This window comes from Gavia stellata, chromosome 11, assembly GCF_030936135.1.
Source record: "Gavia stellata isolate bGavSte3 chromosome 11, bGavSte3.hap2, whole genome shotgun sequence".
In the NCBI taxonomy this organism is placed as follows: Eukaryota; Metazoa; Chordata; class Aves; order Gaviiformes; family Gaviidae; genus Gavia; species Gavia stellata.
Genome location: NC_082604.1, coordinates 24,833,153 through 24,977,331, shown reverse-complemented (window position 1 = coordinate 24,977,331; position 144,179 = coordinate 24,833,153). Strand labels below are relative to the sequence as shown.

The 144,179-nt window shown below is 39.9% G+C and overlaps 6 protein-coding genes across 6 annotated transcripts in view; 4 read left to right on the top strand and 2 right to left on the bottom strand.

The window, feature by feature from the left end:
* Positions 1-3,878, bottom strand: part of LRRC31 (leucine rich repeat containing 31) — a 12,692-nt gene extending 8,814 nt beyond the window's left edge. Inside the window, exons 1-4 of the mRNA XM_009818445.2 lie at positions 3,866-3,878; positions 1,928-2,185; positions 503-652; positions 1-104 (exon numbers count right to left, since the gene is read on the bottom strand). The exon at positions 1-104 is cut by the window's left edge and continues 64 nt beyond it. Coding sequence (XP_009816747.2) covers positions 1-104; positions 503-652; positions 1,928-2,185; positions 3,866-3,878 — 525 coding nt within the window. The remainder of the gene's footprint in view (positions 105-502; positions 653-1,927; positions 2,186-3,865) is intronic.
* Positions 3,879-21,633: 17,755 nt separating this feature from the next.
* Positions 21,634-30,900, top strand: SAMD7 (sterile alpha motif domain containing 7). Its single transcript, XM_009818447.1, has 8 exons — positions 21,634-21,736; positions 22,535-22,661; positions 22,806-22,942; positions 24,091-24,169; positions 26,689-27,368; positions 28,695-28,816; positions 29,594-29,704; positions 30,628-30,900. Exons 1-8 carry the CDS (start codon positions 21,634-21,636, stop codon positions 30,898-30,900), a joined length of 1,632 nt encoding a protein of 543 aa, XP_009816749.1.
* Positions 30,901-39,599: 8,699 nt separating this feature from the next.
* Positions 39,600-59,523, top strand: SEC62 (SEC62 homolog, preprotein translocation factor). The gene is made up of 8 exons (XM_059822694.1): positions 39,600-39,635; positions 48,034-48,142; positions 48,528-48,633; positions 51,252-51,462; positions 53,115-53,207; positions 55,750-55,810; positions 56,744-56,863; positions 57,496-59,523. The coding sequence occupies exons 1-8, from the start codon at positions 39,600-39,602 to the stop codon at positions 57,960-57,962; spliced, it is 1,203 nt and encodes a 400-aa protein (XP_059678677.1). The 3' UTR covers positions 57,963-59,523.
* A 10,092-nt stretch (positions 59,524-69,615) lies between these two features.
* On the top strand, positions 69,616-70,635 carry GPR160 (G protein-coupled receptor 160). Its single transcript, XM_009806870.1, has one exon. It carries the CDS (start codon positions 69,616-69,618, stop codon positions 70,633-70,635), a length of 1,020 nt encoding a protein of 339 aa, XP_009805172.1.
* A 9,583-nt stretch (positions 70,636-80,218) lies between these two features.
* Positions 80,219-106,382, bottom strand: PHC3 (polyhomeotic homolog 3). Its single transcript, XM_009806871.2, has 14 exons — positions 106,257-106,382; positions 105,321-105,479; positions 103,837-103,914; positions 102,106-102,264; positions 100,195-100,293; positions 97,331-97,571; positions 94,966-95,843; positions 93,329-93,479; positions 91,977-92,230; positions 90,975-91,131; positions 86,717-86,843; positions 85,227-85,365; positions 84,904-85,135; positions 80,219-80,433 (listed from the first exon to the last, which is right to left on the bottom strand). Exons 1-14 carry the CDS (start codon positions 106,380-106,382, stop codon positions 80,279-80,281), a joined length of 2,955 nt encoding a protein of 984 aa, XP_009805173.2. The 3' UTR covers positions 80,219-80,278.
* Positions 106,383-113,548: 7,166 nt separating this feature from the next.
* On the top strand, positions 113,549-143,624 carry PRKCI (protein kinase C iota). The gene is made up of 18 exons (XM_059822960.1): positions 113,549-113,664; positions 121,512-121,633; positions 126,239-126,328; positions 127,667-127,717; positions 128,898-128,983; positions 130,333-130,473; positions 131,345-131,399; positions 132,087-132,145; positions 132,604-132,780; positions 133,759-133,856; positions 134,897-134,983; positions 135,578-135,713; positions 136,746-136,833; positions 138,011-138,136; positions 138,240-138,319; positions 139,365-139,454; positions 139,753-139,868; positions 141,008-143,624. Exons 1-18 carry the CDS (start codon positions 113,549-113,551, stop codon positions 141,093-141,095), a joined length of 1,806 nt encoding a protein of 601 aa, XP_059678943.1. The 3' UTR covers positions 141,096-143,624.
* Positions 143,625-144,179: the final 555 nt, after the last annotated feature.

Genomic DNA, 144,179 nt, shown 5'->3' with positions numbered 1-144,179 from the left:
CGCATGATGAAGATGAACAGTGAGAGCTTTCAAAGTCCCACCAACACAACCATTCCAGGACAGGCTGATCTCCTCCAGCTCTGGGAGAATCGGTAGTAAAGAAGCTGTAAAAAACAGAAAAGAAAAAGCGTATTCTGTTGGCGTGTTATCTGCACACCCTGGATGTCAATATATCTTAATACAGAGATGCTTTCTACAACCAATACAGCATTATAAAGCTATGACAATTTGTACCTCAGTTTTCTTATCTGTAGTTTGAGTGTAAGGACATTCATCTGCTTCACAGACCTGTATGATTTTTATATTTATCTATATATTACATAATTTATATAATTTATTAATTAACATTTCTCAGGGACCTGGGACCACCAGATGAAATGTTAAATAAAGCCATGCCTGTATAAAAGAAAGGGAAGGGAAAAGAGGAGAATGAATAATTGAATAGGCAAATAAGAATTAAAGAAATATATGAAGTGACTAGTTGAATAAAATGTATATTTACCCAGCTCTGTTATGTCTGCTGCACTTAATGCACAATTATTTAGATCCAGATTCTTGCTGTTGGGTTTCTTTCCCAGTTTCTGCATGAACTGGTTAAATCTCTGCTCACCAGATGGTGACTCCGCTTCAGAAATGAGATGTGAAAGTCCATCTGAGTAACAAAGAAATAGGGCCCTGGTTACCTCTGCTATTAACACAATATGTAAAACCTGTCTGTGGCTGTCAGGTGAAGACTTTAGGAAATTAACTAAATCTGTCACTAAACCAGGGTCTATTTTTGATCAATGTGGACCAACAACCTGAGTGATAAGATTGCTATAGATCAGATCTCTACAAAGCTCCTGATGCAGAGTGAGAGAAGAATTTCCTGTTGCACATCTCCACGCTACCTTATGCCAGGGACTTTGGATGTTTGCACCACCAGTTCAAGGACACAAAATTTGTGCAAAACTCTGAACTGCAGCTATTCTGGATGCGCAAGTCATAACCACCTCTGTGTGCCTGCACCATAGCCACACTGCTGCAATACAGTCTGTACTCAATCAGTTAGCATCGAGTGGCCCTGCAGTTGTGTGGTGAACCTGCTGCTTCCTTCATGACAGCCTGTGTTCATTTTCATACACTGTCTGTGTAAGGCAGTTTCTGCTTTTCTTGGCTTTGCAAAACAACCCCCACTTACCTTCTTCTTCCATGCAGTTTGTACAGCAAGGAAAATAGCATTTACAGTCATTGCTAAACCCTTTAACAAATCAGTAATTTCATCTAATGCCTATAGATGGGAAAAAAGAAGCCAGAAATTGTACAAAATAGCAATCCCACTCTCAGTATCTGCCCCCTCATTGTTTCCCCAAACCTACCCAAAACTCTTAGGACAAAGGATGGGGTTCTAAGCCTCACCTTCCAGCTCCTTTTTAAAAATAGGCTCATTTTCTCTGATGTGGTAAAAAGTATTCTTGTGTGTGCAAAATAACACACATGATGAATTTCCATTCCCTCCCCCTCACCAGTGTCAAGTGGTAGGAAACATCTGCTCTTGTTGTCTTCAGATTGCTTTAGCAGCAGGGCGGACAGAGACCGATCTTAAATACAACAAGCCAAGCTACTGCTCAAAGCTTAGCTTTGAAACCAAATAAGCTCTGCAACTAATGAGCTGACTCCAGCACTGACCTCTCACATTGGAGATCAAGAGAGAGGTCACCCAAAAGCTTTATCCCTCCTCAGCAACATGGATCTCACTCCTTGCTTAGCACCTACCAAACTAGAGGGCACATTACTGATCATGTTCCAATCAGAAGCAAATCCTGGCTAAAGGATAAACTGCAGGCAGCAAAACACAGGATTTTAGCTAGCAAGAGGAGCCACTGATTTTCTATGAAATTAAAATATATACACATGCACATGCGTTTCATTAATGTACCAGCATTACCTTCTACAGAGGGATCTCGCTTCTCACTCTGATCATCAGCTCCAGAGTTGTTTATTTCTGTTTCTTCAATTTCCCTTCTGTCCTTGCCTTCAGATTTCCCCAAGTCAAAGCCCCTGAAGAATTTTTTGATAGCTGAAGGCTGCTCTTTTCTTTTTCCAGGAGAGGACCTCTTCCCTTGGAACTGTTTTATAACAAAGTCAAAAGGGGAACTCTTCGGCATGTCCTCTTCATGCTTATCCTGGCAGTTCTGAATGTCATCTTTCAGGGGATCAGCAGACATAGAAAGAATTACTTTTAGTAACATTTACTCTTGCTTACCTTCTTTCATAATGGCAGATGCACTGAAAATTTCCTACCATTGTCTCCATGCTAATATCAGAAAAGCACTGTTTAGTAGACTGGACTCTGAACTCATTTCTCCTCCTTCAAAAGGAAGTGGTAATGCTCAGTATTAGCACAGTAGACTCAGTGGTCCCAGTCCTCAATGGTACAAGTATCACTCTCTGCTGCCTTGTTAATGCAGACTGCTCCTAAGTCCACCTCACCTGGCCACCGGGCGCTGAAGGGCTAACCTGCTGCTTCCCCTATCACTTCATCCCCAGGTTCAGTTCACAGAGTCTCGTGGCCACATTAAAGAAGCAAGGCTGAGATGTCCCCGTTCCGAGGGGAAACCAGGATAAGTTTGGCATCGAAGTGATTCTTCATGCCAAAGGCCAGTCTGGCAGTCAGGAAGGTGTGAGAAGGAGGTGTGCAACAGGGAGTACAAGGGCGTCCTTGCCTGAACAATGTCACATGCTCCCAAACTGAGGGTGGAACATGCAAACGAAACCCCATTAACCTTCAAGCAAAGCTGAAGTGATAGGGTAGAAAACAAGCAGATACCATAGCTGTGAACACTGGGAGTGTGCCAACGCTGGAAGAAAACAAGCGCCCCCAGGTAGCTTGTCTGGAACAGTTCAGTACTATAGCAACCTCAGTTTCAGTGACTAATTCACAGGTAAATTAAAGTTTTACTTTATAATTTATACACGTTCTTTCCTTATTTCTGTTTATACTACGTAAGCTATAGCATCATCCTGTGATTCTGAAGCTGCCTTGTTTTTCTCTAAACATTAATTTAATGCTCTTTCTTTAGTTTTAATTCTAGCATTCGCCCCCACACACATGCTTTTAGCAGAGCAGTCATAAAAACTAAGCAGGCATTCATTGACTTTTGCTTTGTGAGGACGATGTGGAAAAGGTTTCTATCAAGTCCTACTGTGTGCTATTGACTGTAGAGGGAATGACCTGTGCTCAGACCTCGATCCTGTAATACACCAGAGCTTATGAACAGATTTCCATGCTCGCACAGATTCCCACTTCCCCAGTACAGACCCACACACAGAACTCATTCCACAATTCTCCATCATCCATAGAGCACGTGAACTTGATCACTTTAATAATCGTCTGATATATATAATGTCACTGGCATCAACTTTCCAAAACAGAGAAACATGTGAATTACCACCAGAAACCCTACGACTTTCACAAATAGTTTTCATGTTATTATAGGAAGAGTCAGGTCAGGGGGAAAACATCAAAATAAAGCAAATGTAGTTTTTATATACACATACTTTTCTTTGTGTGCATGTATATATAAACGTGGTATATATACTGATGTATCTATATATGTATGTAAATTTTCTTATTGTGTCGGAAGTTATCTGCCATGATACAAACGTTCCAAGGGCAGAGGACTTACAAAAAGCTGATGCATTGTTTAAAGTCTTGCTCTTAATAGCCTGTCACAGATGTATTTCTAATGAGTAAAGTCCAAAAATTATACAAAACAATGTACATAGCTGTACACGCACATTTACTTAGCTGTAAAGCAATGCTGGCTACCCTGGCTGTGTTTTCATGCTGTAGAACAGTATTATTTTAAACAAAGAAACATACCTGTCTCTTCCATTGGTACACTTGAGGATCTGTTTCACCTTGTACAGCACTTTCAGGGCTTGCAGGAGAAGTGAGCCATGACATGCAAACAAAAGCTCACTTCTTTCCCTAACAGGACTTTCCACGTACTTTTCTTTCAAGAGTTTCTGTCTTCATCAGTTTGATAGCAGCAGCTCTGCACAAGTGGTTTATGGGCTCTTTCCTGATGCCTCTATTCCTCTGCACTGTCTCCCGATGTCAGCCTGCTGTCCCCGGCCTCTCGTTTCTGGGGGGTTTGAGAAGTCCATTTAAATGCTCTGATCATGTCCCAGCTTAGATCACTCACAAGGCATAAATCAGGAAGTGGCAGCACAGACTTCGATACTGCACGCTAACCACCGCATGTCCCTGAAACAGCTGTTGTTAGAAGAGATTGAGTCACCTTACAGATCAGGTTACAAGACTACCTGAAGAAAAGCTCTTTGTTTTCCCACCCCTTTTGTCCATACTGGCCAGAAATACTGCTGGAGGCTGAGCAAAGCCATGCTGTCAGCAGGATGTTGCATAGTTCAGTAAGAAAAAGGAATGCAGAGGACTAGCACACTCCTGTTCATTTTAGGGCAATGGGAGATAGGAAAGGAGAGGTCCTACTGCATCATCAGTACAATCTGCTTGTAGGCAACAGTATGATACAACATTACAATACAATCATTGGATACATCGTATACCTATAATCAAACTTCACTATACCTTTTTGTTGTCTGTCTGCCCTAGAATCTGATTTCCATGATGGCAAACATTACAATTTCTAGCTTAAACATACTCATGGCCATTTATCCTGAATCTCTTTAGCTTTGATGATTCTTTTTAATTTATGAGGTCTTCACTTTTGTAGGCTAAACCAACTAAACTCTTCTTGTCTCCCTTCATGTGGCAAATGCTCCATTTCCTTATCATTTCCTGCTCACCTTTGTCTGCACCTGCTGCAATATAATTTATACTTCCTTAAATACAAGGGTCCATCCACTGATATGTATACGCTAAAGACATATGCAAACTGGAGTACTTTCGGTCGGGAATGATAAAGCTGGTCAACAAAACTAACAACTCCTTTGAAAGCAGTTGAGCAGACACCAGCTGTAAGGACAAGCTTGACTCAGTGTGTCAACTTACAAATGATTCAGACAGGGTGGAATGAGGCACGGGGTGCTGCTAGGAGCCAACAGGATAAGATTAAGAGAAGAAAAGTTTACAGTGAGCATCAGGAAAATCCTCCTGCCCATGAGCGGTACCACGCTAGGAAACATTTACAGTAGGAAAAAATGCACAAAACCACTGCAATGAACCATCTTTCCTTGCAGGAATGGAGGGCACATTTCTATTCCCAAACAGAAAGGATCTTCAAATTGGTTTTAGGGTTTCCTGACACCAGGAGTGGCTTTCCTGTCCCAGTTTCTGAAACTAGCATCTTGCTACAGACCTGTATCCACTGGGAAAGATCACCTCCCTGTGTGATAATTCACTTCACGTGTTCAGGCATCTCAGCTATGCAGACGGTCAAAACCCCCAAGCATTTCTGTTGGTGAGGAACTCATTCAATTTGACAGCTCTTTTCCACTTTACTTGTGCTTAACAACAGAGTGGCCAGGGATGAAACAGAGACAAGGCAACCCATGTTTGTGAACATGTGCCAGGCTCTGCTGGCCCAAGACACCTGATGTCCGCTGTGGAATGGGAATATCTAGCAATCTCCACTCCCTGGAACCGGGGAAATCCTTAAGCATGTTAAGCACTGCTTACAGTGGTTAGTCTGGGCTAACTTGAATGCTTTGACATCAGTGTGTTAGGTGATGTGTTGCCCATTCAGAAATTCTTTCCCTACTTTAGACTGTTGAATGATAGTGAAAATACCTCATGGCACCATAACAGCATCCCTGTAATCCAGTGAGAAGGGAAATGTAGTTTTGCAGTGACCTAGTTTCCTCTTCCTAGAAAGCAAATCTTTACCTTTCTTTACAGCAGCTATGTGGAAAGAGGGGACAGCAGGGTTATCCCAAAGCAAAGCAGGATAACTAGAGTAAGGCAGGTGCACTGGGCTGAAAATATGAGCGTTACTTTGCAATAGCCTAGGCTGTGCTGTGAACCCGTAATATATCACAACGGCCAGGCCCAGCCATGCCCCCGTTAGCTACTAGACTGGCCCTTGCTGCATCAGTTGCTGTCTCCTCCATGGCATACTTCTGAACATGTGTCCTGCTCCTGCCTTGCGGACCTGTGCGTCTGCTTCTTGCGGTATGTCATGGACAGCACAGGGCAGACTTAGCTTTTGGAGTTTAAAAATAATAAATGCCTTCCCCTTTCTATCCAGTTAAATGGTTTATGACCATCTGCCAAGCGCTCAGTGTCGTACTTGTTTATATCTACTCTTCCCTCTGTGTAGACCCAGGGCAAGGTTAGGAACAGAACCAGTTTTGGAACAAAATAGTTAAAATTACATCCCACACAGCATCCACTGGTGAGAGATTAATGTGGATTTTTGTACTTTGCCTCATTGTGACTCCTTAATCCGGCATATATTCCAAAGAAATAATGCCATTAGAGGATTAGTGCCACAAGTTCATTTGAAAAAAAGGATTTGCAAACATTGAAATCCTATATTCTATGTACTTAATCACTGAGTATCATTTTGGGGATTTCCTCTCCCTTTACTAGTGTCTCTTTCAATGAAATCCAGGCAAAGTAGCAACTCTGTTTTGGATGGCCCTTTTCATCCATTAAAGGAAAACAAAACCCCAAGCATCTGGTTAAAATAATACAGAATCTAAACACACTGGACTAAACCAATCCTTGCTGTCATACAATCATTGCAGTTATACCAGGGAGGCCCTTGGCCCGATATTTATATAGAATCAAATGATTTTGGATATTTATCAACTAGGGATTTTTAATATTCCAAGTCCTGTAGCATGCAGTAACAGTGACCCTTGTTTGCTTCTAAGGCAGTTCCCTTCCCCAGCTTCACTCACGCCCAGTGAAGCCACTGTTCTCCTCTCTGTGGCAGAAGGAGACTGAATCCCTGCCATGTTATTCTCTCTTTCCTTAGCCTGCATCTCCGCTGTTCTGTTTCCCCTTTCTTCATGACTGTCACTGCCTGCCGCAGCCTCCGTGGGTTTCTCTTGCTTGGCTCGGTTTGTTGCAAGCTGCCTAGGTGAAATGGGCAGTTGCACGGGCCAAGAAATTGCTGGGAGTGGAAAAATGCTTATTGCCCCATTGCTGACTTTGCCAGTGCCAGGTGACTTGCTCTTGGGCTGTGCTGAGTCAGAATACACGTGCTAGGAGCCGCTGCCAAATGAGGGTAGGGGAAGAGTGGCCTGCTCCAGTACCAGGTTCAGTGCCCTCATCTTTTCCAGCCATGTACATCAAACCATGCCCTCCACAGCTCCCCCCATCCTCTCTCCTGCCCTGTTCCTTCCCTTCATTCTCCGACTTTGACCCAGTTCTGATCCCTTATAACTAAGGCAGCAAAATTTGGTCTTGCATATATAGCTGAGAAGCCTTCAGCTGGCACTGATGGTATGTCGCTAGTGCCACAACATCTGTGTCATCCACTAATTCAATGTTGACTCTCTTTATACCCAGGCAATTCACAGAGCAGCAGGGATCAGCTTTAGGGCCAGACAAAAACCTTCAGAAGATACTGCACACACGATGGGCTGGAAGGACCATTCCCTGAGGCTGAGTGAATAGATGCAGCTGCACTCACTAGCAGCAAGTGCTCTGCAGAACCTGAGTTAGGAAACGTTGCTTGGGCTTGCAGGTAGAGCTCAGCAGTGTGATGCCATCTGGATAAATACTTTTTCCGTATGTTCTTATACTCTCAGAAATACTGTGCAACACTGACGATTCCCCAGAGCAAACTCATTCCAGACCTCCCTGCACTGAGATCAGCGTGCGTGCCTGAAAATTCAATTGGGTCCAAAATATCTGAGTATCCTCATCATTTCCCACAAAACAAATATTCAACCTTTTGATTTTAATAGCCCATCAGCCTACAGTAGTTCCTGGGGCAGCTGTTTAAAATACATTTCACTGTGTTATGAATACTATTGAATATTGAAAATACATTTCACTGTGTTATGAAAACTAAATTCAACCCCCTCATTCCTTGTTTACGTACAATCATAGACTGATCACAGGTGGGGGTTGAAAAGGCACTGAGAACATACAAAACCAGCTAAAACCTTGAGTTCAGAAATGCATAGACCTCTGAGCATCCTTAAACAGTCCCCTAAACTCAGTGAGACTTTTCATGGGTGGAAAGGCTGAGGAGATTTTGACATTTCACTGTACTTTTACACTTCAAAACGTAACGAAAAGTAAAGTTATGAAACTCTGGTGCTAGCACACAGAGGTGGGCTTTGCACGCTTGGCAGGTGCATGTGCAGGATGAACTGGTTGTGAGCAGAGGTGTCTGATGACCCCTCTTGCCACTGATTTATTACAGTTATAAGAATTTCAACCTTGCATATATAAGCACGAGCTGCTAAACATGAACTGTAGAATTCTAAAACATACTCTTTGTTTCAAATCCATTTTACCTACTATAAAATAATAGCAATGATAAGCAGATTTTTCCAACTACTATCTCATATTGAATATGCATTTTGATTTCCATAAAAAGCATGACTAAAAGATCTACCACAGCAAATGTATATTTATATCCACAATGCAGATACTTTTAACACTCTGATATTGAGTTACTCTTTTTTAAATGGAACTACCCAAATACAAACTTAATGTTTCATTCTCTATTACAATATATTAGGCTGATGGAGAAGATTTTCAGGCTGGAAAATTCTTTTTGGTTGAACTTATGCCAGGATTAATCCCCTTTCAGTTAATCATTTACATGAATGGGTAATCTGCCAAGTTCATGCAAGGCCTGCAAACAATATTAATTGCTAAAAATCTAATTAGAAATCAACAGAGTCAAAGGATCAGTGTTACTTCCATACGGTACCATCTGGGGTCCGGATAGTTCAGCAAAACTCCCCATTGCATTCTGTGGAACTTCAACCTGAATCTGGGTTGCCAGAAAGAGCAAGTTTATGCTGATATATGAGCTGATTGTAAAGCATTTTTAGGGTCATCCTAAATGACAGCATCTGAGTCCCTGTACTTTTAGCTGTTATTGCAATAGTTAGTTCCAAAAAAAGAGTATTTACTCAACAGTTTTCTTTTTGAATGCAATACCAATGCAGTTGTAATTTGCCTTTCCACATCTGAAAATACACTAAATCCATATAGGGGCTATCGAAAAAAATCCCCAAACAAGCAAATACTAACATATGTCATAAAATGGTTTAATTAAAGATAGTAAGTGTGTGTATTGTCATTTGCTTTGTTAAGTATTGCTCCAATACAAAAAGGCATGTCCAGAGAGAAAAGAGTGAAATTCCATAGGTGACACAAACATGGCAGAGTACAGCTTCCATTACCTCTGGCATGCATGTGTGGAAATGGTAATATAAGTTTACCAATGGATGTCCCTTTTCAACATGTGGCCAGTTTGAAAATTTTGACCAAAACATTTCAGTCCTGTTAGCCAAACAAAAAAATCAGGTCTTTGAAAACTCAACTTGTACGGTTTTAAATCCAGACTTGTCCAAACGTTTTGATTCAGGGACACAAAATCCAGTCTTCTTTCAGCAGACAATGTTTGGTCAATTTAATTTTCAAAGGAACTTAATGGTTAGCCATATTTCATCACTTAGATTCACCCATTGGCTTTTGGAATTGAGATCAGCCACGCTAAGTAAAATTAATTAGCTTCAGTTTTGTCCCTGTTTGGGTCCAGTTCTCTCTGATTAATTCCCAGATTTCGCCTGGGAATGAGACAGCTGTGTAATCCACCTAGCCTCTCCAAACTTCTCTCAAGAGCTGTGGTGAATGTAATGCTTTTCCATTGAACAGCCAATTGTGTTACAAGCTGCTACCTTTCCAGTGACTATTTGCTGATCTTGTCAGTGTGTATTTAGTACAGGTGAAACCCAAAGTTGGACACTTTCCTCTTCAGAGTGTCCTGCAACTCAGGAAGGAATTAGAGCACCTACCCTGCAACCAAGCAAAGGGCTGAGAAATGAAAAAAAATTTGAACTCCCAAGGAGTGCTACAGCTTAAAGGACATTCTGCATACCCAGATGTCAGATGATTACAGTGACACTGACACACAGCTTTGCCTATTCCCTTCTCTAGTTATTTTTCAATTTCTTGCGAGTGGAGCCAAAGGCAAGATCCCATGTGTTTCTAAGCCAGCTGTGTCACTGTAGAGTCTGGAGGTTGTTTCTAATCCCAGGATTCTAGGACACTGCTTCTTGTTCAAGCTCATTCTTGGGATTCGCAGCCTTCTAGTCCCAGACTTCCCAACCCATCCATCAGACCACCCTTTCCTTACCTATGCTGCCAGTTTTGAGCACACTATTCTTCTAGTTTAAACTTCTTGGGGGAAACATGGAAGGAAGTGAGGTTTAGCTAAAGAATTTGATGTGTCTGAACACAGATTTCATTTTGGAAAAAGACAGGGTGATCTGTGATAAAGAAGCCATTTGCCAAGTTCTGTATCAGTCCAGCTCATTTTATTATACAGAAGTAAGTCTCCATTGAAGGGCATCTTGCTTCAGTGAACTTCATAAAGAGAAGAAATAAGGATTATCACTCTTTCACAGATTCCTCACTTATGAAAGGCAGTGTTTAGAAACCGTGGATTAAAACTTGCTTAGACTCTAGTTTAGCAGGTTCTCTACTTAGGCAAACCCATTCTAGCATTGCATTTTGGTAAACAACAGAATTCTTGAACTGGTAATAAAATTGTCTAATACAATTTTTGCCTTCCATTTTTGAAGACCACAAATCCCATCAGCTGAGCCACATCTGTCATTGATTTTGTCAAAAGGGAACAGAGGAAGTTCTGACCCAAATCAGTGCTGACAAAATGTCTAGCGACAATGGTAAGACTATATCTACCTTTGGGCATGGAGCTGATTCCACACTGATAACCTATTCTGGTACACATTCCTTTTGAAATGAATTGAGAAAGAAGAGTGTCCTTGTTCTTAATTCAACTTTAGAATAGTATATAAACTGCCAAAAACTGTTGGGTTTTTGGTAGTGTTCTCCCAACTCCTTGTGGTCTATGACGAAGCGATGCTCTCTTGGGGCATCCTATACCGGGTGGGTCAAATCCCAGTTTTGAGACTTCTGCACTGCTTGCTGTAGAGGTAACCCCAGGCAATAAGTCTGGGTAAGAATGTACAGAAGGTGGTGTTGACTCCAGCTCCATCTTTCCCATTAGTATATAACTGGTGTCAGTAGCTCAGGCTACAAACACCAGATACTGCGTAGGAGCTGTCAGGCTACAGTTATCCCCTTTGCACAGAGGAATCTGAGTGTCAGTGTTTCCTGTCTGCAAAGGGGATAAAATGGGACTACACTGTCCTAAACCACCTTAGCTAACAGTGATACTAATTGACAGACTAAGGCCCAGACCAATTTGATATACTCTGCATTACTTTGTTCTATTCATAACTCATCTCCTACATCCCTCTCTCTCCCTCCTTTGCTGCTCTGCCATTTTTCCTGTTGGTGAAGACGACCAGCAGAAACAGGACTGCTGAGACACACAGACCACTGCATGATTCAGAAATACACCCCTGCCTTATGCCTGTGAAATCCAGTCAAGAACAACTAGATCTTCTCCAGAGAGGGACCATTAAAGCATCTTTATGAGTTGTGGTTGTCACACTTGACTACAGCACACAGCAATCCTGCTTCTGTGCCAGAAACCAAAGGCTAGATGCCAGGGGTCTTGCGAAGTAGTATGGTCTCTCTCCAAGCTTCCCTCATTAGGTGGAACAGGAAAAAATAAATATATCCTTATTAAATTGCTGGTTTTGTTTCTACCTCAGGAAGTAATTTTTCCTAGTATTAAACTTGTTGTGGTTTTCCTGAAATGCAATTCACATGGACTAAAAAATCTGATGAAAAAATGCATGCTGATGTAAGACTTTGCTTTTAATTTATTTGGACAACCCCATATCTTACAAAGCATTTGCTTCAGCCTCACCCAGACAGTCTTGAAAAATCCCAGCAGCGGAACTTTTTTCAAGACTGTATCAACTCATTACATTTCAAGTCACAGGCTTCTGTAGGCAGTTACAGACCAAGTGGACTGAACACAAGCTGAAAGTTATCTTCAAGCCTAGAATGCTCCTTCAATTCCTTGTCTGCCTGAACATGCAAAGATTTGGACAACCACATGAAAATTATTCTCAGGTTATTTTAGCTGGTTTTTAATTATTTTTTTTTTCCAAAGGACATGCTGAAATTATTTTTAAAACCTAATAATGGAATTTGTTTTAAACAATAATTCTGGGTGTGATTTTCTTCTTTATAAAGAAGGTCCAGACAGCAACAAAATAGCCATGACAGTATTTACAACAAAAATATTTAGAGAGTCACTTTTAAAAAAATTTAAAAAGTAATCCCACATTAGATGCTATATATGTATTTTGTGTTAAGTTATAAAAAAGGAGTTTGTTTTCTGTAAGGACGTGCTGAATTATAGTAAATTTACATCCCTTTGGTTAACGATAGCACTTCTCTGGGAGCAGTTTTCAATAGGAATGGGCCCATTTTCTCCAGGTTTAGGTACTGTGTTGGCATTTCAGAGAGGATGAGGGGCAATTTTTCGTTGTTGCAGCAAGCATTTGATAAACTTTCAGCAGGTGAACACGGAATAACAAACATTAACCCTAATGTCCCATCAGCTGACATGGATATTAGAAGAAACTAACCACTCCCTGACATTTTAAAATCTGCCATTTACTAGGCATTCGTTCTGAGAGTTAACTCACTAACAGTGAGAATTAAAGAGTAAACTGCCGGCTTGAGCAGTATAACCATCTGATCCCTGTGTTAGCCTCACAATATGCTTAACAGGATTTCCATCTTCTAGTTCTCCCCAATCCAAACGGATACACAGTTCTGGGGCAACTGCTTGCCAACAGTCAGAAGCACACCCTTTCTAAAAATCAGTATAAATAGGTAACACAACATGTGAGAGCTAGGCAATTGTTAACCTTCTCTCATATTTCTTGTTGGAACAGGAAGATTTTAAGTGAATGCATCAAGCATCTTAAAAGCTAACAACAGCTTAGCAGGTTAAATGTGAAATAGGTTTATCAGATCAGGGTAGTGCTCTTCTTGTAATTATGTTTTTACAGCCTGGTTAGGGGATGGTATTGGAGAAGGGCTTGTGATGTCAGAGTGGGTAGGGCTTAGAAGCAGGGATGAGGGCTAATCAAGATAAGTTCAATTTGTATTTAAGGTAAAGTCAGCGTTAGTTAAGGCAGTTTTTGACATGTTAATCTTGATGTGTTTTAAAAGCTGCCAATCACATTACTGAGGCAGCTTGAAAGGAAGACTTATAGTGAAGGCACACACTCTTGGATGTTCATGGTGTCTTCATTTTACCCAAAACTAAGGTCTTCACAATAGATGTAAGTATACATAAAATAAAAAGTGCTAGTTTTTAATGTAAATGGTGACGCAACATTTGCTAAGGAATACCAAGAGGTATATAATTTTTCATATTTCGATAGGAAAGACTTATCTCATGATAGAAACAGCACAGATCAAAGCAGACTTCTTCATGGTGTTTTTCTTTAAGAGCAGCACTGGACTGCAGAGAGTAAAGTTAGGAATTGGCAGGGGCAATACAGAAAAAGTATGTGATTAACCATGTTCTGATTTCTCAGCAATCTGCTATATGTATTCTTATGGGTAAATAATCCTGCATATTCAGGTGGAAATGCTGCATCTTTTACAACATAAGCTTGATCATTTTGGAAATATTTGAAGATCTATTTCACAAATGGAGGATTTTACTATGGGAAAGCTTGTCATTGTATATTCAGTATTTTTCTAGAAAATTTTGGATACAGGTTGAGTTGCTTAATGTACATGCACAAATGTTTCACTGTCTTGTCTAAGCGTAACAAAATATTCTTAAAAGCTAACTGGTTGTTAATATATATAGCTTAATCTTTGTGCTAATTTATCTTTTTAAAGTACAATAGAAAACCCTCAATTTTTACAGATACTTCCTGGACCAGTAGATTTTCTAAATCAGTGTGCAATCAATTAATCAAGGCTATCATCACACAGATGTATTTGGCTGGTTTAGTCTGCTCTACCTACATTAGATTTACCTAATTAAAATTTTGCTTGTGTGCTTAGCCATTGTAAGAAATCCTAGTGCTAGCAGCTTTGTGGAACAGCAATGTATGCAGTGTGATATATTTTGTAAAAATAATTTCATAACATGATGAGGGTTCCTTACATCTTGTTATTGTTACATCTGAATATGTGGGCGGAATTAACTGCAGACTGAGAAAGGCTTGGGCACTATTACATTGCCTTTGGAGCTAAAATTTCAAGTTCCTCAGTTACAGAATATGTGAATTTCCATACCTCCTTGGTGCCCCAGATATATGGAAAGAGCGAGAGACAATCCTGACTTGAGTAATTTTATCATGGTCTGATCCTGCAATCTGGAGCTGAAAACGTTACGTCTGTTAAAGATACTGATTTCTGAGTCTGTTTACAGGATCAGGTGTGCAATTTCACATGTTAATACAACCTTTTTCCCCTGTGAGATTAAAACTTGTGACTTCATATATAAGTTTGGAAAATAACAGTGATTTTAGTGTCCAATATCTGACTTGCATATATTTTAACATACCTGCAAATATTTTTAAGATGAGTGTGTGCTGTCTTTTGCTTTGTAATAAAGAAAGCTAACATGAAACTATTAATGATAAAAACCCATGCCATCTTGTTTTACCTTAGTGGTGTAAGACATACACACAGTTTTCTGTTTTGTGAGAGGATTTTGGGAAATCCAAGGGATACTGCTGCAATATTTAATATCCTAACTGAAAAGGGAAGGAACTGAGGATTCAGTACAAATTTTCTAGATTCTAACTTCACTAGCTAACTAAGAGTTTAAGAGTTGTTGAATAAAAATAGTTTTAAATAGCCTTGCTAAAACCCATTCCTCTTCCTACTACCTGGTTTCTTTTGGCACTGGGACTGTTGTCATTTGCACTAGTATTTCATGTTAAAGTGAGACACAAAATCCCACTAAAATTCAACTGTATTTCATTTGGAAATACCAGACTTGCTCTCCAATCATCAGAAAGCTTTCCATCCCAAGCCTTCCATTTCCAGTATTTAAAAATACTTCTTTATGCTCTAAAAGTAAAAATTATTAAAAAGTAAAAAATACGGAGTTTAGTTTCGCTTTAACTGATCCCACCTATGCCACATTTTGCAATCTTTAGGCTTGTAAAAGAATTGAAGCCAAGAGGATAATGTTTCAAATGTCATCCCTAATTATGAAATAAATCCACAAGGAAAACAAATTACATCATGCTTTTATCTCTGTGTATATAACCAATGTAATAGAGAGACCCATCCCTTGTAAACAGCTTCTTCATGTACCAATTTGTCAGGATACAGGGTGGGTGTACAATGTTACACACATACGTGTGCACACACACACTTGCTCTGCTACAACCACTATTTTCAGTAGTTCTTGATAAGTTATGTTACTTAGTTTTTCAAACGCAAAGTTAAAGCGCTCAGCATGATCCCAGCTGGAGCCTTTGGGTGCTGCCACAAATACAAATGAGTAATATTAGCACCATGGTTCTGCAGAAACTGGTCCTGTGGTTACAGCACTGAGCTGAGAGGGAGCAGTGCTAAGTACAATTCCCACCTCAGCTGCTTACCGTCCTATATCTCTGTGCCTCCAACACCATATCAAATGGCAGGACTGCTGCTTTTTCCTCCACCATCTGTCTGTCTCACCTAGTAGGCTTTGAGGGTTCTTGCTGCGTGTTTGTGCTCAGCACAGTGCATCTCCACCTTTGGTTTTAGTTAATGCATTAAGCTGACTGTTGTCTTAGCAGCACACAGGAATAACAGTTTCCCTGTGCCCCCAGCCATTCCAGTGGGACCAAGATGAATGAACTCCTATTTGAACCTACCTTAGTTCCTGAAGGATTGAATTTGCCAATGCTAGGCCTTAATTTCTTCCTGAGACTAGTGTGTTTAAAAGAAATAAGTGACTTGCTGCTTGCAATCTTAACAATTAGCTAGTTCAAAAATGGTGAAACATCCACATCTTCATTTCAGTGTAAAGGCATGCAATGCAAACTCTACTGGCAGACACACGCACTATAAATATAGTTATTTTCCTTTCTTTAGGGAATGTATCGTTCTCAATCCAGTTTTAGGATTACACTCTAATCTCAGTCTCTGAACAGTCTGTGCCCACGTATCTAGGATTAGAATTTAGCCCTACAGCCTCTCTCCAATGGTACCTTACCCCAATTAAGATGACATATTTCATGCCCCTGTATGACATGATGTTGGTATAATCACTTTCTTGCTTTCCAAAAGTCATTTATTTTGCTGACTGTGAGTTCTTGAATAAATACAATCTCTAGTTTTATGACTCTTAGCATAGGCTTAGGGCAAGAACCCTCGATACTACAGTTATTAACATTAGAGTATTAATAATATTGGAATATTTATCTATTTTTTAAAAGAGCACCTGATTTCTCAAGTAATCAGGAGAGCTTCTTCTAAAAAGGGAGCCAATGGGAATGAAAACAAGACTATGCATGAGTTTCTTCATATATTTCGTTCATAAGCATGTATACATGTTTATATCACATGTTTAAGTGATTTTTCTGACACAGATTTACCTGCGCATTTTCAACAATGCTCAGCTGCTTCTAAACAGTCTGTGAATCCACTGCAAAGGTATACTGAACATTGCTTTTAAAAAACGCTAATTCTATGTGTTTGATATAAATAAAAGCAGTAATAGTTAATGAAATCTTAATGCACTTAATTAAAAGAAGTCTTTCAACAAGACTATATTATACATAAGACAATACTGTTTTTGCCAATGCAATTAATAATATAAATACAGACTGCTATAGACATTTTGAAACTGCATATAACATGATTAGATTTGCAAATGCTTCTGGTTCATGAAGTTCTTGTCTTGCCACTTCTCATCTAATAAATTGAGACAGAATTAGTACTGGGTGAGTGGTTCTGCCTGCTGCCAAGAAGGGTTTGCTAAGGGTAAGACTCTAAAGGTAGAGATTAACTTGTCTTCATCCCTGTAATGTGCTGTACAGCCAGGATTTGTGCAATAGGATCAGAGAATGGCCATATATGAATGTAACACTGGACAGCTGTTGTGTATGATTTATATGAAGCTTGTTGCAAAATTTTGAGCTACTCAAATCCCAGCTAATGTATGTATCAGAAGTATACTTTCCCTGTTCCCTCAGAGGTCTTTTTTTGCTGATGTTGGTTTCTAATATGCTAGTTGTTACGAAAATAGTATGAATCTTAAGTACCCTAAATTTGACCTGCAAGTCAGAATCCCAGCTAAATAACCAAAAGAGGTGTTTTTCCAAATGGAATAATGTAGATTAGTGAAGTTCAGTATCTCCTCCTCACACAGGGTTACATACAAGTCTTTATATTAGGTTATTAACCGAACTATTTATCCTGCCTGATCAATTCAGTATCTCCCTGAACAGGAAATTCAGCAAAACAAACAAGCAATTTAATATGGATAACAGATACATACAAAATGTGTCCTTTAAGTTACATTTAACATTGGACATTCAACTTGGGAAAGTAGATTAGAATTCTGGTGGAAATAACATCTCAACATTTTACCACAAATACAAGAGTTATTTGTGTGTATCTGAGAAGAAATCCAAGATAAGTTAGGAGGATTGACTGGCACACCAATAAAAAAACCAGAATGACTTCATGAAGCAACTCTAGTGAAAGCCTCATTAAGGAATCAAAACCTCCTTTTGGCTCATGATGATTCAAAAACCGGGCCAAGGGAAGCAATAAGCTACAGCTTTAGTGGAAGAAGATGCCAATGAACTTTCAAGTCATATTATTCCATTATTTTTTTCAATAGCGTATCTTTTCCGTGGCAAACCAACAGACCACCTAGTCTACCTTTGCAAGGATAAGCTGCCTGAAGCGATGCTCTGTGAATCTTGGTCACCTAATGGATAATAATCTATCAATAAATATGGATCAACTCTACTGTGGATGCTGCTGTATTTGGTACCCTACATTCAGTGAAAATGCCAGCATTTAAAAGAAAACCTCGCTTTTTAAAAGCAAGATTTTAAGAAAGTTCTTAAATAGTTTCTCCTTCAGCTCTGAAAGGAGGCTATGTGAGAGACTACCCATCCGGAGACAGTATAACATACTTCACATCCAACACAACATCCAGACTTGTTTTGGGAACTGCACAGACTATACAGAGAACACCACAGTGATACTGGTGCTACTAGGTTCTAACCACAGTTACTACCGCTTGGGTGTTGACAGGTGTCTGTCAGACAGGGTATATGGGATCCCACATGGAGGTGGTGGATTTGGGTCAGAATAGATGGGTCTTTTCTCCACTAGGTTTTCCATGATGCTACACTTGAAAGTTGTATCAAATATTTTAGTCACAGGTGTGATTTTAGGGGGGGCAGTGTAGAAGTTCTAGGTAGACCTGATAAAGAAAAGTGTCTTTTACTTGTATGTCTTTTTCCCCACACAGGGACAGCTTCCCCAGAATAAATTGCATTCACAACTGTGATTAAAACAGGGGATTGAAGCATTCCACCAGATCCTAAAAAGCAAAAGTGATGCAGCTTGTCAATCATCTGACAGAGAAAACTTTGTTAGTGTTAATACTAGCTTTTAAATCTTTTTTTTTCTGATTTACTAGACTAAAAAGGTTAAAACCTCCTATTTTTTTCCATTATGCCTACCTGGACCTCTGCTGGTTACTTTGCACCTTCATATTCTCTAGTCAGGTGCACCAGGCAACGGCCAGTCTGGAAGGAGGTTAGCATGAAGTTGAAAATTGCAGCTTTGTTTTCCAGAGTATTTAATACACAGTCACTCATCCATGAAATGAAACCACCTAAATGGCTCACTGGACCGCTATGGTATAGCAAATACCATCATCCCAGTTGCCATCTATTTTTTTGAGCTGCTGTAAAGTTTAGTTCAGCACTAAATCCCTTTAGTACTGAGCTTTAAAATACTTTAGCAGCTCAGAAGCACTTTGGCAGCTCAAATGCTCTTCATGAAGCACCCAGCATCCTAAACCGCTTTAAGTCTAAAGTATTCAAAAAAAAAAAAAAGAGTCAAATGAAACATGTCCAGCAGCACATGTTCAGATACATACGTCAAAAACAAAGGACATGGTGCTGTTCTTGGATTTGACAGACTTGTCTGCTTCCAGGAAGACCTGAATCTTGGCCAACACAGAATTTAGCATTTACAAGTGTAAAGAACTTTTTAATTTGAGGGAATGCCAGTGGCATAGTCCAAGTATAACTTCTACTTTCAGTCTGAATGGTTGAAATGACTGACTTGCCTACCCTTTGGAAAACTCATTTTGAGGCTGAGACCAAGTATCTTCACCATACCAAGGAAATGGTAAATTCCTGAAGCATGTGAATTAGATTGATAGCTTTCCCTTAAAATTGTTTTTAACTCATCAGTAGGTCAAAGGCAATAAAAGGCGTTATAATAATTACTCTAATTTATAAATGGCTTATGTAACAAAATATAGGATTTGGCTTCCATCAGATTTTGGATAATGAGCAGTTTTTAAAAGTTTGGTTCTGTTTTGGAGAAGGACTAGCTGTGAAAAAGGGAATGTTGGTTGTTCTTGCTTACTATTTCTAAGGAATTTCTGTATCCTAGGTAGCTGGTTTAAAGGTAAAACAAACCACTGGGCAATTGGATCTGTCTTGTACTCACGGCAATGCTAACATCTCAAGCTGTGTTTGATCTCACTGGTACTTGTACAACACCACTGCCTTTGGTCATGCATGTGTAATCAGTCCCACAGTTGGATTTTATCACGCCAATGCTGTTAATCACAGGCATTGACTTTGTAAGGCTAGACACAGGGGCAACATAGCATAAAAATGAAAGTAAGCAAGTTTGGCATAATTGTAAAAATACTAAGACCTGAGCAAAAGGTAGATAGAGTTCTCAGAGAGGGCTGGCATTTTAATGTAATAGCATCATCAAAACATGCTAAATGCAAAGTGGCAACTAAGCCATAGAAAGTCAAACCACCCAAAGTTCTGGATGGTTTTGGCCAATTGTGCTTCAGAGATCACATCTTTGTGGGGTGATTATTAACACAAATTCAGCAGTTGTCAGTACTCAGCTGAAATGGAAGGCAGCTGCTGTCAGGGAATTTGTCAGTGATGGTTTCCCTGCCATGGGATTCACCTCCCAAACTAGACTCAGCAGAGAGGAGTCTGCTGCCCTTAGCAGCACAGTCAGTCGTCTCTTTCTTAGATCTTGTTTCTCACTGATTCCTGTTTGCTGGCTCTCATGAAAAGGTTCAGAAAGGCATAATTCACTTGAGCTCTCTTTGGCTTTGGTAGATTCTCTGTGCTTCTCTCATTGTATTTCTAAGGTGTCCCTCACTGTTATCCATACCAAATGCCAGCTGAACTTATGGAGCTGTAACTCTCTATCTACAGGATGAGAACACTTAAGCATTACATCTTCCATCTTTCAGAAGAGAGAAAGAATCCATTTTGTCAGAGCTAATGGGGAAGAAAATTCAACTTACTTTAAAAAAATTTAAACATTTGCTGTGCAAATTAGTTTGAAATGAATGTACAAATGCCCTTGCTGCCTTTAAGCTAGCCTGCTCCCTCTGCCAAGCCCCCAGTTTAACTTTTTAACATCCAGGCTGTGGGTTACCCAACTAATTTCCTTTATGACCTACTTGCACAAATAATCCTGCTGTAGATCATTCCCCCATAACCCTGAGCAGGGCATACTGTGGTTCCTCATTCCCCTGGTATCAGTATCATTTGTGATCTAGTCACCTGCTTCTTTGGACAGACTTAGAAATGCTGACAATCCACCTCAATGACACTACAGCTATGCAACTATGCATTTGTAGTGTATTAGTTTTTAGTCTAGATTTCTAGTCTTCATCTGGCTTTATTTACCTGCACATATATGGATAATTAATCTGAGCCTAGCTGTTTTTATCACTGTTTTCATCACTACAAAGCACGTTCTTTTACCTGTTTTACTTCATTTGACAGTCTTAAGGGGCTGATGTCATTTGGAACAGCTTATTTCTACCATTTCTTTCCATCTGTTTTACTTAGTTTACAGTAGACAGGGCTCCAAACTATTATAATCCTCAAATTAAAACAAAGATACCTGCCTTCCTGAGTATGAAGCACATGTCACTGTTCTCAGGCTGCTGTGATACACCACAGACTGCAGGCAAAAGACTTTGTCTTAATGACGTCCTTCTGAGCAGCTGATATTTCCCAACATCCTGACTTCCCTTACATACCAAGACCCAAGGACACTGAACAACTCAATATAAACAAGGGCAACATTTGCATTGTCCTGAAAACTGAAAGTTTCTATATGGTAACCAATACAATCCACAAGCACTGAAGGGTACAGCTGTGACTGGCCGAAGGACTACGTGCTTATCTAAGAAATAACTTGTATAACCTGCTCTGTTTCTTACATTGTTGAATGTCTTACTCTTCTCTTTGGGCCTGCTGATTCAGTTCTTTACAACGGAAAAGCTGTTGCTGTCTCCTTGCAGCATGACTCCACGAGATCACATGAGAAAAATGTCTATCCTGGGGGAACAAGGAACACTAGAAGAAAAGCACTTATACCGATTAGCAAGTGGCATGGCAGCAGGAGGTAAGCAGGAAGAAACCTAACTAACATTTGTTTTTAGGGTTGCTAATAACTGTACAAGGTACGAGAAACAGCCAGCAACAGGTTTAATGTCTTTTAAAAGTATTTCAAATTTGTCCTAGGGGTAACTGCAGAAATACTTCTCCTAAGAGAAGTATACTTCTTTTAAGTATAAATAAGTATATATTCTGAAGTATAAATACTTCTCTTAAGAGAAGTTAACATAAAGTTAACGTGGGGGATTCTCGGCATTCAGAATTTGATCAAGAGATGCTAAGCATCTAGAAGAAGAGTCAAAGTCACACAGGAACTCGGCAACAGAGGCCATAGCTAGACATTATGACATTCTGGCTCACCACTGCAGGCTCTTCTTTCTAGAGCTGCTGTCTCATGACAAGGCAGGTTCCAGCTAATAAGATTTTTCTAAAAATAAAACTGTATATAGAAATGAGAACTCTCTCAGAGAACTTAGCATTCATGGCTATTCTCTTCTGTTTCATAGTGTTATATGAATTATTGTTAATTGTAAGTTGTCCTTTTGTACACTTCACTGTGCACATCCTGTTTATTTTTGCTGCAGTTTGATTGTATAAATCTACATTTTTAAACAAAGTGGTTAAGGTGGCAGTGGAAACATCTTTTTTAGTTGCTGCTATTAAAAAAAGTGTGATTTGCTAACTCGTACTAGAATGCTGGCACTTGAGGAAAAAAATCCTATTTTTTCTGGTGAAGTTATACTGCAGACAGAATCACTTTCTAATTTACTACATTGACAACAGAACTCTATATGCTTTGTGTCAGAACTGCGGCAGCGGCAAGAGATGCTAATGAGAAATCAGTTGATGACAGTAAACCCTCAGCTAATGGGTGCAGGCCAGCAGAGAATGCAAGCGATTCCCTCCCAGTTTGAGCCTCGACTGGTAGACAGGTATTTTGCACCATTTCTCTCTTATAATACCGCAGTTAAAGAATAACTGTGCGTGTGCTGTACCTGAGTATATAAAGATCTTAGATTATTCTTAACTAAACAATGTCCTTTGCATATCTGAATGTATTTTTTTCCCCCTCTCAGAGATCTGTTACCTTCAACTGAAATGATGGCATCAACTGACCCAAGACAAATCCATATAGCGTCGCACCTTGGGCCCACAGTCCCACAGCATGCAAACATGCCAAACATATTGTCCAACCGTGTTTACCCAGGCCCAGGTAATGAAGCATTGTCTGCATCCTGAAAAGTGATAGCATGTAAATGAGAAAGCAAACTGCACCTACTTGTTTTTCATAGGTTTGTCAGTACTGTCAATAAAAGTTAATTTTCTTTGGAAAAAACAGTCTCACTAAAAGGAGGCAGTCTGCCTACCAGGGATTCTAAACCATGCCAGTTTAAGTCTAAACACATCCATTTTAGCTTTTGTTAAATACACTGTTTCCAAAATCATTTGCATGTTTGCATTCTGTCCTTTTCCTTTTGTATTTTCCAAACATTTTCACACCTGAACAGAAGGCTGTACCTAAACAAATGAGTCCAATCGACAACACTTTTTGCTACATTTAACTCCCTCATTATGACCATTGGCTGTTTTAAAAGACTACTTTACTGATCATATTCTTTAGTCATAATATCACATGCCACTTTACTCATGCAGGGCAACTACAAGTCCTTTTAATAAAGGCTCAAAATGACAAGGCAAAGCTGTAAGGGGAAGGTTGGATATCACAGCATGGCAACACAACTGTGGCGTGCATGTCATGCTGCACATAAATTTACATGTCACTTTATACAAAGAGGTCATATCTTAAGGTTCCTTCTTGGAAATGAGTGAATAAATTCTCAATGCCATATAGATCTAGAAACAGGAGTTTCTGGCTTCAGCTTTTCTTCCCCCCTAATGCTGATCTCAAATAAGATATTCCCGCATAAGATATTCCCGCAAGAGGAAATGTCATTTAAAATTACACGGCATCTGGGCTGAAAACAGTCTTGAAGGAGACGGTTTGTTTTGCTTAACTGTTGGTTATTGTTTTCTGAGCAGCTATATGTACTCCAAAGGCATAAGTCACCAGATAAAACCACCCTGCTGTCTCTTTCCTTTATGGATAATAACAGGTATACCTAACTACAGATCTGATCCTGCAAACACCCGATGCGGGACTTCATGTTTCTACTACATATTCCCACCAAAGCAATGAACACAAATAGGATTTAACTTGAAGTCATATCAGCTTCCTGGTGAAGCACGTAGTTCAAGTTTTAAAAAGCTTTTAAAGTGTCTCTGCATTGCTTTGGGGTTTGTGCATTTGCTTGAGGAAACAAGTGAATTTTAAAGATTTTTTTTCCCCCCCCTCCCTTTAAGGATATAGCTTTCTGCAACCAGAATCCATGGAATCTATGGCCAGAAGACAGGAACTGGTTCAAAAGCAAAATATTGCCAGGTAATCAATAGTAAGCTTTGCACTGAGGTGCATGCCAGGATTCTGGCACCAAAGGCATCTGGAAATTATTAAGTCACAGACTTTTGGGGGGGTTTTATTGACAGTGATCAAAATACTTTTTCAAATCCTCTAGAGAAGCAGAGGGTCCTTGATTATCTCTTAAGGTCTGAAGCTACTGAACTTTCTGCTTGCCCCTATTCTGCTTTTAGCCTTAAAATTAGATAAGAAAAAGAAACAAACCCCTCAGCTTGGTTAAAGAAAGAAACAAGCTACAAACTTCAGCCCCAGCCCTTGAAATCTGGATCCAGACACCCTGAAGCTACAAAAAGTCAGAAACAAATTCAAACTTTACAGCTGTGTACTATCACACACAATATTTAAAGCCTCTACAGCTAGGCCCTTGGGATGATTAGCAATGTCTCCACCCTACCAGGGTGGACAGCTTTCCCAGTTTAACCAAATAGTCTGAATGTCAGGGTGACTAGCAAGAGTCCAGTTATTTGTACGAGTTTCAGTGTAATCAGTAGCTGGTTAAGTAACCACCAGTGCCCTCCCTCACGGCCACACCATTTCCATAGAGGAACTCTAACCTCAATCACTCCTGCACTGGGGTTCAGCACAGTACTGAGTGGCAGCACCTCTCACACAGTGAGACTAAAAGCAAAGAACAGATAAATTCTGAGTAGGCATCTCAAGAGAATTATGACAGAAGTGTTTTGAGCTCTTCAGTCAGCAAAGCTTGATTACTGAACTCCTCCAAGCACAAGATTTGAATCAACAATGCATTTCATATAGCTCTTGCCATGTGGCAAAAACCCTGAGAAAAGCAAGTAAAATAGCCAGCAGCAAGCATGGCCATCACATACATATCCAGCCACATCAGAGCTAGTCCTACCTGTTCAGGCTCTTCCCTCAGCCCACCAAACCCAGGAAAACCCCAACATAAAATAGCTCAGCCTAAATCCATGAGAAAACCTTTTACCTCAGTCTTTTAGCATCCTGGCAATTTCCACTAGCTTCACACTGCTTTCCACAGCACGTGTCACCTTTAGAGCTGCACTTGCTCCTTTCACCCTTTATAGAAATCAGGTGCTGGCAAACATTCTCCTGCACTTGCTGCAGCTGTGCTGCTGAGCACCTGGGCCCAAATCCTTGTTCTCCAAGGGACTCTGCCTCATACCAAAGCTCAGTGATCCCTCGTCTGCTGGTCCTCCGAGGAGCAGACTATCTTATCTGGAATGTAATGCCCTTTGCTGTTTATCTCCACCTCAACAGCTGTGTGTGAGTAAGGACAATTGGGCAAGATGTATAAGGACATGGTATATAGACAAAACACTTCCATTGGATCTCTGAAAGCAGAAAATTAATAATTTGGAGGTTGTTGCAAAGATGAAAAGAGAGCAGAGAAAAAGCCCTGAACGTTACGGAGTGATTGACTAATGCCTCCTCACAACAATCATCTGAACAGATACCTTTTGCCCAAACTGTTTTCCTGACAATTTTACATTAATGAGAAGTCTCTTAAAACTCAGACTCTCTCTGACCTGTTATCCTCATTGCAGTGTTAGGAAAGTTATCTTGGTCCACTTTAAAGACTTGGCTGCCCTCACAAGCCCTGTTCCAAAGAAGAATGTGGAAGTCCCACTGAAAGCTCCTAAAAGCAAGGAAGGCAGGCTGAACCATTTCTGGTTTGTGTCTGGTAGACTGGCTCACTTCTCCCATCTCTCAGCTCCAGCTGAAGCCGTGGAGCTCTAGGAGCTATAGCTTTCTGTTTGATCACTAGCTTGGCTCCAAAGAAAGCTGATGCCAGCAAAGGTTGGTACAATACTACTCTTTGTATGCTCCATATCTCACTGGTAAGCCCTCCTATCTGCTATGCCAGCTGGCACAGACCCTGGAACATTGGCTTTATGCACCAGGAGGGAGATCGGTTGAACACTTACCGCCAGGATCTCACCCTTTCACAGTCTCAGAGCCATGCTCAGGTGCCAGGCACTATGGAGAGTTACTCAAGAGACTTACTCACATTAGCTTACTCTGAGTGTATGCACAGGTTCCAATTCTAGTTCTTTATCACTTACAATATCACTGCCATTTTCCATTTTTCAGTTTAATTTTCTCATTGGTAATGTAAATCACTTACTTTCTTTAGTCTTTGACCCTTATGACTCTGGAGACAATTTTCCAAATCCCAAGTGAGCATAATCACTGTAATAATGCCTAGATTGCCAATATATAAATAACACTTTTTTGTCTGAAATATTATCCAGAGGCATCACATGGAAGATATACTTTCTCTTCCTTTTAGTTGACTATATGTATCTGGCAGCACATTAAATATAGCCAGGTTTGCCATTTCATCTGCAGTTTGTGACCTCTCACACATAGCAATATAGGGGAGAGAGAAGAAAAGCAGTACTCTCACCTATTCAACTATCTGAGTTTTAATCTGCCACTAAAAAAAGAGGTGATGAAGGAACTAAGCTGCCCTAACTGCTTGTGCTCTGTGTGTCTCTTAGAATGGAAATGGAGATGAGTGCTATTTTTCAGCAAAAAGAAATTGAGAAAGCTCATCGGAAAGGGCTACTGGGCCTGGAAGCACCTTTCCTTTACCATGGGATGCCAGCTAGTCCCATTGCTTTCCGTGGCAGGCACAGACTACCTGAAGGCCACCTTCCCAGTGACTTATATGTTCATCGTACCACCCTTGATGAAATTCATGGCAACACTATGCTCATGGCAACCAGCCCATACCCTCCAGTCAGCACTTTGCAAAGGGAGAGGGGACGTCGAGCAGGGAGAAGAGCTGGAAATCACAAAACTGCAGACTGTACTGCCAATGGCACAAAGAACCAAGCTGACGACAAAACTATGGACCCTGCTTCAGCTGCAGTGGATGATGAGAAAGAAGAAAAGAAGGAAGCAGAGGTGGAGACACCAAACAAACATGAACAAAGCAAAAACCAGACTGAGCCACCTGCAGTTGCCAAAAACTGTAAAGAGTTTGAACAAGGCTTGAGAAAAAACTGTGCTACTCATGAAATTTCTGCTGAAACCAACAGCTGCAGCAACACAAATGAGAAGGAATCTAATAGCTCCTGTGCTGCTTTTGATGACAAGTACATGTACCCTTCTGCAATCCCATTCTCAGCGTTACCATATGGATTTCCAGTACCCAGCAACCCATTGCTACCTTCAGGTTTGTGAAGTCTCCAGATTACAGTTAGAGTGGCATGTTGATATTATTTCTTTTTATTGATATGCGCTCTTATTTCTTCCTTCTGTTTCAAGCAAATTTTTGATATGATAAGAGTCATGGCAACTATATGTAGAATTCAGATGCTGCAAATAGTAATAACTTGGCAAATCCAAGTCAGCAAAGGTAAAGGGTGGTCTTCACTACCTACAAACTGTGCTGCTTGCTGGCATAATGGAGGTTTCAGCATCTTAGGAAGCAGTGCTTTACTTTGCAGGACAATGCAATTGCACAGCAAAAAGTCAAAAAGCAGCCTCCTAACTGTTTCAGTGCTCTGTGTCATGCACTATACCACTGTAGGATGTCATCCTGTGTTTATATCAGTCCCTGGGCACAACACACTTGTCACCCCTAAGCTGTCAAGTTAGCAGAACTTTGAGGTTCTCCGCAATTCTGTTCAACATGTTACATTCTCTCCTCTCTTTCTGGTGGTCGGGGAGAAATGTAGCAGCACACAATAAACTGATCATAATCCCTGTGTGTGTCAAACAGGACAAGGAATCCCCTTAGAAGCTGCACTCATTTAGGAACAAACTTATCCCTGAGACTTGACCTTCCCAAGAACAGAGCATAAGACACAGGCCTCTCCAGCCACTGTGCAAGAATCATTGTTTCTAAAGTTTTGCAGCTCTTGTTAAACGCACCAGTGCCAGTGGATGAGCCCTGAAAAACTTCCCGTTACCTGAAATGAGCTAACAGGCTGGGGGTTTTGTCCAGGATCATCTACCAAAGACGTACTGTACCACTGAAAAATATGTAATGCACATTAAATATTCAGTTCCTGTCTGCAAAAGGAATTTCAATTAAAATAAACCAAATTGCTGAATGAAATTGTGAGCTACCTCTTCTACCCATAACTTTTCTATATGTCCTTCTAACTCACAGTAGGCACTATGAGCTAGCAAAGGGTTGGTTCTGTTCTACTGAAATATTAGTCAAGTTAAAATAACAGTGAAGTCTAAAGAATCAAAAGCATTGGATAATGTACTCATTAGAGAAAATACTGCAGTATTATTTGTATGTCTAGTGACTGGTACATACAGTGCCAGCAGTAAACAAAAGAAGCCACCAAAAGAAAACCCTCCAGAATCAGCTACTACTGACTATCTGGTGATTTTGGTGCCTACGACTCCTGTATCTGTCTGGCTACACACTGCTGTTAATATATTAGGTGCCGGAGAAGTGTTAAAATTCCCATGTTAACAGTCACTTCCTATTGATTTGCCAGCAAAGTCCTACAAACATAACATTTGTGTTTCCTCCTCAAAGGAGCACATGGCCTGATCCTGAATGGAGAAGACATTTCTTCCATTGAAGACATTCGCAAGTGGACTGTTGATGATGTATACAGCTTCATCGTTAGCCTCCCAGGCTGTTCAGATTATGCCCAGGTGATTATAAACATTCATCACATTTTCCGGTCTTCAGGACCATCTAGATTTAAAGGTCATCAAACAAATGTAAATGCTAGAGGTTAACTGGTTGTCACAAAGTTACAAATGTAATAGGAGTTTTTATTGCACTTCAACATAGGAAGCCACTTGCTTCATAATGGGAAAAGCAGTCCATTCTCTGAGAGGTTATATGCACTTCTGCTGCGATCTGGAGTCATTGGTCATGACATGTACCAGGAGGACCAGCAGCAAAACAATAGTATAAGAAAAGTACCTTAATTTTTTCATTCCACATGCCCTGCACAATTTTTAAGCAGATTAAAGCAATTTTGCATTCTTGGATATTGGTATAACCCAGCTACTGCCGCTGAGCTCTTATAGGCATCATTCCATTTGAAAAATGAAATATCATTAGAAATGCAAGCAAAGAGGTTGAAATCTTGTATATTCCTGGTAAAGCCTTAGTAAGGTCAACACTAGTCTTTCATTGGTAGCAGGCCTCTCACTTCCTAAAAACAAAAAAAAGAACTAAGTAACATTGAAAAACTGCAAAGTTCCCACTTGCCAAGAACAAGTTGATAAGCTACAGGCAAATGTGCTGATACCCAGACACCTGAACAAGAGATCTCATGCTGCAGTTAAGAGATAAATATGAAGATAAAACATTAAAATTATTATTTCCTCCTTTTATTGTCTATGCCTCAGGATTAAGCATAAAAAATAACCAGTGAAGTTTGTTTTAGCACACCATGATGTGTTTTATTGTTTCATAAGATATTTAAAGACCACGCTATTGATGGAGAAACCCTCCCACTGCTAACAGAGGAACATCTACTGGATACAATGGGATTAAAACTCGGACCAGCATTAAAAATCCGCTCTCAGGTATGATCATTAAATGCATGCCAAATAGCAAGTCACAGAGATGTGAAAGAGTCTGAAGCTAACAGGATGAAATTTTTCCAAAATAAACCAGATTTTTTCTCACTGATAAGGTAACTACCGTAATATTAGGAGAAAATAAATTACTCCAGCATAGTTTTCTTTTGCTTCTCTGCATGTTACAACAGCATGCAGGGAGACACTGAGGGGATGTTAGGACTGACCGTTTGAGAGACACTTGAAGTGGAGTCAGGATACACCACCACTGGAGACTAGGCTGGAAAAGACGTGTTTGATGAATTAACTCAGTTTCACTCCTCTTTTCCCTTCCCAGCTGGTAAGAACTGCTCTGATACATACTTGCTTTTGCTCCAATCTGGCTTTTAAAACATACCAAGTAAGAGGTTTCTACAGCCTTTCTGGCAATATAATCTTAAGTGTTTCATGGACAGCCTATCCCTCTATGTTTAAAGTTTTCTGCTTTTAATTTCATCCAGAAATATCAACTCTGTGTTTTTCTATTGTTGCCTCATTCTTTTCCCTTTCTTTAACCCCTTGCTGTCTCTCACTCTTCTCTCATTAAAACCACCTTCCCCGCTCCTGGCTGGCAGTTTGCCTCCCCTCTGTCCCATGGGTGCTACAGCACCTAGAGAGCAAGAGGAGCCTGCTGTCAGGCCCAGCACACTGGGCCATTTCCCAAGCTGAGTATTGCCAAGCTCCTTCCACAAGAACCTGGGCCCAGAAAAACATGAGAGAGGGAAAATGGAAGAGTTTTTTTTCACTTTTGCTAACCACTGATAACCCTTTGAGATGGTTGAGACCGCCTGGATGTCCCTGGCATTGCTACATGACAGTCACTATTGATGTTTAATGGCTTTACCACTATCTCAGAAGCAATTGCTGCAATCCTGCTTTTGTCTTTAAAGGTGTCTCGACGCCTGGGCAATGTGTTCTACATGATGAATCTTCCTCTCTCCGTGCCCCTGCCACCTGCTCCAGGCAAACCCTCAGATCAGCCCTCTGACATAGCCTCGCCTCTTCACTGCAACAGCAGCGGTGATACGCTGGATAGTCCCTGCTCTCAGGACCCAGAAACTTCAAAAGCAGTGGAACAGATTGTTTCAGAAAGCAGGGAAAATCCATGTGACACAGCTGGATCTCAGGCTGACTTTCAGATGATCACTTTTCAGAAAAGTTGAGCTGAGTCCAGGACATAAAATGTTTTTAGTAATACAGGAACCTCTAGTTACAAAGTGTTTGAGAAGATAGCTACAGCCTGAAACCTCTGTATGACTGGGGCTGAATGAAATAAGCTGCAAATGCAGCATGAGGAAGTATGGTATCTGAAAACCATTTAAAAATGCAACTACATGTTAGTGCATTTACTTTCAAGTGCAATTCATTGAAAAGAATACCAGTACAGTAAACAGGTAAATTTAATTTTTCATTAAAGTCCAGTGTGATCCCTGAAACCTGTCAGAGACTCAGAGTGCGCTGTCTGTCTTACAGCGTGTTTCTGACGAGAAACTACAAGGAGAAGTTACAGCTTCCACACATAGCTGACTTCTGCTTCTGTTGAACAAAATTTAAACAGAAAATTTATATGGAATTCACTGGGACAGTATGGAATTACCCACAGAATATAGAGAAATATACCCTAGACTCGGCAATTTGAGTTAATTCCATAGCTATTCTAGAACGAAGCCTTTCTAAGTGCTTGGGAAGGGTATACAGGGTACAGACGAGATACACGGATTAAACCCTGGACATGAAAATACCGTGTGTAACAGCAATTTTAATTATTCCAAGGCATTCTTATCGACGGGGTTTGAATTTGCTTTGTGTGATTGCACAGCTGAGCTGAGCTGAGGTTAGGAGGAAGCATCAGCAGACTCCACCATGAAGACCAGTCACTGGGACAGTAACATTCCAACAGCAACTGAAGATGTTCATCTTGCCATACTGTCCAAACTTTGCAGCCTTGAGAAGAAGGGCAAATATCTATAGTACTCCTTTTCTGAACTAGCAAAGTCTTTCTGTAAAAGGAGTAGAGCCTGATCCTGCTTTCACTGAAAACTGCCACTGACACCAGTTACGGCAGTTTTGGGTTCTGTGCACATATCTCCAAATACTGTGACTGAAATGTGCAATTTTAGGGTTAATCGATAAAATCCAGCAAGGCCCAATGCAAAAACGTGGTACGCTATGCAGGAAAATACTCCAAAGTTGCAGACAGACCCTGAAGTAATCCTCTCCTAAGTGAAGTGCTGGCCTTCTACATCTGTGATCTGGTGAAATAACGGGAGTCTTTCCCAAGAGTTTGGATTATGTCTCATGCATCATCTGTGGGTATTTTTCATATAAGGAACTATTCACTGAATACTCAATAGTGTTCAAAAAAAGCAAAATTACAACCTGAAGCTAGAAAGTTTAATCTCCATGAGACTGTTTAAAAGATGTACAACAGCAATATTAAACTTGGACTGGCAATTAATTTGCTGTTCACTTTGTCTCAATTAATTTCAAAAAGTGTTAACTTCTGTTCTCTTCATTAACTTTTCTACATTTTTTCATCGCTTTAAAACTTAGTAAGGCGAATAAGGAGAGTTTTATGTTAAATTTGGTAATGTAAATGTTTACTTTTTCAGATTTTGGATGAAACACAATTGTCAATGTGAAAAATCATATTCTGTTTGAAATGCTTTTACCTGTTATTTTAACACGTAACATCTTGGATTAATTACACCAGAAAAAATGTTTTGCATTTACAGTAGATTTAACTATCATGATTTTTTTGTATGTAGATTGTTCATATACCGTGAGGGAAAAAGAAAATATTTTTATATAGTAAAAGTGCTTGTTAAAATAAAAAAAAAAAATCAGGGACACCGATTCTGTTTAGCATCTGAAACAACGTCTAACTTACTTTTTTGTACAATTGATGATCATGTTGACAATGTCACTTATCTAATTAAACATACTTAATGAATTGGTTTTCAAATGGCATCCTACCTCCTCATTGTATGAAATATTTGACTTAATCCACACGAGACCTTCTCCACCCCAGAAGAGGAAGCTCTGGTACCTTTCCAGGTCAATGATGCCACGAGGTGTCGCTGCAAAGCTAGGAGAGGTTATCTACTACCCCTCCAAAGTGAAATGCGGCACACTCAAAGTACAGGTGGCCTGCTAAGAGGAAGAATGTGAAGAAACTGAACTTGTTTTTCTGAAGTAACAGCAGAGGAGCTTGACTTGAAATCCCATATGCCAGGGAAGAAAGATTGAAATCTGTTTCTGAAGAGTGTGACTATTTTTGTAAATGGCTCAGACATGAACAGCACCAAAAGCAGAGAAAGCTGTGACGCAAACTTTGCAGTCTGGTACTACTTCTGCAATTAAAAAAAAAAAAAGATCCTTTGCACATACTGGGCACTTCTTCCCAAAATGACAAAAAGAATGACTTCATGGCTTCCTGTACTGGGGGGGCAGATGTGCCGGAGCAGCCAAAATGCAGTAAGGCCTGGACTGCTTACAGCTGCAGAGTGAAATAGGAAGGAAAGGGAATTACCTAAATGGACATAATCGATTTTGTTTCTAATGAAGGAAATACCACTGGTAATGAATGTTTCCTCTCCTACAAACACTTCAGAGAGAATGGAAAAAAAAAAAAGGGGTAAAAATTAAAAAAAGACATAGAATCAGTAGACGGACCCGTATTTTCAGATTTTGTGTTTTCAGGAATTATGTTTATATGTAAACATTGAGGCCTTACTGATTCTCAGCAGCTACATGTTCTTTTTTGACTCTTAATGCTTATTCCAGCTGCAAAGGGGTGTAGCTAGCAATCACAAGTACGTAAGAAAGCTGGCAGAACTGTGCTATCTAACAACTTTCTGGTACCTATACCACCACTGCATTCATTTTTTCTGCTATGCCACTAAAATCACAAGAGGATGAAGATGAAGTATTTTAATACATGTGGCATCATTAGATATGTTGCACTCAACATCTATTGCTGTATTAGTCTGTAACAGTGACGCAGTTAATGAAGAAGAGAATGTTTTTTATGAGCTCTTGTAGAAGTATCTGATTTTGTCTGTACCTACACTAAATATACAAGCTCCTAGGGACAGGAACTTCCATTTCTTTTTTTTTTAATAGGGCCAAGGTCAAAGACAAGATAGATAAAAAGGTATAGCAAACATGTAACAAAACGGTTCTGTGCTATAAATAAGATTTAGGAAAGTCCTGAAAAGGAAAAAATGGCTTGTTCTTCCTACCACAACCTGTGTTTCTGACCTCATGATTGCTGCATATGATGATGATGTGGCATACATATTCATACGGACCTAAACAGATAATTCTCTGCTGAATTCCCCAGGTGAAAAATCTCTAAAATATGCTATGAATATACAACAGTCAGGCAGTCACTCTAATCAAGCACATGAAAATAAGAACAGGCAGCTAGGTCCACAAGGTGATGGTATTTCAAACTGACTCATATCCATATATGGAATTCACAAAACTTAGTATTCTCAGACTTTATACAGCTGTGAATCCTCCACAAAATAGTTTTCAGAATGTTAATTTATCCTTTGAGTGTGAAACAGAAAAAATAATCACCTCCAGTTTTTAAAATCACCTCTATTTTTAAACTAAGTAGACATTTCCCATATTTGAGACTTTCCAAATACCCTAATATAATCTTGATTGGTTGTGTAGTGTTTTGAGTCACCTTCAATATCAGACGTTTTACAGAAAAGCACCCAAAACTAGATACAGCTCTTGTTTCGGTACCTTGCTCTGATAGTGGCATAATAAATGTCCTATCTAAGCCTTTTATTGTTCACTGGAAAATAACAGGTCAGTTCTATGAGGCTGGGTGTTTATCAGGATTCTGCTACCTGTGAAGCCTGGTTTGACTAAGCCCTTTGTGTTATAATAAATAGTTATAGCTATATTGCTATTGCAATTTCAGTATAATTAGAATACATGTTACGGTAACGGAAAAACTCACCTCTCCTTTTTCATTTGTTTGTTGTTTTCTTTTTGGGGTGGTTCTTTCTGCCTTTGCATTTGCATATCTCTGCTTTTTTTTGCGAAGGCTTTGCTCCTACTATAATATAGGTAAGATTATATATATCATACAAGTATATTGAGGCCACAAGAATTATTCTGTTGACTTGGCCTTTATGCAGTCCTTTCCTTTGTCCCATTGCCAAATTTACCTAAGTCTGTATTCTTCCAGACAAGCATTAGTTCTGCTACTATCCACGTGTTCTTCTTGAACCAACTATTTCCCTGTTGGTGAGGATGCAAAGTCTTTTACCTAGACTGTAGAAAAGAGGAACCTATTGTCCGTGTCGTACAGAGAATGATACAGTATTTTTTCCTATAGTACAACAAAGACATGAATAGATGTTTTGCTTTATCAAAATTTAAAAACGCATATATATGGCATCGGCATGTGTGAATTACTGAAATAAAAATCAGTCAACCAAAACAGCAAACAGAAAAACCACTGCTGACCAAGGGGAAAAAAAGAAAGCATTAAGCCAATCTGGTTTCCATCTTTGCTGATTACCTTTCAGTTACAGGGTTCAAACAGCTCTGCTAGAGAGGAGTGCTGCTCAGTCTGTGATTCATGGGCCTCCAGCAGCCTGTAAACAGTCTGCATTGAAAGATGGTCTGTGAAGCAATCACCAGCTTCTGGTTGAATCTGTTAATTGGAGAGATGTAAACTCAAGAATCACATCTTTATGTAACAAATATTTTTAACTCAAAAACTTGTAGTCATAACAACAAATTTATGATTTTATAAAATAATAACAATTTGTTTTTCCTAATGCTATATCCTTAAATATTACCATTCTTCTTCTCCCCTCCTGCCACTGCCAAAAAACAGATACAAGCAAGCTTTTTTTATTTTTTTAAATACTTTTTTTTCCAAAACCTCAGCTCATTCTTCAAAAAAATGGATTTATATATTTTCCATCTAACATATTTATGTGTCCAAGTTCATGCCCACTGACTTCAGCGTGGTCTGCTGGAACAGCAGAAGTGACAGTGGTCTTTAGGAAGAGCTTTATGCCACTCCGCATCAGAAGAGTCATGTCTTTATTAGAGTTCACCAGTTATTGCTAAAATAGAAATATATTCTTGCAATGAGCAAAGCTGGCATTTGAAATAGATGAAATTAGTTACAAAAGGACCAGAATCAGGGGAAATTTATTCTTAGTTCAACTATGTTTTTTGTAAGTTATATGTATCAAATAATTCTGAGTTGTATAGAAATGAAAAGGAACTTGCAAGAGTGGAAGTATTTAAGAAGCTTCTCAGTGAAAGATAATTCTGGAGATTTGTCTAATGAATCTTTGTTGTTCTGCTAAAATAAAAGCTAAGTGGCTAACTAAATATTTATAAGCTTCTGAGATGGAAGTGACTCAGGATATGTCTACACTGGAGTGTGCTTCTGCGTAATGACTCATGTATTTGTGGGTGGATTTTAGCTAAACCTGCCTTGAAAATATGTGTTGCTGTACAGTACAAGGCCCATATTTCTTGTATTTTGAACCCATATTCAGTGTTGAAGCTGACTAGATGAAATGGGAGGTCACTCCACAGCCTGCATGCTACTATCTGTGGATGATGTAGGAAATGGCTCCTAACATATTGCTGGGGAATTTGCCTGTCCTCCGTGGATCCCTCTATGGAAGCTCTTTTCTTCCTTCCTACCTTTCCTCCCGCCTGCCTTCCTGCCCATCAACATAATAGTTGAGGTAGCCGTGATTTGTGTTCTCCCCTCTCTTCCCCCAAAGCCAGAAGGATTAATCATGGGTCCGGTGGATACAAGTGAATGGTTTGTTCAGCAGAACAGACACTTGCTCAAACTCCTAGTGTCACTTCAATTTCTGTATTGCAGATGGCAGTGTGACTCTAGAGATAATTTGTGACATGCTTGACAGTAATTCAAATGCCGACATGTAGCCTTGCACTTCTAGTGCATGTTAACTATGCCATAGTTGTAACACCACATCATCTTACGGATCCAGGATGACCGACACTGAGCCCAAAAGAATGAGATTACCAGTAGCACAAATATCGATAAATTGCCAGGAATAAGTGAATATAAGCCCAAAAGAATGAGAATACCAATAGCACAAATGTTGATAAATTACCAGGAATAAGTGAATATAAGGGTATAAGAAAATATGTACCAGAAAGTAGAACACCACCTAACTTGGTGTCTTGCCTCAGAGGCCAAGAGAGGATACCTAAAGCAGAGTAGAAGAACAAAGCAAACATCTCAGAATACTCCCTTTATCACCAGGGACCTATCACACAGACAACCAGAGGTGATTTTTATATTTAATAGCTCATGATGCATTTTTGTTTCATGAATGTATCCAGCTGTTTTTTGAACTAAGTTTCCAGCATCCATACTACCATATTAGATCACACTGTTGAGGTAAAGAGGAGGAGTAGGAGGAGGGAGAAGAAGCTAATGCAATGCCATCGGTTTGACTTCAGTTGAAAAAGGAAACCACTCCACTTGCATGCAATATCCTTCACAACAGTAATTTAAGTGGTCATGATTCTGAAACCCTACTCTAATCAAAATGGCAGTTGGCACTTAAGGGGCTGTGACTTTACTGCATAGTTCTGAGATGCTTCTTTTTGCAGCCTGCCCTGCAGTTGACACAGACACTAACCTTAAACGCAAGCAGTTTGAACCTTCACTTCCACTCCCTGGCTTTCCTGATATTCAGCCACATCCTTCTCTCCTGTTTTCCCGCCATACTGATGACTGCAAATAAGCTTGTCCCACGTAAGATTCAGTCTCGATAGGCTCTGTGCTCCATAATAGTAGGAAGTTTACCATCCTGTGCCTCACACTGGGGGATGCATTCCCTGGCCCACCTTCCATCCCTTGGTCCTTTCCATAGATCTGCTTGAAGTGATCAGTTTGCTCCCTGTGCTACGCATCAGTCTGCTGCTGCATGCCCAGCTGTCCTGGGAAGAGCTCCTGCAAGTTAGTGTTTCTCAAACTTCAGGTGAATTAAAGGTTCTGTGGAAAAAAAAGAAAATAGAGATTAACCAGAAATCCAAAGTGCTTTTCTGGCAGCAAATAGCTTGATGTACTGCAGGTAATATACCATGCCAAAAAAAAGGAAAATTAACAGCTAAGCCTTAAAGGTGGGTTTATGAATTAGCAGTAGATTCCAAGATGCAGAAGGCATATGTGAAGTAAGGTCTTAAAAGAGCCTGAAAATAGAGGTATAGAGAGATGATGATCCGGAATGAGACCCATCATGTGGTGACTGTGCTCTTCACAATGAGAGCAGCGAGCAGACAGGAGAGCGGTTCCAAACAGCCTCCCCCACGGAGCAAGGAGGATTTTCCCAGCTGAAGTTCAGTTTGTGCCTATGCAGGGGTAGCAAAGAGGCTCTGAGCTATGCCGTCCTAAAACCTTTACTGCAGGCACTGTGTATTATCAGCAAGCTCTAAGTTACAGATGGCTGAAACTTCTGCTACAAAGCCTCCATTTCAGATGTGCTTTTATGTTACTGTAAGTTAAGTACATGAAATAATTGTTAAAATGATTGCCAACTTAAAAACGTATTTTTGAATAAATGCCGTTTGCCTGCTTTTTACAAGGCATTGTTTTATTGTAACCATAAAAACTTTAATTCCCTATACCTACAATTTTATCTTTTTAATTATACTTTTATAGTTCGTTCATGCTGCAGTCAGTCAGCTTAATTTGTAACTTGTATAGATTTTCTGCCCAGCAACAGCAAGAGGAAAACATTCAAAATAAAAAGACGTTGTACCAGAAAAAACACAAAAACTGGCATGGTGACTCAGGGGCAAATATGCTGCTGGAAACAATTTTAGGTTTTTAATTACCTCGTTTTCAATCTGAAAGGTTCCAAAATCATAGGAGCAGGAAGGGGCAACAAGATTTGAAAGGACTGGACAAGACGATACAGCACTGCACATACTTTTCCATCCCAAAGTGCCAGGGTGTGGTTTGGAAACATGCAGCCAGCATAAACCATTATACGCTTTGCAAACTTGAGTGACCTCATAGCGAAAGCATGCGGGACAACCTCTGACAAAAGGCCATTTTACTTTATATAGGCTGCCTTCTTAATCTCATTCTGTAGGTACATGAGAATGTCGGAGCAATCAGAGCGTGTTTAAATAGGTAACAACTAACAAAGGCCTGCTGTATCAAGTGTCTTCAGGGCCTAACGTCCTGTTTAGCAGTATCAAAACTAAACGTACAGATCCTTACTGCCAAAGAGCTGGAGCACCTTTATTCCAGCGGGATGGGCTAGCTCTTCAGGTACCAAGCGACACCTCCGAGTGCTGACGGGCGACCCTGGCTTTGCCCAGCCTGCGGAGGGAACCCGGCCTGTGAGGGAACCGGGCGGCGAGAGGCCTCAGTACCGATTTGGGAGTTGGACTTCAGACGCTGGGGCCTGAGCACCGGGGGTGAGGCCCGGGCACAGGAGCAGGGGAGGCTGCATCTCCCCCGCGGGGAGTTTCTCATTAACCAGACTGCTGCAGTGCGGCCTGACAGCCCCAAGGGGGCCCAGCCCGGCCCCTCGGCCCGCGGGCGGGCAGCGATGCCTTTGAACCGGGGCCCCCCACCAGAACGGAGACCCAGCGCGGGGATACGAGCCGACTTCCCCTCAGAGCCCGGCGCGGCCCGGCGAGGCGGCCCAGGCCAGGCGAGGCCGACGAGGCGGGGCGGCGCCTCCGCCGCCGGGCGCGCTGAGGGGCTGAGGGGGCGCGGCCTTCCCGCCCCTCCGCCGGCTCCCGCCGCCTCTCGCGAGGCCGCCGCCGCCCCCCCGCGGCCCACGTCACCGGCGGAGCAGACGGGGACAACATGGCGGAGCGGCGGAGGCACAGGAAGCGGATCCAGGTAGCCGAGCCTCTCCCTCCCTGCCCGGCCCGCGCCCTCTCCCCAGGCGGCAGCTCCCCCTCCCCATCATCACGGCGGCCCGGCCCCGCCGGGCGGGCTGCGCCCAGCGGCCCGGCCGCTCCTCAGAGGGGCTTCCCCCCCCCCCGGTTCTGCGGCCTCCCCGCCCCGACGCCGTGCCGTTGCGAGGAGGAGGAGGAGGCGGCGGCGGCGGGCGGCGCCGTGCGCCCGGGCGGCCCGCGGGAGCCGGCGGTGAGGGAAGCGCCCTCGTCTCGGCCGCCGCCGGGGCAGCCGGAGCCCCTCCGGCGCCGGGAGCGCGGGGGGAGCGCCGCACCGGAGCTCTGTGAAAGCCCGGGCTGGCACCGGGGGGACAAGTTTTCCTCAGAATTTTCGAATAAATTCGTAAATCCTAGTAAACACTGAGAAAAGCTGGAGCCCGCTGCGCGGCGGCGGCGGAGAAGCGCAGGTAGGAGCGTTTCGGGGGTGCTGCAGACGCTGCCGCCCCGGGCCCCCCAGCACCGGCTGCCGCCCCGGCGGGGGCTGAGGGGCACCCGGCCCGGCACCCCGGCCCGGCACCCCGGCCCAGCCGTTAGCCCCGGCCTCGCGTTTATTGGAGGGCCTGGCGGTTCTGTCCTCATGGGGTCTGCGCCCTCAAAAGTACATCGTCTTTGTCGATGACCTGAGAGTGAGACTTCTAGCTGTTACCTATTTTTAATCGCTGTGTTATACTTACGGTCTCCCCCATTACCAATGTCGAACAATAGCTTAATGTGGTAAGAACAACGTCCAAAATACCCAGGCGAGCAGCCACCTTAGCCAGGAGCTGACACCCAGCATGTCTATTCCAGTGACTCGTAAGCAAAAGACATGGGACAGATGGTATAAGCATCTTAAAAACAAACGTGCCCCAGCCAGGAAATGATGTGAGGAAAGGAAATGTGTTTTTAGAAAACGTAAACAAACAACCGCCTCTAAAAATAGACCTAATCAGCTTTGAGATGATGTTAAAACGTAGTGATAATTAAATAGTATCGCTAAAGGCAAAATGAAGACTGCTTAGGTATTTTCACTTACCTGGAAGTCTGGACTTCTCAATATATAACTTTAACAGTGAGTTTTACAGAGTTTTTAGTTCATGTTTTGGTCATAGTTACAGCATCAGTTACTATAATGCCTGTTACTGTTACGTGTTATTAAACCTAAATAATGTTTGTTTTTGGATTTACTGCTTTGCTGTTGAGATAATATTCATGAGAGCAATCATAGAGCCATTCAACAATGTACACTTCGTATGTCACCCTTCTGCTTGGTTGCCCTCTCTCCTTTCTCCTTCTTTCCCTTCCCAGCCTGCTTTCGCTTCCCCCGAGAAGATGGAGATGTGTCTGTACTTGTAATGGTTCCTTTTTCCCCCCTTTAAATCAAATTACTGGAGGAGGGGGGGCAGAATGCAAAGAGTAATTAATCAGAATCTTGTTAAGCAAGCCTTATCTATCACAGGCATAAAACATTACAGAATTATTCTCTTTTCATAATCATCATAGACTGTCCCTTACCAAGGATGACAACAGCTCAATAAAGCATCCATCAAAAGCAAATTAAATGTAATTTAATGTTTTGTATAATACCCAAGGCTGTGGTCTTGTAGGCATTTAAGCATATGCTTAATTTCCAGCCTCTTAGCAGTAAAAGTATTTCCCAGATTGTTAGTAATTAAACCAATGTCGGGGTGTTAACACTTAAGGTTTAAGATTGTGGCCTAAACTTGTGATATAATTATGCAGATAAATGTCTGTTGTGTCTTAGTAGTTTCCCAGTGTATGTCAACAACAATGGGAAGACAAGACAGCAAACAAAGAATACTGTTGAATGCCCAGAGGGTGTTCTTAATTGGTCAGTGAATAAAACAACATGTGTTTTTCTTGGTAGTTGGTTTTGGGGTTTTTTTTAAGCTTTTTGAACTTTATTGGCATATTTACAATATGCTTATCATGTTTCAGGATAATGCTGCAAGTTTCTTCTTTTAAAATGAAGTGTGGGATGTTTATTTGTAGGTGTTTCAAGTGCTTTAGAAATGTGTACTTATTTTAGGGTGATGTATACCCCTTAATAAAGAGACTATTTATCATACTGTATGCAAGTCTGGCATTTGAATACCCTATTGTCATTAAGTAGAGCTGTATTTCTTGACAAGTGTAAGGTTCTTAGCAGGAGAAGGTATATTTAGCTGTGCAAGAGACTGATGTAATAGAGTTCAGTTACAAGTACTGTGTGTACAGAAACCGGGTTCTGAATAATTTTTATAGGATTTCATGTCTGCTGTCAAGATTGGGATCATGGTAGTTAGGTCAGCTACCTACTCGTGAGATGAGACATGAAAAAAGTCTTGATAAAATAGTTAAAAGTTCTGTCAAGCCTGCTTTCTGTGTTTTTTGTCAGAAGTCATAACAAGAAGGATGTGTTTTATAGAATGCATTGTCATTAAAAGACACATTGCCCAATCCATATTGCGTAGCTTAGACTCTTCCTCTGGCTACAAGCTGAAAGTTATGGAAGTTGCAGAAATCTTAACTTCAAAAGTTTGAATAAAGACATTTTAGAGGTAAAGTTTTCAAAGTGTCATTCCTGATGGTAATTTAACTGTAATTAACATGGAGATTACTTCAGACATGCAGTAGTGAAAAGAGACTGGTCTCTGGGAAGCAGATTGCTTAAGTCATTGGATCCCCACATGATGCAAATTTCTGAAATCAAGAATGCTTGCTGTATGTAAAGGACTTACTAAAAGAAAAACAACATATGTTGTTCAATGGCTAGTTTAATATTTTTTGTTTAGACAGCTAGATCTCAAAAGAAGGGGGATGTCTTTGAATGCCTGTTACTCCAGCAACGTGATCAAAGCTATTCCATCTCTTGGGTAAAAAAAATGGTTCCATACATACCCTGAAATACACTTAAACACAAAATCTTCAGAGTTGGTTACTTTGACAAGCATTCAGCTGGGTAACACGTGGCACTTTGCTGGCAGGTCTGCAATTTGACTGTTAAGTAGGCATTAAGTTTTAATTACATTGGCTGTATTCCATTGTGCACAGTTCTGTTCTGCTCATGTGAAGTTTTGTTTGTCTTTGCATTGCAATTAATAGCACTTGCATAGCTCCTTAGTGCTGTGTCTTCTACTCTAGAAATGTTAATGTATATAAATACTGCTCTTACGAATAGAGAAAACACTTCTTGGGCAGTTCTTAAGCAAATGTCTCATTGCAAATTGATGGCTGAGGTGGCATCAATGCCATGTACATGCCATTAGTGGCATGGGCTTTCCTTCTTTACTTTTTTTTTTTTCTCCTGAATCACTGGATTCAAGCTTTGAGATTGTCCTGATGAAGCACATCTGCTAGTCAATATTGACTGTTGTAGCCTACAGTTCTGTCATGTCTTTATTTGGGCTCTGCTGGAAGGAAAATGTGCAACAGCTGCATTGCTGCTTTCTGTGCTAGAGTTTTTTGTGAATGAGTATGGAAAGGATCTTCAGAAATAACAATGCAATGGTTTTCCGGTAACGCAGCTTTTAATCCAGCTTGCTCGTTTGTCTTTATTTTCTCATAAGTTCTAGTATTGCTGAGTGGGATGATAACAAAGAATGCTTAACTAACTTCTTTGAAAGTGAGTGGTATCAGGTGATAGAGGAGGAAGAACGAAAGATGGGGAGGGGGGGAACGCAGAAGAATAGGAATTAAAAGTAGCAGCCTCACTTGTCAGTAAAACAGGAATCACTGTCTTTTTAAAATCTGAGTTATATTTTTGGAGGTGAGAGGGTAAAAAGTTGAAACAACTGGCCTGGGGTTAGAAGAGGACTGAAGCTGGCACGTATTGGTGTCAAAATGCTGTACGTTCCTCCTTTGACATGTGTGTTAGAACTCTGTATGTTTACAGCTTTTGCTCAAAAAAATTAGTGATGGTTGAAAAGAAAGGAGGAAGAAAACAAATATTTCTATTTTTATAGGATATGTATAGGACAAAAAAAAAAAAATCTGTTAATCTGTTTCTGTAAAGAAAAGTTAATGTCTTGTGGCTAGCACACAGCCATGGTGATCCAGAAGAACTGGTTTCTCTGCATGGCTCTGCTACAGTTTCTTTTAAGAGGCCTCAGGCAATGCATGTACTGGTCATCAGTGCAAGAGTCGGACAATTTTCTGTTTATTAGTCACTGAAGAAAATATAGATGGAGGCCTAAGAGCAAGTCCTAAGACCCTAATGTGTTTGTTTCCCCCCTACCCACTCCTACCCAGTGATCTATGGAATTATGTATGCTTTTTCTCTGTCCTACTGCACCTTGATTTATTTTAGGCAAAGTATAGATGTTTCAGCAGGATGGACGAGGAGTACTCACTCTTCTGCCACAGATCAACTTCTAGTCTAAGGTCTTGAGAGTCAACAGGGAAAGGAAAAAGATAATCTTGCGATTCAGCCCAAGTTTAGAAGTGCTCAGCCCATCTTCAGAGAAGATAATGCTAATGGAGTTGTAGTGTCCTTATAATATGAGGAGAGGTATGTGGAATGGAATGTGGGTTGACATAGTGTCATTTCTGATGTAGCCTCTCAGCTTGAAAAACAGGGTGCACGTGACAAATGTGCTTAAATTTCTTCTTTTCCCTATCTGAAAATTGTGTAAACTATTAGGCTTCAGAAATCTTCTGTGAGGGATGGTGTTCTGAAAATCTAAGTTCTCAGGTGCAGGAGCAAAGAAATAAACTAGATACTCATTTTACTGAAATCAAAGAATTTTGATGACCCCTTTAAAACAGAGGAACATAAATCTTTGTAATGCGTTTGCACATTAAATAACTTGTCTTGTTAGTGACAGTCATCATTTACTCTCTTCTGATTTTCCAGAAACCTTGTTTACATTACAGTGTTGGGGAAGGAAATAATCTTGTCTTGGGTTGTGCCTGTCTTATCACAACTGTGATGCAAAGGGGTAAAAAAATGAGTGAAATTTCAAACCACAAATATGCTCTGGCTTTTTGACATCCATTGAGTGGTTCCAAGGAGTAAGAGAACCTGAGTAAGTCACACTTAGGTAGAGATATGAGAGGGAGAAGGAAGCTCATGGGCACGCTAATAGCTCAGTTCAGATGTTTTTATTTTTAATGTATACAGGCCTCTCTTCTGCTGCAGTCCCAGCTGGAGGTTGAATTAATGGGGAACTACATCACTGTATTGAAGGAAGTTCAGAATACACTGTGCTATACTTTGATTTGGGAGATAATGGTAAAAAGTGCATTTGATTAGGGTTTTCCTTTCACATCAGAGGGTTTGGAAGGTCCCTGGGTTTGAAAATCTCAGCGTCATTTTGTGAATTCATATAGGGCAGAATTTTGATAGGAATGCTTGAGAATTATTCTTAAAAATTTTAAAATGTTAGTGCTTTTCTAGTAAGTAGGTAGACTGAGGGCTGCTTTTCCTGTCTTTTGTAGATGGCGTTCTTCTGTCTAGATAAATAAGAAACTGGGTTTGATTTTTATTTTTAATGGCATTCTTCCAGAGTTTGTAAATTATCAGGGATCATAAATCTCTAAATTTTACCTGCTGTGTAGTAACAACATGCATTTTTCGATATATAAAATTAAAGTAGATGCAAGGGTCTAAAACAAAATCTAGAGCAGAAGTATTTGGAAGCTTGACACTATCCTATTTTTTATTAATTGAAAACAGTTTAATCATAGAGTTTTAATTGAGAAGACATTTTACAACATTCCAGAAATATATTGCCTGAGATGGTTCTTGAATCTTTCTGTCTTTCCTATAAAAGCAAACTTTAAATATCAGAAAGTTTTCATATGCTTTTTAAGGCTGTGTCATCTGTTTTAAAGCTTGATAATTTATTAAGAACTACCCCTTGATTCATTTGTATAATCTTTTTCTAAATGTATAAGGAGGCTTGAAATGCCTGGGGTTTGGCTATTTTTGCAACTGAACATAAAGTTGCATGCTGTTGAACTGCATCTTTAGAACATTGTGCTTAGGATACTGAAATTTTTAGTGCTTTTGCTGATTTCACTTTGTGATGAAATGTAATATTATTTTCTGTAAGTCATCTGTTTTAGTATTTTAACAGAAGCCTGGCTCTGCAAATAAGGGGATGAAAATAGGATGAAAAATGGGAATTAAATTGCAGGGGAAACTTTTTCTCAGAATGAGATCAGTTAAACTGTGGCAGTCTCTCACAGGGAAGCTTTTTTTTCTTTGGGATGTTATGAAACTATCCCACAGAAAAGAACAAAGCAATAGATAGCAAGGAGCAAACAAAAAAAAAAAAATCTCCTGGTGCCAGCCACTGCCTGTGTAGCGCATCACATGACCTATCAGAATCATAAATATTTTAGGAAGAAAAAAAAAAATCCTAGCAGAGGAATTAATACTGATGCAAGTATCTGTAGCTTCTCTGACTGTTTTACAGTCTGTGCTGTGAAGAAGAACATCTGCCTTGTGAGTTGTTGTTATAAGTTTAATTTGCTGGTAGGGAGTATTAGAAAATCATTATTTTGAAACTCAGTTGCTGCATGTAGTCATCACTCTCCATGGTACCTTAGTGCATGTGCCATACGATAATGATGGTACACATTCACTCATTTTCTTCAAATGCATTGTAGCTCATTTTGTTGCTATTAAACCAAATCCGTTTTGGTACCAAACTTGGTAGTATCATCAGTGATTTACAGTTACTGGTACAACTGTACCATATAAGGCGACATCAAACCACAGTATATAAATTATGTGCATGCATGCACTGTCAGTTAATGAATAGTTTTCCATGAGTTATACAGATTTTTAAAAGTGGGGGGAAAAAAAAAGATTGAACATGGAGAAGGAGTTGATTTAATCTATCTGAGGACTGTTAGGATCATCTGGCTTAATTTAGGCGCATGTTCTTAAAACTGTCTAACTGGTGAGTATGAGAGCATATTTCTGCATACATATAAAGAATTTAGGCTTTAAAAAATGTCAGTAATCTCAGAACTAACTAACTACAGAGTGCTTTTGGTCATTTGGATATCTTGTGCTTATATTATTCTCTTTAAAATTGTCCTCAGATAGGAAAAGCAACAATCCCATCTAGAAGGATAATTCATGAACCAGTTGGTTTTGAAAGTTAGCTGTGCAAACTGTTGAAAATTAACAACTCTTACCATCTGAAGTTTTTATTCTGGTGTAACAACATCTATTTGACCTTGCATTTCCACTTAACATGCTGCTTGCGATATTATGATTATAAATCTTAAAAGCGGTAATGGAGGTTGTATATGTTTATTGACCTTTAAAAACCTTACGTCTTTAAATAGAATCTTTGAATTCTATACATTCCTGTAAATCACCCATCTGTTTTGTGGCATCTGTAATCTATTTCTTTGGCCAGAGTGAGAAGAATAGGTACAGAAAAGGTACTGGCAGTCTGAAAAGATATCCTTGTGTTTCTCTGTTCTTGATCTGCAAGTAGCAGGGAGACTTGGAGAATTAATTACTGATTAAATTTACTCTTACAGAAAGGAATTTTTGAGGAAGTTTGCATGAGTCAGTGTAATATGCCAAATGTTTGTTTCAGATATGTTTTTGTGAAGCAGGAACATCAGAAAGGTCTTCCTTTCCTGCTTCCAAATATTAGGTCTTAATTTTACATAATGGAACATGCCCATCTCCATCCTTCTGTCTTACAAATCTGAATTCTGCTATCTCTCTGTAAGTTGGTAAATGCACAGAATTTGCGAATGCATGCAGACTAAGGCCTTCCTTTTCCTAAAACGGCTGTTGTGACATTCAAGTACTTCAGTATGGAACATCATCCTGTCATCCTGTTGTGCTTCTAGTCTCTAGATTGGAAGAATCCCCTCAATGGTACTCTGAAATTTAAGTTATTTTGTAGTCATGCAGCGGTACTGAAATTTTCTAGCCAAATCTTTCAGCTTCTTTTCAACATGGTTTTCTCCTCTTTCATGTGACATTCAAGCTGCTTTGTATTCTGTCAGTATGCCTGCATTGCTGTCATTTCATACGTGCTCATTCCCCACCCTGTTGTTTTTTCGTTGCTCTCAGCTTCGCAACTGTTTTCATCCAAGCCTGCATACCTTAAGCAGCTTTCCGTGTTCCCAGTGCTTTCCTCTTAGTTGCTCCTTTAGTTTGTTCTTTTTACAGAAGTTCGTACAGGAATGCTTTTTTGCTTTATGCAGGCAGAAAGTACTTGGGAAAAATGACTTGACCTATTTTCACATTTTTTACATTTTATTTGTTATTTATATATTGCCATAAAATAACGAGGACTTTGCAGTATCTGATTTTTGTGTCCAAATGAGTGTCTTTCCTGTGTGCTTAAAACTGTATTAATTTTGCACTTTTGCTATTGTAGGAGGTTGGTGAGCCATTCAAAGAGGAGAAGGCTGTTGCTAAATACCTACGTTTCAACTGTCCAACAAAATCCACCAACATGATGGGCCACCGAGTTGATTATTTTATTGGTACGGTTACTTTTAACCAGAGAATGAAACTTCCTTCTAACGTTGTACTTGGCGGCGGGGCTGTTTTGTTTTTATTATTAGTTCTTTACCTGATAAGTATCAATCTTACAGTTAGGTTTTGAAAATTTATCTAGGCATCAGATAGCCGTAAAATTAATCTTATCAGCCTGAAGTAAACACAATAAACTTTTCACTCTGTGATTTAAAGGTGTGCAGTTGTCAAGAGTGCTGTATTTCAGAGTAGCGGCTGGTCTTACTTTAAAGATTGAGAGGATGTGGAACATTACCAGAACTGACTGGTTGGTTTGGTTCAAGGAATGTAGACTAAATGTTAAAATAGCTGTCATTAATTTTAATGCATTTTTAATTCCATTTTTCCCTCTAGCCTCAAAAGCTGTGGATTGCCTCCTGGATTCTAAATGGGCAAAGGCAAAGAAAGGAGAAGAGGCTTTATTTACAACCCGGGAGTCTGTAGTTGATTACTGCAACAGGTATGACTTAGCCTAATTCATCAATTTTATTAATGAGTATAGTTGTCAAGATGTCTTAGTTATTTAGGAAGCAATTTCACTAAGGCTTTGTGCGTTCTAAAACATTTGTGGTTGTATGTAAAAATAATGTTTGCGTTTTTATTACTGCGTTTGAGGATGGAAGCAGTGTAGTTTCATCATCTTTGTTCTCAAAACTCTCTCATGCTTTCATTATGCTGCTTGGGGCAGCAGGATGAACAAAACGATTTTCCTAAATTTTATAATTATTTTAAGATAGTAGGAGCAGAGCTCTCAAATCTCTCCTTCCTGTGGACCTGGTCTGCCATCATAGCAGAAGCTGGACTTGGAGGTTCAATTTATGCCTCACAAATGGTGTGTCCCTGCTGCTTAGAGTACTCTATAAGTGCTTTGTTCAGATGAATGCTGTATTCTGACTATACCTCATCTGGGGCAGACACGTAGAGTTAAGAGGACTGTCTACCCTTGGAGAGCTCTGCAAAAGCTACTTAGAAATTAAGAATATAGCTAATGTTTAGTCTTTTTTTTCTGGCCTCTTTTACATAGCCATCCAGCAAGGTGGGATTCTTCCCTCCCAGTTCCAGGGCTGAGGCAGGGCTGATTCTGTGTTTGAACTTTAATCTTTTCACTGATTTCTTCAAGAAAGTTTAGAAAAAAGTATTATTTTAATGCAAGCAGAAAAGTAAGTTTTCCCTTTCAGAGTCTTTGGACTGAGGTAGGAGTCTGGGTGTTTGTTCTTCAGTTACTAAAGCATTGGATGAGATGACAGTTGGTTAAGTCCTTCAGCTCCGGCAGTGTCAAGAATGCCTGTGTAGTGTGCAAAGAAAATCAGTTCAACCCTCTGTTCTCTGGCAGCGGTTTTTATCGCCAGTATTGTTTCATGCTCTGCTGATCCGTTTGGCACCATACTATGTCTGCAGTTTGGTTTCTCTTGCTCGCTTCTATATTGGTAATAATGCTAAGGCTGCCTTTGGTCACTGAAGCTGTTTTCAGAGTATTAACCATTAGCACTGTGTACTTTCTTTGCCTTTTGGAAGGGATGGAGGAATATCTTAATACAGAAATAACCCCTTCAGTATAAGAGGCTGCTTAGGCTCTTATTCATATTAAAAACCAAGTACCTTAACTCTCTTGGTGTGGCTATTGCTTGTTTCACCTGCCCTATCAAACAAAAAACAGGTATCAGATCCTGCTCCTTCATCCCATGTCAATTGCATCGATCAGTTGCATATTTAAAACAAGTTACCAACTGAGTTCATAATGCTGTTCCAGTACCTAAGGTCTCCGGGCATGCTTATATGTTGATGTAAGTTCAGTAAGTTTTCTTTTGAGGGGTTTTGTTCACAAATAAGCTACATCAGCAACGCTTTGTTCAGCAGATCCGTAGAGGTTTAATGAGTTGGGAATCAGTAAGCGATCTGGACTTCATTAGCTGTGTCAAGATCTGTCCCGCTTCAGGACCTGGCTGTTGGCCACACTGATACCATGGCTCCGTGCTCTGAGCAGTAGGTCTTGCCCAGTCCCATCTTTTTATATGCCGTCAGAGACAGGTAGCTCCTGCAAGTGAAAAAGCTGTCCTGCAGGTCAGAGCTGCCCTGCGGGCTGCTCAGTACCTGAGCCCCCTAAACTTTCAGCTGTGAAGGAAAGTAGTTTCTCCCAAACAAGTGATTTTCTGTTGCGAGACAGAGAATCCATGTCAACAATTGACTGAAGGAAGTTTTTTTTATCTACCTGAAACAGCTTTGCTTGATAGTCAGCATGCAGCTAAGTTCAACTGGTAGAATGACTTCTCTCTCTTCAGCAAGTTTTCCTAATTCAACAAGCAGTCCAGCGTAAGAATTTGGTCTGCAGCAAGAGGTGAAAGAAACCAAGGACAAATCAAATTGATTTGGAGCATAGGACCAGGATTTTCGGTGTGAATGAGTGCTTGGATTTCACACCCTGCTGCTTCCTCTCAGTCTGAAGAGCAGTATTCTGTACTGCTCTTCCTGTTCTGAATTTGGCTATGACCCTTTCAAGGACGTTACTGGTCCGTAACAACCTTACACTACCAAATACTACTTCCTGGTGCCCCGCCGGCCATAGAAATACTGTAAGGTATGCTTGTAGCTGGCACGAATGGAACGCTTGCATGTGTATCACAGTTCCAACAGGGTGGTTTTATTCATCGCACACCTCTTACCAAGAAACTTGATAAGCTCTATGTCCACTTTATTATTTTTGATATGAAATACATTGACATGAACTTGAAAATAAATATTGGTTGGAGTTGCATTAATGGGAAAGAGAATTAAATTGATCATCCATCCTACATCTCAGGGATTCATTTATATCTGTGCAAAATGCTGCCATAGAAAAGTATGGTTTTTACCCAGTTTTGAACAGATGAAAAAGCAAAGCAAGAGGTGAGACACAGGATAATTAGGTCTGGTGTATTTATTTGCAAATAGAGCAGATGATGGTGGCCTCTGTCTTTCAGTCATGCTATTCATGATTGTATCAGATAGATAATCTAGAATGGTAACTAGTAACATAACTGAGTGTAAACGTTATTGTCGCAGCCACACTTCAATGTATCATTTAACTTTTTTCATTTTAAGACTCCTGAAAAAACAGTTCTTTCATCGAGCATTAAAAGTGATGAAAATGAAACCTGACAAGGATACAAAGAAAGAAAAGGAAAAAGGAAAGGCTGAGAGTGGGAAAGAAGAGGAGAAAAAGAGCAAGAAGGAAAGTGGCAAAGATGAAAAAACTAAGAAGGAGAAAGAAAAGGAAAAGAAAAAGGATGGTGAAAAAGAGGAGTGTAAGAAGGTAAGTACTGTCTGTAAGAGAAGAGACAGAGAAGTACTATCTGTAACAGAGAATACATTAACTGATTGTTAAGATTACATTGGCATAAAACTGTGGTTGGTTGTTCTAAAATGTGACATACCTTCTTTGCCTGTTTTCATCTCTAAAATATGCTGCTGCCTTTTTTTTTAAACTTTGGAGTTGTTCTGATTTCAATCTAGATCAAGAAAGAAGCTTCAGCTGGGCCTTTGTGTACCTCATCGTCTTCTAATGTGGACTGAGTTAATCAAAAACTACTTCTCTTCAGCTGCGGTGGGCAGCAGTGCTTTGTACAAGTGTACAGTAGCATAGTGACACACATGCATAGGACCTCACATCTCAAAACAGTGCAGCTGCACATGTAAAACAAACAATTTTGCCATGTTTGATAATAAGAATGTTAGGAATGTAGTATTTGATACTTGCCCCACTATTACAGAGCTATTTACGAGCACTGTTTTTCTGTATGACAGCTCCATTACTAATCTGCATAATGCCTAATTTTCACAGACTTCCGATTTACTTTCTTTAAAGTTCAAACTATTATTACCATACAAGTTTTCATGTGCTTTTTCACATTTTCATTCCTGATTTTTTTTTTTTTTTTTTAATTAGCAGAACAGAATCCCTAAATTAAAATGTTAGGAATCTGCAGGAGAAACTTGATGAGGGGATGTGGTTTTTCTTCTATATACAGTGGTATGAATCCAGTGAGAGTTAGCAGGATAGTGCCCAAAAGTTATTCCAGACACTCCTAAGTGAAATAATGGCACTTTTAGTGAGAGGTACAGTCTGTGTACAAAGCTCTAGATCTCGGAAGAAGGCTACGTGGCTAATAAGAGAATTACAAGCAAAACGACCTTGCTGGCAGTCTAAACTTAGAAGCCGGTACAAGATTACCTAAATCTTGAGGTACTTGAAAATGCTGATTATGAAAGTGATGAAGTGCTCCAGTTCCCTGCCATCTGGAGAGTTACATTATTAAATGTAATGTTAATCTTTAAACTAATCATTAATTATTGAACTGATATTTTAGTGGATTATATAAGCCAGTGGGTAGTAACTTGAACAACAACACAGGGCAAAAATCAGAAAGTTAGTTTCAAGCAAAGGAATAAGCAAAGACAAGGAAACAGGGGACAGGGAAGAGGAAGCACAAGATCCAAAAAGAGACTGAGGAGGGTAGAGAACAAGCAGGCAGAAATTGCTTCTGAAAGGACACCCATGTGGTAAACATGGCACCAAGGTACCAAATATTTCTAATAAAGTTAGTGGTTATGAAGTGTTGTACCCTGTTCTTGATCTTTGTGCAGACTTTCTGCACATAATATCAGCGGAGCTTTGCTACGCATTTGAAGACATAATGTAATCCTGAAGTCATAGCCTAGTCCTTGGACACTAACTAAAAATCAAATTTCTCTTTCCTTACAGTTTTCCTTTATTTTTGAGGTACCCAGTTGGTAATAAATGAGAACAGGAGGAAATAAAGCATCTTTACCTAAGATTACGTTCACACTTTTTTTTTAAGTTTGTGAAAAGTTATCAGACTCAATATATTAAAATACTAGTAATTGAAACCCACTTTTTTTTTTTTTTAAATTTTTAAAATATATATATTTTGTGTTTGTCCTCAGGATGAGACCCCAGGAACACCCAAGAAAAAGGAAACTAAGAGGAAATTTAAACTTGAGCCACACGAAGACCAAGTTTTCTTGGATGGAAATGAGGTAAGATTTATGGGTACTTTCTAACTTTTAGTGTCAGTGTACTGTTGTCAGATAATAGCTTAATTTACTGGATTTCCACAAACACTTTCGTGACATATTGAAAGAAAAATTAATGGCAATGTCATGGCTGATCTTGAAACATCAGATTTTTAGATATTTGCAAGGAGGTTAGAGCAAGATAAATCTAGGACAGTAACTTAAAAAAATCTAAAAGAAAATTTAATTGCCAGTAGTTTACGTGTTAGTGGCCATGAGGTGAAGTGTTTGTCCTTGGTGTAATGGGGTGTGGGAGCAGGCTGCCCAGAGCGGTTCTGCAGCCCCTGTGCTCAGAGGCCTTCAAGACTGGCCTGGGTAAAGCCCCAAGTAACCTGGGCTGGCCTCACAGCTGACCCCGCTTTGGACAGGAGGCTGGGTGAGAGACCCTTCCAACCCAAATTATCCTATGGCCGTTGTCATGCTGAAATATTTCTGAACAACAGACAAGCCTTTTAGAACATGATGTTCAGTCACAGGAAGGGAAATAAAAAATATCTGCCATCCAGAGGCTGCCTGGCTTTGTGGTCTGAGCAGAGGGGTGACACTTAGGCATTCCTGAATCCTCACCCTGGCTTTACCACTGAGATTGTGGTCTTAAATACTTCTCTGTACTTTGCTTTCCTGGAAGACAAGGAATTTAATTCTTTAACAGCTCTGTAATGTACAGAGTCATATTTGTGCTTTTAAGATTTGGGATAAGTGGTAAGTCTTTACTTCAGCAAAATTAGACTGTGCTCTGTGTTGATGCTGTGTATCACTGTACTGGAATCTCCCCTAAGATTCTTGTATACTTTTGGTTATAAAACATATGTGGCAGTGAACGCTGTAAATAAATCACTTGTCTGGAAAACATACTTCCTTTATGCATCTTTATTTTACTCTTCTCAGTCAGTTATCTGACAACCAGCCTTGGTCTGTTTCATCCCACCTCATACAGAAGAATCACATCTACCTCTGACCCTCCCTATTGTCTTTTACATGGAGTAACCAGAATGGCATGCAGCATCCTAAACGAGGGCGCAGTACTGTATTTGCAGTATAACAGTACTTACTTTTTGTCTTAACATCATTTACATTTTTTTTATTAATGAGCTGACTTTTTTTTTAAGAACTGCAACTCTTAACTTCTTTCTTAAGTAGTAGCTAATTTAGAGCCAATCCTTGTGTATTTACATTAGAGCTGATTTTTCCTTTTCTTTGTTATTTTGCACATACAAACACTGAATGTTACACACTGTCTTACTGCCCAGTCCCCAGTCCTGACCGTCAGTTTGTTTGGGCTCACAGAACAGTTGACTGGCAGCAGAGCTAAGCCTGCATATAGTCAACTTTCACACCGTATGAGAAGTAGAATATTAAATACTTGTTGCATCACACTGAAAAACTGCATTACTGCCCCTAAGGTGTCCTGCTAGTTTGTATTAGCTCATCTGCTATGAGGGTTGCTGGTTTCTAGTAATCAGCAGCGTCTTTTCACAACAATAGTGAAGATTCAAACTGTTTAGTTTGGTAAGAAAAAAAAAAATACCCTGTTTTTCTAGTTCAGAAAGTTGTGCACTTTATCAGGAAGCTTTTTTTTTTTAATAAGGCTGAGCAAACCTGATTCAAATGGATCCACAGTGCTCCCGCAAACATTTGATAGAGTGTTGCAACTGTAGACCTTTAGATAACAGTGGTTGTGGAACAGAGGGTACAGTTATACTTATCTGAGGCCATTGAATGGGACTTAAGCAGAACCGAGCATTTCAGCTGGTTGCTTTGTGCCATATGTTCAGTCTGATCTTTTGTCTTAAGGGAATCTTTTCACAGCTAGAAGTATCTTTTTTTTGTTTCCACTAGATGGACCCCAGAAATTTTTTCTTTACAAAAGTTTTTTGGCTTCATGCTGAACGACATTAATGAATAGAGAAAGATAAAAACAAACCTTGATTCAGTGATATTTCTGAATCTTTCATTTCCCCGTCGGTTTTACTGTCTGATTGCTTTCCCCAGGATTTTACGTCACCTGTAAGTTACTCGGGGTACAATTTCTTTCATGAAGTAATTCTTCAAGAGATCCAGTCTGATTTTTTTCCACTGTTTTTCTTACACAGCATGGAAACTCCTTCCCTTCCTTCTTCCCCTGCCAGCTGGACACCTCCAGCACACCAGTGCACTGCCCAGCTCCGAGCAGCGCGGTGTCCTTAGGCCTCCGGCCAGGGGGCTCAGACGGTAATCAGCACGTAGCTGAGGCAGTCGGTGTGGGCACGGGGGCCTGCAGCCCCTTGGCTGTCTGTCTCCTTTTGCACCTCTTTCACCAGCAGAAACCTGTTTCAAGTCCTGTTCAAAGCATAGCCCTGCCTGTGGTATGCAAGCGCTTGCCCTGCTCCTCTACCCCGGTACGGTACTGACCGCAGTACTGACCAAGTATTGCAGCATGGCAGTAAGCATTTGGATGAGGGAATAAATGAAATCATTTATCAGAGAGCTTGTTTTCCAAGTGTAAACCAGGTTATTTCTGTTGTAGGTGTATGTGTGGATCTATGACCCTGTTCACTTTAAAACTTTTGCCATGGGACTTGTACTTGGTAAGTAAGAGTAGATATTAGTGAGCACTAATATGTAAATGTAGCCATAGTATTAACAGGCCTGTCCTTGGGGAGGCTTGTCTTTTTTCTGGACAAAGCTTTTGCTCTTCAGTTTCAGCATGATTTGATACCAATCATACTATATGAATTTTAGTCTCAGGATGGAGGGGCTACACATGTTTAAAACAAACAAAACCAAACCTGAAATATGCTTTAGCAAATATCTGAACTTGCAGAAGTTTGCAAGCTGTGTAGTTCCGCCGCTTTAAGCTAACGAGTAAGTTGCCCAATAGGCACATGTGGTGGGTTATATAAAAACGTGAAAGATGGTAAAGGAGTTATTTTAAGCTATGAATGATACCTTTCTGACCCTAGAACTTGTATTTGTGTAGGATAAGCCAAATCAGTTTATTTTTTTAACCTAAATTAGTATTGATGTGAACTGACAGCAGTGAGCTAACGGATCATTGTACTGCTGGTCTGACACCCTTGACCTGTACCTTTCGGCTTCTTCTCCCTGAGAGAACCACCTTTCCTGAGGATTTGTGCCATCCCTTGGGGCCATATGCAGGCCTTTGACCAGTCCTTGGGGCTACCCTGATCTCCACCCAGCTCACTGCACCTATGTCCTGCTGCACTGCTTATAGGCAGCTCCCTGCTCACCTCTTCGCTCGTGCCCTCTCCTCTGAGGCACTCTCTTTACTCTCTTGACTGAGCACAGCGACTTAGAGTTGCTGAATGTGGTGTCTCTCTACCCAGTATGAGAACAGGAGCAGCGGGACTAGACAAGGTTTTAGTCAAGGCCTAACATAATATCGGTAGCTCATACTATGCTAAGCCAGTACCTTGAATAAATGGTAAGCCCAGAACCTTTATACATGTACCAGCAAAACCTAATTGTGCTTCTCATGCTTTTCTTCTCTTTCTATTTAGTGATTGCTGTTATAGCTGCAACTCTGTTCCCGCTCTGGCCGGCAGAAATGCGTGTTGGTGTTTATTACCTCAGCGTAGGCGCGGGCTGTTTTGTTGCCAGTATTCTTCTTCTTGCTGTTGGTAAGTGTCGGTCGTCTTCACTTCATCAGCAGGTGAAGTCTAAAAGGGCGGAGACACAGCCTACTTCTTAAATGCGGTCCGGGATGTGTGACTGTCTCGCTGCCCAGTACGTGGCTGTTAGCAGTAGCCGGGCTGGTTCCGTGTCTGTATTTCCCTCCTGGCCACTGGGTGTCAGAGCTGGGCCGCAGAAAGAGAGAAAGCTCAAGGTTGTGTCACCTGTTGGTGTTTCCTGTAGAGTGGAGATTGGTTTATGGCCTCTGTTGGAAAAAAAACAACCAAACAAAAAAACCCCAAAAAACAAAAGGCAAAACAAACCCAAGAACTGTAGGTAAGAACAGATTCAGCAGTGCGAATGGTGTAACCAGGATGTTAAAGCTTTCTTTGGCTTGTGTTTCTGTAGCAGAGGGGATAAAGAGCTGAATCATGGATCAGATACATGGTTAATGGGGCGGGGGAGATGTGGTGAGGACAAATTGTTCCACAGTGCTATTGCAGAATGAGAGATTTTCCCCCCAGGTCACCCCTGTACCTGGCTTGGGGTGGGTGTTAGTAGTGAACATCTCTTACACTGTAGTCATACAGTGTGGATGTTCATAATAAAACCCCAAATTTCCCTTTTCCTTTTTATACAGCTCGCTGCATCCTCTTCCTTATTATCTGGCTCATCACTGGCGGAAGGCATCACTTCTGGTTCCTGCCGAACCTTACAGCAGACGTGGGATTCATTGACTCCTTCAGGCCCCTGTACACACACGAATACAAAGGACCAAAAGCAGACTTAAAGAAAGAGGAAAAATCAGAATCCAAAAAGCAGCAAAAATACGACAGTGAGGAGAAATCAGATAGTGAGAAGAAGGAAGAAGATGACAGGAAAACAGAAGCAACGAGGAACTCGGGAACAGACGGCTCAGGGGGAGAGCGACATTCAGACACTGACAGTGACAGGCGTGAAGACGACAGGTCCCAGCACAGTAGTGGAAATGGAAACGACTTTGAAATGATCACAAAAGAGGAACTGGAACAGCAAACAGATGAAGGGGATTGTGAAGAGGAAGAGGAGGAAGATACCGAAAGTAGGCCTTCACCTGAAAAATCATAACTCACTGTGGTTTTGGGACTAAGTATGTGCAAATGGTTGGATTTTCTTTGTTGGCTGATCACCAAAACATAGACCATACAGTAGCATTGGTGTTTGCTGAAATACACGTTACCAAACAGTTTTATATCTAGTTCCTTCATTTTTTTTAACCATTAACTTGATTACTTGGTACTATGTTAATCATTAATACCCATTGACAGAAGTTTTATCAATCTGACAAGTTTTCTATTGATTGATAGATTGCCCAGATTGTCCTCAAACACAATGAGAAACATAGTTTTCTGGTACTTGCATAACTGGTCAATTAGTTTAGCTTCTCAAACTTGCTTTTGTAAAACAGGTAAAAGTTGAATGACCAAATCTCGGATTATTCCTAGTTATACTCATTTGATAGCTAGTTAGGTAAAGCCCTTCTTAGCACACAGCTTTCTTGATCTTTTTCTTGATTTTATTTTCAAAAGGTTGTGAAAAATTTCCTAAGAAAACTAGTTTTAGCAGAAGTATTTTGCTGAAAATATAAAAGGCTGGTAGTGCTGAATTCGGCTGCAGTGTTTCTCCAGACTGCGTGCCAGCAACTGAGGAAATCCAAACTGGTTTTGTACATCGGGTTCAGAGAAAGATGTCATCTCCAGCAGGTGAAGGAAGCAGCACCGTTTGGAAATGATGGCTGTTTTCTTTCTCCTGCTCCATCATAATTAAAAAAAAAAAAATGTATTCTGTACATAATTTACAAATAAAGCAAACCATTTACTTTAACTGCTACTTATTATTTAGAGATCGGATCCAGCGTTCAGTTTGTATTATTATAAGCCATTTTGTCGTGTATCTATCGGAGAAATGCAAGTCAAGAGGACCTCACGGAATATTTGTGTATGATTGGTAGCTGTTCCACAAGAGCTTTAGTTTTGTGCCAACATTCCATGTATTTGAGTAAATTGATCTTTATTAAATGAAAGCAAACAACATAGCTGTATGTATGCCTTAATGTTAAAACTTTCTATATTCTGGAACTGGAACACTTTTTAAACTGAAGAGGCAGGAGAGTATTCGTCTGTTCGGAAATATAGGTAACTCAAAGCTAATACGAAGTGACCGTTAATAATTTGTTTATAAATATCTTGGAGTAGTCTGTGCAGTTTCTCTTAAGCATCCCTTTCTGCTGGACGTTTGGGGGATGTGCTGTATGTTTTGGTTAACTAAGCACTGACGAAGTTAAGACTTGGTGTCATTCCTCTAGATGACTTTAACGGGAAATATAGATTTGATCATCTCCCAAACCTGCTCAGAGAAGATAAGGGTAAGCTTGACGTTTTAATAACTGACTTGGAGAACTTTTTTTCCTATCTGAAATTGCTTCCCCTTCCTTCCAGCATTGGCATTTTGGATGAAGATACTAATTTTTCAGATTGTGCAAATATATACATCATAATGGGTGCGTTGATAAACAATTCATGGATATAGTGTATTTGCTTCTTAAATCTCCTGAATATTTACTTCATAAGGGAACAGATAAATTGGATCACTTTTTTATTAATACAGCTAAAAATTAAAGGACCTGTTACTTAAACAGATTGACTCCTGGACACTCGTCTGTTGTCACTGATGAATATATCTAACGAAGTCCTGTCACTGCCTTCAGTACCGTACTGAGATACGCATTGTGTGATGATGAAGCATCTTGACCAAGAGCTGCCTATTCACTCACTTCAGCAGCTGGTTTAAGACACTCCTTCGGTTCAAGGGAGGGCCATGCACCCTCCTCATCCTCCTTGCTGTTGTGCCCTGCCCTTTTCCTCCCTCGTGCAGTTGCGGAGCTGCTTACCCCTCGCTATCCCCATGCCACAATGTATACACTCCAGCCACAAACCTAAGCAATCTACAAAATACAGTACACCACCTGGAAAACAGACCGCTGTGGAAGAGTTATGTATCGGTACCTACTGTTTTCTTCCCTGGAGATGCCACAGTGAGGACAGAAGACCAGCTTCCCCGTCACTGTTCCAGAGCCTAAATGAGCTCTTGGGCCTGACTGTAGATGACACAGCCCAGCTGTTCATAACAGGGATGCGTCCTTCCCCTCTTCCCCAGGAAGCAAAATCCTAACACACAGATCCGATGGCAACAACTGGTGATTTTAAACCGGTGCTGGCCCTTAAGCACCCCATGAAAGATGCGCTGGACTTAACTAACTTATGAAGGGAGAGCTGAGGCCTTTCAACATTCAAATTCACTTCCCTCTTTCACCACTCCTCCTCAGGCTAGTGGTTGAAGAGAGAGGGGGAGAAGGGCCACCTCAAGCTGGCTGAAAACACCAGTAGGACGGGCTCAAAAAGACTGGTTGTGAAATCAAACAAAGTGGAGCAGATACAGGATCCTAAGAGCTAGCTGTATCCCTGGCTTGGCTTTGTTCATGGCAGGCCAAACTGAGGATGCCAAAGCCATTCACCAACAACTGCTTGAGGCACACCGCAGCATATCGTTTCAGCTCAACGTTTCAGGTAGGAAGGTACTATACATATAGAGCCTTATTTCTTTGAGTGCTAGAAAGCTTGTATTTGCCTTACTTCCCTGTATTTGAGTCTAAATTCTTCATGGAGTTGCACTGGGATAAATTCAGCATAGATCCACCAATCTGTAACATTGCAAAAACAGGACAGGAGACAGCCTCTGGTGATAATTTTTCTGCTTGCACTCGGTGGTCGGAAAGGAATGCTCCAGCAGGAGATGCCTAGGGACCGTGCATCCTCATCCTGCACCTTCTGCCCATAGGCGTAGCTCTTCATTTCCAGCTGCTGTGAGGAGGGAAGGGTGTATCATGTACTGCTTGGCTGACACTTCATCCAACTGCTTCTCATACAGTTTTAAAAGCAAACCTAGTTTGAACAAAATTCTTTATTATGCTATTTTTACCAGAAAGTCTTTATCAAACATTTTCCAATACCCAAAGCGGTTATGGTTACGATGCAACTTCTTAGTGGTTTTAATGTAAGATCTACTGTTCAGCATTTAGCATGGAGATTATCGCTAGGGTTACGTTTTCTTTTAAATTAGGCAACTCTCGCTAGGAACGACAGTCTGTTCTGTGAAAGAGTCTCCACCTACTTGCCAGCACAGCTATGTGATAGATGTATTGACTTCTAAATACAGAAGAGCCAGAGAGATCAATACTCTTAGGGACCTTTAGAGAAAAGAGAGGTGATATTTAACTCCAGAGGCTTCCTCAGGCTACCAAGGTATTTTGTCTAATGAGAAGGGTTGACTGATTTGATTCTTAGCCTCTCTGATCAATCACTCTCCATCAAATCAGAATAATACAGTAGATCTTTACCTGCTTTACCGCTGTGCTCTAAGGGTATATAAGCTGGCGTTTGCAACACACTTAAATGTTAAGACCTGGGACACTGACTTCTAACAAACTTTTACAAGTCGTAGGAACTTAACTGTTGAGCATGGGTTATTACTGATTCTGATCAAACACTTCAAAGGGAGTTAGAGGAGAGTGGTATGAAATGGTCCAAGGCTCTGCTGTACGCCAACACAGCACTGTAGCTTTCTCACTTAGAGCATAAGGAGAAGAACAAAACAATCCTATCAGTGTAAATGAACGGAGCCTGAAGCAGCTGCTGAATGTTTTCAATAGACTTCCTGGTAATGGCTGGTACAATTTCATTAGGGCTTCTCATTTTATTTAATAAAACATTGGATGATTTTATTCCTAATACAGCAACAGGTGCAGGAAAACAAAAGGCACATTTCCTGATTGTGTCCACAAAAAGCCCATTACTAACTGGCTGACACAGTAGGCATTCGTTTTGCCATGTGTATTTTTTTTATGTGAAAATAATGATCACTCAGAAAAATAATTGTTTTATGATAAAAGACTTTTGAGAGAGGAATTGGTTTAGAGTTAGTAATAGCACTATGCAAACGGTTTCAGTGCAAGTTCAAGTAAAGAGAGAGCGAACAGTACTCGGTAAACACTGATCATGCTTTAGATAGATACAGATCAAAGTGTTCTCTACAGGTGGTAACCACCATTAATCCTCATCATGTAAAACAGAAACCAAACACAAAAAAGGCTATGCTTATGATCCCGGAGAGTACTCTGTAGCTGGGATCCAGTAAAGGATGTAGGTGCTCACAAGACACTCTTGCAGTTCACCTTTACTAGTCAATAAATGAAACACAGAGAAGAGTCCTGAGTGACTCTCACTAGCTTTAACAGTAAATTCTCATTTTCTCTTTCTGGTATGTAAGTCTTCAACCAATAATTAAGAAAGGCTGTTTGTTGGGAATGAGAAGATGTAGTTTTGAATTGTTCAGACTGAGGGAGGGATTGACATGACATTTCCCCCCTTTTTAGCCTCCTTTTAAATGGAAGTGCCACCATAGAATTTGTTTTAAATGGAAGTCTACTGGGAAGTGGTAATATACTAAAAGGTTACAGAAGATTACTAGCTCTGTTTTGGTTTTTGTGAGCAACGTAACGAGAGTAGGATCACACCTTGCACTCCATGTTGGCTTCAGTCTTAACATTTCTAGTTTCTTGTCACAGTGACCAGCAAGCCATGAATTGGGTTTTATAAATTACTGGTTCATGTAATGTAGTTTTCAGAGCCTTGCACTTCCCATCTTCCTTCTAGTTCCCTGAAAAATTCTTTGTGTCCAAGACACGCAAAAAAAGAAAGACTGCAGCATCATCATGAGCACCGGGAAAGGTTACACCTTGCACAGTGACAGCATGCTGCAGTTACACAAATCAAAGAAACACTACTTCTGAAAAATGCATACAGGCTGGCATCAACTATGTACTACATTTACTAGATTTTCACTGAATAAGCAGAGTTAGAATTCTATAACAAGATGCCTTCAAATTAAAATGACTATGGTAATATTTACAGTTTCTTCTCAACTAGAACTTCCTAAGAACAAACCTGTTACTTTTAAGAGGAGCACCTTGAATGATTCAAATCAAGATCCAAATGCACATTGTCTGTGCTTTTAGAAGATTCCTGAAAAGTAAATGAAAACATCTGGTAAATGGGACACTGGTCAAGTATTTTCTTCTTTAAAAAATGAAGTTAGTTAAATATTTTATTAGTTAAATATTTTATTAAAAAGTTAAAATCTTCATAAACACCATACTGTCTTTCTGAGACATGCAGCCTTTCAGGAACAGCAACTCCACAACTGCTTGCTCGTCAGCCATTGCAAAACTCTGGTTGCTAATCCTGTGCTGACAAGGCATAAAATCTAATAGGGCATTAAACATGCTCAGCCAGGCAACACCCAGTTAAAGGCATATCCAGGAAAAAGAAAAGGATACAGGAAAGGCTGTATCAGATTGGCACTCATCTCCACGTACAAATACATTCCAGAGAGTACATTCTGCTCTCACTGCGGTCTACTGCCAGCTCTGCTCATGGCTGTTATGTCCGTTCATATCCAAATGGAGTCCCAGCCCGACTCCTTGCTGCTCAGGACATTGCTTTTCATAATAACTTTTCCAGGAGTTCACTTTGCAGAGTATAGCTTTCCCCACGCATGGCATCAAAATGCATAAACATGCATTTGATCTCCCTGTCTTGCTCCAACATGGTTTGAAGTGTCCAAGATGTCAACATAAGATTTCTTGAAATACACAAAGGTCAGGCTGAAATTTATTCCTTCTGCTCAACTGAATAAAGGGGCAGATGAGAACTAGCTTCTGAAGCACAACACGTCTCAGACAGGAAGAACCGGGGAAAAGTAAAAATGCAGTGCTAACTACGTAGGAAGCATACCCTATACTCCTTCACGTAATGATAAAGAAGTTGTATTCATTATCTACACCTGCCCCTGTCTGAAGGAAACCTCCTGGCCTGAAATCAAGCAGCACTGAGGGTGAAGCAGAAGCAACATGCAGAAATTCCACTATTCCCCGCTGGTCTTTCTAAGTGACTTCAGAAGCCGCAGTGAACCGTGGGGCTGCAGCACTGAGCTCCATCACAGAAGGGAGGAGAGGGTAGAGACCAATCCCTGTTCTGCGAGGACACGAACTTTGTTCAGTCACTGTCTCTTTCAGAAACTGATCAAGTTAGATTTGAAATTAGAGGAGTTTTTCTTCTTGTTCCTTTCCCCTTTGTCCTCAAACCCTACCCTTACAGTTAAGTTCAACAACAGAACCCGAAATACGAGTAACCAGCAGCAGGAAACCGTCTTGAAGAAGGAAGGAAGCATCTATGCAAATATCTTGTGACTACAGGGGACATAGAACCACAACCGCTCATCTGAAGAATACACAAACAGCTTTTGCAAGAGATCTGCTGTATCCTTTCATGTACCCTCCTCCTGGAGGAGGCAATCTTCTTATTTCACACACAGCTGCCTGCATGCAAATATAAATCGATTTCTTAAACCCTTCTATAGCTGCACATGAATATAAATGCAGCCTCTTTAATCAAGCAGGATGGGCTCAAGCCATTATTTACAGAGTACAAAATTTGTCAGGTACCTGCAAGTTTTCCAGGGAAGCTGCAAACTCAGCCGATGCTAAAGAAGAGCCTGCCCTTATTCAAGAGTGAGTGCAAGCAGCTCCTAACACAGCCAGGAGGACCTGCCGATGCTAAGCAATATGTTTGATTTCAAGGGCATCCCATATTGCATTATCGTTTCTCTGAAAAACAGGAAGATGAGATGTAGCATCCAGGAGCCAAAAACAATCTCTTGAGAGTAATCAGTGAGTAATCAGCAAGCTTTCAAACAAGCACCACAGAGGGCCTTGGTGGAGTGAAAGGGAAGCCAAGAAGTAGTCCCAGCATTAACCCAGGATGTAACTTGGGCAGCACTGTGCTCCTGCGGGCCACGCTGAGGAGCCCGCTCGGAAGGCTGACTGAGCACGGGGCTGACATACTGTGCTACATACTCTGGAGGTCACACACTCATTAGGATTTTTATCAGCAGAAAAAAAAAAAATCTTTAAACCATGCCCTTCCCCTCCTGGCTGCTCATTTCCACCGTCCAGGCATCTCCCCACAGAGGCTAGTACTGTAGTTTCTGCAGTCATAAAGAAAGCCATGATCAGAACCAAACAAAACCATCAGAAAGCTACCATCCAAACAAGTCACTAACTACCACTGGGAAAATCACTTTTGCTGCTTTACTGTGGATTAGAACTAAGATGAAACCTAGCTACTGTTGAGGGCATCACCATTCAGATACTTGTGAGTGGGACCGCGCTGCGGACTGGGTGCTCAGAGTATAAATACCCATCTCAGGTGTCAACGTCTTCTTATCATATTGCAATTTGTGCAACAGTCCTAGTAAGTACTGTTTGGATAAGTAAATATTGCCAGTGTGAATGCTGCTTGAGATTACTTTAAGCTCTCACTTTTTTTCAGACTATAATATTGATCATCTTGGTTTTCCACAAAAAAAACCCAACTTTTTTTTTTCCTGAAGTTATTTAACGCTTGAGATGAACCAGGGAAAAAGAAAAAAGAAAAAAAAAGCTCTAGTTACATCTGAATTTAATTCCAGAGAGTGAGTTGCTTTCAGAAGAGGTCCTACCAGCCACTGGATACTTTTGTACACACAGATCACACACAGATAGAGCAAATATGGATTTGCAATCTACCTTGCAAGAAAAACAATAAAAAATGTTTCCCTCCCAATGGACACTAGACATGCTAAAAATGTAGCTGCTCTATCTATGATCAATGATGGAGCTTTAGACCCAACAACAGACAGGTTAAATTGAGTGACATACAACAAATCCAAAAAGCTCCCAAAGGTTTAGCTCTCCTCATTAGGTCCTAGAAATCAGGTGCTCTGCCTAAATTTCTCAGGCAGCCCAATCTGCAGGAAGCATCTAAAAGATGACATTTATTCCTGCCAGTGCCTGATTTTTGAGAAAAGCAGGATGTTAGACAGTATCTTTTCCCAGGTCGCCTAGAGACTCACACTAGCAACTCCTGCTCGGTAAACTAGTTTGGATGAGCATCCCGTGGAGGCAGAGGAGTGGCAGTACTGGGCTCTGGACTGTTCAGCACAGGGCAAGTGCTGCAGCATCGAGCTTACAGGTTTCCAAGCCTCTCGTTAGATTTAGCTCTCAATTACCAAAAACATAAAGGGAAAAAATAAAGATGTGATAGTGTTACAGCTACATTGCCTACATGCAGCAATCAGGAAACCACTGCCAATTAACTTGAGAAGCACAGCTCAGGTGCCTCAGCAAGCCATTCCTGTGGTGGGATGTGCTCCTATCCTACCTGTGTTGGTAGATGGGAATTAGAACAACAAATGGAAAACTAAATTAGTACTTTGATCTGGAAGAGGCCAAAAGCTGCTACTGTGAATTTTTAAATTCTATTAAGTAGATTGCTACAGGATGGCCAAGCTAAAAAGCCAACCCATTTAGAAGGTTTTATATATTCTTTCAGGATTATCTACTTTAATTCATCATTATCTTAAAACAATTAATGGGTATGCCCTAACCTCTCTCCTAAACTTTTCTTAATTGTTAAGAATCTCTGAGGAAGATAGAATTGAGAGCGCCATTTGTAAAAAATCTTTTTGCCAAGATAACAGTCACAGTAAAATATTCCTTAATATTTACCGTATAGCCCTTTATCATTACCAGAATGTAGTTGCCAATTAAATATTAAGTTCCCCTGTGGAAAAGAATAAAGTATTGAGGGATTTGTACAATTTTGTGTTGTATTTCAAAACCAGAAGTGTTCTATAAAACCACTACATGATGTTGTGGCACACGATCTGAACTGCATTGCAAATGCACCATTGTCTGACTTCTGCAGTATTCAGCTTTATTTGATGGCTTAATCCATGATAAAAGTAGCGATACGCTGCAAAAAGGTGATTTGTCGCGTATTTAGAGGCATACTGCGTTCAGGACGGGAAGGGTAAAGTGGAAGCCCACAAATCCAGGGCATTTCACGCGCGATCATGCCCAAGGTAACCCACGCACTTCCCCAAGGAGGGCTCCCTGGACGGGGAGCGGAGATCGGCGCCGAGAGCTCTTCCAGCTATGAGACCTGGAAAGAAACAGGAATCAGTTCTTCCACAGCGCGCTGGGTACTGTCAGGGCCATGTGCGGAGGGGATCGGCGTCCCCGCCCGTTGTCACTAACCCTGCGCGGGTGAACGCGGTGACAATCCACCACAGGGCCGAGCCGTGGGTGGGTAAAGCGGCGGTGTGTGTGCGCAGGGCTGACCAAGCGTCTTGCGGTCGCTGCCATGCAACACACCTCTGCGAACAAGTACTGAGGGCGCGGGCTCTCACCAACACCCGCTGAAGCGCCCCGCCATCGCCCCGCTGCCTTTTTTCCACCCACCTCACACATTTAGAACATAAACATGTTTATCTGCCGCGTGTATCATTTCAGCGGCCCCACGAGGGCCGCGCTGCTCTGCCCTCACCGCTCAGGTAACGACCGCCGCTCGCCTCCCGCGCCCGGAGCCCTTTCACTTCCCTCAGTCACAGCGGGCGCCTGTGGAGGGAGGGAGGAAACACAACAGATTTCACCCTTTTCCTCAAAGCGGTTATTTTTCCCTCAGCGTGAGCCCCGCGCCGCCGCGGCCCGCCCGCCCGCTGTGAGGAAGGGCCCGGCCCGGCAGGGACTGGGCGCTGAGGCGCCCCGGGGCCGGCGGGAAACTGGCGGGCGCCACGGCGCCTCCTCAGCGGGCGCCGAGCGGCCGGACCGGCTCGGCTCGGTGCGGGGCGGGCAGGGCAGGGCAGGCCCGGCCCCACCCGACCCGCGCGGCGAGCCGAGCCCTTCCCTTCCCCACCCCGCCCGGGTCCCCGTGCCATGGGGAGGGGCGGAGATGGCCGCCGCCTGAGGTGGCCGCGGCGGCGCGGGAGGCCGGGGAAGGTCTCCGCAGCACACGCCGAGGAGCAGCGCGGAGGGGCGGCGGCCGTAGCAGGTGGGTTCCTGGGCGAGGAGGGGTCGGCCCGGGCGGGAACCCCACCGCCGGAGCCGCTCCCAGCCCGGCCGCCCCCTCAGAGCCCGCCCGCCCGCCCGCCGCCTCCCTCAGCCCGGCGCGGGGCGGGGGCCGCGGCCCGGCGGCGCAGAACAGAAGCGCGCCCGAGGCGGGGAGGGCCGAGGGCTGCCCGGGGAGCCCAGCGGGGAGCCCCTCGGGGAGGAGGCGGGTGGAGGCGCCGGCAGCCCTCGGCTGCTGGCAGAAGGGTGTCGGGGAGAGCCTGTGCGCCGGGACAGCAGGCACAGCCCTCTCTCTGCCCGCAGGATGAGCGCGGTTCCGGCAGCGGCATTAACAACGCCTCTGCTGCTCTGCCCGGGTCTTCGCACAGCAGAGGAAAGGCCTGAACTGTGTGCAGGTGATTTTGCATTATAATACACAAATGGATTCGAGTGATTGCTTATATAGTACGACCCTGTTTTGCGTGCAGGTTTCCTCCTTTCTGCGTACCCAAGTGCAGCATCCAGTATATGAAGACAAGAGGCACACGGAAGGCTATTTTAACTTGTACCGTAAAATGTATTCGGTTTTAGAGGATGAAATGTGCTTCTGCGGATGAAGAGTGAAGCGGCAAGCCCAGGTAGGCTTGTAACCGAGTTCAGTGGATACATCTCAAGTTGTACTGCCAAGTACTTGGAGTTGTTCTTACTCTGCTTTTCAGGAGACACTAATTCGAATGTTCACTAGCTCTGGCAAGCTGGTGATAAAATGTAGGTGTCTATTTAAATCCAAGTGAATAGCTGCTAACAGAGGTCCTAAGAAGCAATTCCATTTTACAGCTGCCTTGGCTTCTCAGCTTTTCTCTGCCGTCGCTGACAATGCTGACACCGTCCTGCTTCTTTAGGAAAGAGAAAAAAAAGCATGTAGAGCTTTGTCTAATATGTCTTGCTGACATACACGAAGCCATCCCGTGTTCGCTTTCCTTAGGAATTAACACACGGAGAAGAGTTATCATAAGGAAACTCAGGGAAGTCCAAGGGGAAGAACAGCTGTTCTGAGGTGTCTATCATTGTAGTTCTTACATTGCTAAAGGATGAACAAAAAAGCCCAATCAACTAATGATGCGTGTGTGCTTTGGACTGCCTCAGAGTTCCAGGATTTTAGCACCGAAACAGGATGAGTTGGGTTGATGCTTTTTCTGCTTTCAGGATATTTCTGCAGTCTCAATTCCATATAGATGCTATCAGCATAATGAACTGTCAGGCCATACTGTAACATCTCCTGTGTCTTGTATGATTTCTGTCCTACGTGGTTGCCTAAATTCTTCCAAATATGTAGGAGCTCTGAAACATCCATCCCTCTGCCTAGGGGGACAGAAAGACCCCCGTGCTTTCTAAAGGAACACAGTCAACCTTATTTCCTAAGCCTTTCCTTAGGACAGTAGCTAGAAAAGTAACTTAGGTCTACGTTGACCTTTTAAGTCTCAAAAATGTAATTTGGAGAATATAAAATTTAGGTACTTCTTGGCCATTTAATGATGTGTTAGTGAAGCTATTTACTTAATTAAGGAGCCTGGAAAATTCAGATGTAAATTTGGTAGTTGCTGTGATGGAGAGTTAACTAATTGGTAGAGGTACCCCAGAAATATATTTTCACAAAGCTTTTTTTTTTTTTTTTCTTTTCAGCTATGAAGCACTGTGCCCTGTGATATTTATTTTGCTGGTTCTCACCATTGGAGGATGGCTGCCATACTCTGTGAAAATTGTTCTGGTCAGTACCACTACACCCAGGTCAACCAACCTCTTGAAATCAGCTGTATGTTACTCCTGACTATGCTGGGAAAAGTGTTCCTTGACTTCTTCATGTTGCAAGTTAAGCAAAAAAATGTGAAAGTTAGTTTTATGGGATACTTTTGTGTTTCACTGGCACTTCTCGATTTCATGCTGCTGATGAGTATATCTTTCATTTTCTATTTTGAGGACTTTGCACTCTGGGGTGCGCGATTTACGAAGTACCACATTTGCCTGTTCACTCAGATAATTTCTCTTACCTACGGTATTTTGCATTACCCAGTGTATCTTGTGGCTGCTCTGGATTATTACACAACTATAGCCCAAACCTCTCAATTTCCTAAAAGAGGTCAAAGATTACTTTACGTACTTGCTGTGGTTGTTATATGGATGTCAGGGTTTTTTTGTATCTTGAAAGTTCCCACTATCTATGAAGAACTAGAAATTCAGAACCATTTTTCTCCATATCAGTGTCCTCTCTATGCCAGCGTGCAGAGCTACTCAGCCTCATGTGCCATGGTGCTGCTCATAGGCACGGCTCTCCTGGCTTGTCGGAAGGAAGTTACAACCATGCTGCTGTCTGTCAGGGTAGTTTCCTTTGCCAGTCAGCCTGTTCTGATGTTCTCCTACGTGTCCAACAACAACAGCACTTGCTTCAAGTGGCAGCTCCTGACCAGGCTCCTCGTCTGTTTTCTTGGCACGTGGGCACCTTTTGTTGTTCTTCAAATTATCATTTTGTTTCTTGGTGCTCGGATTCCAGCCTACATGGAGATGAACGTCCCCTGGCTGTACTTCATCAACAGCTTTCTCATCGCAGTAGCATACTGGTGTCGATGTCACGATGTTGAATTGACAGAGGAGATGTGGTTTACAGATCCATTTGTCAGCTGGAAATTCTGCTTTATGCCATTTAACAATGAAAACACAGAGCCAGCTGATAAGCCAGGCACAGTAATTGTAATCTGTTAATGAGCTGCTGGCTGAAAAGACTGCACATCAGTGCTGTGCAACAGAAGCATGTACTCCGACATTCTGTGACCGTGTCCTTACAGATAATACAAGGAAACATCTCCAGAGCTTCGACCTGCAGAAAAAAGTCCAGCATCCACCAATATCATAATGAATATCGCGCCAGAGTGTGGGACACCGTGCACTTCCAGCCTGGGTTCCCTTCCAGTGGGCAGTAAGCACCTGCCAGTTCAGAGAATTTAACTTGAAAGTACAGGTTTAAGAAAAGACCGCTACTTGCAAGAAACAAGTTTTCAGTTAATCCTTATGTTTATTACTAGAATTTTACCCTTGCGTTAAATGGAACGATCTCAGGTTTTATAGTACAAAATGCAATAAAGTCTTCTTCAAAGCTGGAGCCCTTTAATCAGTTAGGTACAGATGTTAACCTACTGTCAAAGGTTCAAACAACTTCTGTGATTTTCTGAAGTGTATTTTCTCACTAAAGTGTGACTTTTTGTCAGTTTGATTTAAGTTAAGGGTTGTTGTTTAACAAGAAAGAAATTGTTTTAGTTGATGTAAAGCTACAACTCCTACAGAAATACGAACATTGTTTACATGGTACAAAAACAGTGCAAGATGTGTGACTCACAAGGTGGTGACCTTTCATTATTTCTTTGCTACTGCTCCTCTAATGTGTATATATAGACATGAAAAATTAAATAATTACAGTCAGAGCAATAAGCAACAAGGGCAGCCGCTATACATAAGCCATTCTTCAACCTTAGGCATGTATTTAAGTTAAAATATAATTTATTTTGAAGCCAAAATTACTTTAGAGTTAAAATAGTTAAATCTGAAGTGGGACTGCTTTGGTAGGGGAAGAATTAGTTAGGCTTCCAGCAAAAATATTCTCTTAATTTTAAAATTCTTACAGTTTTATGAAGGTCTTGATTTAATTTTGTAGAAGAGAAATAAATGATACACAACCAAAGCAGACAAATGGAAGTAGCATTTATTTCTGAAGCACTGAACTCACAATACAATGTTGTATTGAAATAGAAACCATGTAAGTAAGTGATGCTATGGGTTGGTTAATCATTCACCAAGACCCACAGGGAACAATGATATCACACAAGAATACTCAGTAAGAAAAATCTGCAGATAACAAAAGGTGCAATTACAAGCAAGTTTAAGCAGCATAGTATAAGGTGCTTTGTTTCAGCATTTGTATGATGGATTTACCCATTAACAGACAGATTAAAGAAATTTCACTTCTACAGATCATAACAAACGAGAGAATCTAAAATTAATTCACATGCTACTTGGTAATAGGAAAGTGCTTTTAAAAAATGATTCACAAAGTGAAGATCATATTTTTACATAGTTCACTGTGTGCTCTTCAACTGTAAAATTTAAATTTTGGGGTTATAATTTACATTATTATATATCAATTATAGACATAGATTTAATCCAGAATTTAATGCTACGTGGGCTAAAGTTTCTTATAAAAGAATATTCCAGTATATCACTCCATAAGAATACACAATCACATCTCAATCATATATTACTCTTACGTTTCTGCAATATATCAAAGTCCAATTCTCATTCTGATTTATTACTTCACCCCACATAGTGCTTCTTTCACCCACACTCTGTGGTAAATTTCTTTGAGGTTTCAGTGATGTAATCCAAGGGACACGAGTAGAAAATGGTTTGGGGAAAATCTGTTAAAAAGTCCATCAAAAGGACAGTAAATGATCAAAAATTGAATTGTAGAACTAGTGCAATAAGAGGAGGCAATGCTTAGCAACATGGTTTGAAGTGTTTGGCACAACAAATTATTTCATCCTTTATGCTGGAAAATGTGTTTGGAGGAAATTCTATTTCCATGTTAAAGTAGGAAAGCACGTACAATGTTAACTTGAAAAACAACCTTAAGGAATCACTCCCTGCTCTCTTAAATTGTAACTGCTGTTACTTAGTGCTTGAGATGCTATAGGATAAAGCACGTCTAACCACATTTTTTTGACACAGCTTTTCTTTAGGTTTTATATAAACTGGAAACCCACTGAAATGGGGTTGACAAAATATTTACAAAACCTAATTCCATTTAAAACCCAGCAAATATCTCAAATATAGTAATGCACCAGGCATTTCAGAAGATGATGAAATAAGTAATCCCTACAGACTCAGCAGGCAAGGGAAAATTCCTCATTTAAAATGCATTTAACACCAGATGAAGGCAAAGTTATTTTCAAGAACATACATTTCGGATGCTTCTGGTCTGTGTGGTTGGTCTCGCCCTTCCGATTCATTAACGTATACAGAACTGGAACTGCAAGAAGTTGGGTAAGGCTGCTGATGTATTTTATTTATCAGTGTGGTTCAGCTTCTCAACCCGCAATTAAAGTTTACACAACCCCATCTATCCTGACATGGCAGAATTCCTGCAGTTGCTGTGTGCTTCTAAAGCCATTTTATGTTTTTTAATTTTTTTTTTTTTTAAGAGGGAAGCCACAACATGCAGCCAAAGGAAATACTAATTTACTGATATTACATCACTGTATTACTATCAAATTCGTTCTTCCATACTCTGGGGAAAAGTGCCAAAGAGCATCAGCCTTTAGGCTGTTGCTACACCCACGGAGTAGGTAACAGTGGCATTACAGGTCTGCACGCAGCACCCAGCTGTGCCATCTGAGCCTGCTAAGGAACTGTTTTAAACTACATTAATAGAAGCTCTTTTTGTAAGCCTACTTTTATCCTGGACTTTTTATGGAGGGAGATACCAGTTGTGAAGTGATCTTTATCCTACTGCTCTCCTGACGACTATGTCTTTTCCTCGGTGTGTTTTCTTTTGTCTGGTGCTTCTGGGAAGTCCAAACACTGAACCTTGAGTCCAGCCATATAACCATAAACCACTACTCCGCAGAACAGGATTACTGTTTCACTGCCAGACAGAAGGAGGAGAGAAGCTATGCTAGGAAGCCAGTAATAGCTGAAATAATAAGAACTACAACCACTGCTGTATCTCCTCTGTACATTATTTGTTGTGCTGTGCCAGCAACTAATGGCCTTATACCATTCAAATACTTTACAGTCTTTAATTCTTATAGGATTATTTGATATTAATGGTAACAGCGGCTAGTGTTAACCCTTCATGAGAAACTTCGACTTTCCTCATATAAAGAATCCCTTAAAAATCAACATTGACTTTAATGAGATATTCTACGCGTTTTCAACTCTAAAATGGAAGTATTTGGCACTTGTTAATAAAACCCTTCATTCTTTACACACATCTTTCCTGATCAGCACTGGTTTGCTAGCACTGTAATGCAAAGACTACTTAAAAAGGAAGGTGGGTGTGCAGAATATCTCATTGTTCTTTCAAACATCGACTTTGCAAAAAGCTGCCAGAGGACAGCAACATCCTGGCTGCCAGTACACTGGCCAGGTAGCGGAGGACAACATGAGTCGTCCCACAGGTTGACCAGACTTCACCTGCAAAAGCAGATATGCCTCATAAATCAATCATATTTGTGCTTCTAGCCTAATCCCACCATCAGCAAGGATACCCTGATTCAGTACTTATGAACAATACTATAAGCCTTTCAACAACCCTACGTAACAATACAGTGCTTTTTACGCACAATTAAAATGCTCCCTAAGTGTTATGTATTGCACTTAATATTTATGACTGCTATTCTATGAATATACAATTGTGCTCAAATTATAATTCTTTCTAGATGGGAAAAATCTCTTCAGCTCTCCTTTTTCTAGCTCCTTACTGTACGTCATTTTGGATAATTCAGCAGGAAGCTAATACATGCTGGAAGTTTAAAATTTAACATGAAATCTATTCATAACACTGACTCCCAGAACTGTGCTTCAGACAAGTGAGAACAACAGTTACAAACGCTAGACTGTAAGCATACTACGTACCTTCAATTACAAGCATATTCACATCTCCGAATTTTATTTTTTCCCTCCACTTAGCTATAAGAGATCAGTAAATAATGTGCACAACCTTCAAGTGAAAGCAGGTGCGTGTAAGTACACAGCAGCTTAGGGTGGGGGCCCTGAATACCTCTGGAAGTGCTGACCATGAGACCCAGGGGACAAGTAGGACACAAAACACTCCAGCCAACACGGCAGACACCCAACAGGGTAAAAAGCACATGTAGAAACCTACAGGGAGAAGGAAATGGCACATGATAGAGCTCCTCCAAAGTTATGAAGATAGTAAAACCCAATCAGCCTGATTCATATAGATTAGGGTAACGCATGCTAACTGCTTTTGTATTCAGCCTATGTCCCAGGCTCTGACTGCAGGGTACAGGCCGAACATCCGCTCAGACTACAGGCCGAACATCCGCTCAGACTACATTAGGGACAGCTTTTTAAAAAGAAAGTAGACATAGCATCCACACAGCAGGCACTTATCTGTATCACAATTACCATCTCTTTTTTTAAACATCACTGTTTGCAAAGCCATCCAGTGGATGTAACGACATAGAGCCAAGAGTCTAAATAAATCCTTATGACTAAAGGCAAATTCCTTTGAAATTAACTTAATTTAGGCTTAGCTTAAATGAACTAAGCATTAAATGAGTTTAAATTTCTTTCTCTTCACAGTATTTCCTGTCTGAAACTACAGCTCCCTGTGCAAGAGTGACTTAAAAATTAATTCACTACAAGCAATTATTAACACCTTACATTGAAATTATGCATTTATAGCTCTGTTCATACCTGTTCCACTCAGCATTCAGAAGAAACAGTACATTTAAACCAAAATACTTTAAAATGTTAGTTTGTCTCTATCTCTAATAAACTAGTTTGGGTGAATGTTATAAGAAAGTACCCTAGATTGATTCATTTGCAGAGTCATTATCTGGAGTCTAGAACAATTGATGAGTAAAAGTCTGGCTAGTGAGTGACGACTACGTATCTAAATATATGCTAACAGGAAATCTCTATGCAATACTGGTAGGAAAATAACCCTGCAAGCTTTTATACACATGCTAAATTTTAACATGAATAGTCTCAATACAAATCAGAAGAACTATTCTTGTTATAAATTATGTGGATGTCTAATTATTTGCAAAACCAGGACTCTCAGACAGCTGTCATTGAATTCTTTGATCACTCAGAGCTATACATTTGTCAACGTGTAAGAAATTTCTTAAGCTATTGAGCTGTAAGTTTCTGCATTGATACCGTGACACTAAAATGAGAGCAGTCATCTGAAACAGCCATTAGTTTTAAGCGGTATGCCAGGCAGTGACACACTACACCCAGCAAAGTCTCACTACATAAACTTGCATTCAAGCTACAGTTAAGAAACCGTTTTATACTTGAACATTGCCTTACAGCTCAGATCGAGATAAAGTAATCCAAAAGCTATTGTAAACCTGCTCAAATACTTATTTTTATCCCATTTCTTTCCTCTTGCTGCCACATCTGCAGTTATGATGGACTCCATCTGTTCTATCCAACAGGCTGGATTCCCACTTGTGATTTGTCCAAAAAGAAGTTAGGGGGAAAAAAAAAAACCTGCTTTCACAGGAAAGAAATGGATGCTTGCAGGACATGAACCTTCTATTTGAGGTATCTTATTGCCACAAACCTAGCAAGGTTTCAACTTCCATCAAGAACTTCATTTCTGGAGAAAAATATGATGGATTAATGGGTAAAGAATGGATTTACAACACAGTCTGTTTAAAAACCCTTCAAACATCCTCTCGTGATCCAAGCCAACTGACAGTTTAACTTGACAAGATGCTTATTTTTAATTTTCTGTATAAGCAAGGTGATAAAGTCTTATGAATGTGCCAGATGTGAGGCAATACAGGTTGGCTGGGAGGAGTTAGCAATTCATTGGCAATGCTTCTTTTTGAACAAGGAGCAGCCTCGAGCTCCCAGAGCACTTTCGTCAGTAGAGGTGGCCGAGCTTCCTTGCTGGAGTTCTCTGTTTTGGCTGCAAAGCAGGGTTGCTGACTGATATGAGCCAGATTAAGCAGGGGGGTCTGCATGCCCATTTTGACCATTCAGGTGCATTTCTTTAAAACCCCAAATAAACTCTGAAGCTGAGACAAGTGTAATAGTTATAATTCTATTGGAAGAAATCTTGACAGTCACGTTCAGCCCAGTGCTCTGCAAGAGGGTTTTGCCCTGAGCTAATGCTGCAGTTTGCATTAAGGAGTAGGGTAGGATGAAGACTAGTGGAGAAAAAGGAAAGGAAAAAGCCAAACATACCTCCCTTTTGAGCTAAGATCCTACAGCATCCTGTATTCCTTTCTATAGGAACTGAAATATTGCAGGGATTACCGTGAGATGTAGCCCAGACAACACCAGCAGTCTGAATACAGAAAACAAAACCCCAGGAAATAAAGCTAATGAAAAGGATTTCTTGTATACACATCCAGTGCGAGCAAGTGTTAAAAATAGTCAATTGAAATCTGCAATAATTCCTCTTTTGCAAGAGGGTCTAGCTTAATTTGTGGGGAAAGCCATGGAAAATGGTAGTATAAGCCTGGGAAAACCTCACTGATCTGAACAGAAACAAGTGATCGGTATGCAAAATGGTTCTGGAGGAATATTACTCTAAGTATTATATTGCTTTTTTGAGTAAATTCAAGAACTTCTGAAGCAGACTTTAGTTGCACTTGGAAGTTTTCCAGCCTACTTTCATGTACAGGTGTGATTTTTTTCAACTGATTTTATTGACACAGCTATACTGGCAAACACTCCAACACATATGCATTTCTATCAGTATAGATTAGCAAAGCTGTGTCTGCTTTTAAGCTCCTGCTTAATGCCAAAATCAGAGAAGGAGAAAAAACGTTCAATATGCATAAGGCCCACATTCTCAGTTGCTGCACTCATGAATATTTAAAGCATAACTCACTATCTGCGGCTCTCCCAAAACCACAGAAAATGTAGCGTACCAGAAGAACCAGAACAGACGTGCATTAATCAGGTCTACTCTGAGCTCCTGGCATCTGTCAGTGATTATATCCAAGAGTCGTATATAAACACTAGCTGTAGAAGTTCTCCTGAAAGCTGTCTAATAAAGCAAAATTAAAACAACCGTGAAATTCTCATGCATGTAACAGCACTGTGATTAACTGCAGGTCTAAATAAGACTCATAACATAAGTCCACATTTTCAAATATGCCTTAAGCCATTATCAAATCACATTTACGTATACCTACTTTTTACATTGCCAAAGAATAGTACAATCAGAAGACAGATTAAAAATTAGTTAGTGAAATTTTGGTATAAAAATAATAAAACTTTAAGACAAAAGCCAAAGGATAAATATCTAAGATATCTTTAGTCTTCAATTAGCTCATCAAAACAGAACACATCCTTTAGAACTTATGTTACAGATATGCTACACAGTGTATCTTACAGAAATGCTACAAACTGAACCTACTGTCTCCATCATTTGAATATCTTTCAAATGAACATTGCCAAACGTTGAACCTTCAACTAAGAAGTTTATTTGACAACAGTAACTGAAGACAGAAAAAACAAATTAGAAAGTGCTTAGCAACTTCCCTCAAAAATAAACCCAGACATCAATTAATTCTCTAAAGCCTTTGGTGCCATTTGGATAAGGGCTCTCACTACATTCTAGCACGTAACAGCAATGGGTTGTCCTAACTTGGAGCTTCAGTGGTTAATAAAAATATTAATAACATCTGCTATTAGTAAGCTCCAACAGTTGTAATTAAAAACAATGATTCTAATGTTGATCTCTGAAAGATAATGGTTGAAAGTCTGTTAATAGAAACAAAGCAATAGTCTAATTAAAGGAAAATGAAGCACAGATTTTTCTGTAATCCCAATTTACTCTTTAAGGTCATCAGTTAAATAATATACATATTAATCTACCTGTCATAAACCTTCCCTTCAGCCAGTGTATGCACATTGACTCCTTTTGACCTAGGTCAGCAGTTCTCAAACTTTAGATCAGTTCCTCCTCTTTTTCAGGAATACTTTAGGGTACCCCCGAATATCTCCCTACACAATCATATATTATGCATTAATTTGCATAAAATACAAAATACATTATTTGCAGACACATACACATGTTTAATTCAAATATACACGACGACTCTATCAGCACACATGCCCTTCTTTCCATATACAAGAGCTTAGGGATCTAGGTCTGTACATAACGGGAGTGGAGCTGCAAAAGGGAGGGAACAGAAGGTACAAAATACATCCAGGAACATCCGTACACAGGTGATGGGGAAGCAAAGGCCGAGAAGGCACAGCTGCCTCAGAGCCCAAGCAGCTTCTGAGAATGTCAGTAACTGGGGAAACACGTATTTGTTCCGCACAGAGTGCGAGAGAGGGAAGATGGAGGGAGACGCTAAAATCCCGCCTGGGTATGCAGCATCCAAGTCAAAATCTCCTGCCAAAGGGAGAAAACAGGGACCGCAGAGATTTCTCCCAGAGTTGCCTAGTGGTGGCAGTCCTCCTGCCCACCTGCAGCTCCAGGCTCCCTCGCTGCAGCAGCAGCTGCTCCTACACCAAGCTCTGAAGGGACCTCATCGAGCAACTCACCGTGCTCCTTCCTCAGACTACTGCAAGCCCAGCTCACGCTAGCCAGTGGATGAATAAAAAGTGCTCGGAAGCTTCCAGTGAGGCAATGGGAATGCACTACAGGGAAAGACAAGTTAGAAGAGGTATCAAGAAAAAGAGCATCTGAGCTATGCCATTCCTTCTCTACCTCTAAAGTACACTTGTTTCAGCATGAGCTAGTTCTGGCTGCAGTTTTCAGACCCTCGTGCCTAGGCATTTCGGAACCTGAACCCTGAGTGTTCTCACACCTTCTCAGGATCCACTCTGAACCCCCATTTGAGAACTGCTGGTCTAGTTTAACTAGCAGCATGCGAAACTACAAACCTAACAACTTAATGCCCTCTTAGTGCATAGCAGCATACAATGAGTAAAAGTAACATGTGCTTCAGTTACCTCTGGCCAGAGTGTCATGCCATTGCATTTCAGTAGCCTGATGACGAGGATTTTGATGAGACATCTACATGGTTTATAGTATTTCCAGACTTCAAGAAAATACTACAGTGGCAGAGATGAGGGTAAGTCTACACAAGGAAAACAGGCTGCCAACCTACCCCTTACAAACAGTTTGCTCAGACTAAAAGAAACTCAGAGAGCACAACTAAATGCATAGCATTTTACTGTTATTAGTGCTTCCACAGGGCCTGTGGACACTTCTGTTATTTCAGTCCAAAAACTGCTGTATGTGGGAAAAATCTTTCAGAATACAGCAACACAATTTAAATGGTGTTTAGATTGGAGTGCTGCTGGGGTGTTAATCTTAAACTTAAGATAAAGTATATGTTGGGGAATATTTAACCTATCACAGCATATTTCACTTCATGTTTTTCCATGAACTTCCACTTCAACTCAAGGTGTTACTCAGGCTTTACCACAAACCTATTAATTGTTGGAAACTACAGAGGACTACCTGGTATAACCAAAGGAACATTTTTAAGTCCTTATGTGGGGAAAATCCCATATATTTAACAAAACATCACAGTAACACTCATGCCACAGTGAAGATGTTGGCGTATTACTGTCGGTTCTGTCACTGAGAAACCGTTGTTTAAATTTTCATGTTCACCCCTTAGGATTCTTTCAGTGAATTGATACGTGCACAGATTTTCAATGCAGGTCCAAGCTTAATATTCATTGCACTCATAAGGTGATCCTCCTTCAACAAGAGGAGAGCTTGTCCATCAATTTCTTGTGCTCTGAATTCATCCGCAATATCCTGACAACCTACAAGGCAACAGAAAAAAGAATTACGTGTTAGAAATGTGCATTCTTAGATGCACTGACTCTGTCCACGCTAGAGCTTTTCAGCTACACAATTTCCAATGCTCATCCCTTTAGCTTGTAGAAACTAAAGTATACGCAACAGTTCAATATTACAATGGGAACTTCCGAGAGAATCTGAAAGTAATTTTTACTACAGCCTCCAATTACACTGTAACTATTGGAGAATTACTCACTGGAAATTTCAAGTCCTAGCAAAGACAGTTTTCTCATTTCATTATGAGAAACAATCGCCATGATCTCACCATTGGAAGAGACTGGCAAAATACCACTTACAAAGCAATCAAGTAAGAGCATAATTCAAGTGGGTTCCTTCTATCAATAAAAAGATATGCATATTCTACTGCTATGTACAACTCAATGAGAAAAATTCACTGGGCTACCATTTCCAAAAGGTGTTAATTCCATCAGTATGTTACCACCATCGGGTTAAGTGAACAGAGTTTTGATTTACGGGCTTTAGCATAACTGTCTCATGAAGACATTTATCATCAGTTACCTGAGTGAATATTTTATACATAGCAGTAAGTCACTTCACAAGTGCAACTTTAAACTAGTTGGATTTTTTTTTTTTAAATGAGAAACTCTTTTTCCAAACATGAAATAACATAGTCTCAGGTTACTGATGCCTACAACATAAGAAAGGGGACTCTTCACGGGTTGGACTGTCCCAAGTGACTGAGGGCCCCTTTCCACTAAAGAACACCGTGGAAAGAAAAGGTTCCTCAAAAGATGGTCTGGACATCTGTTAAGGAGAAACAGTCTGTTCTGCCTGGCTGTATGGCAGCTCTGTTATATGGACAAGTGTCTTCTAACAACATGAGTAAGAGCTCTCATTGTCAGTTGTTTATTTGAAGCTTCTTTCCCCATAGCCATTTTTTTCCTGGTTTTAATATATTTGTGTTCCAATCCAGTGGTCTCTCTGTCTCTGAGCCTTTCAGACACATTTTAATTTGTGCTCCACCTTCCATTCCTGCTTTTAATTATTCCTCGGTTAAGCCTATTTTTTGGCATTTTTATATTTTCCCCTTTTCTAAAGGTATACTATTACAGAGATACAAAAATACTGTGAAGAACTCCTTTTCCACCCCAGATAAGAGCAATTGACTAATTTCATGTCCTCTTCTGTGTGTTCAGATTTAAATTCTACAAAGAATAGATAGTCTAACTTCTGAATGGATTTACAAATGTGTAAGAGACAAATAGAAAGGAATCATGAAGGAAGTATCGACATCCAAGCCTTAATTCATTTGGGTTATTACTGTATAGTGGTCGTAACATTCAGGGTTGGAAAAGATTAGCTTTTCACAAAGACTAAAGCACAATTTTTTTTCTTAATGATTTGTTAAACAGACCTCATGTAACAATTAGCTGCCACTTAAGGAAAGGAAAAGATTAAAAGATAATTTGAAAAGAGAAAGGTTGTCTTACGGAATTTTATTGTAGCTTCTGGTTTCAGGCTAAACCTCTGTAGTTTAGGTTACAACTCTGTAAACTGCAATCCCCAAAGTAAAACAGTTACTCTGTAGCAGCTAGCTAACTTTTAATCAAGACTAAGGACTATTTTGCATAGCATTTAAAACAAAGTAGCTTCAACACGTGATAAACACCCAGTTCTTGGGCGTTATTTATTGTAACAAGAAATGAGAGTGGTATCTTTTGGGGACAAAAAACAAATTAGTTTGTCACAAACAGTATTCCTATAGCTACTAAAGCCATTAAAATGTTTTATTGCTTGCATGTATTCCATAACATTCACTTTTAATATTTCTGGTACAGCGATGCACTAGTGCTGTCCAGCTACAAACCGTACCACAATCAATAACAGAACATTCTTCAGGAACCCAGAGTTGTCAGAGCATAGGAATGGTGCTGCCAATTCCGGCTACAAAGTGAAAATAATGCTGCCAGAAACATGAAGAAAAAATCTTAAGATGACTGACCATTCTTAGGAGGATTTAACAGCTCTAACATCATCACAAAGGTTCTTATTTATGTGTTGACGACATGTCTGTAAGTCAAGTACTAAGTATTTCTGTGTAAGGTATCGCTGTATATCTGACTTGAGACGAACACGGTGATTGTCAGACCACAGCATTTACAAAGAATCCGAGAGATCAATGGAAGGTTTTGCATTTAGGAACAAAATTTGTCCTATTAAAATAGATAATTGGTTGTTGTTGCAGGCTTTTTTCTTTAAGCACGACATGAAGCATTTCCATGCAACTTTTCCTAAAATACCTTTTCTTAAAGTCATTTTGGAAAAGCAAAGGATGAAAGTTGCATGTATTTCAGTTCCCTCATCCAAGCACATTTGGGTATTCTTAAGCACTTTCGCAATTGGTTGTTGTGCAATAACTTAGCTAAAAAAAGGATGAGAAGGGGGTGAAAGACCATTAATCTTGCAGCTGAAGAAAGAAAGGAGCAACAACTCTGGTGGCGCTTAAACTGTTGCTGTCTCTTGCCCCCAGAAGAAATAAGTAACAGTAGAAGTGCCCTACAATCTTCATTTCTCCAAAAGACTCCAGAGGAATTCAGGAAAAGCCTGACAAGGACCCTTGACTCTGCAGTTAGATCTCAGCTTACAGATCATGTAGGAAGCTGTAAATCAAAACAGATGTCCCTAATGTTTATGAAAAGCTGACAAATAGCCATCTCCTACAACATGGCAGACGGTCTTCATGGACTGCACCAATTATCTATTGCAAAACAGCATAATGAAAGTAAATTATATTATTTCTTGTATTATTCAACTCTGACAGCATATGAAAAAATATTTTTTCAAGAGAGTGGCTTGAGAATATAATCGAACAGAATAAACCCCGAAATTGCCAAAAAATACGAATGTAGCTATGTAACAATAAAAATTCTGGCAGGTTGTGAATAAAATTTCGCATACCTATTGAACTTTTTTTAAGAAGTATTTGAGAAACTAGGCCTTAATATGGATGGGAATGAGTAATTATAATAAATTTTCATTCAACACAGAAAAATATAAAGTTTGTTTAAAATCAAGGTTACCTTGTTTATAGAATACAAAAAACCCCAGATCCACCAGCTAGAGAAATATTCTACAAGTAATGGTTTCAAAACAGAAACCACATTTTAAGAATAATACTTTGTTTTCTTACTTGCAAGTGAATTGTGTCTCTGGGGTGCTTTAAGTTTTCTAGGACAGGAGCTATCATTTTTTCTTTTGCAGAACCTAGGATCAGGAAGTGACTGAGTTAACTAGAGCCTCAAATCTATTAAAATAGTAGCTCGAAACAGCAGCGATATAGTCATATTCCAGTAACACAGCTAAAGTACAGAAACATGAATGACAGTGTCTTAAACCTAAGGAGCTTTGCTTGTTTTTAGAGACAACACTGCAGGTTCCCAGAAGCAGACAATGCAACTTAATTGCAATTTATAAACCATCACAAGAAAGGTACTTCAAGGATGACTTTTGCTGATTTAAGATATCACTTACTCAATTCTTTGCCTGACCTACTTTATAAAAAATTAACAGTCAAAACCCATGTGTATGACTTAGCAATGAAGATACGTTCCTTACAGGTTATTAGCCTAATGGGATACACAGAAAAAATGGTTTAGCATTTCTAAACTAGAAGATTAGGAACAAAATTAACCTGGGTTTCAATGTTTTGACATAGGAGTTACACGGGTAAGCAACAAAAATTCTTGTATGCCTGCTATTACGGAGACTGATCAGATAGAATGGCATCCTTGGGAAAGAGGGTGGAGTGAAACTTTAAGCTTATGATAATTAGGAAATGACAAATAAATGTCAAATAACCTGAAGATGATATAAAGGTAACTGAATATTGAGCTAAAGCAAAGGTTTGTAAATAAGGAGAAACAAGATTGCTTTTTTCTGAGAACAGACTGTGTCTACCACTATGCAGAGTCTATATGCAGAAGTTCTCTGCACTTCAGTTACTGCACAAAGCTATGCAAAACAAAGTTTAGCTTTATAGAAGAAACCTGCTTATTTTTTTTTAATGACTTGTATCAGGACAGGTCAAATTTTTCAGTTGTATAAAAGGAAGTAACTCTCTTATTGTTTTTTCTACTGAATAAGCAGCAAGTAAGGAGGGAAGAGAAGAAATATAAAAGGGAAGAAGTGTGTCTAATCTCTCTACTGACCTCTTGAGAGAAGTCAGACTGAAGGGAGGAACAGCTCTAATCTCCATCAGCTGGGATGCAACAGCAGAAGTGGGACTAGTTCTATCAACATGGGATTTGTGCTGAAGGAACAAGCAAGAGGAAACAAATCACATTCCAGTTTCTATCACCAATTAATGAGTACACTAGTGCTGTTACCACACCACCTGCTCATCACACTGATGCTAAAAAGCAAAGAACTTTACTGTAAAAAAAAAAAGGAACAAGTTATTACATATTACATACCAGGCAAAGAATGTATGAAGGCCCAAACTTCATCAACAGTCCATACTGATGGGTCAGCTTGCACCACTGGTAACAAGTCAATGCTCTCTGGCATTTTTCTAATTCTTAGTTCCCTAAGTTCACGTTCTCTCTCTCTTTCACTCTGTCTTCGCAGACGAGTGGTCATGGCAGCTGGAACAGTATCTTCATGAGAAGCCATATCTTCTTCTGCAGATGGGTAAGTAATTGGAAGCTGGAAAATGTAGTACAAATAAACTACAGTATTATATTTTATTTGTAATTCCCCAAACAATGCCATAGTTTTAAGCAAATATTCCACAGACCTGTCTAAGAAAATGATCTCGTGACGCCCCATCAGGGCCACTCGGTCGACGCCCACGTCGCCCAAGACTTTGGCTATCTGATTTCCGATTCCAGCGACTGGTCTTGTCTGATGTAAACAGCCCAAATTTCTTAGTGCAACTAAGGCTGTGCCTAAAGAAGTAAAATATATTCAATCATGCACTAATAATTTTTTGGACTGCATTCAATCAAGTAACAATAAAATTACATTGTTGTCTACAGAAATGCTGCCTAATCAAAGACGACAACAGGTATCACAAAAACGTAAGAAAAAGGTATCTCAAAGGCCATTTCCTCAAACCCCTGGTCTTGATGCAACATCAAATACATCTCAATCATCCCTGGAAGACGTCCGTCTTCCCTGTTCTTAAAAATTTTCCATGATAGAAATACCTTTGCATTTTATCACATAGTCCAATCCTGCTTCTCTAAGATGTCCACTAAAAGCCTAAAGTCACATTGTATCTTTTGCTTCCATTTTCTTTACCTAGCAGATACTCAGTCAAAGGAGGATGAAGGCAAAAGGGCCAAATCCCAACAAGTACCAAATCAAACATATACATTCCTGCTACTTAAAATGGAAATGTCTCCCATGGGGGATTAAGAAAGTAGCAGACATAAGAGAAAGGTGGTCTCTAGGCACACTGATGCAAAAAAAGAACTAAGTGGTGATTAGAAATGAGAAACTATTCCCCATTTCTAAAACATCTGGGATTAAATACCAATTTTCCAGCTGTAACAATGGAAGACTTTACATTCAGATGTTGACTATGTATTCTTCCTCTCAACCAAAACAAAATAAAAGCAGCATACTAAACCCAAAAAGAAACAGAAACCAGCTGTTTTCCTCTGCCAACCATGCACAAGCAAATGGCATCACTTACTATTTTCAAGAAAGGAGAAGCTTTAGAAAACACTATTTATGCTTATGAATATTTCTATTTTACTCTATGCAAATACAGCATTTTTTCACTGTTACTAAAAACATTTAAGAACGTCTTTTGTCTATGCAGCATTTCAATTATGCCAAGATAAATTCAGTGGGTATTTTTCCCTAGCACCACACACAACTGTAAGAAAGCCCACCTAGCCCAGCATTCTTTCTCTGACACTACCCAAAATCAAGGGGAACACAATAGGAATATGAGAAATATGTAATGATTTGTGGCCCATGAACCTTTGCACCAATTTCCAAACACTGAGTAACCCTTAATGGATTTTTCTTCCATGATACCTATCACCTTCTCATAAGCCCAACAGCATTCACAGCACCCTCTGGAAAGAGGGCCACAATTTTACTGTAATTCCCTTTGTCTTTCTTCTTGAAATATATTATAGTCTACCATTGACCTTTGTACCCATATACTCTGCAAATTCGGGTAGAAGGCAGTCATGTTGTGTTTTTTTATTTTTTAACATTAGATACTGTTTGGGTGCTACTCCATTTAACCAGATAATGATAAACAATAACTAGACAGAGTACCTTTTGGCACAGGATGTGGAGCAGAATCTTTTTGACCGTAGAAACTTATTAGAATATCCCATTTTTCCACAGAATTCACACTTCAGAAGATCATTTTCAATTTCATCCAGTCCCTCTAAAGAAAGGAGTGAGGCATAAAGAAGTCAGTTTCAATGACACAAAATTACATTCAAATTTCTCATCTCAAGCAGGCAGGTAGAAGATTTTCAAATATCTAACATATTTAATTAAATACTTTGATTAACAGAAAATTATGCAAAGCTAAGCATGTCACAGATTTCACTCTATAGAAAAGATCTTGAGGAAATGGAAGGTTCAGTAAGGTTCAGTTAAGTTATTCAATGAACTTAATCAGCTTTTTTGTTAAATTTCAAGACATCCATGAGCAAGTATGCCCTCAAACATAGCGAACAATTAAAAAGAAGTGTTGCAGTCCTCATGAATTGCTTATAAAGGGTTCATTAAGAGAACTGGGCATTCCACAGTCTAAATTCAAGCTCTCCTGTAATGACATTATTCATTAACCTTTTAAAATACTTTCTTTGAATAAGCAACTGCTACAACCAAAGGGACATGTGAAAGCAGGTAAAACATCGAATCTTATCTATGAAAAAGTAAGCTGCATATAAGAAAGAAAATTATTATAGCGTCTACTGATTTACAGACTACTGTTACAGAACATTTTTCTGTTATTGGTGAGATGAGGAGGCACTTTTCTGCTCCTTGTGAAGAACTCAAACACCAGCTGAGAGAAGCATAAGTGAAAGAAAAAGCAGAAAAGCCCAAAAGAAGGCAGTACAAGGCAACAAGGCAGCATACACGTCACATGCTGAATGTCTATGCTCTCTTCTGCTGGAAGCATATTTCATGGGTAGAGCATGGTTTGTACATAGTTTAGGATAATGCCACCAGATCTGCAAACCAACTTGACTTCTGGAATGAAAAACCCACCCTTATCCTCATGTACCATCTGTGAAATATATCATAAGGAGCAAAGGAGTGAAACTGGCACAAACTGAAATGTAACATTTTGTGGTCATTCAGGTTAAGTAAAAGAACTGCATGCCACGCGGCTGCAATCACAGACAACATACATTGCTCAAAAATTCAGAGGACTAAACGAACATACATTTCTGCCACATTTCTAATTTACCTGAGTCACTTGCTTCATATACTTTGCCTCTTGCTATTCACCTTCTGCGTTCGTACTTTTAATTTTACATAATTAGTTGCAAAAATTGCAAACTAGCTTTTTGTTCTAAACTCTTTGTTAAGCTCTGATGCTAGTTAACGCAAATGCAGGTATCAAAGTTTAATTGAAAGATTTTTAACTATGAATTTGTAAAAGTCTGTTACAGCGATGTTAACTCACTAAACTGCTTGCTAACACTAACTATTGTACTGACAAGGTAACAAAAAAGCACTAGTGCAGCAAAGAGCTGAAAATACTGAAAAGGGTATTTGAATAACATCTCTCATGTATCAGGACTCAAAGACATAACTGAAGTCAACAAATCCTCCGGCAGCGTCAGACTGAAAATTACCATGTTGCAAGTCTCCAACTTAGTAAGTTGGTATCCCACAGGAATTACAAACTGGAAATTGGAAACCTATCAAATCTGACCAACCTTGTAACTGAAGTTAAATACCAGAGATGCATGCTGCAAATAAATCACTCTCTCTCCACAAAAAAAACCCCAAAACACCCTCACTCCCAATCCAGATCATGCTATGTGGAAAAAAGTGACAGAGTGAAGCTAAAATTGATGCTAAGAGAATTTTCTTTTGGATATTAGGTGTTTCTACCATAAATGCAATCATACCCTGGTTCAGTATCAGAAAATCTCCTTTGCTCAACTTCTGTATATGTGGATGTGTCTCAATGCTGGATGTTTCCTACTAGTTCATCTAATAATGAGTAGTTGCAAATTGTGTACATAAACCTAACACCAGCTGTCAGGCACAATAACCAAAACAAAAACCATTAATGTTTGAATAATTCCATAAAATAACAGACAGGCTGTCTGAAATCTGAGAAACAACATAGTGTTAATACTGAAAAGTTCTTAGGCAATGCTATTGAAAACTGAATTAAAATTAAGGGCAAAATAACTATTGCAAACAGAGCTTCAAATATTCTAGAAGATATACCAGACAGCAAAAAAGTTTGTTTTGTTTGACATATAATGGGTGAAAAAAGATACTAAAAAAAGCTGTACTCTTGATCAAGAACACAAGTTTATTTAATAGCAATTTACTAAGCACAGTCACAAGCTAAGAGATTTACAAGTCTCATTTTGTGTGTAGAAAAGTAGTATAACTCCACTGAGCTGTAAAATAACCAAAAAATGTCAAACAATTCATACAATTTGCCAGATGACTTTTTTTTAAAGCCTCTTGTACTTGATACTTTCATATCACTGGACTTCCCTCTCAAAGAATGGGTTAAATAGAAGCCCTAACTGGGAGACGATATAAAAAAAATAACAGCAATTTTAAATTAAATGAAACAAAGGTTTAGAAGACTTCCAGTCACACTGCAACCCTCCACTATTAATATGACAGATGCTTGCCTTCTAAAATTTGGTCTGCCATGCCTATGTGAAGGTTTGTAAAGAATAATTACTTTAGAGTAGAATATTGTGTAAAATATTTTAAAAATGGACTCTGAAATGTTTCTTCATTTTTCTATGTAGACAGCTTAATTACAACATAATCAAAAGAAAGTTACAGTTACAAAGCAAAGCACTTCAAACATCTACCACTGCCTAAACTAGGCTGTTGCTGCAAAATGAAGAAGGGCTCTGGACTATACTGAGATATACTAGTAAATGCAATCATATAATCAGCCATAATTTAGGAAATCCTGTTTTATGTTTCATTTTCAGGCACTGTTTCCACAGTTTGACTTCTTTGCACAGATGTTATACCAACATGTAGGAGGACTGCAACCCATCAATATTTCCTTTCAGGCATGTGCTTCCAAGCTAAACCAGCTCCTACTAAAAATCAGTGCTACAAGTAAAAATACACTCTTAATTTTAAGCAGAGATACATATTGCCTGAGCAGTAAAGTAAATCAGCCTTAAGCAAAAATTCCAATCATGTTTACTTGACTTCACTACCAACAAATACTCTTCTTGAATTCAGAATGCTTTCTAAAGCAAGCTTTTTACCTTGTCTGCAATCCTTGACTTGGGTCTGACCCAATACACTTACAAGCAGTAATGGATATAAAACATTGCAGTAAAAAAAATGTATCAGAATCTAATAATCTAGAAGACTGAATTTTGAGCTAATTTGTTTGCTGAGATACACAATGGATGCAGCCAACTTCCCCTATTGCACTTCAGTACCACTCACCAAGGCAGAAAACACAGTAACTAATGAACTGCCACTGGTGTTGCCATCTTGAAATTTCCTGTGAGAAAAGACCAGGGGGATGGACTATTTTAATTAAGAGACAATTTACAACGCCTGGAGGGGGAAGAAGTTGAAGCAGAGCTATGGTGACGCTTGCTACTGCTCAGGACACGCTGTCCTCACTTTTTCCAGCCATTTCCCCAATGCAGACCTGTGGCAGTAACAGTCACTCTATTTGTTCCTTCTTACCCTGCTCACTACAGTTTTGATATGAAAGAGGGAAAAGAACTATTTTAAGAGAATGAAACTAAGAGTTGCATTAAGACAAATTTAAACAGATCACCAAAAGCGGCTCCTGTGTAATTGCTCAAGCTGTGGAAGAGAAAATCCAGAGGTGGCTGAAAGATTCTGGACTTCCAAATCTTGGATGAATTTATATAAAAATGTGAGTTAAAGAGTAACTTGTTTTTTCTGGGCCAGGACGTGGTTTAATCTCCATTTCATAACACTCAGGAGGCAACCAACATTTGTGTTCGAACAGTAATAGTGGTTAACACATCCAGAACTGTTGATTCCTGTGTTCTAAAAAATTCCATGATGATTATTATGTTGGATAACACGGGGGAACTCAATTTAGCTCATGAGTTGTGCCGGAGACTGCTGTATTCTAAGCAGGACAAGTGCATAGTTTCTTGACATTTGTGTGCATCTACAGCAACTGCTGTTATGATGTGTAGCGAGTAAAAACACATTTGAAAATAGTTTCTATTAGGGATAGTGTAAAGACTAGAGAAATATTCCAGAAGTACAGACAGGATGGGATTCTGTAATACATACAGAACTGAAGGGGAAAAAAATGGATGTTTAAACAAAAACTACAAACCTTCTGCAATCATATCCTCTATCTCTGTGTCCGATGAGTTGTCTGCATGTTTTGTATTCTGCAAGTCTGATTCAACACACACAACACTCATGATTTGACCCTCCACTAGCAATCTTTTTTCTGCAGGCTGTTCTACCAGCAAAGATGAACGACTTACCTATTGCAATAAAAGCAAAGCAACAGTGATTAACTGAACATTAATAACTGATAATAGTATTTGTGACTTAGCAGTTGTAACTGAGACCAGAATCACAGTTTCTATTCTGTATCAATGAATCATTATTCTATAGTGCCAAAGATCTAAATACCATTTCTCAAACAAATACAAAGACTCACTCCTGCTCTGCAGGGTTTGCAATTACATTTAACACAGGAAGAAACACATTGTATTTGGAGAACTGAAGGCATGGGAACCTGAGACACATTAAATTAGTTAATAAGGCAGGCTCATAGGTTTTAAACTGCCCATTTGTGGAATTAAAATTTTCAACAGTAATTCTTACCAGACACAGTACTAATCACACCAAGCTCAGTAAGGGGCTCGCCAGCGCTTTAAACAATATTTTAACATTTTAGAACTTTAACACAGACTCATCTCAGAGGTTTAAATTAAGGTATCACTTAAATTGAGGTATCTAGGAGACAGACAAACGTTAAAGTTATTGCAAATGGTAGCCTAAAATCACTCTCTGTAGTTATTCCTGGAGATAGCCTATCTGCCTAACTGTGTCTGTCTTCATTTAGTACCTTGTCGTCCAGTGATACTGGCAAACCAAACAGTACCATGAATTCCAATTATATACATAAGACAATACAAACAGTATACAAGTATACTGAATGTTGTAAGAAACAGGTTACCAATCAGCAGAAAAAAGGTCAAAACCAACAACTGAAAAAATTATTCAAGATCTAAATAGCTACTAGCCACAAATAACATCATCCTTAGAAATAGTTTGTTTCAAAAAATAGTAGTAAAAAATTCATAGCAACTTTTACACTTACAGGGAATGGCTCTAACCCCTCCTGAATCACAAAGCCTTCAATAACATGGGTCAGGATCTGTGGTTTAACAATAGCCTGTGGAGGTTTATTTTCTAGGCTAGGAATGCTATTGGGCATTGATGTGCTGTTGCTCCTTGTTGTTGCTGCTGGAAGCAAAAGAGGTGGTGGTGGAATAGAGGCATGTGAAGGATCAGATGGAGATTTAATTACTGAGGCACTGACTGATGATGTCACTGAAGGTATTCCCCCATGTTCTGAAAAAAATAACAAAGTATGCTATGTTTTTATCACTTACATCCAACCGTTGGTTCAGAATTCTAGAACTAAGAGGTGATAAACACACTGATCTCTGCACCCATCATATCCTGTAACACAGGCTTTTCCCTATGGTTTATAGATTTTATCTTCAAAACAAGATGTATTTCCTTGACAGACTATTCCACAAACAAACAATTCTCATGTAAACATTTTCCTTTACTCAGTACCTACTAACTATAAGCATAGCTGGCCATTAATTACCTACACAAATCAGAAATCCGTAAGTCAAAAGCAGAAACCAGTGTTTTCAAACATTGGATTCTCAAGACTGAGCAGCTGAGGTATTTCTAAAGACAGAATTTATTTTCAGGGATGCTTAGAGCCTCAGTAACCTGCAGGGTCACAAGCATATACAACATCAAGCCACTACGCACCACTAAGTACCCAGCTATATGTATGGCATGTATATAGTATAGTGTGTGTGTGCATATATATATATAGTATGTATTTGTATATTTAGCACATCAGGGAAGGTACATTAGTTTGCAGGACAACAATTGATACAGGCATGTGTATCTTACAATTCACTGAAGAATAAAAGTTTTCACTGGTAGCTTTTGCACTAGAACAGCTCCTTACCATGGCATATAAAAAAATGGTGCCAAAAAGAATTACACAGTGTAGTCCACCATTCCAACAGCAACTTCTGATTGCTGACCCTGATTCTGCAAAATCAATCTTCACACCAGATCAATCAGCATATTTGCCCGTATCACACAGCTATCACTTAAAGATTAACTGAAGACTGACACCCTGTTAAGATTTTAGTATAAAAGTATATGCTAAAGAGCTCAAATAAGCGTTTTCTGTGCTACATGTTATCCAAATACATATGTAAGCTATACCTTTGGGACTGAATCGTTCATTCTACCACATGGACTTCTAATATATTTCATATAGTTTCTTTTACTTAAAAAATGATACCACTGAATTATATAAAAAAGATCAAAATAATAGATTTTTATTTTAAAACATCAATAGCTAGTACAAGTTTCTAAGCGGAACAGCTATCTTAGTTTGACATTTGTTCTCACCTGACAAAGGATCTTCTGAATTAAGTGCCTCTCCATTCCCCAAGGTTATGGCTGGTGGAGACAAAGTGGGTGGCGTAGGTGTTCTAGCCATATGGACACAATCTGATTCCTCGGGCATCTCTTCTTCACATACATTCTCCACTTGGTAAATCTGCATCCAACAAACTATTGCTTTAGAGAGATTTCCACTCTATTTTAATACCTTAAAAGAGTTGCATAAATAGAGTTTTTAAAATAAATTACCAGTTAAAATGTTAAAATATGCTAATCTCCTAATAAAATACTAGTTTCCAAACTGCATACAAAACAATGAACTCTGGGGACATCACAATGTCTATGAGACCAAAATTAAAGTATTTTGTTACAAATAGCAAAATACAATGAGACACAGTTCTCCTACCAAACAGACCAGAGAACTTGATTTTTTCAGTGTCTTATCTTTATAGTTTACTGTATTTTTATTTATACACACAAATTTGTAGCTATTTAAATACTTCTGCAAAATGCAAGCTTTAACATAATGACAAGTCTGCAACTTGTGCTCTATCTTATACAGCAGTGCAAACAAACTGAGTATTTCAGAAGAGTGCACCAAGACTATCAAGCATTAGTGGTTATGAGAGATTAATAGTTTTGAGGAAAATACCATGTAAAGTAAATTTACACGAATTACTGACAGCCAGTTTAGCAGATTAGGATGCAAAACACCACCCTGTCAAAAGCAAATCTTGCTTCTACTCGTTTGCCCAATTTCTACATGAAATATCCAAAAAAGAGTTGAGATCATCATCACCCTCTTAATATAAATTAAACAGCGCACCTTCTTCCTTAACCTGTTGGCAGCCTGAAAAAAGCCTACCAAAGCTGTTGATTCTTTAGCTCATGTTAATCTCATTAGCATGTTACCACTAAAACTTAGCAATGCCATCTTTAATGTCAGCACTATTTGCATACCATTTTATTTCACTGTACATGATTTTAGTTCAGTGTGAGTGATGCTGAAACCTTCAGTTACAAACTGCAGATGCCTGAGACTAACACTGAACTAAACTAAATGGCAGCAATGGGGAACACCAAGACAGCATCAAAAATTCCCCTATTCTTTTATGAAGGGGATCTTTTCAATGTTAGTACAAAATTAATATCCAGAACTCTATTATCTTAATATCTATATTATCTTATTATCTATACACCTTCGCACCTAGTATAGAGATGATTTTCCTATTCAAAATTTCGATTGCCTACATTATATTTGTATTAACATAAAGAGGTAAAAGCTTACAGTCCATATGGTATATTTATCAAAACTCATTTTGACATAAGCGTTGACATAAATTTACTTGCTTTTTTAACTTCAGATATGCTGCAATTTCATTAAGAGATAAGATTTTAGGTCAAAAAGTTGCACTTTCAAGATTCTTGGTTGATACTCTGAACTGATGATCCATTACAAAAAGCCAAAAAAATCAGAGGAAAATGTCTATTGTTTTCTTAAAACTCATTTCTGTAATCAATAGGTTTCTTCTGGTCCTCTGTCTAGCACCTGGTTTAGCTCCCTCTGAAGTCAATGGGACAGGTTTACAGCTATCTAGAGAAGCCAAGGATAAAGAATAAAGGACTGCAATATCACCACTTACCACAGGAGTTTCAATTGGTACCGACGGCTGCACCTGAAGATTTACTGCAACAGTCTGTGGTGGTGGAAGAGTTTGAAACGGCAGCTGGACCAAAGCTTCCGCAGCAGGAAGTTCTTCCTCAGAAACCAAAGTGTTTTGAACCAAAACCTGGCCCTGGGACAGAATTTCAGGCTGCACTTGTAAAGGCTGCACAGACTGCAATGGCAATTGCTGAATCTGGGTTGAAGATGTTGACAGCTGAGGAGGAGCTGCAAGAGGGATAGGTGTGGACTGCAAGGCTGAATATTGCTGGTGTGGTGTCGAGGACACGATCTGTTGGCCTGGGGAAACTAAGCTCGGCTGATCTACTGACCCTATATGTACAGCGGGGGAAGATGGAAGCGGAAGATGCGATGGAAGATTAAGTGGCTGTGCAATCGGTCGAACGGGATTGGTAGTAGTTTGTTGAGGAGCAGTCTGCTCTGGCTGAAGAGCTGCTGGCACAAGGGAGTTTGCCTGTGACTGAATAAGTGCTTGAGGGTGAATAATTATTGTGGGTGATTGACTAGGGGAGTGAGAAGGTGGAGGGGATACCACTACTGACTGCTGAGCTGACTGGGATGGAGTAGGAGATAGCGTTAGAGGTGGAGGATGGATGTGAATAGGTGAGCAATGAGACTGGACGCTGCTGGGACCTGGAGGAAGACCATGGCTTGGGAGTGGTAGACAGTGCTGTGATGGAGGGGGTTCCTGACCCGAAGGAGTCTGAAGTGCAATTGGCTGGACTTGCTGCTGCTGTTGCAATATCAGCTGATGATGAGAAATCTTTGGAGGTGGTGAATGAAGTGGGATCTGCTGATGTTTTACTAGAGAATGAGGTTGCAATGGAGAATATGAAGCTGTGGGGGCAGAAAAAGAAAAGTGACAATTAGTATTTCTTTCTTTAAGTCCAGAGAACATTATAAAAATATTAAAGGAAATTTTTACTTTAAAGCAAGACCAGCACAATTTTTTCAACGCTTCAGATCTATGTTTAGAAATATCTTCTTTGACAGCACATAGTACACAAGAACAATTCATTAGGAGAATATATCTATTTCCAAAGCAAAATGCAGCAATGAATAAAGGAACATACCCATGCTTTTTATATGTATACACATATATGTACTTTCTATATAAAAGTACCTAAACTTATCTTTTTGGTGGTAGTTCTAAGACTATTGCTGATTCGGCCTTCGCTTATTTAAGAATTTCATGCAACTGTAAATAAATTTAATCTTTGCTTTGAAACAGGCTGGAATGGAAGAGATAAGCACGTCACCATCAACAGGATTGTTGATAACTGCCAAGTTAAAGTTTAGGTAATACAATTTTAAGAGACTAAACAAAATTCCAAGAGTTCACTATGAATTACAACCTTTCAAAGTATTTGCGTGAACTTGAACACACAAACTGAAAGGTATGAATCTAATAATAGTGCAGCTTCCAGAGATATTACATCACCTTTAAGTGAACCAGTAACTCACTAGTAATTCCTTACAGCACACACATTTTCCTCCACATGCAAACCTCTTCTTGCTTTGTCTTTTCCACTTGAGAAACAACTCATTTATGTTGTCTTTTTTATTATTTATTCTGCTAGTGAAGATAGATTCTTTCCTTACAGAAGTGAGTTCTAAGAGCATTAGGGCTCAATACCTCAATAATGTCTGCCTCGCAGTCTTACTCCTCTAAAAGCTGCCATTAAGCCAAGCTAAATTCCACAGAATTCAGACCAATTGTCTAGTCTACCTTTACTTTCAAAGTAAGGAAGCTAAAATGCAAATATACTGCATGCAATATAAATGCCTATCTAAGCAACTGCATGCTTATTTTGATTTATCTCTTAATAGAAAACACTAAGATTCTGGGGCACTATTACCTACGGATTTATAAAAGTACTTGATACAAGAACATTCTGACGACACAGACAAGCAGCAAAAAAAAAGCACCACCAGTAAAATAGATTTTGACGACAGCAAGAGGCTTGAGGTGGTTTCAGCCCACGTATTGCTTCCCAGACACTGGGGACAACATGCCCTGACAATCAGCGTAGAGAGAGACTAGTAACGAGAATCATGTTTGTACTGTGATTCAAATGTGTATAGCAATTGCTATATTGTGCTTGTACTGTGATTTAAGAACTTTGCTGTATCACTCTGCTAAATCAAAATCCTGTGTAACATCCAATATCAACAAATAAGTAAATTTACTATTAAACATCAAACTCTCTTCATTTGGAGGATCTAAAAGAACACAGTCAGAGAGCATTGGACTCTGACAAAACTGTAACATACAAATTAACTTTACTTAAAATAACTTTCTTATAGCTCCATTTTCATCCTACCTGGTGTTATTAAGTGATGTATGCTTGATGTCCGTGTGACTGGTGTACTCCGACACTCTGGAGTTGGGCTCTCACCTTTTCTATTGCTTTCTGAGGGATCTGGTTGGCTGCCCTTGGAACTGGTTACAGGTTTATTAGGGCACAGTGACAATGACTGAGTTTGACTGCTGGTCTTTGGTGGGCCGTTCTGCGAACTTGACAATACACCCAACTTCTGACTGCGCAATGTCAAGTTCTGAACCTGTGAAATGAACAAAATGTGAAAAAAACCCAAACCATATAAACATCTATGACAAACATCCAGGCAAAAATAGCAAAAAAAATAATGCTTCTCATCCCATGTGATGAAAATACTTGAGAAGTTAAAAATCTGCATATCAAAGTAACTTTTAAGCCACAGAATTTAGATAATAGTGATCTTGAATTACTTCAGTGATAAAGAAAATATAGGAAAGTCTTTTTTCTTATTGAACTTTTAAAAGAAATGGAAATTGTTCATTACATTAATTTGAATTAAAACTTGCATTTTTTCCCTTTTATTGTGCCTTCAAAGTGAATGACACAAAGCATCTTAAGCAAATTCAATTTTATTTTTATACAGACACTGCAGAAGTGCAGTGGTCTGCAAGTATGTTTGCAGGGACTAACATAAACTAGAGCCTTGGGTAGTCAATGGGACCAGAATCTGCTGTATGTTACCCATGTCTTAAACCTGAGCCCTTTATTTCTACAGTGATATTAATGTACCTTTTAATCATGACACCTCTAACGTCACATGAAACAAAAGGTTTGCCTTCTGAAATGTAAATCAGTCAGTGTTTATTTTCACTGATGTCTGTTAAACCACAGCAAGACTCTGTGTGGAATTATCCCAGCTTTTCTGTGCTGAGCTAGAATTTTATTTCCAAGGACAAAGACTAACCTTGTAGCACTAATTTACGTCTACTTTACATAAAAAGAGGACTAATTATTATCACCATCCACTATTTTGATTACATAATCCCTTCCTCATTCAACAGTTAGTACTTTCTGTATTGAACAGCTAGTTGACATTTTATTTCTCAATGTTCAGTATGTTACCACAGGATGCATTCAAATCCCGTTCTGAAGGCAACAGTATTTGTTTCCTTATTGGCATGCATGAGGCATTTACTGCAATCTTACTTCTGTGAGTACAGATCAACCTTCAGCATATCTTAACAAATAAGATAACTAATCTGAGATGTCCAGGTCATACCTGAGGGGGACACATATGAAAACAAAAACAAGTATGAAAGCAGAAGGGAAGACGAGTAAGTAGGAGAGAAGTGTCAGTTCACCTAACAGGCCATGTTAGGTGTGCCATTGAGACACTGCTAATCATTGATGAACTTCTGAGTTTCTCTGGTATTTCTACGTGGAAGATGAGACTGCGAGATCACTATACCCTACCTTCACAAACACCTTGGCTAAGTGTAATATACGTATCTATGTATATAGCTAAATGCATTTTTTGCTTATTAACTGCCATTGCCTGCTTGCTCAGGTTTGCTTACATGGTAAACAAAGACATTTCTCTAAACCCAGCTGATTGAAACCCTAAGGACATATTTATCACAAGGTAAGAAAAATAAAACGTACCAGTGTTAATGCTTTTCCGTTGCCTCACTGACTACGGATGAAACTCGATCTTTGCAATGTCATTGCTGCTACAGAAACTACCAGACAACCAAGGTTAACAACATCTGGCAATAGGGCAGTACTGAACATTGAGAGGGTAGAGGAACGGCTTGAGTTTGGCAGGGTCACCACAGCAGCTACTCTGAATAATGCTCTGGTCTGGGGTGAGATTCTACTCTCCCTCTGCAATATCATCTCAGGAAGTTGCACAGCCAGGCAGACTTGTGCAAAGTGGACCTCTAAAACCCTGCAGTACAGAAGAACCAAGACTGTAAAGTGATACGCTTTATCGACATCTCTACCTTGAACGCAAGAGACGAAGATACAAACGCAAAAAGAGCTGCTAGCCTGTCCAGTAACCTCTCTGCACTTTCACACTCAATTTGCAGAATCTGGAGGAAAGAGAGGCAGCTGTGATAAAGGCTAACGAGACATGAGAACTCCAAGACTGAAGGAGCAGTCTGTCTCTTCAAAGGCTTAACTGATGAACTTAACATTGTGAGCTTGCTCAACAACATCCTGCATAAATACACAGCTGGATTCCAGCAAGCTCTGCCTGCCTCAAATACCTACTGGAAAAGCAAAGGGAAGGCAAGCTTCAGTGATTTACCATTATCTCAGAACAGCAACATTATATTTAAGGTCTTCAAATCTATTAGAATCTTCTGAAGGGGTCAACAAGCATAAGGTCAGAGAGGATTCAACTGGTATAATTTACCTGGATTTCTCAAAGGTTTCTAAACAAGGTCCGTTTATCAAAGGCTTTTAAAGAAACTTAAGATAGAGCAGAATATCTCTCATGAGAGCATGAATTTGTTAGATAAATGTTCACTATTCACAGCGGAAGACTGTGACTAGTATGTTCTGTAGTGATCTGTGCTATGCCATATATTTTTTTCAGGTGATAACAAAATGTTGAGCAGTGAAAAGGTGATACAAGTTCAGTTAATACCATGAAGTTATTCAAGGTAATAAAGATAAGAGCTGATTACAAAGACCTAAAATGTCATATCCAGGATCCAAATCTTACATGTAACATGATCACATCTAAATGTGTGATGATGGCAAACAGAAGACACTGAAGTACATAACCAGTACCCATTAGTAGTTTCTATAAGCAAGTTAACTTAAGCACAATATTTCCTTACTTTTCAGTTTTGGCTTACTCTGCTGGCCATACCTTTAATAAATTTACACTAGCTCACCTGAGTAGCTGCAGACTGACAGGAAGATGAAGATGATGATGAGACAACAGGAATGTCAGACTGGACAGCAGCCACAGTGGTCGCAGGAGTAAAAATAAGCTGTTAAGCAAGAAAAAATATCTGGTGACAGACTGAAACTCTGAAAATATGTGGAAAAAAATGCAGTATTTTAAAGAGAGATACATAACTTACATATAGTGATGTACAGCTTCTAAGACTTTTTTACTTTTAGATGAACTTAAAGAACAATTTATCATAGTCGTTTAAGTACATAAAACTAAAAGATAACAATGTAAAATATAATTATGTAAAATATTTGTTCTACATATTGAGAAAAATCTCATATACACACGCACCTGGCATCCTTCATACAAGCATTTTAAAGAGGACTCTCCCTCCAATATTACAAATGAGTGAAACAAAGGCAAAAAAGTCAAGAGAGCAGCCCAATATCTACTATATTAAAGAAAGAGAACTTAGATCTTCCAATCTGTCAAAATGTTATTTAACAAGCAGAGTTGTTATATGAACTTTAAGTATGCTAATTAAGTTTCATAGCAAGAACAGGTGTCATATAATCAACCTGAAATTACTAACTTCAGAATACCAGCATGCCTATAAAGAAATTACTGGCAATATAGGCAATATATCAAAAGACAAGCTGTATGGAAGGCTTTGAAGAGAGACCATTATTTAGTCTTCCATATTTTTAAAGAGATCTCAACTGCAAGAAGCAACTAAGAAGAAAACGTGGAGGTTTTTATCTGGAATTGAGTTGAGCTAGTGATGAAGCTGTTATGAGCTAGCTAGAGTTAAGAGTTGACCTTTTTAGAGAAAATGAAAGGTCTTGGTGATGAAGTACATGACTTTTAGTATGTTAGCTAGAAACACGGAAAGACAGGTATGATGTTTAAACTACTGAGGCTAGCAAAATGATCTTGCAATGCCATTCTGAACAGCAACTAATACGGTAAGTTTCCCTCTTGAAACTGGGGCATAAAGCAGTTACTCAAACAAGCATGGGATTTGACATTGAAAGTCTAGATGAAAATTTAGTGTAAATGAATAGGAAAACTGTATCGATAATTCATGTCATTGAGAGATCCTGCTACTACAAAAAACAGCAATGTCATCCTCGTATTGCTTCAGCTACTAAGTTATTAACACATATTGAAAGGCAGTGACATGAAATGAATGCTCAGGTACCAATCAGCACTTGGTAAAGGCCAAAGACAATTTCTATGAAATCCCACATAGATTGTAAGGTTCAATTCATATGAAACTCAATAGAGAAAGTATTAAAAAAAAAAATCACTGAACAGATTTTTCAGAGTTGCCCATTGACACATTGACAGGGAATTGCAAGAATCTAATGAGTTTCATGTGAATCCAAAGAGAATGAAAGCTATGTATCTAACTCAAATTCTAGAGACAAAAATGCAAAGAACAATCTTAGTTAAATATAAGAAAATTTTATTCAAGACTCTGAATTCTGAACGTTACCAGCGCACTGGAAAACAATCTACCTTGAATATAGGCAGACTCCAGCACGCCCTTCTACGTATCCAGAAAGACAAGTGCTCTTTTTCTATTTTTCCCATGTTTGATCAATTTAATAATTGTGGTAAGACCAGGCTAAGAACACTGGAGCAAACTTCACCAGAGAACTAAGCTACAGCAATACTTTTACTTCTGATGTCTACAGTGCTTCAGAAGATATGTATTCACAAATTAGTGACTAAATTCTCAATGCTACCTGAAACTAAAGAAAAATATTTATAAATAATTTATAGAAACAAAATGAAAACTGAAATGGTTAAGGTTTGGGGTTTTTTTCTTTTTTGTTTTTTTTTGGGGGGGGGGGGGGGGGCAGACCAAAAAAAAAGCTTAAGAATTGTAATCAAAACTTACCATTTGAGCTCGTAGATACATTTGAGCCTGGCTTGCACTCAGGGTTGGAGAGGTGCTCCCCAGCAACATAGTCTGTTGGGTAATACTGCTGCTGGTGGTGTTGGAGGTCTGTGAACGGCTTATTATCTGTGCAGGTGTAGGAGAGGTGGAGAGGTTAATCTAAGGAAACAAAAATATTGCTTCTGTCATGGAAATTCATTCATCCTAGGGTCTACAGCCAGAAAGCCTTTGACAAAAATGTCAGGGGCAGTTGAAATCTCTGAACTGTAAAGATATCAAAAATATATCAAGCCAATCATCACAAAACTGGATTCCGGCAAGATTGTACATTTTTATTCTTAAACTGCAAGCAACTGTTTAGCAATAAATAATAATAAGTAGTTACGCATCTAAACAATGATATTGTGAAGTCTGAAAAATATACCTCAGAAATATACATTTACAGAATATGTAGTATGAGCTTGCAATATTTAAGAAAAACACCTGAATTTTAATATTTAAGCATCTTTAAATGTTTATATTATCTGACTGGACTATATATTCTGTGACACTTGTTATGCAACCTGATCAGGACACTTCTTTGTGCTTCCATATAAGGACTCCGATTCCTCATTCTACATAAGCACATTTAAAAATGACTGGAAACTAAAACTTTTTAGAATTCCATATTAAATGCTCCTGAACAATTGCTCTTTAGCATCTTCTCAAACAAAAGCTGTTGTGGTTTTGGCGGGTTTTTTCCCCTTTTTTTTCCCTAATCAGTCTAACAGAGTTAAGTGCCCAGCTTTTTTTCATCACTTACTCAAAAGATTTCCTTGAAAAATCCCAGCCCAATTACTCTGTTAATTTAACATCAGACATCTTTAAAGACTTTCCCTCCTAAATTTAATGAATGAATGACTTTACTTCTAACAACTGTAAGCCAAAGCAATGCTATGAGAGCTTAAAAAAATATACTGTTAAATCACTGAAGCTGGGTACTGAAGCCATGAACAGCTTGAGGGCATGATTAATAAGCAGGATGTCTGTAGAACTAACAAAGTCCTACTCAAGACAACTGTAGAACTGTACATAGAGCCTGTGCAAATTACATGTCTGAAGATGCCGCTTAAATACAGCATGAACTGAACACAGAGCTGCTAATAACTGAAATCTGAGCACATGCCTAGAATATGGATGAAGCAATTGAAAGTGCATAAAAGATGCATGATAAAAGATGATAATCAATAAAAGAATGAATGACAAACATTTAATCTGTTTCAAATATATATAAATGTGAGCATTGACTTGCATTCTTTAGATTTGGTGCTCTTTAATCACTGATATACAGAGTTATGATTTTAACCTACAACAGTGCCCTGAATAAAGAAACTAATGTGAAAAATCCAGTAAGAAATCATTTCAGAGATGAAAGCTCAGGAAACAACTAGTCACTAGTGCTTGTGGAATGAGCAGCTGCCCCTCAGAGCACCAAGAGTGGGCTGGGACTGGGGAAGTCTCAAACACTGGCTAGCAACAATAGCAGCTGGCAGCACACATCAGGATGACTGGTGGACACTGGAAGCGCAGCCAAGGCTTACTATAGAGTCGTGATACTTCTATTTACTGTTTCTGTAATACTAATTTTAACCACACAAATTTAAATATTAAAGCCTTTTCTGTTTTTCCAAGTAGTTAAATAATAACCAAGAGGGGTTGAGAATGGATGGAGGGCTTGGTTCAGTTACGTACCGAGGTCTGCGACATGCTTGACTGCTGAGTGACACTCCCAGTGGGGGAAGTACATTGCCTCCCACCTGACAGGCTTGCCTAAATAGCAAGAATATGCGTCAAATATTGAAATCAAAAAGTGTTTGTGATGTTCATATTATTGCATAAACCATCAGAAACATCCCTCTCTACCATTACCTTTTCTCTGAGTTAACAGTAAAGATGCTTTACTCAGTGGAATTGGTTTTCAGCAAAGTGCACTCCACACTACAGAATGCTATCTGCAAGGTGCTAAATGCCTTGAATTCCTACCCAGTTTCAGGCACTCAGATCCTTGCAGATCAAGACTTGAGCAAAAGCTATCAGACGTAAAGTCTATCAAACTGTTAATGATGGAGCTAACTGATCAGCTCACTACCTATGGCGCTCAGAATTTAAAATGTCACATCATTAAAAACTGTCATTATTAAAACTCACATCGTAATTTTTATGATTAGAATCTTCTAAAAATAAAACCAACTTTAGAAATGCTGTAAAGAACACCCTCAAATTCTAGAATGATATTTTATATATGCGCATCTAGTGTCTGTAATTGGTACGCTTTTCCAGCCCTTCAGATGATTACAGGGACAGTGATTTAGATTTCTGTATTAACAGACTGCACCAAAACTTCTTAGCCTTCCCCAATCTGATTTTCTTTGCTCTGTCTCGGTAACTCTATATGCATACACAAATCCGTCACAAAAAATGTCAAATCAATATATTACCACAGTCTAATGGAAAAGGTATAGAAGAAAAAGGAGCATAGAAGAGTCAGTCCCAGTTCTGACAAGAGACAGCTACATCCCTGAAGTCTTCAACTCCATTTTAGCATTTCCATGTGTAAGATCATTAACAACCACCTAGCTCTCAATCCAAGGTCAACTGAGGTGAAAGGAAACCTTTCCACTGCTTGAGTTTTCAAAATGGGTCTCCTCCAGTGTTCACTAATGTTAAAAGCTGTACTTCAGAAATGAAATGTCATTTACTTCCTACATTTCTGCACTCAGAGTTAAAATTGAATTTTGCCATTACTTATAATGCAGCCAGATGTGTGGCAAAACACACTGATACCAGGTGTCCATCATTTTTATTTGATTTCACTAAGATACATTGCTATTCATTGCTTTCCCCATTAAGTTTTAGAGAAAATCATGGGATGAAGGTTGAAGTAGTCTATTTTTAATATTTATTTTATTACTGTTTGATGATTTACATGATGCATTATAATGTATGCAATAAAGCATGGAATGGTCGCCTACTGGAGCATCTATAACACTGGACAAAATCCTCCAAATAGTTTGGAGGAAGATACAATTTAAAATAAATTCATTAAAATATAACAGTGAATTATTGTGAGGCATTAAGCTCAGGCACTTAAGCTGTTATGTTTGACAATGCTCTAGAATTGTAGTCCTACTCTAGAAAGTAGTACACCATTCTTTTTCAGCAATCTTCACTCTCACCTGTGGTACAGTTGCCAGACTCTGAAATTGGGTACTGCTTAAGTGCTGCTGCTGCAAAGCAGCAGTCTGCAGCATTAGATGCTGCTGTTGGGCTGCATACATCTGCTGGAGGTACTGAGCAGCTGAGCTAGGAGGACGATGCAAGGCCTGCTGAATAACCTGTGATGAATCAGTAGGTAATTAATTACAATTACAAAATACACACCATGCTGACATGATGCTGAAGTTTACCTTTACAAGGAAATAAAACCAAATAAATTCTTTTCACACTGATTATGTAATACTGAACTTGCTCCATCACTGTTCTCAACCAAGTCACAGAATATAGTCAACATAAATATATTCACGTTTTCAAGGAAAACCTGACAATCAGCTGACAATACAGCATCATTCATAACACAACATCCAAGCCTCCTAGGTTCTTGTCAACAAGTCCTACAGAATGTTCCACTTTTTGAAAGATCAGGATAGCATGAGAGAGACTCAATTATCAAACCCAACAGAAAGGGACGCACAGAGTTCAAGGAGACCTAATTTAAAGTACAACAAGAGGGGGCAGGATCCAAAGCAGCAGTTACACACACACAGATACCTCTGGATCCCTGTAGTCAACGTTGGTCAAACAAACAGCTTTATTTTGTGTTATTTTGTAAAGGCTTATGTTAATAATCCATTCCCTTAGGGAATGGCAAAAACCCCAAACTTTCTAGCATACCATTTCCCCCTCCCTTATTTGGGAGGCAGGCCTGTACCCTGCAGTATTCTTAAGTGGTCTGATACCCTTTGGTAAACAGTATCTTCTGAAAACCAGTAAGTCAGACATTGAGAAAGACGACAGCATTCAGAGTGGAAAGTTAATCCTGTGTAAAGTATCGTGCAATGCCTGTATTTGAGAGCACTGTACAGGACAGGAAAAAATGTCTCATAGCCCAGTACCTGGACGGCATGCCTGTCAGAGCCACTGTAGACAGATATCTGTGGCAGCGGTGTCCGGGAAGTGGAAGTGGTAGTGATAGTAGTCGTAGATGCAGAACATGTTGTCGTGTTTGGTTCATTCTCCATAGCTGTGCAGCGTTCATCCAGCCTGGCAGAATTGAAAGAAAAGTGGTTCACAAACAGAAGGCCAGTACACACTGATTTTAAAGGCAAAAAAAAAAATCTAAGCTTCGCTGGGAAAGAATAATGGACAATTTTCAAATGGGTAAGTTTGTAGTATTTCCTATTACTTGATAGAATTTGTTCAGAGATGCAGTTATAATCTTCTAAGATCCATCAAGAGTAGCAGTAGGTGACCAATTCAGGAATACATGCAAGACTTCCAGCAAGCTACACAGGAGTACTGCCACATCCCTCTTCCCCACAGCATAGCACAAAAACTGCTGGCTGACCATCCTGTACATTCAGCAAAACGTTCTTGGCAAAAATCACTGGTGGCATGCTCTATTTAGAAAGAAATGGAAAGGATGTAGAGAAAAGTGCTTTTACTTTTTACAGCAATACCTCCCAAAATACAGCAACAGTCAAGGAAGAAACTACCTATTTAAGCATCTCTGATGATTCCTCCCCAGCCTTACGAGACTCCCCTCTGTTGCAGAGTACAATCTTTCTCCCAAAATGTCATCTTCAAAACTGAAATGAATCACGTATCTTAATATATGAGGGGTGATTACTTTAGTTTCTTTTTCAGTATTAGTATTATGATTAACAGAATCACAGAATCACAGAATCAGTACGGTTGGAAAAGACCTGTAAGATCATCGAGTCCAACCTGGGGAAAAAAAAAAAAAAACCAAAAAAAAAACCACCCACAAAACCCACGCCACACAACAACAATAACAGGAAACAGCATAGTTGCTCTTTATTGCTTTTGGAAGGATGTTAAAAAAATGGGTAGGGAGAAGACTTATTTCCTTCTTACAGTAAAGAAGGGTTCATAAAAATAATCACAGAGAGAGCTACAATGTACTAGAAAAAAATGCAGCATTGCCAAGTGCTTAACAACACCCCCCCCCCCCCCCCGCTGGATGCTGCAAACAGGAACATGACCAGGAGTTTCAACTCATGCAGCTGAAAGCAGAATGCAATGCTGTCAGGCTGCTACTGCCACCTCTCAAAAGATGACTACTTTGCAAGTAGAGAACTGCACATCATGCTGAAGCTCCCGATTACTTGGAATAGTTAAGCTTTTAATAGATACATGGTCACCTAAGGACCTCACGCCTATCATTGTGTATCTGCATATGTTTTGCCATCAAAGAAAATTCATAGCAATAAAGCATGCTTTAAAAGCAGAGATCCCTACTATTAGAACTGAAGAAAAAAATGTGGCTTTGTTAAAAATTCAGATCTGTTGTGCATTATTGATGCCATTTGTCTATCTAGAGCACAAATTAACATTCATGGGTTAACCACTTCAACTGTAATAAACCCAGCATCATTTCTAAAACCGCTTTACATTAATTTCACATAATGCTAATGAAAAGTACCTTGAAAAAAAAAGCCCTGTCTCCTCCAGAGGACATTAAAAGCACATCAAAATATTTACACCTACAACTTGTCTAGCTAGTTTTAGCAGGGAGTTACATAACCAGTTAAATTAGCCTAAGAAAACAACATTGGACACTTCATTTCCTTCATTCTCAGCCATGTTTTAGATGTATTATTAGTGAGATGTGCAATGTATCCCAATCTACTAGCTATTCCATCAGAAGTTCACCCCATGAGAGCTGTTAATCCTTTAGCTGAAAGTGTCTCGTTTTCAAAAATAATTTTGCCATTGCCCAAGTTGTTCCTGCAACGGACGTACAACAAAAACAGGAAAGAGCTCCGAAACTTTTGTTCAGCATGGCCTGGCGCTGAGGTGCACCTCCAGTCCTCCTCTAACACCTCACTTAGAGCAGGTACGAGATGCTTACTTGCCACCCCTCAGTCCTACCGCAACACAAACACCATGCAGTGCAGCACTAACACACAGAAATAGCGTGCCCTCTTTGGGCTGAAGGAACAGTAAGGTGCTTCAACAGATGACACTTGTTAGAAACCTCTCCTCTCTTTAAGTGAGAAATGGAATGTTTAAGGGAGAAGAGGAAATACACAAAAAGCGGTTGTTTTTAGCAAAAAACCCAAGAACTCATTACAATTCCGCAGATGGATATTTTGTGACAGAAGGCATAAAAACCATTACAGACTTAAAATCAGACTGCCTTTTACAGCATCACTTTCATTTACTTTACAACACTGTATATGCAGAGACCACTTCTAGTTATAAAAAAACCCCTCAGACACAATTCAAAATAATCTTCTGAAATTGTTCACTAAGTACTCAACAAAATCAAAGGCAAAACTCCTGACTTATAGTAAAATTAATTTTGTTAAATGTATGACTAGGACCATACAACGATGTTGCCTGTGAACAACTTAAACTCAAAAGGACCTCTGTAACGCAAAGTAAAAGTTTTAGAAAACGCACTGAACTCTGACTTGAAAAAAAAGGCTATGTATTTAAGCAACCCCAAAATACAAAGCACAACAGAAAACTATATTGAAAATAAGTATTTATTCAAGTAGTAACAATATGAGACACCACATAATTTCAAATTACACTGTGCATAATGTAAATATTCAGAAGTTTCGTTCTCTTTGTATTTTTCATCCAAGCAAACACCTAAAGTAAATTAAAAAAATACCTGCTATTCTGTACCAATAATGTTAAACTACCTTCACAGCGGATACACATGTCACTACTCATTTTTTAGAGAGTCTGACTTTTGGTAAATATTACGGTAACAACGAACACTGCTGACAATCTGCAACCATAACTGCTATTTGAAAATAGGTTGTTTGGTTGGGTTGTTGTTTTTTTTTTTTTACATATACAGTTTATTCTTATTTTTTCTATTCATGACCTCTCCTTACAACTGCAAGGGTACAAAACACAGAAAATAAATGAAAATTTCCACGAAGTCTAATCCCTACAGGTATTTTTTGTATGTGACTGAAGGCTCCAAAATAAATCCTCTCTCTTTCCCTTCATTCTAGGCACAGTATAGGCCAACCTTGCCCATACCTTGGAGTTCTATGGTTTAAAAAAAAAAAAAAAAAGAAAAGAAAAAGGAAATTTAAAACTGCTCTGAGGAAATACAACCCACGCCATGCGGTGCAACTTGCCCGCGAACCTGCACGGAGCGACCCAGCCCCAGGGCTGCCCGGGCCGCCGGTGCGCTGAGGGAGCCCCGGGGCTGCTCCGCCGGCAGCGGCAGGGCCCCTCGGCGGCCGCGGCCAGCGCTCCTCGCCGCAGGCCGGGCCCGGCGGGCTGACCCGTCCCCTCAGTCACCCGCACCGAGCCGCGGCCTCACCCAGTCCAACCCCGCCGCCGCCGCCACAAACGGCGGCCGCGCTCCGGCCCAGCACCGTGGCCGACCCCCCCCGCCCGGTCGGCCCCGCAGGCGCCAGTCGCCGCCGGGGAGGGAGGAAAGGTGGGCGGGCAGGGAGGCACCCGCTCCCCGCGCGGGGCCGGCCCGCCGCCGGGGCGCTGTCAGGGCGCGGGTCCCCGCCTACGCGCCCCGCCCCGCCGCGGCCTGGCCTGGCCGGGACCTGCCGCTGCCGCTGCCGCTCCCCCTCCTCCGCGCGTCCCGCCGGGAGACTCGCCTCGGACAAGCCGCTCACTCCGCTTCCGCCATCTTCTCGCCTCCCTCAGGGGGAGGTGCCGCGCAGGCGCGCTGGGCGCCGCCGGCGCCGAGCACGTGACGGCCCCCGCCGCCATGTTGTCGTTCGAGCGTGGCGTCGTCCGTCAGGTGCGGCGGAGGGGCGCGGGCTGTCGGCAGCCGGCCCGGGCTGCTGTCAGATCGCGGTGAGGTAGCGACTGGCTTCGCATTAACGTAGGTTGTGGTGGGGAGCAGCAGCCTGGCGGGGGTGAAGGGCCTGGCCTCCCTCAGGAGCCGGGGTGGTGTGTGGCGCAGTGCGTTTAGCTGAGCGCGGCAGCAGGGACAGTTATTTTAGTTTTCCTGTGGGAGTGGTAGAGTTGAGCTATATGTTGCCAGGGCCAACGGCAAATAAGCTTTACTTACTTCACGCTTTAACTACAGTAGGAGAATGAAGGAGGTGATACATGTTTTGAGAGTGCTGTTGGGCGGTTAAGATCAGGAAGATACCTGCCTGTAGTGCTTTTCCACATTGGCTGCTCGAGGACCTCAGCAGCTCCAACCAGGACACTGGTGGTGAACTTTTAGCTTCTCTGAGGGATATGAAACAGAACGGTCTTTTAGCCCCATTAGCTTAGGTTTCAGTTCCTTCCTAGGAAATCTTGGCTCTGAGTCTTTCCCTGCTGTGGGGACGACCACCTCTCCCTCTGAATTGACCATAATTGATCTGAGTTGAATAAATTCCTGTCTGTAGATGGTAGCAGCTTCTGTATATTACCTGGCACAGATAAGCAAAGCTCAACCTCCGTAAAGACAAGTAGCCACTACACCACATAGTCCTAATTCAAATGTTCCATGGGACATCTTGACAAACTCGCCACCTTGCCCTCTCTTCACAAAATGTCTTCTTGTGACAAAGAAATACCTTCCGTATCTTCAAATTACATAACATTACTGCATAGCCTCCAGGTATACTAGTATTTTCAAATCTGCTTTTATTCTCAATGATACAGAAAGAAAGCGGCTACATTGGACAGAAGTGCTGGCTCATGACACTTTAAATATTTGACAGAGAACCGGTTGTCTGAGTGAAAATGAAATTGGTTAAGAATTTGATAACAGAACAATAGGAACAAATAGCAAAATGTAGCTCAGCAATACCTCTTTCTGCAGTTAGGTTGCTGTTCCGTCACATAATGCAGTTTCACCACCTGGTAATTGGATGTGAAGGGGGGGGAAAAATGCCAGATGTCTAGCAGCTAGTTGGGATAGATAAGTGCTTTGCAAATAAAAGAATCTTGGCAAGTGTCTTACAAAACTAAAATACCTTCCAGAGTATTACAGATGAGCTTAAACTGTTGAAGGGTGAAGCAGTCACACTGACCACAGGTGGACTGCCTGTGACAAGTAGTGACAATTTACCAGGTCTGCTGAGGATGCCTGGCTTCTGTAGAAGTTCGTATGATGATTCAGTAGGAGAAAATAGGAATTTTCATAGGTTAGAAAAGAAGGGGGTGTAGGGAAAATGAAGACTCATGCCAGAATACTCTTGGAGATCCGGTAGAAAATGAGGATGTTGGAAGTCCTGGTGCAAGGTCCAGGTGAGTTCAGATACAGCAAGGTACTTCCTGTTGTATGAAAAGATTATAAAGCTGGGTGGAGCGAATAACTTTTCTTCAGAGGAAAAAACCAAAAAGGCTGCAGGAAGGTCAGGTAGCATGAAAAAAGTTCTGTACTTTGTAAACACACCTAAGGTAAACAGCAAATTGGGCCTTAAGTTATTTTATCAGCAATATGAGAAGGAGCAAGGTGTGTGGATTGGAAAGCACCGATCTCATGTAGCAGCCTGTAACCGAGCACGAAAAACCTGAGCTCCGCACTGCTCTAATACAGACATCCAGATGTGATGCTGATTGGAGCGTGGAGGGGGGCAGTGGAAAAAAGGAATTGTTTTTACTGTAACAGAAGAAAACAAAGGTGCCCTATTTCTTGGGATAGCTGGAAACATCCATCTGTTCAGGAAGTGTTGGGCAATATAAATAAGTGTTATCAAAGAAGTGGTTGATAGATTATTAAATAGGCAAAGCGGGGAGGAAATAGTACTTGCAGTGATAAGGTGGCTTATGATTAACAGTTTTAATAAAATACCTTTTTTAACTATTCCTCTTCTTAGTTAAAAGCATCCTTCATGTTTCTTTCTTAAAAAATATCTTTGGCATTTGATACATGGTAATTAGAGCTTCACCTGAACCGAATAGACTGTCTTGTGGGCAGTGCACTTTGCATGGATTCTTTAGAATTCTTAGAGAATATTTTAGTCAACAGTAGTTGTAAGAAACCTTGTAAAAGCCTTTGTTTCTCAACAGCCAGTTGCCCGTCAGCTCCGTGCTGGCTGCTGAAGGGCAGCATGCTACTTTTGCAATGGTTTTCTGTTAAAATCCTGAATTTTCTGTGGCTGGTTGGTGGTGACAAGACCACAGGAGTCCTGGTGTGAAACTGATTGTGAAGGAGCACGGTTAGACGTGGCCAAGGCTTTTTCCTGACGCTCAGATGGTAGCGATGGGTTTGGTTCTATGAACAGCCCGGATGGAGAGCCTGGTCCACAGGCTGCGCTTCCACCACTTATAGACAGAGCAGCTGCCCTCCACAGAGTACCACCGCAGGCGTTCCTGGCTCCTGACCCTTAAAAGGCGTCAGTCCTGCTTGTACCCAAGTGAAGTGACACGTTTCCCTGCTTCGCCCCTCCCGTACGCGCAGCCCCGGCTGAGGTAAAGCCCCGCAGAACGAGCCGCTGCCAAAAGAAGCCAGGCGCCTAGAACTCAAAAGAGGCGTTTCGGCGGACCCGGCCCAGCCACCGCGGCTGCCCGGTACGCGAGGCACCGCCGCGCTGCCCACTGCCGGCCGGCTGTGACTCCCCCCGCCGTCCTCCCGCCGCGCCGGCGCCGGGGCCGCCGTGCCGCCCGGCACTCCCAGCATGCCGCGCGGTGGGCTCTACCAAGTAGCGGGGGCACCGCGTTGCGCGCCCCCGCTCCGGGCGCGGGGACGGGAGAAGAGGGGCCATGGGGTGGCTTCTGGCCCGCCTGACGTGGAGAGACCCGCTCCGGCGGCGTCGCTACCGGGCTCCCGGCTGCCTGTGCGCCGCCAGCGCCTCCCCCCTTCCGCTTCGGCGTGGAGCATTCCGCTCCACAGGTGTGCGCTGGAGTCCTGGGGGGAAGAGTCCACGTAGCACGAGGGGGGGACACAGGAGGCGTGGAGCCCGTCTTCTCCGGGTGGCAGAGCTGCTGACGGGCCGCCTCCGGAGCGGCTCCTTCTTCCTGCTGCGGGAGGGTCCGTGCTCCCCTCCTGCGCCGTCGCGCAGGGCACGGCTCCGCGCTCTCCCCCTTTCCCTTCTCGGTGCTCCCCCACCACCACCCGTGGTCCCGCCCGCCCCGGGCTGGCGCCGTGAGGAGGAGGCGGGACCGCGGCGCGCTTGAGGCGGCGGGGCGAGGCGGGGGTCGCGCAGCCGCCGCCGCCGCCTCCCTCTCCCCCAGCCCTCCCCTCGCCTCACCGGCCCGCCGCCCCGAGCGGCGCTGCCCGCCCCGGGGGGGGATGCCGACGCAGCGGGACAGCAGCAGCAACAGCACCATGTCGGCTCCGGGCGGCGGAGGGGGCGGCCTCGGCGGAGACAGCGCCCACCAGGTCCGGGTGAAAGCCTACTACAAGGGGTGAGTGAGGGCGCGGAGCCCGGGGGGCGGCGGGGTGGGGAGGTGGGACCCGGGCGGGCGGAGGGGCGGCGGCCGGCATGGGGAGAGGCTTTCGCCAGCGCCCGCAGCAGCCCGGGGTGGAGCAGCGCGGCCGGGCCCGGCGGGGAGCGGTGGGGCCGGCGCTGCCCTGCCCGGTACCTCGGGAGCGGCGGGTCTAAAGGAGACTCTTGTCCGGGGGCTGGTGTGTTTGGGGAGCTCGGCACGGGCTCCCCTCTGCTGCCGGGGTGCGGTGGTCGGAGAACATCCCCGGCTCTCCGCCGGTGGCTGAAGTCAAGCACGGCAGCCTGCCTTGTCAGGGCTGCCTGCCCGCGGGTTTCTGTCGGTGGCGGTGCTTACAGTGCGGTGTTTGAAACGCCCGGTTTTCGGTGCGTTTACTGTAACGTTAAGATCCCAAGTCCTGGACACCCGTTTACTCGTCGGGGGAAAGGAAAAGAGGGAAGGAGACAAAACCCCCACGACTAAAGCAGCCCACGACTAAACGGCGCTTTCAGGCGCCGCTCTGAAGCGGGGTGAAGCAGGCAGGGCCTGTGCTCGGAGGAGCCTCTCCCCGGGTGTCGGGTTTCGGCGGGGAGCGGGGCTGAGCGCCGCCGGGTCTCCGTCCTCCTGCGGTGGCGTTACCGGTAAGGAAGGATGAACCTGGGGGGCCTCCTCTGCCCTGCTCACCCAGCTTCCCGCGCACCCCGAGGCCCTGGGTGTTTACCTGCTGTCAGTAGTAAGTGCATGTTCCTTCCTAACACTTTATCGGGGGACACGTGCCAGAATTCATACTTAAAAAATATGTGGGGGGCAAGCTTTGGTCCTGGTCTCTGCGTGTTAAGTGATGTTCAGGTCTAAAGGAAGAGGGTGTTTGGATGAAAAACCTATTTCAACAGTTTTTAGGCTGTTTTCCAGGGACTGAGTGACTTGCGAGGGAGTCTGTGAATGGTAACCAAGACGTGTCAGCTGTCAATTACGCTTCCACTATAAAACCAAAAAATGCTAGAGGTCCGCACAATGAAAATCTGAATGTTGCTGGTCTAATTCAGTGGCTCTCCAACAGCAACAGATAAGGCAGAGGAAGTGTTCTGCTTTGGGTTCACAACACCCTATTAAATAGTAACAGTGACAGGACCTATCTTTTAAAAGTTTGAGTGCAAGGGTTGACAGTGGTTCGTTGGGCCATTAAGTTTGAGAGGAGGTGATCTAAGCAGAAAAAAATGCAGGCTGCATTTTTGGATTAAGATTGAACACATGATACTCTCAACAGCTTCCTTCCAGTTATCTGTATTAAGTACCAGAAAAGGTTTATTGCATTTACAGTATTTACTCTCTGGTATCTCTAGCCTTTTAATTTTAAGGAGAGGTATAGAAACCATGCTGAGCATTTGGTATTTGCTACCGTGTTTGATTTCTAGCTTGTGTCTGCTTTGGGGCTTTTCTTGACAAGAATCTATAGCAGTACTATAAAGACTGGCACAATCTGTGGCTTTAAAGGACGTGTGAAACACTGTCAAAGTAATATGTGAAATTATAAGCTCTTTGTTTTAAAGTCCCTTTAGTCCACCAATTCTTAAGGATGTGGAGATGCCCCTGCCTACCAGCTGGCAGAAGTGTTCATTTGGTCAGGCAGTGAACTGAAGTGGGAACTGTTCTGGGTTAAAATCTTGATCATTTCCACATGCAATCACATGAATTCTGGCTTTAGCACAGGGAGGCTATGGTGCAAGAACAGAGAGAAAGCAGCTCAGGGTTGTGGGAGTGAGGAAGAAAACTGCTACGCTGGATAGGAATGCTGGCTCATGACACTTTAAATATTAGGTAATAATTTTACAGACACTGGAATGTTTCTTTTGAGTCTCATCTATTGACTTTTTATCTGTTAATGCAATTATCAGTTTACTTTTAATAATGACACTGAGTCATATAGGGTGTTGGTTTGTGAATACCAACAAACGAACAAGCTGAATGCCTTAGTCGTGATTTGTTTTGGGATCTAAACAAATTATTCTCTCCACTTTCTTACAACAGAAGGTCTCATACCTGCTTCTCAGACTAGCACTATCAAGAAGTGGGTATCAAAGCAAAACGTTTTACCTGCACTTACGCTGGAAGACTTGGAGACTGAGGATCTAAATGCTGCTATCAAAGGCACCGTTTTCCCCTCTTGTCAAATAAACTGTTTTGAGATTAGAGCTGGGTAGACGATTTAATGGGAAATAGTGTTAATGAGGAAACATTAATCTCTCTTAATTTAATTTTAGTAGAAGCATTTAAGTGGGTTGTAGAAGTTATTGTGAAAGTCTTGCTAGGAAGGTCTTTTCAACTTCCAGAAGGGGTTTCTGGTTAGAGAAAAAAGCCCAGCAACTCAGAAGCACAGATTTGTTCTTGAAATGGCTGGGAATCTCATGGTTGGGATACTCACCTGGGGCTCGAGACACTGCGCTTACAGACTCAGAGCAAAGCGCCGAACCTGAATCCCCAAAACATCACTTGGTCTGGCCAAGAGCCTAATGGCTTTTCTCAGCCAAGACAAAGACTTTCATGAAGAACTCTTTGAAGGGTCTTTGTTTCATTCAACCGTGCAGTGGTAATTCTTTATCTTAAAATCATTAAATATGTAAAACCAGGAAGGAAAATTTTCCTAAAATGAACAGAGATCATGAGAATAAGAGGATGGGAATTCCCGGAGACCTGGGAATTAGGGCATTAAGTTGAGTTTATCCAGGTATTTCCTTCTCTCAGGTAAGCCATGCTTATAGTTCTCATAGGGCTGTTTGTTTAAAATGCTGAAAATAGTCTTATCTATTTTAAAGAGTTACTGTAATTTGTGCAGTGTATGTAATAAGAGGTTCCTGAGTGAGTTCTTAGGAATTTACTCTCTTACACTGAATGTTTACGTACTCTTTTGTTGATACAGTAACAAAGTATAGCAGCTTCAAATGTGTGGCACTGAACAGCATCTGTAATTACAGCCATTTTGGCTTTCTAATATTATTCAAAGTTTACCTTTTGTCTTATCTCATTTGTTGTAGATGCTTTTTGTCAGTTCAGTACAAGAAGCTATTATATCATTAATACGTATGGGAAGGATTGCATTGTAGCAGTAGAGAACAGGTAGGAATAATACACTGCTTCTGCAGTAGAATCCTGTACAACTAATGTTGTTGATTTAAAAAAAAAAAACCACAAACAACAAACTTGAAGAACCATTTTTCTGTCATGATTAGAACTGCTGGCTTGCATTCTTTCAGTGCCTGACATAGATCCTTGCACTGTTTTGACAGTGTAGGCTGTAATGTAGGTTAGACTTTTAATATAGTTAAAGACATAGGTTACCAATGCTTTGCCCACCTTCAGTTTGATTTGGTTCAAATGAAGAATACTCCTGACAGTCCTCTCATAATACTTGTTAAATTTGCTTCTTTTCTTAATTTTAATACATTTATGTGAGTGGGAAAAAAGTTCAATTTTAAAATCAAAATGTACTTACATAAATATTTCCAGGAAATTAATTTCTTAAGAATTTTTGAGTTCTCACATCCTTTGTTTATATTGCTTTTTGTCTTGAGCACTTTCTGATCAATTCTTCAGCTCAATGTCTTTCATTGTCTGTTGAGGATCAAGTTCTGCATAGGAGAGTGTTCAGCTTAAGAAAGCCTTGGTTTAAGCCTATGAGCACCTTTGCACCCCTTCTTGCAGCTTCAACATTGATTTAATTTCCTGGTAATACATTTTTTTTCCAGAAAAACAGATTGCAGGAGCCGGCAATTTGAGACCTCAGACTCCCACTGGGGAAAGAGATGCTTTGAATTGTTCGAATGGCAGTGCCTGCACTTTACAGCACTAAAACGATACTGGAACAGCAGAATTCTCCAGGAGTCTTGTATAGGTTCATTTCAGTGAGCTGTAATTAGGCATTATCAAAAGCTTTAATAACTGACCTAGGTGTGTAATAAATATGTGGATATGTAGGTAATATGTGATTACATGTCTGTATATTTCTGCATATATAGTATGTCATAGCTATATTGGTCTGCAGGTGGAATAATCCAAAGCAGTGTAGAATCTGTTCTTACAGTGGATTGTTTTCTCACAGAAGTTTAAGCTCAGAAGTGAAAAATGAGATACGGATACTAAATTGCATTGAACTGTTGGCATTGGGGTTTTTGTTTTGTTTTGGTTGGTTGTGGGTGTTGTGGTTTTTTTTGTTTTTTTTTTTTTTTTAAAGGATGTTATGACTTTTGGGTGATCTGTAAAAGAAAAGGCATGAGAAAAGCTGTTTGATCTCAGAGGAGAGGTGAGGAAAACAGTGATGGGGTTCATGGTCTTCTAGACATATCTAAAATCTGTTATCTAGTGTTCATGTTTAGATTTACCCTTTACATTTCCTCAGTCTTCCTATGGTTTGTCTTTTACTGATTCTTACATTTGCAGGATATTGATTCACACAGGCCTTTTATTCGTATGAATAGAATTATCTTTTATTAATATTTATGGAAGATACAAATGACAACTTTTTAACTGAAAGTACTTCAGGACAAGTACTCTCCTGTTTATTTGCATGTTTCGTATTCACAGGTCCCTGATTAAGACCTATCATAATAGTACTAAAACAAATTCTAAAAAACCTGGTGCTTCCATAGTAAGAGTTAATTGACACATCCAAATGTGGTGGTGCAAAGGGTGTGCTTGAATCAGATTTTCTTCTAATTCCCTGCGTGTGTCATGAGGAGACAAATAAGGATATTATGCCATAGAATAGCTTTATAACAAGCATGCTTATTAAAAGCAGTGCATAAGCTTATCTTCATCAGAAGGAATGGACTATTGTCAAATTTTTTCCCACGTCTTAGTGAAAGAAAGCATTTGGTGTTTTTTTCGTGCAAGGCAGCAGGCCATGGTCCACATCAACTTCCCTTTGTTCTTTAACTTGGCCTACTAATTTTTGTTTAAAATGTGAAGTTTCTTCTCGATAGAATTTAACTTTATGTCTTAGCTTGAGTGAATACAGCTTTTTCCTAATGAAGACATCATCGATGCGGTGTTAGATGCAAGAAGTGTGGAAAACACCATATAATGCAAAGTTGTGATAACAGAACCAGTCTGGAAGGGAGACCTGTCTCAGTAGAAAATGTCAGTGTCATCGGTATAGTTAAAATGGCAAAATAAAGCTTGTAGGAAGACCTGTGGGCTTTCAGTTTGTGTTATTTAAAGCTGGCTTCGCATCTCTAGGAAAAGTATGCTAGATGTATGTAAATATGAAAAAGGTTCTACAAGCAACATCTTTTTATATATATTTTTTTTTTTTTGGCTATTAGCTAGGGTTCTCTGAAAGACCAGTTATTGTTTGTTACAACAGAGATGGTAAGATCTTCCAAACGTATTTAATAACTGGCCGATAAGGTGTCCTGTTGGAGGTATTAGAGTAGTAATTTAGAGAACTTGCTTAAATTCTAAAGTAATTAAATTCTCCTTTTCTTTGAAGGGCAACTATTTTGCTACTTGAAGGAAGCAACAAGTAGGAAGAGGTTTTTGTTTTTTTCAGTTGGTCCCAGCTTTTACTTTATAGATACAGAGGAATTCCTGGGCTGTTCAGTACATCTTAATATGGCGACTTTTTCTGTTCGCTGTAGTACAGATAAATCTATTTTAAGTGGACTTGAATTATCAAATTTTAAAAACTGCTGGGCAGCTTTTACTAATTTTTTTTAATCTTCAGTTTTTGCTAGAGCATCAGTGATTACTGTCACTTGGGATTGTGGTCTGTCACCTGACTTCTTGCCTGTCTGACCATAGTAGTCTTGTAGTCACTGCTGCTTTTAACATACCCTCTCCCGTTACTGACTAGCTCAATCACAAAATAAACTGCAATAGTTGAAATATTTAACTCTGACTTCTCAGTGCCCTTCAGAACTTAACTTTTTTTTGAGAAAATATTCCAAAGTGAATATATCTGCACTAAAACGTGAATAAATGAAGGGATGGTAAACGTTAGCGCAAAATCAGTGAAGTTGCTAAGTAGGCAGTGCCTTATTTCCTTCCCTGAAAAACAGGAAATACAGGTTAAGACTTTGCCTCCTAATACAGCCTCGTGGGTTTCTCTTTGGTTGGTGCCTGTGTGTCAGTAACAGTAACGCACTGTTAAATCCACCTCAGTTCGTAGAGACAAACACTGGCATTGGGTTTGCAGCTTGTGCATTTCGAGAGAGGATGCAAAGTGAGAACAGCGTATCAAGAGAACACAGTTTGCCTTGTGGGATGGGCGCAGTCGGGTGTTTCAAACGAAGCTGCGTTCGCCCCAAAGTACTGTTCTGTGTCTAAATACCAGGGTCCAAATACTGTTCTATTTTGCATTTTGTCTTGTGTGGAAAGAAGAGGAGCAATTCCTCAACCAAATACTGGAGCAGTTTTTTTGAGTGCTTTATTCAGATTATTGAAGAGGTGTCATTTCACTGTCCTAACCACTTACTGGAGTCTTTCCCCTAACTAAACTAATTTTGATCATGCTCATAAATCCAGAAGTAGGCTAGCTGTTCTTCTAGAGTGCTTAGAAATTGCTAGTTTATTTTATTCATGCTGCTGAACTTAAAAGAGCCTCAGGCAAGCACGTTTATCACATGTGTTCTCTACCACTCCTGAAAGTGGGTCAGGTTCAGTGACCACAGTATGTTATGTTAAGCCACCTTCTTGATAACCACCACTCTGCCCATGCACAAGATGATTTAAAGACGTTCAACTTGCTGCATATGTACACTTCAGTCTGGGAGGTATGTTGATGTGAATTTTGACCAGATACAAACCTTGCCTGTTGCTTCAATTATTCCCCACCACCACCACCACCAAATAGTGCTGGTGGCTAGCACCGACTAAAACAAATCCCAACTAGCTGAGGTTTTTGAGAAGGTTAGTCTCATAGCTCAAACACTGGGTTTATACAAGATGTTTGAATAGTAGTTAGTGTTGTAAACAGCCCTCTGTTTTCCTCCACCTTCCTCTGAACTGTATCTCTGAAATCCTTTGTTTAAAGGACTGCAACCCTGAGTCACCTGTGCCCCTTTAAGGCCCAACAAATACCAAGATAATGGGTCAGCATTTATTGTATTATATGTTAACATATTTAAAACACTAGGTTAACTAACTTTTAATCTTAATTATAACCGAAATACCCATCCTGCATAACAGTAAAGTAGTAAATTTGAATTCTGAGTATATGTCTTTCTGTCTGCCTTCCCAGTCATTGCAGTGAAGCATCACTGGTCTCTTTTTTTTAAAGGTACTTTCAATATTTGGAACATCCCCCCTAATCCACTAGGAAACCTGTTTAATATTTTTCATTAATTTTTCATAACATCTACTCAATCAAAATTTAGTTGGAGAAGATGTGTACGTTCTTACAACATTTTGATACCCAATAACAAAATAACTGTTAAAGAGCAGGCAAAACCAGCAATACATTAATAATGTTCTTCAGAATTTTTGCAGCATTTAATTCTTTGGTTTCCACTGGTATAATACATCTCATTTCTGTGTGTGGTTAATATCTGCTGCAACTCACTTCAGAGTTATTTGGGCATTTAAATCTTAATTTTTCTTAAGCAGATACCTGGAGGATTAAATGTCAAGGAGCTGGTAATAAAAATCACTTGGAGCCTGACTTTGCTATAGGAAGGGAGCTTACGTGCTAATGGTTTACTAATGTTACTTTAATATTTTTTCGGGGGCTGCAGCAGGGATGGATTTTATATTAGTGGTATATGGAAGGGGTTAGAGCTGATGATCAAATACTATATTTTGCAGTACAATTTCTCAAATTTTTTTCTCTTGCTCAGGGACATCATGATAACGTATTTTGAACCTTCCATCTCATTCGAAGGACTGTGCAATGAAGTTCGAGACATGTGCTCCTTTGACAACGAACAGCTTTTCACCATGAAATGGATTGATGAAGAAGGTAAATCAATGCTAATCAATATGTTGCTCAGCTTTCTAGCTCTCCTCTCCCTTTCATCTTTTCCTTTCCCTCTGCCTTTATAAGACAAGCTTATAAAACATACTTCATAAGTATCTTTTTAGAAATAGTAAATCTGACTCTAAAAATAATGGTTATGCAATGCTTTTGTAAGTATATCTTAATGGAAAGTTTGTTGTTTCAAATGACTTAGTGTGGAGAGCTCTATTTTTTTTTACTGAATAAATAAATTAAAACTTGTTGATTATCAAAATATGAATTCAATGTTAGCATTTATTAGGAAGGGATTGGAAAGTATTCTTTTACATTACTGAAGAAGTGCATGGTTCCCCTTAAGTCTTAAATCTTTGAGAGTTAAACTGACCTTAAACGGTACAAATTACAGTATTTATCTACAATATTGATACAATTTAATATATAGTTGAGTTGTATGTGTAACCAAAACCATTATATTTCGAGTGTTTGTATCAGCTGTTACTTTATCAACCTAAAGTCTCTTAACACATACATATCAGTAAAACTTTTTCTAACTATTAAAAGAGAAATTACTTGTCCAAGTAGCTTTTCATCAAAGTGTAGTAGTAACAGTCTTGGCTGAGAGCTCCTGTCATCTCTAGTGCTTATGTTATCCATGTTTACCTTGGATGAAAAAAGTTCAGAGTCTGTTCTCCCTTTTCCTTAGCAGATGTAGTCCAGTTCTGAGCTCTATGTATATATCAGTAATTTTTTTGAAAAGGTTATTTGTAGTTCCTATTTTCTTTGTGGTATTGGTGTATTGTACACATAGGTTTTGAGCTACACCAAAGAGATGCCTGAATTATGAAATAGCTGTTGAGTTATTTTAGCATGCTAAGTACTTGATGCAATACATAAAAGGCCATAATGTGCAGTGATTTGTCGGCAGTGATTAGTATTTGTATGCAGTGATTAGCATAAATGGTGCTTATAGAACTGTTTCCTCCCCTTCTAACAGCTTTCCCATTCAAAATTGGGCAAGTGCCAGTTTATTCACAGCTTAAAGCTAAACATGGACCAAAGCTTTTTGGAAGTGCTGTATGGGCAGGTGTGTTGAAGATCATGTGGTCTTGGGAATCTGAACAGGTTTTCTTTCTTTTTTTTTCTTCCTCTCATCATTCCCAAGTTAATTACACCAGGTGGATGCAGTAAAGTAAAACGAACAATGTTCATGAGCAAACTTCCGTGCAGAGTTGAACGTTTACTTCATAGTAAGCTTGTTTTGTTTTATCTTGAGGAGGATAAGAAACTTCTCCCTGAAGAGGGAGAGTCAGTCATAGTAAGAAGTACATACCTTTTTAATGAAAGACTTGTAGAAAATTTTGTGCAGATCCAATGGTTTACTTGAAGGAACAGTTCTGTCTCAATTTCTGCTCTGTAGAGGTGGGTTTTAAAAAAGAGTGATGCTGTTAGACTAATTTTTTTTCATGTATTCACGTAGGATTCAATTTTCACAAGCAATCCATGTTTGCTTTAATCATTGACTTCCAGCTTAATGTCAGTAGAGAAAAAGTTAATCTGGCAATGAAAAGTGTGTTTAAAAAAAAAAAACCCCTGTCTTTATTATGAGTAATTCTTGCATCTACAATGCATGGCTTCTTGCCAAGACCCCTGCCTCCTCTCTTCTTCTCTCCACCAATCTTTAATTTTTTCAGTTAGTATTCTTTCTAGAAACTCATAATTTGCTTTCTTGGAAAATTCCCATATCACATCCTCTTCACTAAAACTGTAGTTCACTCTTTAATAGTAGTGTGAGGAAATGTGTGTACCGTGGACTGATGCTTGTCACACTACTATCCATGCTTCTTGCAGTTTAAGACAAGATATGGTATCCAGGCCATCTTTTCACTACTTACTGACTAAACTGGGTTTACCTAGTCACTGAGATTTTTTTTATTTCTAGCCTTTGCAAGATGCAGAGCATCTTGTAGAATTACTTCTGTTTCATAGAGGTAACGGCACACAAAGGCAGACCTAATTTAGTCACGTGGAATCACTTAAAAAAAATGTTTGGATTCAACTGGAAAATAGAATTAACTTGATTTGATTTTAGACAAATTTCTATTTTACCTGTATGCAATCAGTTCATCTTACCCCTGTCTTGTGAAATGTACTATAGGATGAAACTAGCCTTGTTTGTGTTCACTCTCTTGTTTCTTGCTATATAATTCAAAAGTAAACATTTTCCTGACACTTTATCTCAGCTTTCTTTAGGTGGCTGTAAAATTTTTACTAGTCTGATCTTGCTGAAAGAGTATTTGTAGCTCATCTGTTTTATATACCTAGTCACTGCTAAAAACAGTTAGTGGATTAAGGCTTCTGTTAGATTTTAAAGTGAAATTGTGAGTCCGAGAGCAGTGTTGGAGAGGATCGGTTATGTGCTATTGCCAGTGTCAGCTAAGTTGTGATCACCAAAAAGAAACTAACATGCGAGTTGGATATCATTCTGAAGCGTCCTACGAATGTCCATAAACCTTCTGTTCCTAGTTTGAAGCACGGTGTATGTTCTTGAGAGCCTCCTTCTGCCAAAAAGAGGCACAGAACTGTTTGTACAGGTGTCAGAAACAAATGAAGAAAAACTGGTTTGTTAATTCGCATAATGAGTCTGAATAAATATAGTTGTTCCTCCTCCTCCCCCGTGCTCTGCATTATCTTAAGTTTGTGTGGTGGGTAGGCAGTGTGATGTCCAGATAGGCTAACTGGGGTGGGGGGGATAGGCAGTATGGTGAAAAATGGCTACAGCTGGCTTCAAAGAATAGTTTTGAGGATTATGACATGCAGAAAAATACATTAGATACATTAGAAACAAAACAAATTAACTGGGAAGACTTTTGTAAAGGTGAGTTTTAAATGTCCCCTTGCCTGCTAGGTGTGTGGTTCTACTGAAAAGCCCTAGCAATGCCTGTATTAATTTTGATATCTTGTAGTACAAACCAAAAAGAAAACAGTTAATAGACTGTGGCTAGTTAGCTTTCAAATGATGGTATTGACCAAAGACTCAAAGCAGTAAAAATTTCAGATTAGATCCAGTTCAGCTGAGATGGAAATTGTTCTGCCTTCCTCCAGTTCAGTTACCCACAACCGGTTTACCACTTCAGGGTGTGGAAAGTAGTATTTCTGTTAAAAAATGGAAACATATAACAGTAGACTTGCTATATGGGATTTTGGCTAGAAAGAAGCTTGTTCTGCTCACATGCTGGAGTATGAGCAGGCAGAGATAAATCCCATGTTCTTGCACAGCACATCTTGTGTAGGTGGAGGGGAGAAAAAAAAAGTTGAACTAATAACCAGAAGTATTTTCTTTCTTTGGGGCAGTGATGATTCAGATTCAACATTGCTTTAAAAATGTTTCAGTTGTAGTATTATTTTGAACAAGGTTTCTTCTTTTAGGAGGATAATTTTTTTATAACATTACTAATCTGCATCAGACACTGAAGAAAATGTTTTGTTGCATGGCTGTTCTTTTCGGTCTTTATATCAGTTTCCAAACACTGACAGACACAGGTGACCAGGTAAAATACCAGATGAAGTCTCTAGATGAATCTTGAGAAATAGGTAAAGTACAGGCTGTGTGTCTGAAGGGGTATGAACCAAGGCTAGAATTTAAGGTCCTTGTTGCTCTTGATCCCAAATACAGCAGATCTCTAACTCCATCTCCTTTGTTCCTCGCCCACCCCTGTCCCTAGGTTTTAAACCGACCTATATGCCGAAATTGCCCTGATGTAATTAAGTGTTGTTTAATGATTCTGAAATACCTTTGTGGATACATGCTATTTTTTTAGAAACATAAAGTAGATACCTACAAAGAGATCTTAGTCAGTCTTAAACTGTTACTTCTGAAACGCAGAATTGTTAAAGCAATCCAACACAGCCTTGTCAGCGAAACTTGAAAATACGTGCCAAATGCTTGTACGATAATCTGCTCCATCTCACATGGTCAACAAAAGTTGCAATTCTTTTTTATAAAAGAAATAAAACAACCAACCCATACTTTTTTTTTTCCTGCCTTGGTGCCCTTTCTTTAAGGGATTTTACTTCAACTAGTCCTCTGAGTGTGAAAGTAGTAGTGTTTTCACTTAGGTGACATGATTTTTCCAATGTCTTGATTGAGGTTTGAGGAAAAACTAGAGGTCTGACTGCTTTTGCACCTCCTGGTTGAAGTCTTGGCAATGTTGAAGCAGCTGTGAAAATAGAATTGACTCAGTTCTAATTAAAAATCCATGAAATAAAATGCAATCTTAGAAGGATTTTAGGTGCAGGAAGATAACCTGCACCTCCTGTACTGAAATGATGTGTCACCATGCTTGTAGCAGACCAAACCAATGACATTTTGTGATTATGATCCACTTGCCTCTTGGGAATATCTCATATTTTTATTTTCCCTGAAAGCATTCAATATGACTGTATTTTCAGGTGTACTCTCTGAACAGCATTAAAAATAAATACTACCACACTTGAAAATATTGTTCTGTTTTGCTACGATAATTATTTTAGAACCAGCTGTGAGGGAACTGTTGAGTGGCACAGAACTAATTGGATTGAGTTTTGTGTTGTTTTCTTTTCTTTCTTCAGGAGATCCATGTACAGTTTCTTCTCAGCTGGAGTTAGAAGAGGCCTTTCGGTTGTATGAACTAAACAAGGATTCAGAGCTTCTAATTCATGGTATGGTGAAGTTTACTATATTACTTCTCATGTTTGTACCTGTGAGTAAGTGGAATTTTTACCTTGCATTATCTGTGTCTTTGCACAGCCTCCTCAGTTAAAGCCTGTTGTGGCATTCTGTCAAGAGGATGCTGAAGACCATGCACCGTGCTTCTTAGCTGTCAGCATTTTGTCAATGTTCTTCATTAAGGGAGGAAAAAATACTTTGCTCTTAGTTTATTAATGAAAGACAGACCCTGTCTCTCTCATTCATTCATCCCAAGTGCCTCCATACACTTACTGGCAAGGGATGGTAGAAGATACATAGTACAGTGTCCTACACTTTGTTATTGATAAGTGCTTTAGAGCAGCATCTATATTAGGAAAAAAAGGTTGATGAGCTCCATTTGTCATGCTAGATTAGTCAAAAGTTCGACTGTTCTAAAATTAAGTACTTTAGACCAGTTTTGAACCTAATAATATCGTGCCCTGGTTTGATGAGTAATTGTTCAGTTTTTATTTTTCAGGGTTATATGCCTATTTTGGTACCTTCTGCAGTATATTTTTCTAACTGTTTGTAACTTTTTACGAGTAGAAGTTAGATTTCAGTTTAACAGAGATTCTGGCAGAAAAGCAGAGGATCATTGTAAAGAGTGTTAGTGGGTGTGTTACACTACAGTGTTTTCACATGGTCCTTCTCTAAAAGCGTGCAAAAAATTTAGTTCACTATCAGCTCATTTGGAAGGAAGAGACAGCTTTTCAGCTTTCCACAAAGACTTTTAAAAAGTGGAAGAAGAATGTAATCTGTTTCTAGATATATTTCACTGTTTCTGTATATATTACTTCAGTGTACTTTTTGATCTGCCCTTTCTCTGTTTATTCTTGTTTTATAAGCTTCTGATTAAACCAGCACCAGGGCTGGCTGTCTCCAGTTTTACTTCTCTGACAGTTACTGAAGCTAAATAAACTGGAAAAAAAATGGCTAATGTACACAAGATCATATGTAGCTGTTAGGACACTATAATATAATCTATTTATAGTCAAGATTTCCAAATACTGACTGTGGTGATTGGTCACATGAGAAAACAGAATCATTATTTGTTTCAAGTTATTTTCTTTAGGGAATAACTTCGTTTACTGTGCTTTTTGTCATATTTCTCATGTGAATTACTGTTATGACCAGCAAAGGGGTTTGTGGCAGCTTTTCAGCTCACCTGCTGTTGCACAAGGTTTTGTTAAAATGCAGTCTGTGCTGTCTTCCTAAATGGTTGAACGCCTTTCAGAAGTGTTGTATTTAACCCAAGATTTATTTTTCTGTCCGAAATAAAAATTAATCAGATGTTAATGTTTTTCTTGCAGTATTTCCTTGTGTACCAGAACGACCTGGCATGCCTTGTCCAGGAGAAGATAGTAAGTAGGCATTTTAATTAAGAAGTACAGAAAATCAGGAACTCAGATTTCCTGTTTTAGATGATTTTGATATTCTGTGGTTTGGCATCCCACACTTACAAATATTAATAATGCAGATCTCTACAAATTAAATATTTAAAAGGAATAGAAAGTCTTGCTAAACTTAAGTGTTGTTCGTCATTTCTGAATCATTGTTAATAAGCATTTCACATTCCTATTAACTATCCATGTCACTCTGCTTTCCTTGCTTTTGCCTCTTCTATCGTGACAGTTTTTTATCCTATTCCTGTCTTTTTGGTAGTTGCCAGGTTGCTGGCTGACTAATGTGAACAAAGGCTTGTAACCAATGGTAATGACTTGTCGTATCACCATTTAGAGATCTGTGGTTAATTCATTTTAAAATGATATTTGGGTGCTATCAGGAGTATTCTCCAAAAACCTTTGGGTTATGTTAGCTAATGTACTACACATTAAAGAGGTAATTTTTGCTCTGTCTTAGTTTTGTAAAAGAGCATGTGTACGTTATGCACACACACATCTGTCAGCTTGATATCCAAGTCTTGGACAAATGTAAACATGCATGCTTAAAAGTTAACTTTGGCAGTATGGGTAATGCTGCTTTTCTGAAAAAATGAGGTTGCAGACTGAATCTGACATAGATTTGCAACTCAGTGTAGTTTTGTATATTCTAGTTTTCAATTTGTTTCCTGACATGCCTCTAATAAAAAATAAAAAAAATAAAACCCCAAACAAACAGTGGCAGCTGTGGATCTAAAACACTGGAGAATTTATGCAAGCAACGTTATACATCAGGGCATGCTCCTGAAATTCACCTTCTTTCCTTGTTCCCTTTCCCCACAGCTCCTCCCCAAGTTTAGGTAAGGTAGGTGCATACTTTGCACGCAAGTGTATTGTTTGGGCAGTTTTCCTTCTCTTGACTCACTGTTCCTTTTATACTTCGGAAAAGCAGAATTAACTTCGAGTTGATCAGGGTACTCTACTTCAAATTTTCTCCAAAATTTAAAAAATGAAGGAGATACTTAGAACATAACTCTGTGTTGCTGTAAGGTGCAGGAGTGAAACTACTCTGCAAATCACTCTACACAGAAAGGTCCATGAGAAGATGTTGTAGTTCTGTGTTTATATTTTTATGGATATAATCGTATGTTTTTCCTCTTAGAATCCATTTATCGCCGAGGCGCCCGCCGGTGGCGAAAGCTCTATTGTGCAAATGGTCACACTTTCCAAGCCAAACGATTTAACAGGGTGAGACTCTTGTTGGGTACTTAAAACCATGATACAGGGATGTCTTACTTTCGTAATTACAATGTCACTGCCTTGAAAAATTATAAGGTAGTTTTATTCTCATTTTTGTTGTTTGTCTATAGCATGTAGACTTTTGGTAACCCTGTAGTTTCCTGAAACTTAATCATTATTAAATTATCTGCAACTTAAAATAGAAAAAAAATAAACTGGTTGCAATTCACTTTACATATACTCTGAAACCATGGTATCAATTATGTAAATGCTCTCATGTTCCCTTAAAATCTTCCCAGAGGGCAAACTTGAACACTGGCATTAGATGACTATGAGCCGAGAGTACATTTTCAGTTCTTCAAGTTCTGGGAGTAAAAAGGTCTGAACTCAACTTATGATGCACAGGTTTTTTTCTTTCATGACTTTTAAATGAAAAACTGAGATGTTTCTCCAAACAGCCTGCTTATGATGGCATGTAATCGACTGAAAATAACAAACCATTTGTAATATTTTCAAGAAGCAATGGTCAAATATAATTAGCTAAGGACCAAGAAGGCTATCCGTTGTATTTGGGAAAAGCAACAGCGAAAACCAAACCCAAAATATTTGAGTAAGCCAGGTTCCTTGACAGCTTCAATAATCTTCCCTTCTTTTCTAAGCTTAGTGTATTGTGTGCTTAATGCTTGAGATTGTCTCCACTAAACTTCATCTTGAGCATCCTTCATATCTAACTTCTGCTTTTTTTTTTTTTTTTGACCTATTCCTGGTCAAAGGCTGTCAAGGCACCATAGTTTAATCACTTTCCACTCTTGCTTTTGTAGGCACCCTGTTTTCATGGTTCTTTTGAGTTGTTTTGTGAATGTCCTTCAGTGAGTGGTGATCTTCCCGTTTCCTGTTATCCGGTGGTTTAATGTGTTGAAGCTTTTATTCTCCTGCCTTCCTCTGTACCAATGTGAGGACTCGTCTACACAGAGAGATGACGAGATGCGTAGCAAATTAGCTTAGTCACAGCAGCCTGCTGATTCAGCTGCGATGCTTTTGACCTGGAGTTGGCTCATGTCTCTCTGGCTCTGTGTGCAGCAGAAGAGGCTGGCTGCGCCTGCACCTTTCCGTGTAGATGCATGCTTTCTGTACGGCAGTTGCTGCTTATTGTTCAGTTGTAAGTTTTGAGCTCCTTTGTATTGTATCTGCTTGTTCGTTCTTAAAGTTTGCAGATAACAGACTCTTGGTATAGTGGCAAATTCAGTAGGGATCTCTCTGATCTCCTATCCGATGTTCTTTGTTAATGAAAATGTGGGTGAACGGTTTTTACTGTTTAGTTTTGCTCTTTAATTGGTTTTATTGATTTGTCGTTCTAGAGAGCTCATTGTGCCATCTGCACTGACCGAATATGGGGCCTGGGTCGCCAGGGATATAAATGCATCAATTGCAAACTCCTTGTTCACAAGAAGTGTCACAAACTTGTCAATACTGAATGTGGCCGTCATACACTACAACCAGTAAGTAAAACTTACCTGAAAAGTTGTCTTTGAAAAACAACAACAACTGACCAATCAAACAAAAAAGCCCATTTTATACTAATGGTTTTCAAACTATACTCTGCAAATAATCACAGCAGGTGAAACATCATTCTTTATGGTTACCGTGACACTTTGCAAGGAAGTTTGGGAATCACTTAGCAGAATGGCAATTTAGTGGCAAGATGGGAGTCTAACTTTCACACCGGATATTTTTTCCTGTGTCAAATATAAACATATAAGTGATATTTATCTCATCCTTCACTATATTGTTACATGGCTCATACACACACACACACACACTATTTTGCATCCTCCAAGTGAGGTACTGGTAAAATAAATTCTCTAAACATGTTAGATTAGTAGACTGTTTCCCATTTTACAGCAGAGGAAGGTGAAGTGCAGAAGTTTTGACTTTTCTCCCAAGAAATTCAATCATCTTTAGTTCTTAAGTCCCCAGAAATATTTAGATGATTACTGCTCCTGGTTTAATATTAAAAGCAGACAGCTACAAGTCTACATTTTGTGAATTCATTTGACTAATAGATGTACTGCTGCAGTACCTGAGCATTTCTGTTTCATTTATCATCTGCTATACTTTTCTCTGTTGTACTAAGTTGTCTTGGTTCAACAGCTTCTGGAAACGTGTCATAACTTCTGGAAAATAGGTAAAATAAGGACTGCAGTGGTTTCTTTTACTGTGTACTGGTTAGAGCAGTAACTATGTTGACTAATCAAGTTAAAAAGTAGCTAGATTATATTCCTCAGGGTTCATTTATTTCATTTATTGTCTCTAAAATAATGTCTCTCACACTTGGACAGTCTATTACAAAAATCCTGTGCATATTTGCAGGAACCAATAATGCCTATGGATCCATCATCAGTGCATCCAGATAACGTAGAATCAGGTGAGATCAAGAATTTTTTTCTTTAAATTACTGTAAGTTGCTGAAACATGAACTTTGGGTTTTAAAACGAAACAGAATAACTTCAAGTATTTTAAAAACCCTTCCTTTGTTGATAGAACAAGAAAAAATAAGATAACTTCTTAATGCTGAGGGGGCTATAAATATAAAAATTCCTCAGTTTGCCATATCTTACCAGTTTAGGAAACTTGATTAAAAAGGAAGCATTTAGGCTTTCAGTCACATTTTTCCATCAGTAAGCTGAGTACTTTAAATGCTCTGATCAAACAAACAAGAAGTACTTTTAGCAGAATTAGCAGGGTTTCTACTGCATCGGTAGCCAAACAAGTTTGTTCTTGTAGCCATCAGGGTGATAGTCCTAACATTTGAATTTGGATACAGATGATGATCAGTTTAAAAACCAAAGAAAACACTGTTCTGCACAAGAGTCTCTGTGTGTGGAGTCAAGATTAATCTGAAGAGGTCTCCAGATATAATTACAAGGTTTTGTATTAGCCATAACTGATTATTAATGCAGTATTGCAAAAGAATTCAAAACTGTCATTTTGAATACTTAGAATAAGTGTATTTAAATTGTATATCTCTTTGAGCTGTTGTGTGTGGAAATTCTAAGGCAAAAGAAAGTACTGGTGTGTCACATCGGTCTAATAATTTTTCTTGCACCTCTAGTGATTCCGTACAATCCCTCAAGTCATGAGAGCTTGGACCATGTTGGTGAAGAGAAAGAGGTAAAGTATTGTAACCATGCTAACTGTATGCAGAGATCTTAAAGCCTGTGTCTCTCTCAATTTCAAGATTTTAGTAATTTAACTTGTCACAAACTGAAAACTAGTACATAAAGCACATTTGAGTTTCTCGTTCAGGTGTATGCATGTATGGCTTGCAAGCTGTTTTTATTTTGAACCTTGAGTTGAGATGTGCTTTGATTTGGAAAGTATAGATGTTCTTTTGACACAGAAAGTATTCCAAACTCTTCCAGTTTCATTTGTTTCTTATCTGCCAAGTCTCCTCTGCCTCCTTCCTTTCCCCTCACATTCCTTTCCAGGACACTGCAGTTTTAAGAAAAACAAGTGTTAATTAAATCAGTTGTTTATATTAATTTTGCTGTTCTGTTTGAAATGCTAACTTTTGCAGTTGTTAAAATTGGTAAGCCTGCTTACTAATTTAAAATTCTCTTTATCAAAAGGCAATGAGCATTAGAGAAAGTGGCAAAGCTTCCTCCAGTCTGGGTCTTCAGGATTTTGATTTGCTCCGAGTTATAGGAAGAGGCAGTTATGCTAAAGTACTGCTTGTTCGATTGAAGAAAACTGAACGGATTTATGCAATGAAAGTGGTAAAGAAAGAGCTCGTCAATGATGATGAGGTAGGCAAGCTTTTTATCAATAAATCAGGCAACTCTTCCAAAGAGCTTCAGTATCTGCCCCAAGGTGGGAGCCAGACTTCTGGGTCTGCAACACAACTGAAAATTATACATGCAGTTTCTTACGCATACTGTGCTATAGAAGGTTCACAGGACAGATAACCAATTTTGAGGTCTTCATTGACAGACTGATAGCTCACAGCCGCCCTCCTGTGCCAGTGGTTTCTGTCATGAGCCTCCTTGCCTCTGTTGTCAGTGTCTCCTTTTGTGATCAGCACCGTCTGCAGCAGTGCTCCTGCAGTATTTGAGTTAATAAGCCTGGCTTGCTTCGTTATTTTGGAGCAGTATTCCATACCTCTCCTAATAGACTGGCTTGCTGGGCTGAAAAAGAAATGGGTGGAGTCTGGTTTTCGTATGTTCAAGTTTGATTTTTTTGTCACAAAGGAGAACTTACAATGTTATTTTAATTGCTCTTTAAATCCGACCTCCATCCTAACAATATTTGTAGTTTGTACAGCGATCAGTGGAAACTTGTCAGAAATTGCAGTATTAAACTGCTAAACATCTATTGTTGCTGAAGATTTCCCTTGTGTTTCTTTAGGCTACTCTGAGAAGACGCACGTGACTGTGATTTGCTATCCAAGAGCTTTTGCATTTATTTCTTGATCCATTGATTTCTTCTGCATTTTTTGATGCTACTTTACATTTGTCCATACCAGTTTTGTTTTTATAGATGTGTTTTTGCATTCCCAAGTGTAGTTACACAATCAGGCTAAAAGTACAGGACACTCCAGACAGGGAAAAAAAAAGAGTATGCTAAATTGTCTTGCTTCACATTGGAGAACTATGTAATATTTAATTTCTTGCAAGTAAAATGAGGACAGCAAAACGCTTGAATATCTTTCTGCTAATTGTCATTAGTACTTTACCTAAAGAAGTGCACCAATCCTTTTCTGAATGTCGCTTTTCTTAAATAAATAGGATATTGATTGGGTTCAGACAGAGAAACACGTCTTTGAACAGGCTTCAAATCATCCCTTTCTTGTTGGACTACACTCTTGCTTCCAGACAGAAAGCAGGTAAAGGTTATAAGATAATAAGAAGATAGTCTTATTCAAAAAATATACTGTTAGGCACCTCAAAGGCCTATTTAAAGCATTAATTGTTAGGTAGGTAGCGAAAGTCAATGTACTGTAAATCATTGTAGCATTTTATGAGCAAAAGGTCATGTTCATCGTCTAAGCTTTTTAGATTGGGAAGATGCAAAAGAATGTAAAGTACTGGTAGGTATGATGGGAAGGATTCTGGACAGGAAGAGAGGTACAGCTAGCAGGAAAAAAAAGGCTTAGGAATATGAGGTAGAAGACGGAACCTAGAGTGGGAGGAAAAAAAGGTTTAGGGAGAGAGAAATCAGAAGTACAAAAAATGAGGAAATTTATCTCAAACTTGCATGGACCCTCTGAAGACAAGTCTCTGAGCAAGACTTGGAAAATAGTATCTGAATTTTAAAAAGGAAAACAGGGTAATAGAGATGAAAATTATTATTTTCCTGTGTGTTTATATATAGGATAAGAGATTGCAGTAGATGAGTAGATTACTATTCTATACAGTATTAATTTTCAGTATATATAAAATGTAGTTACTGTATATTTAAACAACATCCTTGCTATTTGAAAGGGTGACAAGCTAGTGGAGAGAAGTGAGAAGAACGAGTATTTTGTAATATACTAACAGTATTAACCACAAACAAAGGAAATTAAAGGGATCAGGAAGTAAAATGAGAATTTTTTCTGTCTGGTTTGTGTATAGAAACTGATGTGGATCTATTTATATAGGCACATATGTAATAATAATGACAAGCAGTAGCTGTAATGGATTAGGGATGTGGGAAGGCTTACTTACTTTCCTTTAGCAATAAAGGAATTATCTAGAGAAACTTCGTATACTTGAGTTTTAACTTTGGGAATTTATTCAAAGCGAGGGGAAATGGTGAAACCAGCCATATTACCAGAGAGCTGGGAGGAGTTGAATTGACAGTGTTCGATAACAGGCCTGTAACATCTCAAACCTCTTTCAGCCTTGTATACAATCATTTGTAACAAACTCCTGTGTATTTCAGGTTATTCTTTGTTATAGAGTATGTAAACGGAGGAGATCTAATGTTTCATATGCAGAGACAGAGAAAGCTGCCAGAGGAGCATGCCAGGTATGTCTTAATTTCAGATTGTGGTTTTCTGACACAGTGCAGTAGTGCAGAGATTATGATGATGAGCTAGCAAATCCTCTCCAGATGTTGAGGATTTAAGAAATGTGAAACTGCATCCTCATTTTAATGCTGCAAGCTACCATATTTTTGTTTCAAGGAGGAACTGTAATAGGAAACACTTAGGTATTGTTTGCATTAGCATTACCCTAGGTGACTCCAGTCTGATTCTGAATTTTGTCTCTAGAAAAACACTTCTGTGGTACTTTTTTAAAAAGTCTAATGATATCAATGTGTTTCTCTTGCAACAACCACTGCCAGCTGTCCAGGCAATGCTGAGCTCTTCGTGCATATGCTTCATCTCAGATGGTGAGATGAAAGGGGTGATTTCAGTAGACATTAATATTAATTAAAAATAATTTTTCAAGTGACTGTGGATAGAAACATTTGTATGATTATAAACAACTTATCCACTTCTTTGATGAAAAATAATGGAATACATGGGATTATATTTAGAAAAGTATCATACTACCAAGACTATGTTATTGTGGTTTAGGTTTTGATTACTTGAGTAATCAATATCTCCTTCTACACTAGGTTTTATTCTGCTGAAATTAGTCTAGCATTGAACTATTTACATGAACGAGGGATCATCTACAGAGATTTAAAACTGGATAATGTGCTACTAGATTCTGAAGGGCATATTAAACTCACAGATTATGGCATGTGCAAGGTAAGCTCTAGTTCCTTGCTAATCGGTAAAATCAACGATTAAGAAATTGTCATAGATTAAAATATGTAGAGACTTAAATGTAAAATTTCAAGTTATTCATTTATACACAGTGCAGATAGGCTGTATACTCATTTTACTTCTACAAATGGAGAAAAGAAAAATGCTAAAGAGCACAGACTACATGTGTGTATATATATACACACACTGTTTATGTTTTTATAAAGCTGCTGTATCAGCTTGACTGGGAGGGGTAGGCTGAAATAGTCAAGACAGCTTGATTTCAAAAAGAGCAAGAGATGAAAATATCAGTCACGCTTGCTCCCATTTGGATTCTATGACACTTCCCATTTTTGTAGAGAAACTTTTGTCATACAAAGACACTGGACCATAGGTTTGACTTTGCCATGGAATTGCCATTATGCTGATCTAAGAACTATTTTAAATGCTATAATTTTGGCTAAGTAACTGAAAAGCATAAAATAATACAGGTTGGAAAGGGCCTCAGGAAGTCTAATCCAACCTCCTGCTCAAAGCAGGGTAAGCTATAAGATCAGGCCAGGTTACTAAGGGCTTTATTCAATTTGGTCTTAAACTTCCAAGGATGAAGACTGCACAACTTCTTGGGTAACCCCACACCCCCCACCCCCCCCATTCTGCATCCCATGCTCTTCTCTGAAAATCTTGTATCTGTCCATTGCAACGCCCCAGTCATGTAAGCTGATCCACCATGCCTTGGTTATCCCCACTTGCCTATAGTTGGAGATGTGGTGGAGCTTACTAGCTAAAACCTTAAAAGACGTTGTCATCAATAGGTATGTGCCATCCTCTTGAGACTTTAGATGCAACCTACTTCTGTTTCTTCTGAAACAAGTAGTGTTTTGTATCCATTTACATACAGGTTTAATTATAGTTTTACTAAGACAAAAGCAGTTTATTCGGGATGCTTAAATTAACTCAAAATGAAGCTCTTAGCAGAGGGGGAGTGTGGGATCTTTGGCTAACTGTAAAGTATTTTCACATTTTTTCTTAAAGGAGGGTTTGAGGCCTGGTGACACAACCAGCACGTTCTGTGGGACTCCAAACTATATTGCACCTGAAATTCTCCGGGGAGAGGATTATGGTAAATTGAATTTTTCACTGCTACCATACAACTTTCACCTTGTCTCTTACTTCTTACTTGAGTTGTTTAGCAGTAGAAAATACAAATCTCATTAGACACGTGATCAGTCTTAATTCAGCATCCTGTCTGAAAAAGTAGATAAACCCTTCAAAGGAAAGGGCAGAAGACATCACACCAAGCAAATGAGATACCCTGCCTTCCACATTTTAAATTTTTTTTCATCTTGACGAATAGCTTGAGTCTCTCAAATTTATTATTGTTTATAACTATTTTAGATGCTACTAATGATATACTTGCAGTCTTGAATTTTGTTCGGTTTTGGAACTCTATATTTGGCAGCAATAACAGAATTAGGTATAAATACATTGCAAAGATGTCTAGATAGTAGACATCTCTTTCACAAACCTCAGTGTTAAAAATTAAATTGTCTACGCAATTGCTTGTTCAGGAAATCCACAAGATTCCTGAAGCAAGAGACATAAGAGTATAGGAGGCTTGCTGTGTATATTTCCTATTACTTATCCTTTCTTCCTAAGCTTCCAATACTGAGCCAAGCAGATCTTTGATCTGTTTTCTTCCCTTAAGATTTTAACAAGTTCTACAAATAGTTCCTATTTTTAAAAAAGTGTATATATATATTTTTTTTTTTAAATCTATCATCTTACTTCGATTGAATGTCCCTTTCAGACTGGCTTCCCATCTTCCTTCCTTATCACAAACTTTCTAGGCCAACCAGACTCTTATCAGTCCCAGCCTAGCTACTGGAATTCTTCTTTAGCAGTGAATAGTAGAATAGATATGCTTAGCTCCATAAATTGACTGTCTTGCTGCTATTAAGGATCACATACTTCCTCCTTGTCCTTATCCCCTGCCCTGGGTAATGCACTGTTCGTTAGTAATGACTAGGCTTAAATATTATCTAAACCTTTGTTAAGGTCTTAACACCAACCTTTAGACTTTTTGCATTTCCTTTTCTTTGTACAGCATCCCCTTCTGTTGCACACACAATGAACCAAGTAATGTCTACTACAATTGTTACCTCTCCTTTATTCAGATAATCAGAAAGACTGGCAATACTTAAATTTCCTTCTCAAAACATGTTTGTCTTTAGCTCCAAAAGTGTTGGTATTTTTGCTCCAAAACATCGTCAGTGGTGTTTTCTCCTTTTGAATTCTAGGCTTCAGTGTAGACTGGTGGGCACTCGGTGTACTTATGTTTGAAATGATGGCGGGCCGGTCACCATTTGATATTGTTGGGAGTTCTGACAATCCTGACCAGAACACGGAAGACTATCTTTTCCAAGGTAAGTGCCATGAGTGTTCCTACACTTCAGTGCTTTGTTTCTGCTTACCTTTAATCTAACTTTAAAGATCTTGAAGGCTGATATGAACCTTGTTTTCTTGCAGTAATTTTGGAAAAACAGATCCGAATTCCCCGATCCCTTTCTGTTAAAGCAGCAGGTGTTCTAAAGAGCTTCCTGAATAAGGTAAGAGCTAAAGGGGACTGTCTAAGACTTCTCAAGAGCAGCTGTTCGGCTTTTTTTAAAACCTGTTGACTAATCAATGTGTAGCAGACATACTTCATCTGCCATATATAGAAACAGCGTAGAAAAGGTGTGAGCCTAAAGCTGAATTTCAGTGGGGCTGGGAGACCTATTGTAGATATTTGTCTTAAAACCTGATGCTCTGGATTTTCAGGCTGGGATCATGAGTAAATTTCAAATTGAAAGGCATAGAAATGCTCCAAGTAATTTCTTTAATCTGGGGAATTGGACAAATTTACTGGATTTATTTTGGTTCTTAAAGAGAAGCTTAGCAAATCACTTTGACAACTGCTGATGACTTCATCGAGGGAAATGCAGAGGCAGTATGTGTTCTCTGTTTGCTGGTAGCTAACTAACCTGAGAGTCAAAAAGTGTGTATGTGGCAGTGGACTAGTCTGAGCACATGCTGGCCTTTATTTAGTGAGTGTTACATGAGTGGGGAGAAAGAGGTACAGGAGTAAACAGATTTGGTTAAATTATCCTAAGAAAGTAATACTGCTCAAGAACACTGCTTCTGTTACAACTCCTTGGTAGTGTGTGCACGTGTGCATACGCATAGATGGAGATGGAACTGTCTTGTTAAAATAACCTTCTTTCCACCGTATTTATCAGTAACCTGCAGTTACCAACCCCAGTGTGATTGCCTGGCATAGTCAGCCTGGTCAGGGAGGGGCGGGGTGGGGCGAGAATCAAATTCACTTGTAATCTAACCAAGTTTGCTTTGAAACGTGGTATGTTTAAACAGGTGTGAATAAAAACGAAGGAAGATGGCATGGTTGTTTATGTAAAATTCCATTAAAGGCTTCTGTATATTCATGCCTATTTCAGACAGTTGACTGGAACAGTTTCCAAAATAAACAATGCTAACTTAGTTCTTCAGTGTCCCTTGTAACTCTGGTGTTTCATTTCTCACAGAATTTGTAGCATCTGTATTTTATTCATATGCAGGCCACGGCACCCACTTAAAAATATTTTCTTCCTTGCACAGGATCCAAAGGAACGTTTAGGCTGCCATCCTCAAACAGGATTTGCAGATATCCAGGGACATCCCTTCTTTCGCAATGTTGATTGGGATCTGGTATGTGAATGCCCGCTGGCTTGGCTTTTTTTCTTTGTATACAGTGATGGCTTGATAATTTGTTTTGAGCATGAGAGATGACGTAAAAACTTCAAAAACCTTAAGCTCTTAACTTATGATGTACCATAATAACAATACAGAATCTTTTAACATTTTTACACACAGTAAGTACAGTAGATTAATAGAATGATTGTAGAAAGGATACAAAAGAAACTTAGTAGTAACTTCCAGCCTTGTTTAAAAAGAATTCAATATGTTGTAATTCATTCTTGGTGTCACTAAGTGCATTTATTCTTAGATGGAGCAAAAGCAAGTGGTACCTCCATTTAAACCAAATATATCTGGAGAATTTGGTCTGGATAACTTTGATTCCCAGTTCACCAATGAACCTGTGCAGCTCACTCCGGATGATGAGTAAGTAATGTAGAATTTAAGAAGTTCTGATAAGTCAGTGAAGGAGTTAAAAAACAACATTTTATAGCTGTAGTTATAGCACACAGAGTATATGTAAAGCAGTAAACAGAATTTTCTCCAAACTAACATATGAAAATGTTATTAGGTGTCCTCATGGTAGACTTCGTAAGGCTGGATTAAGTATTGTACTCTGGCATGATGTAAAAATCAACTAACAGTGGGGAAAGTTGCTATAAGGAATCTTAGTTCAGGGAAAGATGAATAAGTGCTATTTTACAAGTTTTAGTGGTATCATCTGCAAGAAATGAACGTGTGAAGGAAAAGACCTGTTTTGTCAAGTGGTTTATTTTCTCATTACTTTAAGCCATGATATTTCTAGAATGTTGGGTTTAGATTGAATTTATCTTGGGTGTTCTGAACAAGAGCAGATGCTTTGTTTGGCTTGTTCAGGTATTTTAAATTGTTAGTAGTCAAGTGAGATTATCCTGGCTGAAAAGCCTTGATAAAATACATCATAATGCATTTGATTTTGGTAGTGGATTTGTGATTTCCTTACTCCTGGGGGGCCCTGATTTGGGATGAGGAGGGAGAGGGCCTTTCTAGTTTGACTGAGCCACTGCTGTTTGCATTTTAGGAATTTTTCTAGGGTTTTGTATAATGTTCATGTAGTGTGTAAACCCAAACAGTGATTATTAAATGTTACCTATGCACCTTAATTAGGTCTGAGATCCAACTTCCTTCTTCATCCCTTTGTAAATGCATAATGTACAACTAAAGTTTAGAAAAGTTGCTGATGCAGGTGCAGTATCTGTCACGTCCTAATGTTTTCAGTTTTTTTTACAAAACTGACTGTTTTGGGAAAGTTTTAAAACTGCAAACCTTGCAGATTGCTTTGTGGGGAGAATATGTGCATGGGAGCAGGCCAGTCATTACTCCTGGGTGGTTTTGTGTTTTGTTACCATTATAGGGGCTAGAAAAAGATCAGTGGTAACTGTAAGGATAGAGAGGGACAAAGGAAAGAAGGGAAATGTTCTCCATTGCAATCTGCTGTACCAGTCTAAATTTTAAGACAAGCTATCAGTTAATATTGTTACCTTTTTAATTTTGCTGAGCTAATAACTGTTTTTTAATCTTAATAGTGATATTGTGAAGAAGATTGACCAGTCTGAATTTGAAGGCTTTGAATATATAAATCCTCTTTTGATGTCAGCTGAGGAATGTGTCTGAATTCTCCATTTCTGGACTGTGCCAATTGTTACTCTGTTTGTTTCTGCATGGATAAACATCTCTTCATTTTGATGCACTTGCATAAAATGAGTAACCGAACATCTTACCCTTGCCACCTAGTGTGAATTACTCACTAATTTTCTTTTTGTATTAATTGTCATCCAGGACAGTTGTTATGCTTGAACCTTCGGCTGCCAGATTTAAAATGTTAAACTTTCCAACAGTCTTGCCAAACTTGAATTTTAATATAGAAGTTGGTGTCTGGGGCTCCTGACTGAACAATGGGGTCTGGCTGTATAATCTGCCAATACTGCGTTCTGATAAAGGAAAGGTTTTTCTTACTGCTTTAAGAATACAAATTGCATTAGGGGATATAATAAAATATCGTTAAAGGACTTCCATTTCTCCAGCAAGACAAGTAAGACCTTATGACTTCTGTAGTTCTAAATCTCTTTTCTCTAAACATCTGATTTCCCTGTTCTCCTTAGAAATTAGAGCTATGTCATTGCCTTTCAGATTGAAATGCCAGCAAGGAGAGCAGATTTTCAAACTGAATGGGTCAAGAATGGCTGCTTTCACAGGGTATATTGATCCTATCCAAAAGGAGATGATTAACTCAATATTAGAATCAATCGACTTTGCTCCGACATTATACGCTAGGAACTGTACGCTGATACACAGAGTGCCTTTCTGAGCCTGTCCCTTTCAGTGAGGGTTGTACATGGTATAAAGTGTCAGTTTAAATAAATGGAATTCAGTTAATACTTTGAAAAGTGAAAATCTGTAGAGTGTAACTTAGCAGTAATGGGCAGCTAATATTGATGGATGGAGAACCTCATACTATTATTTATTGCTTTTACACTTGCCGTCTTAACTGTATCAGAACTGCATATGTTACAGCTATGGCCCAGATAAGGGCATTTGTTTTCTTTTTTTTCCTCTTACTGCCATACTGTTGGAAATGCATTCCACTTTGCCAGTGGAAAAAGCACATCTAGGATAAAATAGGTGCTGTCCACAATGACTCCCTTAACTTCTCCACTTACAGATGGTGATTTGTCATCACAAACCTTAAATATTGGTAGTAGACTCAAAGTTAATAGTAAAGCAATTGGAATAAATTGAAAGAATGGTTCAAACTAGGACTTTTGGGAGGTGTGATTCTTAACATTTCATGTTAGTAAACAGTGTAATATACAGCACAGCTAAGTCTTATTTTTAATGTTTAAGGAATAGTTTTGAATGTTTTAGGCTGAAGAAATGCCAAATGTACCACTTTTTTTATTATTATTATTTTGGGGAAAAGGGATTACGAAACATTGAAGAAAATAATCTCTGTTATATAAGTAAGAGCTGTAAGGCAAGCTAAACGTTACTGAAAGCAGATCTAAGTATCTGTAAGCACAAGTTAGCAAACCTTATCTGAAGCCTTTAATAAGACTTCTGCTTGGTCAGTGTCTCTCCTTAAAAATCCTTGTATGGCAACACTGTAAATTCATAGTACAAATCTTCTGGTGTCTGTAAGTTTATTTCACTTACATGTTAGCTTCAAGGAGAGAGATTGCACAAACACACAGTAGTGTCGCGGTGTGGTACTTAGTTCATATTTTTCTTTGCAACGTGAATAGGAAACTTGGGTATTGGGCTGAGTTTTCAGAACTGGGGAGTGATTGGAGGGGCCTCAATTTCAGGGAAACACTGAACCTCCGCACTGTTAAAATCAGGTTCCCTTAAACTCGAGTTGTATATTTTCAAATGTAAAATATCGGAGTAAACCTACTTTTAAAGAGCAGCTAATAAATTCAGCACGTTTAGTTCATGTCAAGTGAAATGCTTGCATGCAGTTTTAAAGTTGTGATTAATTGTTTAGCCTCTGACTTCTACACCCGCGTGACTAGTTTAGACATTAGGACTTAACTGAAATTAAACTTGGAAGTTATTTAAAGCAAAGAAGAAAATCCTTGTCTCTGTAGTGGCTTAATTTCATACGGGGTATTGAGTAAAATGGCCTTATGTAAGAAAGGGCATTTCTGCTATTCATCACAGAAGAGTAACGGAGTAAAACACTGTCTTTTGTGCTTAAAGCAAGAGTTAAATTTTTTTATAGATAATGTCACAGAAAAGATACTTTCTGTATTTACGCATCTAACCATTAAGAATGTTGCTAAGTGACAAACAAATGACTGTAAATCCATTTTTAAACTTCAATCTTCTCCGAAGTGCCATGATATTAACAGTTATTTTTCATTGTTAAGCATGTAGCAACTGTCATAAATATTCAGAAGGGACATTGGGTGTAAACAGTCCAGTGCAGTAGACTTCGTCTTTTGGAGAAAGTGTCTGCATCAGAAGCATGATGTATTTATGTGGAGTAACCTTCTTTTTGGATATGAGTTGGATTCTTATGGGTGCTCTGCTAGTTAATATTGTCACTGCTATTTTCCTGTTTCATATGGAATATGGTCTTGAATGTTGTTGTGTAATCATTCCTTTTATTTGTGCACACTTTTTACTTTAAATAAAACATTTACATTAGGCTTCTGTGTGTTGACCTCTAAAACAAATACTGCAAAATGCTGGGCTTTGCTTGGGGTTGTCATCTGACCCTTAACTATCCAGGTCTCACAGGACCGTTGTTCTAATCTTACAATTTTCTTCTAGAAGATAGCACTGGGATAGACCACAGCAACCCAAGAAATACCTCCCTCGGCCTGCGTTCCCCAAATGCGTCTTAGAATGCGAGTCCCTCTCCAGTGTACTTTGCAGGCCTTACGTTCATCGTGCCCTGTGGAGAAAAAGCATCCTTGTAGGTTCCATCCTTCCTTCCAATGCCAGTGATGAAACAAAAGTGTAAGTAGTGAGGCTTCAGCCAGCTGTGCAGATACAGAAAGCTTCAAGTAAAATATAAAATGCACTTCCAGCTTGCTTGACCAAGGACCTCTTTCAGCTGGAACTTCTAAGACATCATCTCAGCTGCCAGAGCTGGGGATTTGGAGTTTAGAGCAACACTCTCATCTGCTGCGCTTACTTCTGCAAGATTTCGTCCTTTGTTTCTTAAACTCCTCCCCTGTATTCTCTTAGATT

Excerpts from the sequence above, each read along its gene's own strand:
- PHC3 (XM_009806871.2), bottom strand. The coding sequence starts at position 106,382 with ATGGAGAATGAACCAAACACGACAACATGTTCTGCATCTACGACTACT. Across the intron at positions 103,915-105,320 it reads GTCTGGCAACTGTACCACAG|GCAAGCCTGTCAGGTGGGAG; the intron begins GTGAGAGTGAAG and ends CTTGCTATTTAG. Across the intron at positions 102,265-103,836 it reads CAAGCATGTCGCAGACCTCG|ATTAACCTCTCCACCTCTCC; the intron begins GTACGTAACTGA and ends TTGTTTCCTTAG.
- GPR160 (XM_009806870.1), top strand. The coding sequence starts at position 69,616 with ATGGCTGCCATACTCTGTGAAAATTGTTCTGGTCAGTACCACTACACC.
- SAMD7 (XM_009818447.1), top strand. The coding sequence starts at position 21,634 with ATGACTCCACGAGATCACATGAGAAAAATGTCTATCCTGGGGGAACAA. Across the intron at positions 22,662-22,805 it reads GAGCCTCGACTGGTAGACAG|AGATCTGTTACCTTCAACTG; the intron begins GTATTTTGCACC and ends TCCCCCTCTCAG. Across the intron at positions 27,369-28,694 it reads CAACCCATTGCTACCTTCAG|GAGCACATGGCCTGATCCTG; the intron begins GTTTGTGAAGTC and ends TCCTCCTCAAAG.
- SEC62 (XM_059822694.1), top strand. The coding sequence starts at position 39,600 with ATGGCGGAGCGGCGGAGGCACAGGAAGCGGATCCAG. Across the intron at positions 39,636-48,033 it reads GGCACAGGAAGCGGATCCAG|GAGGTTGGTGAGCCATTCAA; the intron begins GTAGCCGAGCCT and ends TTGCTATTGTAG. Across the intron at positions 56,864-57,495 it reads TATTCTTCTTCTTGCTGTTG|CTCGCTGCATCCTCTTCCTT; the intron begins GTAAGTGTCGGT and ends CTTTTTATACAG.
- PRKCI (XM_059822960.1), top strand. The coding sequence starts at position 113,549 with ATGCCGACGCAGCGGGACAGCAGCAGCAACAGCACCATGTCGGCTCCG. Across the intron at positions 136,834-138,010 it reads TCTCCGGGGAGAGGATTATG|GCTTCAGTGTAGACTGGTGG; the intron begins GTAAATTGAATT and ends TTTGAATTCTAG. Across the intron at positions 138,320-139,364 it reads TAAAGAGCTTCCTGAATAAG|GATCCAAAGGAACGTTTAGG; the intron begins GTAAGAGCTAAA and ends TTCCTTGCACAG.